The sequence below is a fragment of the Gordionus sp. m RMFG-2023 genome, chromosome 1, assembly GCF_954871325.1.
Source record: "Gordionus sp. m RMFG-2023 chromosome 1, tfGorSpeb1-WG-v2, whole genome shotgun sequence".
Taxonomy (NCBI): domain Eukaryota; kingdom Metazoa; phylum Nematomorpha; class Gordioida; order Chordodea; family Parachordodidae; genus Gordionus; species Gordionus sp. m RMFG-2023.
The window spans coordinates 63,690,582-63,834,760 of record NC_088775.1 but is presented as its reverse complement, the minus strand read 5'-3'; the positions used below and the strand labels follow the sequence as shown (position 1 = coordinate 63,834,760).

At 26.3% G+C, this 144,179-nt stretch overlaps 4 protein-coding genes and 2 long non-coding RNA genes across 9 annotated transcripts in view; 2 read left to right on the top strand and 4 right to left on the bottom strand.

Moving 5' to 3' along the window:
* Positions 1–10,953, bottom strand: part of LOC135922147 (phosducin-like protein 3) — a 14,119-nt gene extending 3,166 nt beyond the window's left edge. The window contains exons 1-5 of one of the 2 annotated variants that reach the window (XM_065456564.1): positions 10,882–10,953; positions 10,714–10,837; positions 10,571–10,655; positions 911–1,051; positions 94–305 (exon numbers count right to left, since the gene is read on the bottom strand). In XM_065456564.1, the coding sequence (XP_065312636.1) occupies positions 94–305; positions 911–1,051; positions 10,571–10,655; positions 10,714–10,837; positions 10,882–10,890 (571 nt within the window). In that variant the 5' untranslated portion in view covers positions 10,891–10,953. The remainder of the gene's footprint in view (positions 1–93; positions 306–910; positions 1,052–10,570; positions 10,656–10,713; positions 10,838–10,881) is intronic. The other variant, XM_065456565.1, reaches the window with a different exon arrangement.
* A 36,188-nt stretch (positions 10,954–47,141) lies between these two features.
* LOC135924362 (general transcription factor IIE subunit 1-like) lies at positions 47,142–129,279 on the bottom strand. Of its 2 annotated transcripts, none has more exons than XM_065459439.1 (6): positions 129,221–129,279; positions 109,617–110,628; positions 74,276–74,564; positions 73,608–73,805; positions 72,756–72,867; positions 47,142–47,362 (listed from the first exon to the last, which is right to left on the bottom strand). In XM_065459439.1, the coding sequence occupies exons 2-6, from the start codon at positions 110,612–110,614 to the stop codon at positions 47,157–47,159; spliced, it is 1,803 nt and encodes a 600-aa protein (XP_065315511.1). In that variant the 5' UTR covers positions 110,615–110,628; positions 129,221–129,279; the 3' UTR covers positions 47,142–47,156. The 2 variants fall into 2 exon arrangements, 1 of the variants encoding a protein (XP_065315511.1); XR_010571329.1 differs by having other exon boundaries at positions 47,222–47,362; positions 73,586–73,805.
* Positions 49,311–50,158, top strand: LOC135922320 (uncharacterized). 2 transcript variants are annotated; one of them, XR_010570851.1, is made up of 3 exons: positions 49,311–49,438; positions 49,632–49,803; positions 49,861–50,158. It is a non-coding gene; the product is annotated as an uncharacterized LOC135922320 (long non-coding RNA). The 2 variants fall into 2 exon arrangements; XR_010570850.1 differs by having other exon boundaries at positions 49,319–49,438; positions 49,624–49,803.
* LOC135922377 (uncharacterized) lies at positions 52,269–53,560 on the bottom strand. The gene is made up of 4 exons (XM_065456764.1): positions 53,473–53,560; positions 53,243–53,284; positions 53,065–53,181; positions 52,269–52,789 (listed from the first exon to the last, which is right to left on the bottom strand). Exons 2-4 carry the CDS (start codon positions 53,280–53,282, stop codon positions 52,269–52,271), a joined length of 678 nt encoding a protein of 225 aa, XP_065312836.1. The 5' UTR covers positions 53,283–53,284; positions 53,473–53,560.
* LOC135922079 (uncharacterized) lies at positions 94,878–95,972 on the top strand. The gene is made up of 3 exons (XM_065456497.1): positions 94,878–95,017; positions 95,061–95,569; positions 95,619–95,972. Exons 1-3 carry the CDS (start codon positions 94,919–94,921, stop codon positions 95,656–95,658), a joined length of 648 nt encoding a protein of 215 aa, XP_065312569.1. The 5' UTR covers positions 94,878–94,918; the 3' UTR covers positions 95,659–95,972.
* On the bottom strand, positions 100,709–102,382 carry LOC135922033 (uncharacterized). Its single transcript, XR_010570705.1, has 3 exons — positions 102,339–102,382; positions 102,181–102,296; positions 100,709–102,137 (listed from the first exon to the last, which is right to left on the bottom strand). It is a non-coding gene; the product is annotated as an uncharacterized LOC135922033 (long non-coding RNA).
* Positions 129,280–144,179: the final 14,900 nt, after the last annotated feature.

Below are 144,179 nucleotides of genomic sequence, written 5' to 3'. Positions count from 1 at the left end.
CTGTATATACCACTATAAAGGGCAGCATATTATTTATAAAATCTTAATGGCTGTTTTAGCAATATAACTTAAATATTTTTTTAAGTGCTATACTTATCAAATCAAACGACTTATTATTCACTGATTCCAGGTTATTTTTAAAGATTCTGCCATTTTTGTAGATCAAAACTTGAGGCAAATTTGAGTCTGGAAAATTCGGGATGCATCTTGTGCTAATAATTTTAACGAATTTGAATCGTGAATTGAAGGTGTGAAGCTTTGATAGCTCTTCCATAGATCGATTTATTAACTGGCATGGTAGAATACTTAAAATTTTCCAAAATAAATAAAAAATTATTTTGATATCTTTAATATATTAATACTTAATAATTCTGTAGAAATATTTATAAAATCTCACTGTTATTAAATATAAATAGTTTATAATGTATTAGGTTCGGGCTGGTCAGGCTTAAAATTTTTTTAAAAAAATTAGTACTGGGCTTAAATTTTGAAATAAAATTGGTATAATTTAAAAAAATCTGCTAGAAAAAAGGAGCCAATTTTTATTTGTTTGTAGAATGATCAAAAACTCGATTTGTTAAAAATGTAAATTATATTGAAAAAAAAAGAATCTATATTTAAATGAATTCGGGCTGGGAAAGTAAAGAATCTTTATCTAGGGTCGGGCTTCGCGGGACAAATAGAAAAATAGTTCGGGATTTAGCAGGACAAATTTTTTTGGCCAGGCGCTAGAAAAATTAAGCCCGATGCAGATCACTAGCCGATAAATTTATGAAATGATATTATTTTTATGATAAAATTTAAAAAACACTAATAATTTGTAATAAATACTATAGACAAAATATATTTTATCAATTTGCCTATATTAGTATAAATCAAATAACTAATAGTTTTAAATAAAAGTAATTACCTATTTTGATATAAATGCACTAAAACATATAAATTTGGATTGGCAGCGGAAACTTGACCTTTAAAATCTTCCCCGGTTATCTCTAAAACTTGGCTAAACAATTGATTTTTATTCATCATGATATCTTGGGCCTTTTTTTGTCTTATATGTATAAATTAATGCAATATATTTATTAAGTAATGAATCATCTGGCCCTCCTTTAAATAAAATTTTGCATAGTTCAGTATACTGAATGGTGCTACTATTTTTTATTTGCTCAAATTAATTAGTTCAGGAGATATTAGGGGTCAAAGAGTAAAAAATAGTGTCTTCTCCCCTCCCTTAAAGATTACTCGGAAAATTTATTGTGCCTATATTTGGTATCATTAGAAAGCCCTGAAGTTCTTTAATTTAAAAAAAATACTCTTTACCAGAAAAGATAACTGTAGATTTTTTTAGTATCGATGGCGCTTTTATATTTCCTGAAATTTTGTATCAATTTAAAAAAAAATTTTAAAACTCAGCTGTTTTGGAGATAAATTATATTTATCCGGTATTTGAGCTTGAGTAGCCTTGATAAACTTTCACAAAGAGAAAAAATATTTAAAAAAAACTAATATATCATATTATTGAAAACCTCTAAAATAGTTTTAAAATAATTAACTTTTAATCTATTTGGTTCATAAAAATATTGTTTATTAAAATAAATTTATTATTAATTATTTGCGTAATGCCATCTATCTTGAATATTTTTATTGACAAAATTTTTAAAAAACTTGAAATTTATCCCAGCCTAATTTTTTTAGTATAAATTTATACTTATTTAATAAATACAATTCAAAAAAACAAATAAGCTCAGAAAATTTAAACGCATCACCGGTATTAAATATTCACCTTTACTTTTTCCGAAAACACTGGAGATTAAATTTTTTTTAAATAAAGCAACTCAATGATATCGAATGATATGATAAATAGGTCTATAATCTATACCACTTAAATTTTTTGAGGAATCTTTATTTTTATGCGTTTTGCTAATTTAAGAAAGTACATTTTAAACTCTAATATCTCATTGAACAAACAAAGTTAGAGACTAAAATAATTGATTGCATACTATTTCTCATAATATACTTTTATGATAATTTCATTTAATTAGAAAGTCCAAAAAGCCTTTTTTGTTGAAATGAATGACCCAATGGCCATCTCCGTAAAAATGGTATTAAATAAAATAGAACAAAAACTAACACTCATTGCCTCGACATAATCTTGTACTGTATAATATAAATAGATGTACTAACCAAATGCATTTTAATTTAATGAATGAATTTTGATTGGTATTTTCGAGTCATTAATAAAATAATTTTTTTGGAGTACAACACAAGTATTTTAAATATTTTGAATACTTTTTCAAAAAATCCTTTATTGATTTATAAGAGTAATTTACAAAAATAAATCATATACACTAGAGATGTAAATTCCGGGAAAATTGGTTCAGGGGAAATTTCCCCGGGAAAATTGGAGAAAAAGGGGAAAATTAAAAAATAACCAAAAAATACACCATAAACCTTTCAATTTTTTATTATTGAATAACTTTATTAAATTTGGGGAACTAAGGGAAAAAAAAATAATTAAACATAAGACAAAAAGACACTTGTACACATTTCATTTTTTTTATTGAATAACTTTATTAATTATACTAAATGTATTATAAATTACATTTAAAATTCATGGGATGCTAATGAAATGGCATCAACATCTTCGTGGGATGCAAATGAAATATCATCATTATCACTTGATATTGATAAATAGGAATCTGAACTCTTTTGATGATGTCCTGAACATTATATTTGTGTGATCCTTTAAATGATTGTTATGCCTGATTTGATATTAATTTTTCAACACTTTGATTCTTTATTCTATTACTCATTTTTGAATGAATTTTTTCAAATGCTGAGCAAACTCTTTCTGACGGCACTTGAGGGTTGTATCGAAAGACATCTTACTGTCACTTGACAAAGAGGTTGATTTGTACACAACCCTTTCCACCATATGAGTGGTTTGGTATCTATCGAGTTCTTCCGTGTGCCAGCTCCTTTATAGAAACCTTGTTTTGAACGATATTTTGCTAAATCACCATAAATTTCTAATATCGCAATTGATTTGGCCTGAAATAATATTTATTATATTTAAAGTTACTGTGAATTCGCGGTCTTTTAATTTACACCATAATATCTAGGATCCAGAAGATTTGTTGCATAATGATATTCGGCAACAAAATTTCTTTCGTTTATTAATATGCATCTTAACACTTTTCAAATCATTTTTATTAAAAATAAAAGTTGATTGAGTTTATCTTTTATATCCCAAAATATTTCTGGTGCGTCAGATAATATCGCTTATCCGATTCTACAATTATAATTTTGTTATAAATTCCAAAAAAGTCAGCACAGACTCTAATTTACCCCAGTATCCTACTTCATCAAATATAATAAGCCTTCTTTGTTTGTCTATAAATAAACTTCAAATAGCAATTTCTTGCAAAACTTCCTTATTTATCATAATACTGCAACATTATAACAAAACCTCCCCATCTTATCGGACTTGTAAGGAAGATTTATATCCTTTCAATATTTGCCTTTCTTTAAAAGTTGCCAATAAAATACTATTAAATTTTATGTATTTGTTTGGTTTTTATGATGATCTTTTTAATAGCAATTCAAGCAATGTGCGGCACATTCAAAGCATTCATAATTATATTTTGTCTTAACAAGACTTAGGCCTTTTTCATATTCTTTGCATTAGCAGTTACTAGTTAAAAATTTTTTTACTACCAATTTCTTCAAATACCTTGATCAGTTCAGATGCGATATCCTGCGTCAATGGATTTAAAGAGAATTGTTTCTGTGGAGTCATATTTATGAAATTAATGATGGACTCTCCATGAATGTTTATCCAGCCATCGCTAATGAGAGTAAAATCTTTTAAAGTATCGAATTTGTTGTTGATAATATATGCCCCTTTATTATATTCAAAATCTAATAATGTTTTACTAATTGTATATCTTAGATGGAATTTTATAGGCAAAATTAATAAAATATTTATTTTCGCTAAATGAAAATAGCAATTTGACATAAAAATAGCTAATGCCAAAGTATGTCAAGTTGTGTTTGATTTTTTTCAGTTACAGTGTCAAAAAAAATTTTAATTTTAGATGTGCCTGATACATTATTAAAATTATTGGTATTTTTTTTAAAGTATTTAGAATCATTTTATTTATGTATTTTTGGGATATTTATTAGGATTACTGGAATCTGGTATACATAATACAAAATCCTCTTCAGTAGAATTATTATCATCAACTTCATTAAATTGTAAACTTTTAATATACTTTTGATTTTTGATATGCTGAGACATCTTTGTTGAATTTGGGAAATTATATGTCAATTGACAATATTTGCATATTTACCCTTGTTATTAGCTGTATCTTTAATAAAATGTTTCCATATGTTGGAAGTTTTCCTGGGCATTTATAAAATATTGCAATCATATTAATTTAAATTTAATATCAATAAATTATTATACCAGTTATATAGTATAGTATGATTAAAATAAAATGATCCTTTATATCAAATCTAAATATATCATTAATTATTAATAATTCTATAATATATCATATTAATATTATGTATGAGAATATAATGTTTAACATTTTACCTTTGTTTTTCTACTTTTAAAATTATATATTTGATGAGTTGCACTAAAAAAAATAAGTTTAAAAGCTTACGAGTAAAATAAAAATTATTTTAAATATTATGGTATAATAAATTAAATTCTAAACCATAATTTTGAAATAAAATATTATATTTTATAAAATATAAACCATAATTTTTGCAATAAATTATTATATTTATATTAAGGGAAATTTTCCTACCTTTACATCTCCAATATCAGAGTTGTTAAAGTAGCGCGCTAACTTTTTTGCTAGCTATAGCTAATGGCGGCTACTTTTTTTGTAATTATTTAATTTTTTAGTGCGCTACTTCGCTACTTTTAAAAAATATAATGAAGGTAAGTGTAAACACGAAAATTTAAATATAATATCATAATTAATTATAATTTTTATGATTTATTATTTAATTTTGAAATTAAAATATATTTTTAATTTATATTTTCATTTGTATTATAAACCTAAATCACGTGTTAATAATTTAAAATGTCATCGCCTATGGATACCAAATCGTTGAAAGTGATTCAGACAATGATATTAATGAAATGGAAGATACCAGGGAAGAAAATTTCTTAATAGCTATAATACAAATTTCCCATTCCCTAGATTTGAAATTTTTTTTAAATAAATATAACCAAAACTTGTTTCAAATTTATTTGTTTAAAATGTAAAAAAAAATATTTCCTCAAATCAATCCAGTAGCTATAACCTCAAGAAACACCTAAAGGTAAATTGTCATTTTTACATTCTAATAATATTTATCTTATAAGACTGTTCATGAGTTTTAAGGAAATGGAGAAACATCTAAATAATTTTGGTATAGGCGGCTCTACATCCAGAAAGACTAATTCAATTCAAACCAAATTAATTAATAATGCAAATGACAATATTTCCCAGAAATTGGCTGATAAAGTTATTGTTGATTTTATAATTTATACAGTTTAGCCAATGTCCTTAGTTGATAATCCATCATTTACCATGATAATTAAAACTCTATCCCCTGATAAAACAATTTTATGCCGCCAGACACTAATAAATAAAATAGCAGATAACTTTAAAATGATGAAAGATGCTCTAATAGTAGACTTATCAGAGATATCATATATATGTACCACGGGAGATAGTTGAACACATAACAGAAGGTAAATCTTATTTATAATTATAAATTGATCTGATTAAATATTTTTGAGCTTATTTGGGAATCACAGGCCATTGGCTAGACCCTAGAACTTTAAAAAGAATATCTGTGGCATTAGCCCTCAAAATGATAATAGGATGCCAGACATACGATGTACTTGCAAATAAAATTATTGATAATCTATCTTATATTAAAAATATGTATATAAGATTAAATACGCCCTTACCCTCAAGTGCTAGTGTCGAGAGATTTAATAAGGCAAAACTTATACTTTCTGATCGTCGCTCTAGACTTGGGGATGATAATAAATGATTTTATTATTATGCAACAAATTACCATAAATATTTATTTTTATTACATAAATTTTTTTATAATCAAAACTAACTATATTTTAATATTTATAAATGTTGATTTTTATATATTTACTATACAATAACATTATAAGCAAAAAATAAAAAATTTGTTTGCAAAAGCTAAAGCTACTTTTAAAAAATAGTAGCTAATAGCGAGCTACTTTTTTTGACAAATAGCGATAGCGTCGCTAGTTTTAAATAGTATGATTCTCTTGGTATCCTGGACCCTTGAGTAAAGGTCGATAATTGGGCACCTTGGCTAAAAATATAAATGGTAATATATATTGTTCCATATGCCCTTGCATTTTTAGGAAATCCCTTTTAACGTATGAGAGGGTCTACACAGAAGTAATCGGATGCAAGAAATTTTCCCATTTTCAAAAATTAAGGTTATTTCCGGGTGTTGTAATAAGGGTTTAGTAATCTAAAGGGCTCCAAAGTTGATGGGATGCCCTTAAATCTTTTTTAGATGCTGCTATTATATCAGATATGTTAAAGGATTTACCCCTGTTTATATATACAATATAAGGAGTATATTACTGGTTGTAAGAGTTTGGAGCACAAGGTCACTTGTGAGTGTTATGACACAATTTAACCTTTTTCCAAGGGTAAAACTAATCTCTTAAAGACCAAGTTCGAGGCCCAAGTTTTTGAATGAAATAAAGTCAATATACTCGTGCTCGGATCCAAAGCTAAAGAAATTAGGCTGCCAATTGAAGTCTGGGTTTTAAAGATATTTGTGTCTTTGAATAAACTTTATATAAAAAACTGAAAATAAATCAGAATAAAATATTATATAAATAAACTGCTTAATTTGTAATTTTATATTGTCCATTCATAATTTTTATAAAATAGTGATAAAGTTGAAGATGATAGAAAAATTCTTTGTGAATATGAACGATCAAGCTCCAAAGTCCATCCAATTCAAATAACCAATAATCAGTCAAATGATGGTGATTATTCTTTTTCAATTCAACAATTTTACAGTCAAATATTATAAAAAGAAATAAAGCTAGAGGTGTTGCAATGTTTATGAAATAATTCCTATGAGGTCAATATTCTGTTTAAATATGTAGGAACTAAGGTTTTTTTAAATATTTTACTACCATTTAACCATCATCAGCACCCTTTGAAAGGCTGAGTTATTTACGGGTTAATTAACAAACGAAATAAATGTCATTTACACGAAACACTTTTAAACAAATAGTTACTTTAATTAAAAAAACATTTATAAAAGTGTATTATCTACATTTTATATATTTGCAGTGGCGTTACCAGAATTTATCGGTGGGGAGTTAAGATTTTTTTATAAACTCCTTTACTTTAAAGTTATCCATGTCATCTGAACTGAAAATAACGACTTCTAAATTCCGCAAATCCAAGCCATAAATTTTATTTTCTGCGTTTTTTCGCTTCCCATAAAGATCAAGGTTAGCTAGATCTAATAAATCCAATGATCAACATATTCTTTAAAAAGCCTATGTTCCTATTGCGCGATTCTTATAAAATAAAACTCTGAGGAATGGTGACTTAAAACATTATAATCCTATAATAAATTTTATAAACCATTTCTAAACTTGAAAATCATTAAATAAATTTAGGTTAAAAAAAATTAAAAGCTCCTATTTTTAAATTTTTTTTTATTATTAAACTGGTTTTAAAAATAAATATTCCAAAATAACTTACATTATTAGATATTATCACGGTATTGACTTAGCACTATTGTCTATGTGATTTGGGTTTTGCGATAATAATTACGCTATAAAATTTTCGCGTTTATTGATTCGCTATAAAAGTTTCCCTGTTATAGATTTACTCTTAAAAGTTCGTGGTAAGGATTTTGCTATGTAGTCTGCTCCGAATAGTAATCACGATAAATGTTTGACTAAAATTAACCACTATAAAAGTTTAGCGAAATGTAAAATTTTTGCTAAAGGAACTGGCGAAAATATCGGATTTTAAGTTGTGATTCAAATATTAATTATGTCTAAATACATTAAAGTTTTTTTCCCGATTCAAAAAAATTTTGAATCTTATTATTCTAGATCTTAATAAATATTCATTGTTCTTTCCTATTCATTAAATAGATATAGAAATAAAATAGTTAAATCTCTTTATATTTTGAATCGAGCTATATTTTCAAAAATTTGATATGAATGTGAATCTCAGAAGCAGTCGTAAGCATGAAGTTTGTCAAACTTTTGAAAGCTTCTAACATGTAGGCTATATATAATGCTATCTAGTATACTAGAGGTCATTGTAACCCTTCCCTAAGCCCGAGCTAAGAAAAAGATTTTCAGGCTGGACAAATTGTTTAAATTATACTTATGGACTACCGAAGTTTAGAAAATATTTCTAAAGCAGTTAATCAGGAAAATTTATGTCGTTTTTCTTCTAAAAAATTATTCCAGGATGAGCTGACAACTTGTACAGGTAAAAATAATTATGGACAGGGGCAAAAACCCCTATAAAAATTTCCATAGGCCAGGTCATGCTGATTAGAGGTCTGCATTAGGTGTGTTTTTGGACCATAAGCCCGCCCACCCAATGTTTTAAAAAATTTAACGCACCTGCCCACCCACATATTAGTCTAAAATTTTTTACCCGCCTACTCATTATTTAAAATTTTTTAACCTAAGCCTGCTATTATAAAATTTAATTATAGTCGTTCTTTCAATTTTTTAAGCATCTAATAAAAAATTTTTTAGCAACACCACTACAAAAGGTTTTTAGGAAATTACTAGCATGAAAAAAAATTTAAATTATGGATTATTTATTTGATCAAATAAAATATTTATGAAAATAATATAAATATAAAATTGATATTATATGTAATTAATAATACAAAAATAATAATAAATCGACATTTTCTGGATTCAAACATATTTTCCATTGTTCTAAAAACCTTCCAGTAATGCTAAATCCTTGTTCAGAAGAAGCACTATTTGCAGGAATTGCCAATATTTTTCTTGCTAATCTTGATAGCTTTACCAAAGTAGTTTTAAATATATAAAAAAGTTTTTTTACTTTAAGAAAAAAGTTTTTGATACCAAAAAAAGGGCATTTTAATTTTTAATATCCAAAAAAGTTCATAGGAACAAATTTTTATTAATATTTACTTAAATGATTAAAATTTTTTTAACCTGCCCACCCATTTTTTAAATTTTTTAACCCACCCACCTACTTAGATGGGCGAAACCCTGCTTAATGCAGATCTCTAAAGCATATAATATATTTTAGTAATATACTTCAATCTGGTTGGTAAACAGTAAAAATAAAAGATTTATTAGTAAATATGGAAATTTCTAAAATTAGTAACAAAACTCAAGATAAAACAAAATAGAAGCACTAAAGCAATTATAATAAAAATCAAATAAACAAAATATATATTAAAAAAATTATTATAAAAAACCAACTTTTATCTTATTTAAAATATAAGACTTGATATCTGTGGCTAAAGCTTTGATACTTTTATAATTTAGTAGTGGCTATAATAAAAATGTAGTCAAATAAAATTGACATTTTAGGAAAATGTGATATCAAAATAAGATAATTGGTTATGGAAAATTTTAATTTTTTTACCCACAAAAGCTAAGGTTGAGCTATTGTTTAGTAAATAATATTAATTTTGTTTTATACTTGGATATAATAAAGGTCAAAATCAATCCCACATATATTATAACGTCTTTGGGAAGTGTCATTTTTAATAGATATTCTTTATGTGAAAATTTTATTTAAAAAAATTAAATGTGCATACTATATTTATTCATAGATTTTTTCAAGACTTTTTAAAATGGGAAAATCAATTTCCATGATGATTTTATAAAAATTTTCAATTTAAAAAATAAATTTTCATATATAGATATCAAAATTTATGGCCAGGCCCATAACCAGGAATTCGAGGGAAGAGTTCATTTAGGGGTTTAAGGGGTGGCCTACCATGCCACCTACATAGCTATGGATGGGGCTGTTTGTGACCCAGGTGGTTTTTTTACAATATTTTATAAATTAATCCAAAAATAAATTGAAAATATGCCAGAAAATAAATGTTAAATGTTCCATTAAATATACCATTTTATGGTCAGGCTGATTTTACCACAGCCAGGGTTGGTTCTAGGCAGCATGTTTGCTTATTAGTTTATACGTTATATGTTTAATTTTCTTCCAAATTAATATTGATTTTATATAATAGTAACATTTTATCCAATTAATTTCAACAAAATATAAATATATGCAAAAATTTTAATTTTATAGTGTTAACTTTATAATTTACTGTATATTTTTTGATTAAATATTAACAAAGTTTTTTAAAATTTATATAAGTATTTAAAATCATTTTACCCATTCCTATATATAAATTTATGTTTCTCAATTATCTTTAATTGCTTTATAAATGTAAAAATATATACAATTTATAATAGGAATAAGCAGAGTTTTTAAGAATAATTAATAGCTATGAACCAAACTTGTATTTTTGAAAATATTCATCATTATCTTCATCTAGTTCTTCACTACTTGATCCTTGTTGGCCATCATGAAAATCGTTATTGGCTTAATTTTATGAATATTTTTTACAATAAAATGATTAGTATCATATTTATTATATTACAATTGTAATTATTAGCTACATCTTCGATAATATTTGTTATTTCTTTTTCTGTAAAAAGCTTTTTTGGTTCAATAATATTTTTCTTAATTAAAGCATCTTCCCATTCCGTTTTCCCAGGAGCATACTAGGTTTTTCTTAAATACACTATTTTATTTATGAATAAAAAACTTGATCCATTCCTTTTTTTCGAATTTCTTAAACGAATATACTCCCTTAAGAAAATAGTGGAATACAGTCATGACTGACAGGTAGTGTTGTTAAACGGCTCAATTTGAGCCGATTTTTAAAAACGGCTAACTCAATATTTTATCCAGAAAAATATTGTGCAAGCCTAAAAATTTTGCTCATAGATGGCACATAGGATTGGGCATCTATTGGTGAAATCTCGACGCTTAGGCAATATTTTCCTGACTATAATGTTGAATTAGCCGTTTTTAAAAATCGGCTCAAATCGAGCCGTTTAACAACACTACTAACAGGGATAATGTTGTAACAGTTGTGTCTCGAATACCATTTTAAGCGAATGTAGCCAGAGGTTTTGGGCGTTGTTCACCCTTATTTTCGTCATTGTTTATGCGCTTTTGGCACTTTTATGCTGTTAAAGAACAAACAAATCTACATCAAAACTGGGTGGAAAGATTAAGAGATTTAATGCAAGTGGGGTGGTCTTGCATTGAGATTTGAAATATGGATGTACGATGACACAAAGTCAGTCTTTATTTGGGTAAATTTAAGAACTTAAATTATTTGTTTGAGTAATTTTTATCTTTAAGAAAAAAGAAAAAGTTTTTTTATTATCTTTTCATTTAAAATACATCTATATATATGTATTTAAAATTAAACATAATTTAATATAACTAATGTCCAATTTACATATCACGATCTACAATTATTGCTTTAAACATTAAATCTTTAAATGTACATGTATATTAGCACTTTAGATAGACAAAAATAAATAGAGATATATATTATAATATGACCTTAAAGCCTAGTGTTGTTAAATGGTTGGTTTTTTTCGACCAAGAACCCGAGTCGAAGTCGTAAAAATTGGCACAACCCTGAGCCATGGTCGAAAAATCGACCACGACCCAGCCCGACCTATTGGGCCTGTTGAGGCGACCCTGGTTGGCTTACTGAGTCGGCCTGCTGGGTCGATTTGCTGGTTCGGCCTACTGGGTAGACTTGTGGTCGACCTGCTGGGTCGATTGGTTGCATAGGCGTAACCAGGGGGGGGGCAAAGGGAAATTCCCCCCCCTTCAGAAATTTTTCACTTTTTGTAAATATCATTTTTAGCTAATAAAAAATATCCCCCTTAGTCCTCCCTCCACTCCCTGATCCTCAAATATGTATGCATATATCTTAAATAATAATTTAAAAGAAAGAATGTGAAAGTTGATATTTTTTATAAAACTATTCATCATAATTTATAGATTTTTGGGAAAATAAATTTATAAATATATAAAATGAACCAAAAATGTTTTTTAATAAATGGAATATAAGCCAAAGATAAGTCTTAAGACAGAAGTGAAATGTATTATAATTATTAATAATAGATCCATAAAATTAATAAATAATATAATATATCAAATATAATTTTTTATAAAGTGAGTAATTTTAATTTATTAATCTTAATAAAAGTTTAATATAATTTTAAAACTATTGATAAAATTATCATAAATTAAAAAAATATTAAAGCACAATACAAACAGTGAAATATTATATGTCGTAGATTTACAGTATATCTAATTATCAAATGACAATCAAGTAATTTTTACCTATATAGCGAATAATCTATTTTACAGATAACTATAAAGTATTGATAAGGACATCAGAAAATATCTTTTAAAGACATTGTGGGATGAATAATATGAAAATTAAATTTAAATATCATTTTTCTTAAAATAGGCGTTAAATAATTGAATGCAAATTGTTGCATATTTAATATCAAGAGCATTGATTAGTAAAATTTGTTAAATTATTAACTGTAATATATTCTCTAACTGTCAAATATGTCTGTAAAAGTGGAATATTACCTAGTATTTTATAACTAATTTTATATAATAGAGTAAAATCAACTATATGTCTACTTACTTTTAATAAATAAATTACTTATAATTGTTTGGAATAAATTATTACCATGCTTTTATATTAAGGTATATACAATACAAGTAATTTATTATATTTTTATTTTATATAAACTAATAAAAATATATTTAATATTTGTTCCAGGATTATTTTTTTTATTAAAATTTGTAAAAATATTTTATGACTATATATAGACTAAAGTAACCCGGGTGAAGGACGGGGAAAAGCGGGCCGAAGGCCGACCTAAAAGGGGGTCTGGGGGCGAAGCCCCCAGTAATTTTTTAATTCCCCCCCCCCTTATGAAAATCCTGGCTACGCCTATGATTGGTTGGGCCTGCTGGGTCGATTTGTTAGGTCAACAAAATATATAGAAAATTAAATTAGTATTTTTAAACCGGATTCATAAAAATTTTTTAAAAATTTCTTAAGCCTAGTTTTTATTTTTGATACTAGAAAGATGTTCTTAAACATTTGGGTCTTGTAATAAATTGGCACTGCTATTATATTTTACTCCACGAGGAAAAAAATTTACGAATTTTATTTAAGATGTTGTTTTAAGCCTTGTTAAATGTTTATGATATTAGGAAGATGTTCTAAAACCTTTGGGTTTAGTAAAAAATTTGCACTGCTGTTATATTATTCTCCACGAGGAAAATAATTGTGAATTTCTTATGAGATGTTTTTTTAAATCTAGTTAAATGTTTATTTAGATCTAGTAATAAATTTTCACTGCCATTATATTTTTCTCCATAAGAATAAATTCTGAAAATTTTTTAAAAATTTATTTTAAGCATAGTTAATAGTTTTTGCTACTAGAAAGATGTTCTTAAATCTTTGGATCTTGTAATAAATTGGCACGGTTGTTATATTTTAACCCAAAAATAAAATTGTGATTTTTTTAAGACGTTGTTATAAACCTAGTTAAATGTTTGTGACATTGGCCTACGCAGCGGGGGGGGGGCGGACAGGGGGACAAATTCCCCTCAAAGCCAAAAAATGCAGATGCCGGATTTATTTTTCAAAAATATTATTGTTTATATTAATTTATATTTGTTAATATTTATTCGTATCTCATATTAAATATATATTTAATTACATGTATTATCACATTTATCTACTAAGTTATTTTATCAATTAATTTCGATTTCAAGTTTTCCGGCGTAATATTTACTTATTATTTTCAAATTTTTAGCGGCGTAATATTTATCTACCATTTTCAAATTTCTAGTCAAATAATAATTATTTCTGAAACTTGTTGTCCAACAGGGAAAAAGAAATTGCAACCTTGTCCAACGAGATAGAGTCTCTGCCATCAAGCAGTAACAGCTTTTAAGGAGTTAGAAGAGCCAATTATTTGCTATTACTGAAATATCACAATGGCCTGAAAGAAATATTTCTTCAGAAGCAAGAAAATTATTGGATTCAATGCTTATTCCAAATTTGATTTCTCATTAGAATGTATTATTTAATTATACAACTATTTTAAGTATTACTTTTCAAAAATATGACATTGACTTGATTAAGAAGATGAGAATAGCGGAGAGAATTTTATCAGAACTCAAGGAAATTAGGGCTAATGTTGATGAAGAATTTCATATTTTATTGTTGAGTCAAAAGCAGAGCTATACGTGTTTAATATTTGTCTCCCTCGACTTGTAGCAAGACAAGCTCATCGTTAAAACATTAATATAGGATCAGTAGGAGAGTATATCTTAAATACAGATACATTTATAACCCAAATAAATGAATTTTTAATTCATCATGCAGCACTTACTAATCTGCAAATATTACTTCCACAAAAGCCTTCCCAACCTTTTTCAGATGGTGATAGAAAAAAAAATATTTGTTAGATTTTTATTATATATATGTTAAAGTATCTTATGATGCCTTACTAGCTGAATAACTATGTTTATAAGATTAACTATGGTTAATATAGTCCCAAAAAATGTTATGGATGCTCTGCATTATTTCAAACACATTTTAGATTAAATTCCCAATGTATTAAAATGGTTATATATATTAGCAACTGTTCCCATTAGTAAATTAATGAGAGAATATTCTCTTTTTTAAGAAGAATAACAGAGGCATGCAGATATACCATTTGCTGGGCACGGCCCGAATTTTTTTTAAAGATTTTTTACGGCCCGGCCTGGCTTTTTTTAAAAAAATTTTAAGCCCGACTCAGCTTTTTTTAAAAAAATTTTAGGTCCGGCCCGGCTTTATTTAAAATAAAATTTTCAGGCCCGGCTTGGGTATTTTTTTTTAAAAATTTCGGGCCCGGCCCGGGTATATTTAAAAAAATTAAAATACTGTTCAGCCCGGAGGCCGGGCCTGCAGGTCTCTGAAAAACATACCAAGAAGTACAACATCTTAAAATAGATTAAAAGATTTGGATCTTTTGAATATTCATAGGCATTTGAGGACAAGTAAGGATGAGATAATTGAAAAATTAGCTCAATCACAACGAAGATTGGATTTTACATTGTAAATATATAACATATAAAATGCAATTATTCCTAAGAAACTTATTGTGTAAAGGCTCAAAAAAATCAAATTTCTATTTTGGGTCATTTAAGTGATTCTTTACATATAATTTTTTTATAATTCACATAAATTTAAAATTGTGTATTAGAAATAGTTATTAGTCCTAATAAATTTATGCTTGATATTTTTAAAAAACAATAATATTTCTTAAAAATTTTTATTATCCCCTCCCAGACCAAATTCCTGCGTACCCGCTTGGTTTGTGATATTAGAAAGATTGTCTAAAACCTTTGTATTTAATAATGAATTGGCACTTCCACTATATTCTATTCCACGAGGAACTAAATTATTAATTTTTCATATAATTTTGTCTTAAACTTAGTTTAAAGTATATGATACTAAAAAAAGTGTTCAAAAATTTTTGTAATAAATTAGCACTGTTATTATATTTTAGTCCACGAGGAAAAAAAATTACGAAAATTTATTAAAAATTTGCTATAAGTTTTTAGTTAACAGTTTTTGATAATAGAAAGAGGTTCAAAACTTTTGGGTCTAGTAATAAATTGGCACTGCCATTATATTTTACCCAACGATGAAAAAAATTTATGAAATCTTTTTTAAATTTTGTTTTAAGCCTAGATAAGTATTTTATATTAAATAGATGTTTAAAACTTCAGGGTCTAGTAATAAATTGGCACTAGTATTTTATTTTATTCCACGAGGAAAAATTAATTACGAAAATTTTTTAAAATTATGTTTTAGGCTTAGTTAAAAGTTTTTGATACTAAAAAATGTTCAAATTATATTTTACCTCACAAGAAAAAATAGATTATCACGAGAAAAAATAAATTATCACGAGAAAAAATAAATTATTTAATCTTTAAATATATTTTTGTAGTAAATTTGAATAAAGTAAAAGAAAAAAGAATGTTTTGAATTTTGATAAAAAATGTTAATATTCGACGAGATTATGTCTTAGTTATATTTTATATATTCTAATTTTTCTGTATGTATAAAAGTAGAAGAAATTTTACAAAAATTACTATTATTATTTTTTTGTCTGGGTTTATAAATTTATTAAATAAAGTAATATTAAGGTAAAATTTATCAATTAATAGAGTAGTGAGATTTATTCGGCAATTCATTTTAAAGTTAACATATAATAATTTTAAGCCTAGTTAAATGTTTTTGTACTATAAAGATGTTCTAAAATATCTGAATTCTTAAAGAAATTTCTAGTGCTATTCTTATTTAACCCCCGTGTAAATATAAAAATAAAATTATATATTTATGTTTTGAGTAAGGTTCATATAGTATTCCACACTGCTATTCTGATTCATTCCACGAGGAAGGTTAAAATATAAATATTTTTATTAACTTTGTTATGAGACTAGTTAAAAGTTATTTATACTATAAATTTTTTTTTAAACCTTTGATTTCATAGAGAGATTCCTATTGACACTATTTTTATAATTCCCTACGTAAAAATTTAGAAATATTAAACAAATATATATTTATGTTTTGAGCCCAATAGTAAGTTTGGGTCTAATAATAAGTTGTCGCTATCATTCTATTTAATCCACGAGATAATTAAAAATTTAAAAAATTTTACGAACTTTGTTTTGTGCCTAATTAAATTTTTTGATATTAGAAAAATGTTCCAAGGCCCTAGTGTCTAGAATAAATTAATATTGCTATTATTTTTTAACTTGAATTTAGTTTAAATTTTTTGGTATTAGAAATGAGTAGTATACCATTTGAAACTTTTTAGGGGATTGGTATTGGAAAAGAAAAGACTGGGGAAGTTGATCAGTCATCCCATTTTAAAATTTAAGTCACTTGGATATATTAATTTCCTTAAATGATCATTTTGAAATATTTAACTATTACAAATTTTTTATATCAAATTTGGAAAATGTTTGTAAGACAAATAATTTTAGCAATTGAACTATCGTAATTTGTGATTTTTACAAAAATTTATGATGAATTTTACAAATATATATGATGTCAAGAAAAGTACGAAAAAAATAGTTTCCAAAAGAAAGATAAGGAAAAGATATTGATATCTTTGGGGAGATTTCTATACCCCCTATTTTTTTCTATTCTCCAGAATACTCCAAAATAAATCGTTTAAAAACTTTGGAGCAATACCCTCTGGTATTTCTTCATCAGAGAAAACTGAAATGTTTTCATCAATACATATATTATCTTGACCGCTCACATTAGTATCAAAAATTTCGCTGAATTTTTTTCATCAACATTTGATAAATCATTTTGATCTTTTGCAATAATATTAACCATTTTAATCATATTCGCGCCGTTATCCACTGTAATGCTATAAATTTGTTTTAAATCAAGTTGGTTTTTAAAATTGTATGTATCTCTTCTTTTAGGTTAGCACCTGTATGATTTTTAAGAAGTTCTATTATTCCAAGTGTTCGCACTTCTATATTGCCATCTTTTATATACTGAACATTTATGCCTAATGTTGATTTATTATATCTGGTAGCTGTATCAATTTTGAAAGAAATCAGCTTGTTTTTTAATTCGTGTATAATTTGTAATCTAATTTCGGGTGCGGTATATTTTATTTTGTAGACCACTGAACGAGTATTTATTTTTATTTGAAGAGAATGACATATGGGGTCTAACGGAAGCCCTCATAATTGACCATATTAATGGGTAAATTAATAACTGTAGTCAGCCGTACTATAGATTCAAAAACTTAAAAAATAAATATTGATTTTTATTGTGTCATTTAAATATTTTGAAATACTTTTGATTTATCTATTTTCATTTTTTGGAATTTTTCTTTTGCTGTATTTCTAGCATTGAATGACGAATCACTATTAGATTCATCTGCTTTCATTAAGGTCGGGTGCTGAGACGTTATGTGCCTTTTAAGATTTGCTAGAAAAATATATTCAAAAATATATTAAATAATTTATCATACATGGTATCGACTTCATCTTTTTGTCACACATGCTGCAAGTCGCTAAATTTTCATAAATCTATTAAAAAACGATCCTTTAGAATATCTTTAAGAATATTTTTTTTATTTTGGCTTGAAAGCATTATATAAAAATAAAATAAAATTAAAATTAAAATTAAAATTAAAATTAAAATAAAAATAAAAATAAAAATAAAAATAAAAATTTTGCTATCTTTAACTTTTATGTTTTCCTTTTAAATTTTTATTTATATTTTCACTTGTTTATTATATTTTGAAAAAAATCAGGAATTAATGTTATAGAAGAAAAATGAATAAAAATATTATATTATTGAAGTCAAGTCAGCCTTAGCCAAATATAAAACCCCCCTTTTTATAAATTTGGGATACATTTATTTATTATTTAATGTTTTTTTATTTATATTTATAAAAAAATAATCAAATGTTAAGGTATAAAAAATGTATTTCCCAGATGGGATTCAAAAAATAAAAAGAAGTAAAATTCTTGGTCAGACAACATATTTTTTTCTTTACGCATTAAAAAATGTATTTCCCAGATGGGTGGGATTCAAAAAATAAAATAGAAGTAGAATTCTGGGTCAGAGCTCCGTGAAGTTGGCCGAACATTTGGAAGCACTAACGATGAATAATATGTCATTTTTTAGTGCTTCAATCCGTATAGTAGCCGAATTTAAGAATAAAAAGTTATTGGCGAAAAAAACAAAAATAAACAAATATTGGCGAAGTGCCAAAACAAAAACTAGAGTAGTATTAAACATCCGGTTTTCGCCATTATTTAGTGCTTAATTAATGTATTAAAATTCCGTTAAATTTAGTTAACCGCCAAAATAAAAATTATGACGTCACGATTTAAGCGTGAAGTTGGCCGAACTTTTGGAAGCACTAACGATGAAACTTATATCATTCTTTAGTGCTTCGTTAGTAGAGGTTAGTGCTTCAATCACTTTTGTTGCCGAATTTAAGAATAAAAAGTTATTGGCGAAAAAAAAAATATTGATTAAGTGCCAAAACAAAAACTAGAGTAGTACTAAACATCCGGTTTTCGCCATTATTTAGTGCTTAATTAATGTATTTAAATTCCGTTATTAATTTGGGTAACCGTTGTATGAAAAAATCGTAATACGCTAAGGAAATATTTAGAGGTCAAATTTTGGCCAGAAAATTATGGAAGCACTAACGATGAAATTTATATCCTTCTTTAGGGCTTCCTTAGTAGAGGTTAGTGCTTCAATTACTTTTGTAGCCGAATTTAAGAATAAAAAGTTATTTGCGAAAAATACAAATAATGGCGACTTGCCAAAACAAAAACTAGAGTAGTACTAAACATTCAGTTTTGCCATTATATAGTGCTTAATTAGCAAATTTGAATTCCGTAATTAATTTGGTTAACCGTCTTTAAAAAAAATTGTAATACGTTAAAGAAATGTTTAGAGGTCAAATTATGGCCAGAAAATTATGAAACGATGATATTTATATCCTTCTTTAGGGCTTCCTTAGTAGAGGTTAATTCTTTAATCACCTTTGTAGCCAAATTTAAGAATAAAAAGTTATAAAGAAACAAAAATAAACAAATAATGGCGACGTGCCAAAACAAAAACTATAGTAATACCAAACAACCGGTTTTCGCCATTATTTAGTGCTCAATTAGTAAATTTGAATTCCGTAATTAATTTGGTTAACCGTCTTTATAAAAAATTGTAATACACTAAGGATTATGAAAATATATAAAATTATAAAATATGTAAGGCTGTGTCCTAAATATCAAAAATTGCATAAAAATTATCTCGCGCAATTTGCGCGAATCTAACGAAAAAAATAATATAAGCTATTTTTAATGGTAAATTAAAATATTGGCCTAAATGATTTTTTCGATTTTGCTCAAATCATGTGATTCTTAAAAATTATAAGATTCGTAAAACTTTAATCATTTTTTCCTTAAACTTTTGCGAATTGAGGGAATAAAAATGGCGAACGAATATCAATTGATGGAAACTATTAGACCTTATAGATATTTGTGGTGTATTAGCGAACTTAAATACAGAGACACTGCTGATAGTAAAATCAAATGGGAGGAGATTGGAAAGATATATGATCTTACTTACGAAGAAATAAAAAGAAAATTTTCTGGAATAAAGGCAAAATTTAATAAAATTTTTGCTATATCCAGAAAATCAGGTATAATTATAAATATATATAAATATTATTTTATATTTTAGGTTCAGGTGCTAATATTTTGAATACCAAGCAACTCAAATTTATTGAGGATTATTATTGGCTAAAAGAAAATGTTGAAGATATTTGTAAGCATTCTGAAGCTAGTTTCAGTTTGAAACTAAGGATTCTATTAATGAAAAAATATCTCCACATGTATTATAACAAAAAATAAGAACTATATTCTATTTTAGGAATATGAGCCAATCATCCAAGATGTGTTGAATGTTCAAACATCATCACATTCACAGGTATTATAACATGAAATTAGATCTATATAATAAACTATGTTTTAGAATGATGAACCTAGTGCACAATATATCTTGAATGATATAGTTAATACATTTAGTCCTATAGACATGATTATGTCTGAGAATGAAATATTAGAAGTTAAATATTTATTATATATTTTATTAATTTATTAATAGTTAGACAATTCTAATATTGAAAATATTTATCCTTGTTCCTCTAAAAGGAAAAATTTTGAAAAATCGAAATCTAAAAGAATTAATAAAATTAAAAAATATGATACTGAGAAGATGGATATATTTAAAGGTAAATATTTATTATATTTAATAATTATTTATTTTTGAAATAGATTTTACAAAAAAAAATATCATATGATGATGATATTCATCATGTTCAGGCATTTTTTAAATCATTCCAAACAACCTTTAATCGAATGACTGAAAAAGAAATATACCAAATGAAATTGAAATTTTTAGATAATATATCCTTATATATGTAATCTTATATCTTTATTTTTTATACCACATTTATAATATGTTTAACATATTTTGTATATTTTTATAATAAAAATTATTATATTTAATGATTTATTAAAAAATGTAAATTTAGTCATTTAAGCAGTCTTCCTCATTAAATTAATTAAATAACTTTATTCAATATAATCAAAACAACACTTTTTATTGCACTTTTTATTGAATATTTATAAATAAATTATATAACTTTGACAAATGAAAACATTCATAAGAGATATAAGGTTATGAGAATTAAAAAATAAATGCTATACATAAATTTTATATCAAATTATTTACAAATAAGTTAAATTTTTATCTGATATTATTAGAGCTTTCAGTCCATCGCTGGAAATGAGATTGTGTAAAATTTGAAATTGGATATTCTTCATGTACTGGTGTACAATCATTTCCCTCAAGATCAATAATAATATTATGAGTCAGCCTTAACTATTTGTATTTGTAATATTTGTTTCTGAAGGTTTGTAAAGATGTCTGAATTTAGCACTCAATATGCCAAAGCATCTTTCTATTGATACTCTAGCTTTTGATAATTTGTTGAAATTATTTTTATTGTCATTTATATTTGTTTTATATGGTTTCATAATAAAATCCAATAGGGGATAAGCATCATCACCTACAAATATGTAAGGTGATAATATATCTGTAGAAGGTAAGAAATTTGGATTGGGAATTTTTAGTGTTATATAGAGACGATGCTTCATACTAATAGAGTTTTTATGTTTAACTATAGCGTCTATAGACTCCAAATTTATAAGAATGTAGTTGAATGTTTCCACATGCATGTGGAACACTGACGAAATTTGTCAGGATAAGATGGAATACTATCAAATATTTTAAAAAATCCTTGATCTCTAGAATTAATATATATAATATAAATAATATCATATATACCGGCCTTCTAAAAATCTATGCCTTCTTCTACGTTCAGTCGTATCAACAAATAATATAAAAAATAGAAATAGTAAATCATTCATATCAAACATTTTAAAATTGAAAATAAATGTATGAATCGGGACATGTTTCGTATCTCTCAAATCTCCCGTAATTTTTGCGATTTGCGAAAATTTTAAGAAATTTTTTTTTTGATTTAGTACACAGCCTAATAAATAATTATATAATTAAAAATAAAATTCTATAATTGAGTCCCCAAAAAGGAACCATAATTGTGTCTAAAAATTTCTATTTGATTTTTTTGTCGAATAAAAAGAAATTCTCTGGGTTCATTTGTGAAAAGTCGTATTTTATTACGCAGATTTTTTAAAAACATAAATGTTGAAGGCGAAAAATGCCCTTTAGTAGAAGTCACTACTGGAGTGAATATGAAGTTTTTAAAATTTTTGTATTTGTTTGTCTTTTTAATTTCTGCCTGTGTTATTAAAGTGAAATTTATGTTTAAAGGGAATGATGAGACAGACGTGTAGTCCCAATGAGGGATTTGCCGAGGGCCCAAGGTATGGTTGTCATACCATCAGGTCTTAAACCATCTACTTGAGATAAATTTGATGGTTTAAGAATGTTTGTAAAGTGTGCAGCTGTTAGGCTTCTATTTATTTTATGGTTTACAGCTGAGTGTTGATTTATTAATCACATGTGGGAAATTCTGTGGTTAATTTTTATATTACTCATTTTTGATTACTTGTAAATTTTTATAGTATGTAACACATTTCCATGATGTGAAACATTCTTATATAGTTAAATAACTTTCCATAATTATTGTAAAAAACATTTTGATTTTGATATAATTTTTTAATGTTTTGGTCTAAAAACCATATCATTCAATGACACCTCAGAATAATAGATGCTTGAGAAAAAATGTAGTTGTTACAATAAAATTATATAATTATTACACAAGAATGGGGTTCAATGGACCCATTTAGGCAGTAGTGGAAATAATATTTTGTGACTTGGTTATAGCTATTAATGTATTTTGGGAACCTTAATATATATAAGCTTCTGAAACATTATATTACTCAAATATGGCAGATGATCTTCGGAAACAATTGATAGATTAAGTGCAAAAAGACAATATGCATTTTTTAATTACTTGGGGTTTTTAATCAAACTAATTAGAGTTTAAATTTACAAAATAAGTACTAAATAATGGTGAAAATAAAATGTTTGTTGCTGATAGATTTTTTGTTTATTTTGTTAATAACTTTTTTATTTTAAATTAGGCTATTAAACTGATTGAAGCACCAACCTCTACTAAGGAAGCTCTAAAGAATTATATAAATTTCATTGTTAGTGCTTTCATAATTTTCTGGCCAAAATTTGACCTCTAAACATTTCTTTAACGTATTGCAATTTTTTATAAAGACGGTTAACCAAATTAATTATAAAATTCAAATTTACTAATTGAGCACTAAATAATGGCAAAACCGAATGTTTAGTACTACTATAGTTTTTGTTTTGCCACGTCGCCATTATTTGTTTTTTTCGCAAATAACTTTTTATTCTTAAATTCGGCTACAAAAGTAATTGAAGCACTAACCTCTACTAAGGAAGCCCTAAAAAAGGATATAAATTTCATCGTTAGTGCTTTCATAATTATCTGACCAAAATTTGACCTCTAAATATTTCTTTAGCGTATTACGATTTTTACATACGACGGTTATCCAAATTAATAACGGAATTTAAATACATTAATTAAGCACTAAATAATGGCAAAACCGGAGGTTTGGTACTACTCTCGTTTTTGTTTTGGCACGTCTCCAATATTTGTTTATTTTTGTTTTTTTCGTTAATAACTTTTTATTCTTAAATTCGCCTACAAAAGTGATTGAAGCACTAACCTCTACTAACGAAGCACTAAAGAAGGATATAAATTACATCGTTAGTTCTTTCATCATTTTCTGGCCATAATTTGACCTTTAAACATTTCTTTAGCGTATTACAATTTTTTATAAAGACGGTTAACCAAATTAATTATGGAATTCAAATTTAAGCACTAAATAATGTCGAAAACCGGATGTTTAGTACTACTATAGTTTTTGTTTTGGCACATCGCCATTATTTGTTTTTTTCGCAAATAACTTTTTATTCTTAAATTCGGCTACAAAAGTCATTGAAGCACTAACCTCTACTAACGAAGCACATAAGAATGATATAAGTTTCATCGTTAGTGCTTCCAAAAATTCGGCCATCTTCAAGCTTAAATCGTGACGTCATAATTAATATTTAGCTTATAACTTTTTTTCCATATGGCGGTTAACTAAATTAATAACGAAATTTAAACACATTAATTAAGCACTAAATAATGGTGAAAACCGGATGTTTAGTATTACTCTAGTTTTTGTTTTGGCACGTCGCCAATTTGTTTATTTTTGTTTTTTTGCCAATAACTTTTTATTCTTAAATTCGGCAACAAATGTGATTGAAGCACTAACCTCTACTAACGAAGCACTAAAGAATGATATAAGTTTCATCGTTAGTGCTTCCAAAAGTTCGGCCAACTTCACGCTTAAATCGTGACGTCATAATTTTTATTTAGCTTATAACTTTTTTTCCATATAGCGGTTAACCAAATTAATAACGGAATTTAAATACATTTATTAAGCACTAAATAATGGCGGAAACCGGATGTTTAGTACTACTCTAGTTTTTATGACACGTCGCCAATATTTGTTTGTTTTTTTCGCCAATAACTTTTTATTCTTAAATTCGGCAACAAAAGTGATTGAAGCACTAACCTCTACTAACGAAGCACTAAAGAATGATATAAGTTTCATCGTTAGTGCTTCTAGAAGTTCGGCCAACTTCACGCTTAAATCGTGATGTCATAATTTATATTTAGCTAATAACTTTTTTTCCATATGGCGGTTAACTAAATTAATAACGGAATTTAAATACATTAATTAAGCACTAAATAATGGCGAAAACCGGATGTTTAGTACTACTCTAGTTTTTGTTTTGGCACGTTGCCAATATTTGTTTATTTTTGTTTTTTTCGCCAATAACTTTTTATTCTTAAATTTGGCAACAAAAGTTTGAAGCACTAACCTCTACTAACGAAGCACTAAAGAATGATATAAGTTTTATCGTTAGTGCTTTCAATCAACTTTTAAGGGTGAAGTTGGCACAAATTTTTATTTTTGCCTATAACTTTTTTTCCTTAAATTCGGCTTCTATGTGCTTCCAAATGTTCGGCCAACTTCACGGAGCTCTGGGTCAGACATCAAATTCTTTTCTTTTCGTTTTTTCCATTGCCTCTCCCTTTTATTATTTTTATTTTATTTTTTTTATTGAATTAATTTAAATGTGTTTTTCTTTAAACTTTTTTATATAAGTAGTTTTATTTTAAATATTCAATAAGGATAAAGAAAGAATGTAAAATATAAATAATTTTTACAGGCTTTTCCTCTTTCCCCAGCCAATATAAATAAATTTAAACCATGCTCACCCCTAGTGTTAAAGCTCGTTTTGAGACGATTTTTAAAATGGCTAGCTCAATATTTTAGCCAGATAAATAATATCTAAGCCTCGAGATTTTGCTAATAGATGTCCAACTACAAACAAATTCTACAGGCTGCATAATAGTATTCTGATTTTTTAATGGGTAAGCGGAAAATAATTCCCCTATAATATTTCTTAGAAAATAACTCACTAAAATTGATTTAATATTTTTAAATATTTTTGTCATAAAAGATCATTTTTATTTAGTGCATCTTTCTAGTTGAACTCCATTCTTGCATCTAAACATTTAACATATATAATACTACTATCATCAGCACAGAGTGTTTTCCAACAAAATATTATATTAATATAATTTAAAAATAAATATGATAATTTCAAAAATAAATATGTCGTATGGGGTTTCGGAATCGGTGGGGATTCGGCATTCTCAATTTTAAATCATTTACTATGGACGATTTTTTGGATTCTAAAAATCTGATTTTACAGGAATTGAATTCCAGCATGTGTAGAGTATTTACCCTATAAATTTCAGCCCATTTCAGCGATAGACATTTTAGTATTTTTTTAATTTATATGAAAAATCCATATAAAAATTAATATAAATTAGAAGTAGTTCTAAAGTTCATGGCAAAATTGTTTGAAATTTACAGTTTGGATATTCTACCCATGCTAGAATACATTTCCGATTAAAATTGAACTTTAAAATTTTTTAAATCGCTCTCGATAAAGGATTTAAAATTAAAAGATTCCGAATCCCCACGGATTCCGAATCCCAATACGACATATATACTAAAATAATTTCAAAAGGGAGTTTAGAATTAGATAATTGTCTAGTTTTAAATTATATCAGAACATTTTTACTTATGTTTAATTTAAATAGTCACCTTTATAGGTAGTAAGCTCATTACTACAAAAAATTAGAAAAAGCTTAATAATAACAATGTCACTTTTCTATGGTACATCATCACTGAAATTAAAAATGTTCAAAATATATAATATTACCTATAAGTAGGGAAAATCACGGTCCGGTCTTTGGTCCGGACTGGACCGATACCCTCGGACCGGACCGGACCACGGTCCTTAAAAAAAAGATCGATCCAGACCGTGGTCCTAAATAAAAAACATATTTTTTTAACCTAATTTAATTTGTTTTATCATTTTATTAAATATAAGAGTATTATATAAACAATATAAAATTAATTATGAATAATATAATAATTAATACAAATATTTAATTTAAATAAATGCTAATGTCTTTGTTTGTAGAACTTCCTTGGAAGGAATTAGAAGAGGGACTTAATGGAGGCGGTAGATCTATTCCATTCTTTAACCAAGAGCCCATACACATCAAAGCTTGTATTGTTTTGTTTGAAAGCCTATTCCTTTTTTTAGTGACAAGATCTCCTGCTTTCGAAAATATTTGTTCACAGGGGACAGATGTTGCTTGAATTGCTAAAAAATTTCTAGCTGCTAATGAGAGGACTGGAAATCTATATAATAAACTATATTGACTATTTAAAAAATATAAAAGACCTTTCACTATTGGCTTTCCACCATATATGTCATCCTTTAATGAAACAAGAGGTTCATTCAAATAGGTGTGAAGTTCTGATATATTTTATACAATGATTTCTGCAAATATATAATCCCCTTCTGAATTTCTTTTTTGGGATAAAATTCTTTCTAAAAAATTAAATTCATTGATTTCCTCCTGGCACAAATGTTTGAAAATTAGGATTTAATAAATAAATATTAAAAATATACCTGAGAATCCGTTATTCCTGTATTTTCTTTATTTTCTATTTTCCTTAAATATTTTGAAAATTTGGTCATATACTCAATTCTATTAAGAGTATTAGGCATGTAAACTTGTTTTAATCTCGGATCCAATAATGTTGAGACATATGATTCATAGCAAAATAATTCATTGAGATATTTCTGCATTTTAACCAGCATGTTATTAAGAATTTCTTTTCTTGTATTGTTATTATCCTTTTTTATATTATTTAAAATTTCATTATTTATATTCTCCATATATAACATGGAAATCCCAACTGTAGGATATTTGGATCCTGTTAAATCAAGTGTGGCTTTATAGAAGGGCCTTAGAAAATCTACAGCTTCTTTAAGGTCTTCTTTTTCACACTCAGTAAAGAAAACCCCTTTAAATTGTTTGTAATTCCAAAAAAGTACTTCTTCTATAGCATCCATGTTCTAAAAATTAAATATTTTTTAAAAATAATTGGATAAAAATGTAAATACCTCATAAATTGTATTCATCATTAAATAGGAGCTATTCCATCTAATAGGGATATCAGAAGGGATTTTAAATTTTGTAACACCCTTATTTTCACATATTTGTACATATGCTTGATTTATTTTGGGTGATTTATTTATAGAAAAGGCTATGTCTCTACACTTTTCTAGGATAGTTGTTATATATACCTTCCTGAGATATTAGGTTTAGAATATGGGCACAGCATCTAAAGCCTTTAAATTTTTGTTCCTTATAAATATTCTGATCCATGATTTTTAGGATGTTATTGGCATTATCTGTAGTACAGGCCAGTATATTCTCCTCCAATTGATATACATCAATTACTTCTTTTATAGCTAAGGATATTTCTTCAGAAGTATGAGGAAATGGGATATGATTTATATCAAGTAAAATATTTTTTAATGTAAAAGAAGAATCAATATAGTGTGCAGTAATGGCTATAAATGAAATTTTATTTATATTGCTCCACATATCTGTGGTAAAGCTTATTAAAGAATTATTTTTATTTAAAATATCTTTTAGAGAATTTCTTAGTTTCTCAAAATTAGCTGTATAAAAAATTTTAACTTTGTTTTTTGACGAAATTGTAGCAGTTGAGTTTAAATATTTGATTAAATTATGAAGACCTGAACTTTCAAAAGTCTTCATTGGCAGAGAGTCCATTATTACCCATTTTATAATGAGTTGGTTCATATGATCTGTTTGGAATTTATCCAATGGTATTGAAGAAAGTGATTTTGTGCTTGTGGAGGGCATATTAAAATTAAGAGTAGATTGTGTTTTTGAGATATTTTCATTTTCATCATTGGAAGTATATATTTTATGTTTTATCAGATGTCTGCTTAAGGTACCTAATTATTTTATTAAGAATAAGGTTAAGTTATTTTGACAATGAATTATTCAGACAGTTTCTTAAGAAAAAATAGATATATAAATAATAACCAAAATATTTTAATAATAATACTGCTTATTTTGATTAATTTATTGCTTAAAAAATTATAAACAATTATTTTGTTACTTGTTGCTGACGATATGTTAAATTTGGTATTACAGTGAACACATATTCTATGTTTTTTATTAGGACTATAAGTAAAATATTTCTTGGACAAACTTATGGTTTTCATATTGTAAAAAAAAAATTAACAAAATCTAAAATAACTCCTCTAGAAAAATATCATAAAATAAAATATAAAAAAAAATTATATTAATTGAATAGTAAAGTAAACTTAAATATTAATCGGTCCGGACAACGGTCCTCAATAAAAAGATCGATCCGACAATCGGCCCGGTCGGGTCCCGGTCTAAGACCGATAGGACCGGACCGTTGACCTTCACTAAATATTATTATTATCTATTTCCAAAAAAAAATAATATTTAATCTTTTTCTTACTTTTTTTTTGCCGTCTGGCTGGTACCATTAAATTTTATTTTATTTTTATTTATTTATAATATTAAATATTGCTATATAATCAAAAAGGTTGTAATATTAAAATGCCAAAAAGGATTTTAAAAGAGGATATCTAAAAAATATAGGGATAAGGTTAAAGGATTTTAAAAAAGAGCATGATTTTATTTTTTAATGCATCGTATTCGTACCTCTGCAGTTCTGATATATATTAAAAACTATGATTATAAATTCTTTTATATGGTTTTATAACATTTATTTTTGTATATAAAATCTTGGAAGTCGACTCTAGTCGGAATTGTTTTTTCGACTAGAAACTATGCTCGAGTCGCAGTTAAAAACTACTAGCCTTAGAAGTTTAACAACACTAAATTGCACAATTAAATCATTGATTTCATATTTATAATTATCATCAAAATCTAAATAATGCAAATCACATTAAACCTTTAATAAGATTGATTGTATAAAATCATACATTTCCCAAATAGAATTTAAATAAATAAATTAAAAGAAGATAAAATTTTTAAAACTATTAAATCTCATTAATTTAGAACTTTAGCGTAAATAAAGAAAATTATTTCTAGTTAAATTTGCATCAACAATTTACTAAGGATATCAATAAAAAATGCCTATAAATTATTGTATCTCATATTTTCCCTAAGCCTATTTTAAATTTACTAAACGTTCTTTCACAATTAAATTGCGTAAATTATAATGTTAAAAAATATAAATAAAAATAATCGAAATTATTATAATCAGTTGTGTGCAGATTTTGGGAAAAAGTATAAAATATCGTAAATTACATACCTTAATATACTTGTTATTTTCCCATTTTTAAAATCTAACGAAGAGTTTCTGTTGGCAATATATTGTGTGCCCCTTAACGTAATCCTTGTTTTCATTATTTATGAAAGGAAATTTCCATGATTTAAAATTTTATTTTCAAATTTAATAGTGTTTTATTATGGTCTGATCTTGTGTTGCATAATTGGCGAAAAATTATGCTAATTAAGCTTAGCCTAAAAATCAGCTAAAATAATTTGGCATTGGCTAAGGATTTAAGGATTTCGGCTAATTATCCGTCAGCATTAGACAATTTATCTTAATATTTATTAAAAATTATTTTATTTATATTTATAATATAACCCTGAGCAGGGTTGCCATGCCCCCCCCATCAATGGGAGTCTCCCACAATTTTTTAGTTTACCCACATACATCTCACTCCCACAATTAGAAATCTCCCATAAAAAGCTCCCACAATTTTTTAATTTCTCCCACAATTTTTTTGTTTTGCAAGAGATGTTGATAGACTGCCCTGTACTGATTTATGCTTTGAAGATTTTTGATGCCTCAAAATATCATATTCCCTTCCCACATTGTATTAACTAAATACTGTAGAACAACTTCCCCGCACTGATTATAATTATTTTTTACATTGTAAATTTAAAATTGTTTGTTTTTTTATAAAATCTTATTTATACATTAGCATAAAATATATTTTTTTACATTGTAAAATTACAATTTTTTTATAAAATTTTATCTTGTTTACATTCTTTTGTATTTAAAAAAGATCGTTGGTTATTATTTTTAAACAAAATTAATATAATAAATCAATATGTTATTTTAATAATAAAGAGAGTATTTAAGAAATTTTGTGTCATATTATAATTACCTATTTTGAAAATAGTTGCGTATTTTATTTTGGAAAATAGTTACCTATTTAATTTTGAAAAAGAGTTGGATATTTTATTTTGAAAAATAGTTGGCTATTTTATTTTGAAAAATAGTTGGCTATTTTATTTTGAAAAATAGTTGGCTATTTTATTTTGAAAAATAGTTGGCTATTTTTTTTTGAAAAATAGTTGGCTATTTTATTTTGAAAAATAGTTGGCTATTTTATTTTAAATAGTTGGCTATTTTATTTTGAAAAATAGTTGGCTATTTTATTTTGAAAAATAGTTGGCTATTTTATTTTGAAAAATAGTTGGCTATTTTATTTTGAAAAATAATTACCTCTTTTATTTTGGAAAATAGATTCGATTTTATATTTATAAAAAATAATAAGCGGATCAAAAATTTTTTTTTTTAGCAATTTTCATATTTCTCCCACAATTTTTATATTACTCCAAAATACCGAATTTCTCCCACAATTTGAAAATTTTGACCTGGCAACCCTGACCCTGAGGGTGATTAGCAGAAATCCTTATCCGATGTCTAATTTTTTATTAACTAGTTTTGGCCGTGATTATTTTATCTATAAACTTGGCTGATTCGTTAAACAACTTTGACTTATTTGAACAAAAATTTTTATTATTCAAAGATTCTATAGACATTTCTAAATGTGACTACTTGGAATTTTGATTTCCATCTATTTCTTCCAGAGATTCTGAGATCAACTTATTACCTACAATGTCTAAAACATATCTCTCAAAGCATTTACTTGGATTTTGTCCATTTTAATTATATTTGTTTTAAATATTGCCTTTACTTGTAATGGAAAAATATTTCATTTTTCTTTCGGTTAACAAATATTTTAATGATTTTAAATTAATAAATATTTCAATAACTGTTTTATTTTTTTTAATGAAACTTATACATCAAGGAATGGGAAAACCAAAGATAAGCGTTTTTTAAATCATTTCAAAAAATTTCTGATAATGGTGGATTGTTAATTAAAAGAAAGTACGATTTTAAGGCTTCATACTTTTTAAGAAATGACATAAGGAAATAACAATTCATCATATTTATAATATGTTGTTTATAATCAAGCTCAATGAATTAAGAAAAGTACATTGATAGGGATACATAAAAAAAAATATTAAAAAATTTTTTTTTAAGAGGACAAATTAAAGTAAAATTTAAATAGGTACAGTACATCTTTTTGTAGATTTATAGTTATTTTTAAAAAATTTTACCCATTTCTCCAAAGTTTTTAAACCATTTATTTTGGAGTATTCTGGAGAATAGAAAAAAAAATAGGGGGTATAGAAATCTCCCCAAAGATATAAATATCTTTTCCTTATCTTTCTTTTGGAAACTATTTTTGTCGTCCTTTTCCTGACATCATATATATTTGTAAAATTCATCATAAATTTTTGTAAAAATCACAAATTATGATAGTTCAATTTTTCTAAAATTATTTGTCTTACAAACATTTTCGAAATTTGATATAAAAAATTTGTAATAGTTAAATATTTCAAAATAATCATTTAAGGAAATTAATATATCCAAGTGACTTAAATTTTAAAATGGGCTGACTGATCAACTTCCCCAGCCTTTTCTTTTCCAATACCAATCCCCTAAAAAGTTTCAAATGGTATACTACTCATTTCAAAAATTTAAACTAAATTCAAGTTAAAAAATAATAGCAATATTAATTTATTCTAGACACTAGGGCCTTGGAACATTTTTCTAATATCAAAAAATTTAATTAGGCACAAAACAAAGTTCGTAAAATTTTTTAAATTTTTAATTATCTCGTAAATAGAATGATAACGACAACTTATTATTAGACCCAAACTTACTATTGGGCTCAAAACATAAATATATTTTTTAATATTTCTAAATTTTAACGTAGAGAATTATAAAAAATAATGTCAATAGGAATCTCTCTATGAAATCAAAGGTTTTAAAAAAAAATTTATAGTATAAATAACTTTTAACTAGTCTCATAACAAAGTTAATAAAAATATTGATATTTTAACCTTCCTCGTGGAATGAATCAGAATAGCACATTGGAATTAATACTATATGAACCTTACTCAAAACATAAATATATAATTTTATTTTTATATTTTACGCGGGGGTTAAATAAGATTAACGCTAGAAATTTCTTTGTGAATTCAGATGTTTTAGAACATCTTTATAGTACAAAAACATTTAACTAGGCTTAAAATAAATTTAAAAAAAAATTAAATAATTTATTTTTTCTCGTGATAATTTATTTTTTCTCGTGGGATAAAATATAATGGCAGTGCCAATTTATTATTAGCCAAAGGTTTTTGAACATTTTTTAGTATCGAAAACTTTTAACTAAGTTTAAAACATAATTTTAAAAAATTTTCGTAATTAATTTTTCCTCGTGGCGTAAAATAATATGCTAGTACCAATTTATTACTAGACCCAGAAGTTTTGAACATCTATTTACTATAAAATACTTAAGTAGACTTAAAACATTTTTAAAAAATTTTCACAATTTATTTATTCCTTGTGGAGCAAAATATAATGGCAGCGAAAATTTATTACTATACCCAAAGGTTTTAAAACATATTCCTATCATAAACATTTAACTAATTTAAAACAACGTCTTAAAAAAAATTCATAAATTTATTTTTTAATGGAATAAAATATAACAGCAGTGCTAATTTATTACAAAACCAAAAGGTTTAGGAACATCTTTCTAGTATCTAAGACTTTTAACTAGGCTTAAAATATGTTTTTAAAAAATTTTCGCATTTATTGTTTCCTCGTGGAGTAAAATATAATAGCAGTGTCAATTACTTACTAGGCCCAAAAGTTTTAAAACATCTTCTAATATCATAAATATTTAACTAGTTTTAAAAAAACGTGTTAAAAAAATTAATAATTTTTTCCTCAAGGAGTTGAATTTAATAGCAGTGCCAATTTATTACAGTACCTAAAGGTTTAAGAACATCTTTCTAGTATCAAAAACTTTTAGGCTTAAGATAAATTTTAAAAAATTTTCACAATTTATTTTTTCCTTGTGGAGTAAAATATAATTGCAGTGCTAATTTATTCTAGATCCAAAGGTTTTAGAACATCTTCCTAAGATCATAAACATTTAACAAGGCTTAAAACAACATCTTAAATAAAATTCGTAAATTTTTTTCCTCGTGGAGTAAAATATAACAGCAGTGCTAATTTATTACAAGACCCAAAGGTTTAAGAACATCGTTCTAGTATCAATAACTTTTAACTAGGCTTAGGATATAATTTTTAAAAATTTTCACAATTTATTTTTTCCTTGTGGAGCAAAATATAATGGCAGTGCCAATTAATTGCTAGACCCAAACATTTTAGAACATCCTTCTAATATCAAAAACATTGAACCCGGATTAAAACAAACTGGTTTAATTTTTTTATATATTTTGTCGACCCAGTTTGCCAACCCAGCATGTCGACCCAGCAAGCCAACTCAGCAGGTCGACCCAAAAAATCGACCCAGCAGGACAACCCAGCAAGTGGGCCCAGCAGGCCGACCCAGCCAGCCAACCCAGCAAGCTAACCCAGCAGGCCGACCCGATGGGTCGGCTCATGAGACTCATTGTGTCGGGGGGTCTGATCTATGGCCAAATAGGTCGGCTCTTGTTTAGGGTCGTTTTTTCGGCTCAAACCTTGCTGTGTTTTCAGCCAAGCCGACCTGACCCAACAATTTAAAAACAATATTAAAGCCTTTATAAACATTAAACTTTAAATTGAAACAAAACTTAATTATATATTACATGTTACCAACATGTCACCACTTAAAATAAAATAAAAATTAATAAAAAAAAATGAAGTGGAATTAATGTATTTTTATAATATTGAGGTTTCCTTTTTTTCAAAAAAATTGGGGAAAGGAAGGGAAAAAACATAATGACAAGAATTTTATAATTTGTATTATGGGGGTCTCTATGAATTCGATGTTATCATGAGAAAATAATATTGAGAAGTCGATATCTGGGAGAAAGATTTAAATAACAATAATTAGTATACCAACAATTCAATAAATTGGATGTGGGACTGGGAGGAAGGGTCAAACTAAAAATCCAATATAGTTTTTTTTCCGTAATTATACCCTTGACTTATAAATATATAAGAAAGGTATAATTTACACTATAACTGTGCTAATAGTTATCCATAATAGTTTTTTTTGTAATTATACCCTTAACTCAGAAAAGTATAAATTACATTATATATGGCTAATGGGGAGGGGTCAAACTAGCAATCCAATATATATTTCATTCGTAATTATAACCTTGAATTATAAATATAAAGAAAGGTATAACTTACACTATATTTGGGCTAATTGAAATAATATAATAATTACCAATATTATTATATTACCACAGGCTAGTCATGAATTACTTTAAAATACTATTCATTATTATTTAATTTAAATGTTAAACAAATAAATAAATTTAAGAGCCTTTAAAAAGTGTTTTGATTGTAAAAAAAATGTGATAAATTTTTACATATGCGGATATAAAATTTTCCATACATGTTTTTTTTATATCGAGTCTGTCATCAATCTTTCTTTAAACAAGCATCTCTTCGTTCCGTACCATACCAGGTGGGCGGAGGTCGTCTCCAGGCTTCTTTCCCACCAGCTTCCAATAAGCTGGTGCCCCTATTCTCCGCCATAATGCAAGTGGGGTGGTCTTGCACTGAGATTTTGTCGAAATAAAAATGTGAGAAGGGTTTAGAATTTATGATACAAATAAAGCCTTTATTTGGGAAAAATTAAGAACTAAAATAAATTATTTGCTTAAGTAAAGTTTTTATCTTCAAGAAAAATAAAATGTTTTTTTATTATCTTTTCATTTAAAATACATCTATATATATGTATTTAAAATTAAACATAATTTAATATAACTAATATCCAATTTACATATCACGATCTACAATTAAATTTTTAAATGTACACATGTATATTAACGCTTTAGACAAAAATAAATAAGAAAATATATTATAACATGACCTTAAAGCCTTTATAAACTTTAAATTGAAATAAAACATTATTATATATTACATGTTACCAACTAAAGTCTTTATAAACAATAAACTTTAAATTGAAATAAAACATTATTATTATATTACATGTTACTAACATGTAACAAGATTAAATTAAAATGAGAATAGTCATACATCAATTTTTGGGCAGATGGCAGATACTAGGGGTATTACTAGCCTTTACAATCTCAGGAGACTTATAATTTTTTAAAAATTATCTTCAGCTACATTATATACTATTACCATCTTTTTTTACCTAACATTATCCTAAATTACCTTCTTTTTTTTTAGCTAACTTACCTTTTTTTCGGTATGAGTAAATACTGAATTGCTAAAATAAAATGAATTGCTAAAAAGCAATTAATCATAATCAATCATAAATCAATCAAAATTTTATTATGTATATTTTATTTAATGAAAATTTTTAATTTTTTTATTAAATGAAGGATACTGATTAAATATCATATAATATATAATTTTATTTTGAGTTAATATTATTATAAAAGAATAATTTTCATAGCTTATTAAAACATAAATAAATTTTTTTCAATTTTAAAAATTAACAAATATATATCCGTAAGAGGACGTTATATGCGTAAATATGTAAGTATCATTTTAGGAAACCGGAATGATGATTGGATAGCGCTTTTTTTATATTTGGGTATATATACATATGAAAAACCTAAAAATTAAAAATTTTTTTTAGGTTTCTTTGATGTTTAATTTATGAGTAGGTTTAGAATAGTAAAATAATGGAAATTTTCTAAGGTAAATATTGCTGGCGTTATTTATCAAAATCTCTTAATTTTTGTTTTATATGTGTATATTTACGTACTAAGCATTATCCTAAAAAAATATTTTGAAAATAATTTGATTTAACCGATTGCCGAGCTTAAAACCGACCACTTACTAAATATTCGATAGACCAAATTTACTAGTAATATAATTTGAAAAATGTTGATTTTCGTTTTATATATCTATAAATACGTATAAAACATAATCCCAAAAAATATTTTTAAAATATCGCTATTTGGCGGATAACCGACTCGTAACCGACCCAATGACTAAATACTGAATTGCTGGCGTTTTAAATCAAAATATCTTAATTTTTGTTTTATATGTGTATATTTACATACTAAGCATTATCCTAAAAAAAATTTTTGAAAATAATTTGATTTGCCCGATTGCCGAGCTTAAAACCGACCACTTACTAAATATTCGATTGACCAAATTTACTAGTAATATAATTTGAAAAATGTTGATTTTCGTTTTATATATCTATAAATACGTATAAAACATAATCCCAAAAAATATTTTTAAAATATCGTGATTTGACGGATAACCGACTTGTAGCCCACCCAATGACTAAATAATGAATTACTGGCGTTTTAAATCAAAATATCTTAATTTTTGTTTTATACGTGTATATTTACGTGCTAAGCATTATCCAAAAAAATCTTTTGAAAATAATTTGATTTGACCGATTGCCGAGCTTTAAACCGACCACTTACTAAATATTCGATTGACCAAATTTACTATAAATTCTTAGTTATAACATTTATATAATTTTTGTATTAACACTTAAAATTTATGCAATACTATATGCTAAAGTATTTTTATTTTTATATAATAAATAAAATCTATAATACTCTCTAAAATTGTGTTATGTGCAAATATTTCAGATAATTTTAATTGTCTAAGAGATAAGCAATTGAGATTCAAAAAAAGGGCGTTTAAACCCCCTCCCCTTGATTATATTCTTTCTAATATTTTTTTATTTTCCTTTATTATTTATATTCGAAATTATTATATTTTCCTGAATATTTTAAAAATAATTGGCATTATTTTAAAAATAAAAAAATTTGAGTAAGAAGTATATAAAAAATAATAAACAAATAAATAAATACTTTTAAATAATAGCCGTTAAAATTTAAAATTGTTTTATAATTATAAATCATATTTTTGCTATTAAATGTCTGATCTGTTCTCAAAGTTTTTATTTTGGTAAAATATATATTTAATAATATATTTTAAAATTTTATTATAGATTAAAGGAAAAGCCTGAGATGGCTCTCGAAATTCTTAAAAGGATGAAAAATGAAAATATTGTTCCTATGATATATCCTTCAAATGAACTCGTCGGGCATGTTGATGAAATAACTACGAATATATTAAAAAGAATACAACCAACGATATTATTGAAGTAAATATAAATAATAAATATTAAAAAATTTAAAAGTAAACGATAATGTAAAACAAATGAATAGTTTTTCCTACGAGTCGGTTATCCGCCAAATAGCGATATTTTAAAAATATTTTTTGGGATTATGTTTTATACGTATTTATAGATAAATAAAACGAAAATCAACATTTTTCAAATTATATTACTAGTAAATTTGGTCAATCGAATATTTAGTAAGTGGTCGGTTTTAAGCTCGGCAATCGGGCAAATCAAATTATTTTCAAAAATTTTTTTTAGGATAATGCTTAGTATGTAAATATACACATATAAAACAAAAATTAAGATATTTTGATTTAAAACGCCAGCAATTCAGTATTTAGTCATTGGGTCGGTTACGAGTCGGTTATCCGCCAAATGGCGATATTTTAAAAATATTTTTTGGGATTATGTTTTAAGGGTATTTATAGATATATATAAAACGAAAATCAACATTTTTCAAATTATATTACTAGTAAATTTGGTCTATCGAATATTTAGTAAGTGGTCGGTTTTAAGCTCGGCAATCGGTTAAATCAAATTATTTTCAAAATATTTTTTTAGGATGCTTAGTACGTAAATTTACACCTATAAAACAAAAATTAAGAGATTTTGATAAATAACGCCAATTTACCTTAGAAAATTTCCATTATTTTACTATTCTAAACCTACTCATATATTAAACATCAAAGAAATCTAAATTTTTTTTTTAATTTTTAGGTTTTTCATATGTATATATACCAAATATAAAAAAAGCGCTAACCAATCATCATTCCGGTTTCCTAAAATGATACTTACATATTTACGTATATAACGCCCTCTTACGGATATATATTTGTTAATTTTTAAAATTGAAAAAAATTTATTTATGTTTTAATAAGCTATGAAAATTATTCTTTTATAATAATATTAACTCAAAATAAAATTATATATTATATGATATTTAATCAGTATCCTTCATTTAATAAAAAAATAATTTAAGTATATTTTAAAAAAAGTTTTAAAAATTTTCATTAAATAAAATATACATAATAAAATTTTGATTGATTTATTATTGATTATGATTAATTGCTTTTTAGCAATTCATTTTAGCAAATCAGTATTTAGTCATACTCCCTTTTTTTTAGTAGCCAAAGAAAAAATTCAAAATTTTGAGGGGGATCTTCAAATATTTCAGGAAGCTCGAGCCCTTGCACGCGACCCCCCCCCCCCCACCAGTGACGCTACTGGCAATTACCTGTCCACGCCGAGATTTTCGCTTATGGTCAGTATGAAGATAGACAAAAATTACTATACCCGCTTTCTTTCTCGCTTTTTTAAAATAAATGTTTTAATTTTACATGGGTTTAGAAAGGATTAAATTTAAGTTTTTCCGTATTTAACGTTTATAAGTCATTTGCTAAGTTAAAGTAGTAAGAATAATATCTCAATGAGTAAAATTTGAAGTTAATACTAGAAATAAATTAAATTTATTATTACTTATGCTCAGGGCCGTAGCTAAGGGAGGGCAGACCCCCCCCCTCACACAAAAAAATTATTTTTGACCCCCAACCTGGCCTCTTGAAAAAATTTGCCACAAAATTAAAAAAAAAATTATTAGGTTATTAGATTTTAAATAACCATTAACGAATATATCTAAATGAATTTGTAACAAAATTTTTAGAAAAATATTATTTATTTGATTTATACAAATTAATAACAAGTTGTAAAAATCTTGGAATAATTATTCGCTATATATTTTGTGGAAATCCAAGGAAATTTAATGAGTTATTAATTTACAATGTCTTACTGTTGAAAGCATTACTAATATTTTAAAGTAACTTAATAACTTAAATATTAATTCATCAAATATAATAAGCCTGGCATATGATGTGCAAACTTCATGTCTGGCCAAAATGGAAGAATACAAATCCTGCCTCAAAAAATTAATAAAAAATGCCTTATGTACATTGCTACAATCTCAAGTTACATCTTGTGGTACAAATTATTATAATAATGTTATCATTTCTAATTTTTTTAATTTATCTAATTGTATAATTTATTTAGGCATTTTAACGTATCCTTTAAATCAGGCCATACTCTTAATAGACCTCTAGACCAGATGTGGACTCATAATTTAGAAATATCTCATATCATTTATAAAGATTTCGAGGCTATTGGTGAAGTATTATTTTACTTTTTTAATAGAAGTCAGCTCAGAGGTTTCCACTGATGATTCAGTTGAAACCTCTGGTCTTTTATCTCAATGCGTTTATACAAATTACATTATATTGGTCATTCTAATTTATGAGATATATTTATAACAATAGATCTACTAAATAAGTGTCTACAGTCAGTAGTTACCAATAAAGTGGATAAAAATTATACTGAATTCACAATTAATATATTAAAAAATAAAAGAAGTAATAATATTTTTGATTTGATATAAATTAAGGCTGAGTAACCTATATCAAAATTTAATCTCATCTCTCAAAAATCATCAAGATTACGTAAAACGCCTATAAATCTTAAAGATTTAGTCGATACCAAATTGCAATTTTATTGTGAAAAGGACAGTGATTGGAGTTCTTTAAAAAACAATTATTATAAAATTTTTGATTTCTTTGTAGAACGTTTTTAGATAGATTTGCACAAGATGATTATAATCTTCTATCATGTTGTTTTAATGCCCCCCCCCCCTTGATCCTGATTATTTTAAATAGGATAAAATGAACACCTTAAAATCATTACCAAACTTAAATATGCAGGGTTGGGCAAATTTTCAGAAAATTGTATTCGGATACATATACAGATACTTTATAAAATTTTGTATTTAAGATACAAGATACTAGATACTTTAGAAAAATTTCAATAAGATATAAGATACAAGATACTTGTATTTTTTTTAAAGTATCTAAGATACAAGATACTTTTTTAAAAAACTTTAAATAGTCAAAATCAAAATGTATAAAGCTTTATTTTCTTATCTATAATATATATTTATAAAAAAATATTTAAAATAAATTGTAGAAAATAACAAATTTATTATAAAAGATAATGCGATATTCCATTTAATAATTATATAATTAGTAAATAATAATAAATCAGCATCATATTTTATTATTATTAATTTTGCATTCAATCTTTGACGATTTGGTCTATTAACCATATTAGCAAAGCTAAATAATCTTTCAACGGGGGCTGAGGAGGGTAATATTGTGTTATATTTAATAAATATTTCTTTTATATATTTATAACTATTTAACATATTTATACTCCGCCTGTCATCTTTCATATAATTTAGGACCTCTATTTCAATATCATTTATTGAATTATTAGAATTGGATGTGATACTTTTAAAGCAAAAGTAATCATCATCTTCATCAATTGAAGATTTTGTTGAAGTATTAATTTCAATAATATTTTTAAAAACAATTAAAACTTCATGTATTAACAAATCCTGAAAGTATTTTTTTTCTTTTTCACCATCAATCCAACGATTTTTAAATAGTTGCCAAAAATGCACTTTTAAAATTGTTATCAAAATCATATATTTTTAAATCTTTTATATAAATAATTTTCTATGGCAACAGCTAATGGTTTGCAAAATTGTAGATTGGTTTGAATTAAATTTGTAATTTTTTTTAACGACATTTAAATTGGAGATGATTCTCCATAAGCAGTTGATTCCACTCTGTATTTTGTCAATCGCTATAGCCAATGGGGCCATTATATTGCAATATTCTTCTAAATATTGAATTTCAATATCTCTTAATTAAGGAAATTCTAATTTTTGACATAATTTGGGAAGTTCGCCTTTAAATTTTAATAAACTATGAAGACTATCATACAAACTATTCCATCTAGTGCAACAAGGTGTAACTAATTGTTTTCCTAAAACTGCTTTGATAAGTTCTGCAGTTTTAGGCCTATTATTTGCATTCCATAGCTTAGTACATTTAGCTATTGCAGGATGATGAATTTTAGAATGTTAGGAGAATCCTTAATAGCTCTCTCTACATCTGTTGTGACAATTAGACTTATCGTATGGCACAAACAACGAATGTGTTAAGGCAATGTTATTGAGGCTTCTTTAGACCCTTAAATAAACAAATAAATAATTTTATTTGAATAAAATATTTTACTAAATTTACAATATCAAAATAAATTTTAAAGAATTATTAAATAATACTTTCAATGATTTCGAATTCTATACATTCATCATCATTGATGTCAAAGTCATTCTCTACAGCTTCCATAGAATATCCAAACTCCTTGAAAGCTTTCTTAAAGTTATGGCCGTTATCTGTAACAGTTGCTATAACTTTTTCGTCAATACCAAAGTCACGATGAATTTCTTTAATATGATCATCTTGAAGTACTTCAAAAAATTTGCCATTAAGTATGCTTAGTTTAAATTTATTGTTATAATTTTCGGTTGAAGAATCATCTGAAGACGAAGATAAACATATTATTCTATTTTCTTCTTCCATAATTTTAAAATAGACAGATATAAAACGATTCAAATATGGTAGTTCTAATTGTTAGCAAATTGCTATATGACGATCAACTTCATATATCAAAAATTATCTTAAAATATCTAAATTTTGATTAAATTTTTCATTTAAATCTTAAAAAATATCATTTTAAATTTTAATACTATTTAAATTAACCAATATAAAATTTTTTTAAAGTATCTGTATCTTTTTGAATACAAAGTTGGTTAAGATACAAATACTTTTAAATAATATGTATCTTAGATACTGGATACAAATATCCGCGATACTGCCCAACCCTGTAAATATGGAAACGTTACATCATGAAACAAGAATAGCAAAAGAATTATTAGCTGCAGAATTTAAAGAAACACATATTTTAAAAATGTCTTAAATATCATGTATAAAAAAATATAATCTTGCATTTTAAGATTGTAATGATACTCAACATCATTTTGTATATCAATTAAATTTTGTGAGGCCTCGTCCCCTACATTAAAAGAGTTCTATCGAGCACTAGAGAATTGATGAAAGATCGACGTAAATAAAATTTAGTAATAAAGGTTTATAGAAAAAAAATACTGAATTTAGCTTTTGTTAAAATTTAAAAATAAAAATCATTGTTTAACAATTTTTAATAAAAATAGCAAAAAATTTCTATGAATACCTAACTATTCGTTTTATTTTGAAAAAATTACAACCCCCCACCCCCCCCCCCCCTTCCACTTGCCCTCCAGCGGAAATTCCTGGCTACGGTCCTGCTTATGTTGCTGATTTTGAGTTAATAAAAACGGTAGTTGTAATGTTAGGAGTTTTGGTTGTTGCTGGGATAAGATTAGTGTTTCCAGTTGAAAATGTATCTGGACTTTTTATTGTTGTTTAATTTTGAAATTGCTTTCTAGTTTAGTTTATAATGAGTATATTGCTTGTGGTTTTATGCAACAAATGTGATATGTAAATCCCACATCTTTTTTCCTTTGTACGAGTAACGCTTCATCATATGTTATATTATCCTCATGATTCCTTAGCACATACTCATGATTCCTTGGTATATGCTTGTGTCCTTAGTGTGTGCTCATGATTCCTTATCTTCTTTTCTTTAAAGTTATGTGTACAAGTATAAAATGTATCAAATCATTATGAGAGCCATTTGTCTTAAATGTTGTGATGTAATGGCAGCTCAACCCTATTTTAAAATTGTTTAGTCAGTATTGATTAGCTACCCGACGCATATTTTGATTTATCCATCGGAATATTCTAGATTTAAGGTATGTGATTGGCGAAGCCTCCAGCGATAAAAATTCTTAAATAAAATTAATATTATTTTTATTACTACATTAAATATACATAATTATTTTTACTATGTTAAAAAAATTAATATACTATTTTCTATTTATAAAAAAATTATTTCTACTTCCACGGTGTTTAAAAAATAAATTTTAAAAAAACCTTCATTCACTTTTTTTAATAACAATAGTTAATTTAAATGAATTGTGCTGTTGAAAATTTATTAAAAATATCAATAAATTTTGAAATTGATTATCGAAAATGGAAGACCAACACCAACTTTTTATAAGAAAAAAATATTTGACCTCCAATAACTGGAAGTGCAGAGTGGGAATTTTTATCCTTAAAAAGAATAATTTATTGTAGAAAAGATTTTAAAATTATTAAAATTAAAATCTAACAATAGCTTTTATAATCTAATACTTTAGCATTTTACTCAAAGCAAAAAAATTTCTGTCATTTATAATTTATAATTTTTTTTTGTTATAATTTTGAAATTAAAAAAAAAAAATTAATCACTTCGCTAGTTTTAAAATCAATGCTTGGTTACTCTATTTGATTATATGGATTTGTATTCGGTATGTATATAACCCCTTGGCTAATGATACTCAATATATTATCCATAGCCCATTTATAGTAGATCCGTATCAGACTTTAGTCTGAAACAAATTTGATTTGCTCTTCCCCTATGTGAGAGTCTGGTTCCCGGTCGTTGTCCAATTATTCTAAATCAGATAAAATGAATTACTAGAATTATCGTAATTAGAATCCATTAACCCATTTTGCATATTGTTAATTTTAAGAATCAATTGATTTTAATTGGGTCAGAATATCTTTTGTATTTCTTCAATATCACGAATCCAAATCTTGAGCAATTTTCATATATTTTACTTTAAAAATATTAAAATATATTGATTTTTCAATTCTAGTAAAATGATTGCTTCTAAAACCTCAAAAACAGATTGAATAATTTTAATAGAACTCATACAGCAAAGCGAGATCTGATAAGAATTCGCAGCATTCTAATAGGATGGCGGCCCTATAAATTTTGAACTGTAGATTCCGTTAAATTTTTTGAAATGGATATAAAGGGACTGATAATTATTTTAACTGCCTTTAAAGTTCGAAAACTGCTAGGCACCTATCATAATTCTGACACTATTTAGTTCAAAGCCTATTGATTTTTGTTAGATTGGCTATACAAACTATCAATCGTGTCAATAACGACTTCAAAGTGATACTGCTGGTATCATTATTTATAGCAACGGAGACAGCTAATCTTAAACAGTGATTTTTACATATTAATTTGAAGTAGCTAGAAAAGGTGTGTCGCCCCTTTTGTATTTTTTTCATCTTTATAAACATGGCTAGTCAAACTCAAAACTGATAAAACATTTACTTATTTCTAATGTATCCTTCTTTTTAATTACCAATTTAAGGTGTTTATTTTGGGAATTAAAAATGAATAATTAGATAAATGTATTACATATTTTTAGTGTTGTTAATTTGAGCTGATTTTTATAAATGGTGAACTCAATATTTTAGCCAGAAAAATATTGGCTACACCTTGAGATTTCGTGAATAGATGTTCAAATCTTTGTGCCAAGCAAAAGTTTCAGGCTTGCGATTTTTCTAAATAAAATATTGAATTAGCCGTTAAAAATTAGCTCATATGAAACTATTTAACAAGACTACACATTTTGTTTCGTGCCCCTACTTTATGGGAAGAACACTCTATATTTTTTATAAACGTGTGCTCCCTCCTTAATTAAAGCTCTTTAAACAGATATATAAGATATTGAAATGAACAAAATAAAATCTCCATCCCACATGAAATACTTTTCTCTTCAAAAAGAGGTGGACCTTTAATAAGAAAATAATATCAATTGTTTATATGTATATAATACAATGTCATTCTCAAAATTAGCTCCTACAAGTTCTTCTCATGGTAAAATCAGCATCTTATAATATACTATATATATCGATTTAAAAAAATATGATTTTGTTTATTTTATATTATAAAAATCAAAATCAAAGAAGCGGCGCTCCTTTTATTAACATGGAAAGAGAGTGCGTTCCACTTAAAACACACGGGAGCTTTTAAAAAGGAGCTTTAACATCTCTGTAAAATGGTACACGTTAATATTTTTATCTAAATCATAAAAATATTTTAATCAAATAATATTTATGTCTATAAATTAAAAAAAAAATTTTTTTTAAAGTGGTAAAAATTGTGTAACACACATCAGGACAAAGAGTTTATATTTCATGTACAAAGGTTTCCCTGTAATATAAAGAGTTAGGAGATTATGGATAAGGTGTCATTATTTATATTTCAAAGTTTACCTTAGATAAGTATAGCGAAGGCATTAAATCATATGAATGCAAGGTAAAGGTCCGTATTTCAGTCTCTACGCTAAAAAATAACAGCATTATCACCTAGTTAATTTTATTATAAAAGTAGCGCTACTGACGAATTATAGGGCGCCATTTTTAATAGTTGGTTTTGGAGCATTGAGTAGAAATTATAATAGGTGCACTTAAAGGCAGGAATAATTTCCCATGATATTTAGAATAATATAATTACTTTAGATTTAAGTAGAAATCGATTCTTATTTATTTTGTATATACAATTATTAGTAATAAATTTAAAGACAGAGATTAAATCTAGGTTATATATATATATACACCAGAAAAAATCAATTCCTAGACGATCAAATTATACTGTGGCTGTTCTAATAGTTTAGGAAAAATTAATTTAACCTAATCCATTAGAACAAAGATTGAATAAAATGTATAAAAACAGATTCGCCGATATTTGTGAAATAAACATTTTCTATCAATCAAACCATTACTTATATTATAAGCGCTGCGATCCACTAACAATATAACCCTAGACCAATTTATTATTAAACTTTATTTTATTACTTATATGTTAACATATAGTTTATTACATTTTACTTAATTGGTAACTAAAAAATCTACTTTTTGGGGTGACTAGTTATGGATATAAAAACACTTTCAACAAATTTAATATTTTTTCTAATATTTCTTCAACAATAAGTAATAAAAATTTAATATATAAATAAAAGGTATTTATATTTAATAGTCATAAAGTAAATCGAATTTCAGTTTAGATAATTTATAATATATTTCTTTTTCGTGTGCTGTCATTTTCATTAACCAATCAGAACCGATTTCAGAAAGAATGACTTGAACGTCACCAACCATCATAGTGTCGGGTGACATTAAGGAAGAATTCAAAAAGGTTGCATGTGAAAGGGAATCGCCACCGCCTTTAAACATTTCTGTTTTATAATAATAAAATTTAATTTATAGGTAAGAAAGAATAATATCAAAAAAAGTTAATTTTGAAGGTCAAATAAAACTATCGTCTAACAGATTGATTTGATATAAATGAAGGGCCGTAAATAAGCAATTAATGCTTATGCTATAAAATATCAACTTGAATAAAAAAACGTGATTAAACTTATAAAATATCATTCATTTATGTCATATCTATCAACTTCTAGTTCTAATAAAGTATATAATTTTGAAGTAAGCATTTCCACTTAAGTTAAATGGATTGAATTGCTCCTTTTATAAGTTGAGCGTGGAGCTCAGTTAGGTTTGATTAGAGATGTGTATCACAACATTTTTTCCCCTCTGAACTCGTCCACTCATAAAGATAGGGAAAAAATCTCACCTGAGAGAATTTTTTTTTTTTTAAATGACACCCAATCATCTATATTTATCTTAGTTATTAATTTTATAAATCCAAAAATATGCAAAGAAGCAGTTTATTTATTTTTATGTAAAAATAATGAATAATTTTTAAAAAAATTTCTCTAAATTTTATTATATTTTCAATTTCAAGAAATCGCATAATTTAAAAATATATAAATTAAAACTTATATAATAGAAAAAAAAATTTTCAATTTCAAATATTGAAAAACGTTTAAAAAATATATATTTAAATTGTATAAAATAAAATATTTTAAACCGTGGAGGGGGATTAAAAAATTGTTCTGTCGAGCATAGAACAGGATTAGTGTTGTTAAAAAGTCGAGTTCTTACGACTTGCGACTCGAGTCGTAGTCGTAAAAAACGGCTCCGACTCAAGCCGATCAAGGAGCCGAATGAGCCGACTCACTTAGTCGTATTTGGCTCGTTGGGTCTGCTCAATTTTTTTGTTTTTTTTATAAAATCTGGTAAATTGCTAAATTTTGGGAAACTGATTAATGTGTGAACAAAATTAAAATAAGAATATGTTGTTTTTAAAATTTTTCGAATTTTTTTGGCATAAATGGGCTAAAATAAGTATTGCTTAACATGTTTAAATAAAATTTTAGTGAAGATGTACCCTCGATAAGTAACAATGGTCATAATCGTTGTTTTTAAAGTTTTTCGAATTTTTTTGACGTAAATGGGCTAAAATAAGCAGCTAACATGTTTAAATAAAATTTTAGTGAAGATGTACTCTTGATAAGTGACAATTGTCATAATCGTTGTTTTTAAAGTTTTTCGAATTTTTTTTGACGTAAATGGGCTAAAATAAGCATTGCTAACATGTTTAAATAAAATTTTAGTGAAGATGTACCCTTGATAAGTGACAATTGTCATAATCGTTGTTTTTAAAGTTTTTCGAATTTTTTTGACGTAAATGGGCTAAAATAAGCATTGCTAACATGTTTAAATAAAATTTTAGTGAAGATGTACCCTTGATACAGGGTTTCCCATTCGAAAAAAGAAAATCATAATATTTTTTAATTTTTTGTCAATTTTTCTTAAACTTTTATTTATTTTAGTTATTCCTTTTTAATTTATTTCTAAATTCTTGCTATTTCTTTATGTTTTTTTTCTTATTGTATCTTTTCTCAATTTATTTCTAACCCTTTGCGATTTTCTTTACTTTTATTTTTCTTACTATATCTTCTCTCAATTTATTTTTCTTCAATTTATAAATTTAGGTCCATTTTGTTTGTTTTCATCATACATACAGATATAATATTCTTTTTATGATTTATACATTTTAATCTTTTGCATAAATTTTTAACCTTTTCAATCTGGTCATTTTTAATCTTTATTTTATTGAGCATTAATCTATTTTTTCTTCTCATTTTTGATAATTATTTTTTAAAATTATATTTAATGTTTTTGGCAGAAAATATAATTACAATTGCTAAATTATAAATTAATTATTTGGTTTACCTTAACTGTAATACCAAACGATATTTAAATATAATCATTTTTAAAACGCATTAGAAATTTTTATTATTTAAAACAATAGGGAAGACAGACTAAATAAAATTGGATTTTAATTCGAGTAATTTATATCAGTTGTACAATCATCACAGTCCCAACAAGAAATTACAGGGATAGAGGTAAATTATATGTATATTTAATATTGAAGATGAGTTTTTCTTTCATAATTTTGCTAAAATTTATCAATATGATATATTTTATTTTGTTAATTATAATAATTTAGATTTCGAAGTTAATTTGAATCTGCTTATTATTTTATTTAATCAACTAGCAATCTTGCTGTTCTTATTTATATTTAATTGAGGTTTTCAGCATCCGATTGGATCAAGAAAATTTTTCTACCGAGTTTTATTAATACAATTGGATACTATGAAAGATTGAAGAATTTATTTAGTACGTATCAAGCATCTTCTTCTCAGCAATACCATTTCGAAGAGACCGAATCTAATTTGATGTCGGTAAATATTTTGAATGAGTTGAGAAGGTAAATATAGAAATTAATCCTAATTATTTTTATATAATCATTCATATTTTAATTTAGAGATGTCTATATTGTGCCTAATCCTGCTTTAGAAGAGATTGAGGATTATTTGGCGGATTCAGTGGCAAAGACAACAGTGGATGTTCTTAGCTGGTGGTCTGAAAATGCCAAGAAATTTCCAAAATCATCCAATATGGTTAGATATTATTTAGGGCAACAAACAACATCTGTTGCCAGCGAAAGAGTATTTTCTAGAGCTGCCGATACCTTGACGAACAAACGAAATAGAATGTCCTCTTCAACTCTTAAACAATGCCTCTCGCTAAATTCATGGGACATAAATATTTAAAGGAAGACCTTTGGAAATAATTTTTTAGCATATTTTATTTATACATTATTATAATTTAAAGTGTGTTATTTTATAAATAAAGAATATATATAGTAAAAAAAAATGCGTCCTTATTTATTTTTTTTTAAATTTATAAATTAGTTTTATCAAAGTCAGATATAAATTAGATGTTTTAACTAAATGGCCTTTAATAAACAAAATTATATGTACTAGGATTTTGTAATGAAGTAAACTAGCAAAAATAATTATCAAAAATGCAGGGCCGTAGCCAGGAATTTTCACTTAGGGGGGCCAAGTGTTTACTTGGGGGGGGGGACTATTTTTTTAAAATCAAACAAATAATTACGCATTCATAGAAATTTTTTCCTATTTTTATTAAAAATTTAATAACAAAATAATACTATAATATGAATATACAAAAAAAAATAATACTATAATATGCATATACAAAACAAAATATTACTATAATAGAATACGGCGATTTTTATTTTTAAATTTTAATATAAATGATCTAAAAGATAAATTCTGCGTTATTCTTTTTTCATACGCCATTAATACTAAATTTTGTTTACGTTTATCCTTCATAGACTCTCTACTGCTCGATAAAACTCTCTTTAATGTAGAGAACGAGGCCTCACAAGAAGCCGTTGATATCCCAATGATTATCGCTGCTGAGTAGCATTTATATAATTCTTTAAATGCATGATTATATTTTTTTTTATACATAATATGTAAGATGTTTTCAAAATTATGATTTTCTTTAGCTTCCGAAGCTAGCAATCCTTTTGCTATCTTTATTTCATGATGCAGTGTTTCCATATTTAAGTTTAACAGGGATTTTAATGGGGCCATTTTATCTGATAAAAAATAATCAGGGTCAAGGGGGAACAATGTATTAAAAGATGAAAAAGATTAAAATCATCTTCTGTAAATCGGTCTAAAAAACGATCCACAAAGTTATCTATAATTTCATAATATATCCTTTTTAAAGAACTCCAATTGGAGTCTTTTTCACAATCGAATTCTAGTTTGCTATCAACTAAAAAATCTTGGAAATTTTTAGGCGTTTTACGTACCCGTGATGATTTTTGGGGAGTAAGATTAAATTTTGATAAAAGTTTTTCAGCCTTAATCATAATCAAAGCAAAAGAATTATCACTTCTTTTATTTTTTAATATATTAATAGTAGAATCAATACAATTTTTAGCATCCACTAAATTAGTACCTACTGATTGTAGATACTTATTTAGTGGATCTATTGTAATTAATATCTCATAAATTATGATGGCTAATATAATGTAATTTATATTAATACATTGAGATAAAAGACCAGAGGCTTCGACTGAATCATGAATTGAAACCTCGGAATTAAGAGTTCTATTAGAAAAGTAGAATAATACTTCACCAATAGCCTCAAAATTCTCATAAATAATGCGAGATGTTTCTAAATGACCAGTCCATCTCTGGTCTAAAAGTCTCTTAAGGGTGTGGCCTGTATATTTACAGGATACGTTAAAACGCCTGAAAAAATTATACAATGCATTTGATAAATTAAAAAAATTAGAAATAATAACAATATTATTATACCAATTTTGAACCACAAGATGCAACTTGTGGTTGTAGCAATGTATAAAAGGAACATTTTTATTAATTTTTTTTTGAAGAAGTGTTTGCACTCCTCCATTTCGGCCAGACATAACGTTTGCACCATCATATGCCTGGCTTATTATATTAGCTGAATTAATATTTAGATCATTAAGTTGCTTTAAAATGCAATCTGTAATGCTTTCAGCAGAAAGACACTCTAAATTAATGATTCCTATTAAATTTTCTTGGATTTCTCCAGAAAAAATATAGCGAATTATTATGCTCAGATTTTCACAACCTGAAGCATCTTTTGTCTCATCGGCCTTAAGACAAAAAAAAGGCATCTCGCTTTTATTATATTTGTCTGAAATATGTTCAAGCACCATATCTGCCATAATGGATATTACTTCGTTTTGAAACTGTGGTGATGTATACTGGGCATTTTGGGGTATAAATTTCATAATTTTATTTAATTCAGGGTCTTTTTGGATGGTGTAGGAAAACATTGCTATAAATAGTCCAGAAGAATAAATTATGTTTTCATCTTTGCAGCATCCGTAATATTTGTTGAACCAGTCCCACGGAAAGGTAGCTCTTGTATGCTAAGAAACAGCATCAAATCAAATATTGATTTAATATAATATTGATTACGATTAATTTGATCACCTCCCAACATTTTAGTTATTTCTGTACCATTGTTTATATTTTGATTTTTATCATTCCATATTGTAATTGAATTTAAATGAGCTTTTGAGCTCTCGTGTTTAAGCACTCCCTTCTTGGCAGCTAACGCATTTTTCCAATTTCTGAATCCCGTTTGTCCAAATTCATCACTTGGATTACACAAGTATTTCCTACATGGAAAACAAAAGGCAGCGTCAGCTTCTACACTATACTCCAACCAGTCTCGGCCTCTATACCATGATTTTTGAAATGATCTTTGCCTTCCATGGATATCTTTTTTCGCGTAATTGTTTAATTTGATTTGATTTGGTTTATTCTGGCCAAGGTCACCAGGGATTTGAATTGAACCATTAGAGGACTTTTTTGACACTAAAAATATTATAATTAATAAATTGTAATGAGGGAAAGGGTCATAAATAATAATGGTCATCAGGATGGGCGAAGGAAGGGCATGCTGAAAATGAACAAACAAAATTTATCTTGTATTTAAGATACAAGTTACTGTAGTGCCCAACCCTGATGAAGATTATCAGTAAAGTTGATCAGTAAAATTTCAGTATTAAAAACTAGAAAAAAGCCATAAACATTATATCTTTAAAGATTAACAAAAAAATATAATATTTTTATATTTATAAATCAATTACTAGTTGCTTCTTGACAATGAGAGACTGAGCTGCTAGATGAAGATGATTGAGTCTCTTCTTCGTCTTTATTTGTTTTAAAATCAAAATGTAATAATGAAACGCCATAATCTCCTACTCCTATTCATATTGTCAAAAATATATAAATAGAAAAATTTGGGTTAAATTTTAAACTATTTACCATCTTCCTCCTCTTGATTTTCTAGATTAGCTTCATTCATATCTTGAAATATAAGTAAATATATTTATTTTAATAATTAAAATTATTATACAAAAATGATAATATTAATAATAAATGTCTTTCTCTTATCTTATATAAAATATATATATTATATTAAATAATAATATACAAATATTGCCCTATATCAATATCATATAAGTCATGAAATAATAATATAAATTTATACTAACTATGAGAAGAATCAGTTTCTGAAATTTCTGATGTAGTATTACTAGTAGTTTGTAGAGGTGATGTTGCTTGACATTTGTTTAACTTTAACTTAAAATAAGAGTTTATAATTGATTGTTTCTTCATAATTTAAAAATAAACGCTCTAAAATAAAATAACTGGTTATATATTATAATATTAATGTGATACCTATAGAGAATGTGATACACAACAAAAACAGATGAAAAAAAATGAATGAATGATAATTTAATATTGGGTAAAAATAAAAAAGGATAAAAAAAAATTTTACAAACTAGATATGTTTGAAGAATAAATATTCAAAATTTATTTTAAAAATATAAAAATAATCAATTCTAAATAGACATGTTTTTTGAATATTTTTGAATAAATATTTAAAATTTATATTAAAAATATAAAAATAATCAATTCTAAAAAAAAAATTCAAATTTGGGGGGGGCAGAAAAATTTTTTTTTTGGGGGGGGGGGCGGGCCCCCCCGGGGCCCCTCCGTGGCTACGGCCCTGCAAAAATGAGAAGAAAAAATAGATAAATGCTCAAAAAAATAAAGATTAAAAATGACCAGAATGTATACATCATAAAAAAAATATTATATCTGTATGTATGATGAAAAAAAACGTAAATTGTTAAAAAAATGAACCTAAATTTATAAATTGAAGAAAAATAAATTGTGAGAAGATATAGTAAGAAAAATAAAAGTAAAGAAAATCGCAAAGGGTTAGAAATAAATTGAGAAAAGATACAGTAAGAAAAAAAACGTAAAGAAATCGCAAAATTTAGAAATAAATTAAAAAGGAATAAAAATAAATAAAAGTTTAAGAAAAATTGACAAAAAATTAAAAAATATTATGATTTTTTTTTTGAATGGGAAACCCTGTATCAAGGGTACATCTTCACTAAAATTTTATTTAAACATGTTAGCAATGCTTATTTTAGCCCATTTACGTCAAAAAAATTCGAAAAACTTAAACAACGATTATGACAATTGTCACTTATCTAGGGTACATCTTCACTAAAATTTTATTTAAACATGTTAGCAATGCTTATTTTAGCCCATTTACGTCAAAAAAATTCGAAACTTTAAAAACAACGATTATGACAATTGTCACTTATCATGGGTACATCTTCACTAAAATTTTATTTAAACATGTTAGCAATGCTTATTTTAGCCCATTTACGTCAAAAAAATTCGAAACTTTAAAAACAACGATTATGACAATTGTCACTTATCATGGGTACATCTTCACTAAAATTTTATTTAAACATGTTAGCAATGCTTATTTTAGCCCATTTACGTCAAAAAAATTCGAAACTTTAAAAACAACGATTATGACAATTGTCACTTATCATGGGTACATCTTCACTAAAATTTTATTAAAACATGTTAGCAATGCTTATTTTAGTCCATTTACGTCAAAAAAATTCGAAAAACTTTAAAAACAACAATTATGACAATTGTCACTTATCGAGGGTACATCTTCACTAAAATTTTATTTAAACATGTTAGCAATGCTTATTTTAGCCCATTTACGTCAAAAATTCGAAAAATTTAAAAACAACGATTATGACAATTGTCACTTATCTAGGGTACATCTTCACTAAAATTTTATTTAAACATGTTAGCAAAACTTATTTTAGCCTATTTATGCCAAAAAAATTCGAAAAACTTTAAAAACAACATATTCTTATTATAATTTTGTTCACATTAATCAGTTTCCCAAAATTTATCAATTTACCAGATTTTATAAAAAAAAAAAATTGAGCAGACCCAACGAGTCAAATACATGAGCCGACCAATGCGGCTCATTTAGTCAACGCGAGTCAAAGTCGTTTTTTCGACTAGAAACTAGGCTCGAGTCGCAGCTAAGTCGACTCGGCTTAGCCGTTTAACAACCTACTAAGGATGGAGATAAAATTAGATCTACATATATCAACTGATAGTCTGAGATATAAATTTTCTTTAAGATCTCCAGTAATTGCTGTTAACTTATGCCGATACCTGTAAAAATCCGATCCGATCTTTTTACTTTTCTTTTTTTTGTAGAATTTTTAAAAAAATTTGACATTATGAATAAAAAATAAAAATATATTTTAAATCTGTGCGGCTCATTTTGAGCCGATTTTTAAAAACGGACAACATTAAATTGGATGATAATCTAAATTTTTATAATATAAGTCCTTAGAAAATATTGAGGCCCATATACTTAGTCAACTCATTTTGGGGGAAAAGTTTATCCGCTAGAATATGGCTCGGAAACAGCACTATAATTGGCGTTTGTAATATCGACAAATTCCTCTATATTGGCATTTAGTTTTTTTTTTAAAAATTAGCTAGGAAATTTTAATATATGTAGCCCACGTGCCATTGCATGGAATTTAAATTTATTTGCTTCAAAATTCGGCATCAAATAATTCTTCCTTTCTTGATTCAAAAAGTAAAATAGTTCATTTGGCTGCTAATTTGGCTAAACATTCATATTAAATTTGGTACGCTGAGAATATACCATCTGCTATTTTCCATCTGACGAAGGTATTCAACAAGGAGACCCTTTGGGCCCTGCAAAAGTAGGCCCAGCATGTACCTGGTCCCAAAAATTAAAAATATTGAAATGCAACCCATTTTTGTAAAAAAAGGGTATATAATTATAAAATGAGATTGGTTTTTTAAAAATAGAAATGCATCTTGGCCGAAGTTCCCTAATGGAATATTACGTTTGGATTATTTTAAAAAAGAAACATGTCACCCTATAGGAAAGGGTGAATGCTTAGTTGGATAGGTAGATTTCGAGAGAAATCTGCTGATGAAGGTAGAATCCTTCTCTAGGTCAGATGTAGTTTTTTTTTGTAGATGGCTTTGATAAAATTGAGCGCCTCCTTTCCGAAGATTCTTAGTGGGCATGGTGGCAGATATATTACGCACTAAATAAATAATGTAAGTAAATTTTATGTTTATAAATTATATTTTTACACGTTCTTTAGTATATTAGGATTTTTTCTTATTATAAAATTTCGAAGTTACTACTGCTTCGATAGACCTAATTCTAATATGGTTTCATAAGATATATTAATAGAAGACGGTAGAAGCTGTCGTTTTATTTTAAAACAGAGAAGACATGTTGGAAATTTACAATGTCCAAGTTAGTATATGTCCTGGCGGACATGAGGAAGGGTGGTTCACCATCAATATAAAACATTTTAAAAAAAATTGAATTATTTATGTTTATATCTATTTTGTGAAAGAATAGTATATTATATAATAAATAAAGTTAAAAAAACGATAAAAGTTAAACCTATAATTAATAATAATATTAGCGTTGATTTTCCTAAATTCAGGTAATTTCGAGGTTTTTATAAATAAATTCGAAGCTATTTTCAGAGATACAAAAATAACAGACGCAGAAAAAGCTCTTTTATTTGTTCAAAGATTACCTGATGATGAATATATTAAACTGGAAGCAATATGCACCCTCTCCGAATTCTCCAATCCAATAATTTCAATTGAAAAATTAAAGATTTTATATCCAGATTGTCGTAATTATCATTACTTTTAAAATGAAAATTGATTTGATGATAATTGAAAGATTTTTTAGAATGCAATTTTAATTGTTAAAATTAGTATAAATAGTGATATTGATGTTTAAAAAGAGAGATCAGATGTAATCTTAAAATTTTAACTTTTCACGTTTGTATTAAATAAAATTAATTAAAGTTTTTAATTTTGTAATTGCTATTCTTTTGTATAATATATAAAATTAATAGTATAAATTTTTTGGATTCTTATTTGGTAATCTGTGTCTTATTAGTACTGTGGTGTTAATAGAGGAAAAAAAGATTTTTTTTTGAAAAAAATTAATTAAGGCCTTCTTATAGTTTCACTTTAATTCCAGAATATTTTAAAAGGAATAGAGGAGACCGGGATACATTGAGTACAAGGGAACATTAGGTACTCCAATTATAATTTGAGCTATTATTTTATAATACTGGAAATTTTAAGCTAACATAGATATTTACCATACATGATTGGCTAAAAAATATTTAAAAATATAGTATTTTAATTTTTACAGAAGAGAATGTGTTTTTTTAGCATACCAAAAGTAATAAAAAATAATTGCAAACTTTATCGATTATATTTATAAATAAAACTTTTAAAATTTAATGAATAAATTTTAGGAAAGTTTATACTCTATATTTTTAATCTGACAATGATTCTGAATAATATTTATAAAGTTAGTGAACTCGGTCAAGTTGGCTATAGTATAGTTGGGAGACGCCATTTTACCATTTACTAGTTATGCGAAATCACACAGAGGAAAGGAATATCTACTGTGTATAAGATTATGAAAAAGCCTTAAATTTATGTCCGAAACCCTCAGTCTTAAATTTATCATTACTTACAGGTAAGATTATTCATATAATATTATATATTTTTTAGGCACTCCAAAATCAACACTTATTTGTTATGTAGGGGAGACCGGGGTAAAACGATAGGCATTTTGCATATTTACCATAAAAATTTTAAACAAGAGTCAAACACAACAAATTATAGATCAATGTGTAGCCCCATCTCTCTTCTACAAGATAAAAAAAAGTGTAGCCCTCTACCTATAATATTTTAGGAGCTATGATTAGTTATGTAAAACTACTCATTTTCGCCATTTTACCCTGGGTACAGGGTAAAATGGATAAGCACTAGGGTAAAGTGGTTAAAATAATATTTGACACATATTTATTGTTTTATTTAACAAATATTACAAATTTAAGATTTATTTATGATTTTTATTTAATAATCGATACAATAAGGACATGTAAAATAATTATCATAATTAGCATATTTAGAATGTGCCCATTCAAGGCACATTGTACATTTTAGCCATTCATCGTCCTCCCGACTATTTTTATAGTTTTTATTACAAATAACACATAAACAATTATTTTTTGATATCTTTTTTTTTCTCTGAATTAATAATTTTTTTTTATAAGGTGTAGATGTTAATATTTCTGAATTCTTTTTTTTAGATATTTTATCCGATGAAATATTGAATAATTTTGGAATAGGTATTATAGATGAAGGATTGAATACTTTATCATAATTTTTTGAGCATGATGGTAACATATCATGATAAGGTTCATCAATATCATCTGGAACATTTTCGTTCAATAATATAGATAAATCACTATCATTATTTTGAGTCACTGTAAGATTTTAAGTCACTGTAATATTTTCATCATTATTTTCAAATTCAATATTTGAGTTAGCATTTGAATTATTACAGCAGATATAATCTTGTTCTGTAAATATATTTGGGTTTAAAGGAAATATGCCACATGCTAAGAATCCATTTAATATATTATTTGATGTCACTGCCCTTGGTATTTCATTTTTTAACACTCCTGGAATATCATAAATCTGAAATTGTTGTCCCACATGATTTTTAGATTGAGCATTATTAAAATTATGAAATACAATATAATTTCAATTGAGCATTTTTATTAAAGTTACCAAATTAATAATATTTAGATTGAGCATTATTAAAATTATGAAATACAATATAATTTCAATTGAGAATTTTTATTAAAGTTACCAAATTAATATTGATATTTAAATTGAGTTATTAAAATTATGAAATACAATATAATACAAACAATATAATTTAATTACTTGTTTAGGCGTTAATCCCATAAATGACCTACTTGCTTCTAATATGTAGTCACACAATCTAGATTCTTCTTCATTTGTAAATATTTGTTTATGATGATCTGAACTTTTAATACCAATTTTACATCTCCTTCTCAACGTTGTATAAGGTATGTTAAATTTTTTAGCAGACAAATTTAATGAAGTATTATTTGTTATTTTATATTTTATGGCTTCATTTATTATATTTACATCTCTGTATATGGTTTTTCTTTTATAATTTCTCATTATTTGATTGATACAATAAAAATTATAATAAATGAATTAATGAAAAATTAATGTGAATAATTTTATATTTTAACCGTTTTACCCATAACAGCTTTACCCCTAGGTGACATATATTATAAATATCGTTATTGCGTGACTTCTAATTTAGCTAAAGATGTCAGATAAATTTTATTTTATAGCTAATACATTAAGGAACATGTGTGCCAAATTTTGAATCCTGAGGATATGTAAATTTTACTAAAAGCAAAATATACTAGAGAATGATTTTTATATTTTTTGGGTAAAAAACAGTTTTTTGACAAAATATATAAAACCAGGTAAGTTTTTTAAAAGATGAACATAGGTAAGAAATTAGATATAAAAATACATCTTCACACAAAATTTAAGATCTTTATACTCAATGGTTAAAAAGTTATTCGCGTTAACATTGTTACCCCGTCTATCGCTTTACCCCGGTCTCCCCTATTACACTTTGAAAAGACCCAAGAAATCAACAATAGAGATCTAGAAATAAGTGATAGTGACAAGTTACCTAAAGTTAAGTAAGAGATAGTTCTCGAAAAACTGCGAAATCGAACACCAGAAATTTTAATCAGGTATAAAAACAAAGATCAGCATTAATAGTCGATAAGATATAAAGAAGTTTGTGTTATAGTTGCTAAAGGTGATAATTTATGAAATCACAGAGAAATTTTTGGTGAACTTAGAAACCAACGGAATCTAATTGAGTTAGATTTTAGAATTATTTTAAGTTATTACATAGATTACTAGAGATAACTATGACAGATAAAAAGGAAAAAGTAACATAATTTGGTAATGATGCTGGTATAGAACAATTAAATAATTTTAAGATTTGGTAGATATAAGTTGTTATATTGTGGAAATAATTTAAATAAAATCACTCGAGGTGATAATGAAATATTTTATGTAAAAGTAAAATCGATTTAAATGTAAAAGTAAAGATCAATTTAAAGGTAAAAAGTTAAAAATGATTTATAACGATAAATTATATTTGAAAGACATATCTGTAGGATATCGATATATTATAATTTTTTTGTATATATTGTTATGTTTTTTTGTTATAAGATAGTTTTTTGAAATTTATATGTTATAATAAAATAAAGATAAAATTAAATATTTTTGGTCAACTTTAAATTATATCACATATTAGAGAATTCGTAGAATTCTTATATAAGTTAATTGAAAATATCAAAGATTAAGATTAGAGACTAAGATGAATATACAATTATTGGTAAAACAGATGTTGAAGTTGAAATTAAATTCTTATTTAAGATGAGTTTAACTTTTATTTTAAAGATGCGAGAGAAAAAAAAGCCTCATAGATTTGGTAAAAGAGATTTGTGAGAGATTAGATTAGAGTTGGGTATAAGATAAATCCAAGATGATAATATTTAGTAAAATATTAGGTTATTGATTGACAAAAATCTTCAGAAAAGAAAAGACTAAAATCGATCGCGATTGGAATCTTGTTTTAGATCTATAATAAGATTTGAGATCAAATATTCAACATTAATTTAGTAATAATGAAAAGAAATGTGAAAGTTTGAAATAATAAGAAAATATAGTTAAATTGTTTTAATAAGATTATAAATATGATAATTAAGGAAAGAGAAAAATAAGAGAAGTCAATTATCATAGAGCCTGTTCTTTTTATCAATCACAAAACAAATATAAACATATTTCAAAATTTCTTTCGTAACGTTTTTCATTGATAACCGCCCCTAATTTCAGTCAGGACATATACTACCATAGAGATTTGTAAATTTCCATCATGTTTTCTCTGTTATCAAATAAAATGACAGTTTCTCCCGTCTTTATGAAACCATAGACATTTGAATAAACAGTAGTAACGGCAAGGAATTTTATAATAAGAAGCATCTTAACATACTATAATTTTAAATGTTATTTTAAAAAATATAACAACGTGTAATAATATAATTTATAAAACATAATATTTCCTTACATTATATATTTAATTAAATAGCAGTTCACTACATTGTTTAAGGATTTGAATATAAGAGAAATAAGACCGATTTTTGGTGAAGAGCAGGTTTTGCATATTCAACACATCTTAATTTATTTGTAATAAACAATTTAAAGTTGCAAAATAACTTTGACTCATTTAAAGAAACATTTTTATCTTTTAAAAAATCGATATACTTTTCTAAATCTGACTACTTATGAACATTTTTAATTTCCACCCATTGTAAACATTCCAATTCTTTTACGGGTTCTGACTAAAGAGAAAAATATTAAATTCTATGTCTTTATACATTTAATAAATTATTTTTCATTGCATCTATTTAAATTTTTTTGTCCTTGTTTCAGATATTGCTTTTACTTTTATCATGGGGCGGCTTAGCGACCCATGGGGTGCCAAGTATAATATTATATTTTCTAACGTGTATGAGCCAGTCCTGGGTTTTTGATAAAAAATTTCATAGACCTAAAAATTTTCTATTTTAATTTAGCTTATTTAAAGCTGTTACTAACTTAAATATATTGCATTTATTTTCTTCTAATAATAATAAATTTCAGTATTGCAAACAAACTGATTGCCTAAATACATTGAAATATTGTTTATTTTCATTAAAAACAATAAATTTTTGGATATGGGTTTGAGCAAATTTTTTGAAACTTATGATGGGCTTTGGTTTGGATTTTTTTAATATTAAATATAAGCTGTCTGCAAATTTTTTTTACTACTGACCTGGGTGAGTGTCAGATTTGCGTATTTATCAAAAATTATCACGTTAATGTAGCAACACGATTAGTTAAAAATACTATATAATATATTTAATTAAAAAATGATAATTTTTATCAAGATAGATTATTGTATTCATTAATAAATGTGTGATCATAAAAATAAATACTTAAATTAATAAAGGATTTTTGTCGTTTTTTCTTTTGTTTAAAAAAATTAATAATAATAAAATATAAATGATTTTAGTTCTTTTTAAATTATTTTTTTTTTAAAAACTATATTAATTTTTAATTAATGAAAAATTATTTGGTGTACAATAAGGATTATAAATGATTAAATATGTATTTACACCAAAAAAAACTTGTCTGCTAGTTTCGTTCAAAATCAATTTTTGTCTCCCAGCATCAAACTCTCTAAAAATGACTGGAGCACGGTCTATCACATCATTCGTTCATTGGGAATCGTTAATGGTTCGGCAGCAAAAACTTGTGTCTATCCATCAAGAAAATATTCGTATTGACGGTATGATCCTTCAAACGATTATGGCGTTGTTCTCCCAAAGTTGGATATTTCGATGTGATAAACTTCTACGTATAACGTACCCAGAGCTAGTGATCTGCATCGGGCCTAATTTTACAAGCCCGCCCGGCCCGAAATTTTTCTTAAAAAAGTTTTGCCGGCCTAGCCCGAACCCGAAATTTTTTAAAAAGGTTTTACCGGCCCGGCTAGAACAAGAATTTATTTTTAAAAAATTTAACGACCCGACCCGGCCCGAATTTATTTAAATATAGAAATTAATTTTATAATTACTCAAAATAAAAAACATATGTTATATGTCGTTTTGTTTCAATAAATAAAATCAAATATTTTTATTTTACATAAAAAATTAAATATAAAATTAATAAATTTAGATATAAAAAAATTTCAAGGTCCGACCCGACCCGGCCTGAATTTTATTTAAAATATTAGGCCCGGCCGAACCGGACTCGGGCCGGGTACGGGCCTGGCATAACTTTGCAGATCTCTACCCAGAGCTATCATATGTTGAGTCGATCTACAACGGAAATATCTGCGAAGGTTATGCGCTAGTGTTTTCTTCACAATCTTGGGGGCTGATCTTGTTCTACCCTTGACTGCCTTCTTGGGCGTTATAATCACTTGAACATAAAAATTTTCTCATGTCGATTAGAGTCATTGTATGTATTATCCAATTTAATTTCTACAAGAAATATTTTTTTTTACTTTCTTCACAAATTAACTCGAAATAAAATTTTAAATAAATTTACAAGTTAATTTAATAAAAAAAAAATTTAGTTTCACAAAAAAAAATTATGAACAAAAGGGGGAAAAATAAGACAATAAAAGTTGAAACACGAATTAAAGAGGATGCAAACAATAATATTTTATTGTTTCATTTCTATTATTCCATAAAAGAAAACATGAGAAAGGACAACAAACACCACCAATAATCCTTTTATCCTTAATACAATAAAATTAATTTTATCTTTAGCACAAGAAAAATCAATTGCACGCTTAATTTGATAAAACTTTCTTTTCTACAACGGCAAGAACAAGAAAAGAATAATAAACAACTGCACACATTGGCGTACGCAGCGGGGGGGGGGGGTAGGTGGACAAATCCCCCCCCCCCCCCCCCCCAAAGCCAAAATGCAGATGCCGGACATATTTTTCAAAAATATTATTTTTTATATTTTTATATTTTATTATAATTATTCATATCTATTTCTTTTTAAATTTTTATATTATTACCTTTTTCATTCTTTATCAATTAATTTCATTTTCAAGTTTTCTTTGTGGCGTAATATTTATCTAATTTTTAAATTTCCCGGTATTATAATTTTCAAATTTCTAGTCATGGATATTAGACTTTTTTTAAAAAACGCTGAAGGTGAAAATCATGCCAAAAAGCAAAAAAGTATAGTATGATAATTTAATAAACAAAAGCTGTGAACTGATGATTTCCTCAAAAGAATCAATTCAAAAGGGGGATATGATTCCCATTTCATCAATAATTGATAAAAATAGGGTTAAAATTGCAAAAGAAAATAGAGGCAAAATAAAACTAACTATTGAGGCTATTTTATATTGTGGCTTGCAAGGCCTAGCACTTCGTGGCCACAAGGATTCAGGAAGCTTAAATTTTAATAAAATGATAACGAAGGTAATTTCCGTGGACTTTTAAAATTTAAAGCATTAGGAGATCCTGTATTAATGGAGAGCCTTATTAGTACCAATAAAAATGCTACTTATCTCAGCCCTAGGATATTAAATGAGATAATTGATATTTGCAACAATATCATTTTAGAAAAATTGATTGTTGAAATCAATTCTGCCCCATGCTTCTCAATTTTGACAGATGAGACCACGGACATTGCTGGCATTGAGCAGATGTCGTTGTGTGCGCGATATGTAGATACTCATAAAAACATTATCAAGGAAATGTATCTCCAATTTATTCCTGTTTCAAGCATGACTGGGCCTGCTTTAGCTGATGTAATATTTGTGAATCTTAAAAAATTAAAAGTAATAATTAATCTTATTATATAATTATTTTAAAAAATATAGCCAAATATAAATATAATACGTGGGCAAGGGTATGATGGGGCACGTGCAATGAGTGGACAATTCAATGGGCTTCAGGCATTTATTTAAAAAAATGCCCAACAGCTATATATGTCCACTGTGCTGCCCATTCACTCAACTTAGCAATATCGGATTCATGTTCTTTACCATTGATATCAAATTGCTTAGGTTTTTAATTATTAAATTAAATTTTTTATATTTATATCAGGTAAAATATCTAGCATCTATGAGATGTTTAGATACCCCAAGCGTCAAAATATTTTGAACAGAATTATATCTGAAACTCCTTGCCCAACAAGGAGAAAAATCTTCGACACCAAGCAGTAACAGCTTTTATCGAGTTAGAAGAGCCGATTATTAATGCCCTTATAGAAATATCACAGTCTGAAAAAGATATTTCTTCAGAAGCAAGCAAGTTACTGGATTCAATACTTATACCAAATTTTTTTTTCGCATTAGAATGTATTAATAATTATTTAATTATACAACTATTTTATGTAATACTTTTCAAAAACCTGATATTGATTTGATTGAGATGATGAGAATAGCAGAGACAATTTTATTAGAACTCAAAGAAATTAGAGCTAATGCTGATGAGGAATTTCATATTTTATATGTTAATGTTGAATCAAAAGCAGAGCTATACGAGTTCAATATTTGTCTCCCTCGACTTACAGTAAGGCAAACTTATCGTCCAAATATTAATATAGGGTCAATAGAAGAATATTATAAAATAAATGTCTTTATACCTCTTTTGGATACATTTATAACCCAAGTAAATGAAAGGTTTTTAATTTATCAAGAAACACTTATCAATCTGCAGATATTACTTCCGCAAAAGCCCTCTGAACCTTTTTCAGATGGTGATAGAAAAAAAATAAAATATTTGGAAGATTTTTATCATGAAGACATTAATGTATCTCATGATGCTTTATTAGCTGAATGCCAACTATGGTATAAATGATTAACTATGGTTGATATAGTCCCAAAAAATGCTATGATGCTTTGCATCATTTCAAACATCTTTTAGATTATTTTCCCAATATAATGAAATTATTATATATATTAGCAACTCTTCCCATTAGTACTGCAACTAATGAGAGAACATTCTCTTCTTTAAGAAGATTAAAAACGTACCTAAGAAGTACAACTTCTGAAAGTAGGTTGGTCTGGCCCTTTTGAATATTCATAGGCATTTGACGCCAAACACGGATGAGATAATTGAAAAATTAGCTCCCTCCCAACTAAGATTGGATTTTACATAATAAAAATATAATGTTTCTATAATATTTTTTGTGCTATCATTTTTTAATGTCTTATATATTTTTCTTTTACATAAAAAATATAATTATTCATATTTCCAACATTTAGATTTTTTATACTTTATATATAAATTTTAAAAGCTCAAAAAAATTTAAATTTCTATTATGGATTATTTATTTTATAGTCATCATATCCTGATTATATCCACTTAATATTTTATAATTCAGATTTATTTAAAGTATTTATATGCCGCCGGTTATATTCGTTTAATATTAAATCAAATTTATTTTTATATATCGGTTTATATATTTAATTTTTTATAATTCTTATTAATTTAAATTTGTATATTAGAAATAGTTATTAGTCCTAATAAATTTATGCTTGATATTTTTAAATAACAATAATTTTATTTTAAAAAAATTTAATTATCCCCCTCCCCCACACCAAATTCATGCGTACGCTACTGACTGCACATGTCACAATCTTCAATTGTACTTATCACATCTATACATAATTTATTCATTCCTAATTTTGTAATACCGAAATTACACGTTTATACACAATCTTACCTAAATTGCTTAATTTTTATAGTGACAAAAATAAGATAAGATAATTTTGAGGAATAATATTTTCTTATATATTTAATTAGCATATTTCCAAATACCAAATAAATTCTACATTTATAGAATACTGCATTTAAGTTTTACATATTTATAACTGTTTTTTTTAAATTTAATAATGTTCTCACCTTTATCCCTTACAATGTGGTCGTGATGACGGATCTTAGTGGTTCCGTCCTCAAACGCTATGTGATTTAATTTTGCACTCACATTTTCTATTATACTACCTTTTCCCCATATTTATTCTTTCATATGGTAATATAATAGCACTGCCTTGGTTTTAAAAAATTCAAGGGCACGGTCCTTCCCAAAAATAATTCAGCAAGAGTTTAACCTTCACACAGTTCCTGGAATTATTATAATATAAAATTGACCAACCAACATCACCTTTTTAATCCAATTTTTCACTATGGCTGCCATTCTCTCATCTCAACCTCGCCAATAGAGCTAGGTGTTTTTTCCAACTAATTACAAAAATGTCAAAAATATTCACTTATAAAGGCCAGACTCCCATCAGACACACGGATTTTTGGATTCCCAAATTTGGCATACGTTTCTATAATGCTTTAATGACAATTTTAGTCGTTAACCCCATGAACTTCTTCATTTTTTACTGAGAATAAACATAAAATTTTTAGTGTGACAAATTATATGGGCCAGTTTATTCGATAATAAAAATAAAAAATCATTAAAGTAAGGAAAAAATGATGAAGTTGTGAACATTATGAAATATTTAAAAAAACAATTATATATATGTAAGGCTTAAATGCATACGTGTAGAATGTATTTGGCATTTGGAAAATATATGAATTTATATATAAGAAAATATAATTCCTCAAAATTATCTTATTTTATTTTTGTCACTATAAAAATTAGGAATTTTAGGTAAGATTATGTGTAAATGTGTAATTTTGGTATAATAAACAATATATAGATGTGATAAATACATTATTGAAGATTGTGACATGTGCAGTTGTTTATTATTCTTTTCTTGTTATTGCCGTTATGTAGAAAAGAAAGTTTTGAACTGCTGTATATTGTTGTCCACTCTTAATACTATATATTTTTATTTATTAAATAAGATGTTTAATGGGTTTATGGTTATTTAAATTAATTTTTTTGTTTTAAGGATAAAATTGATTTTATTGTGTTAAGGATAAAATGTTTTTAAGTTGATGAAGTTTGTCAATTATCGCATGTTTCCTTTTATGGAATAAAAGAAGTGAAAAAATAAAAATATATTTTTTTACATGCTCTTTAATTAGTGCTTCAACTTTTATTGTCTTATTTTTTTTCTTGTTCATAATTTTTTTTTTGTGAAATTAACTTTTAAATTTATTAAAAAAAATTTTTGGTGAAATTAATTTGTGAAGTTAAAGTTAAAAAATTTCTTTTTGTTATAATTAAATTGGATAAAAATAGATACCATGGCTCTAATCGATATGAGAGAATTTTATGTTCAAGTCGTCCAAGAAGGCAGTCAAGGGTAAAACAATAAGACTAGCCCCCACCAAGATTGTGAAGAAAACAGTAGCGCATAACCTTCGCAGATGTTTCCGTCGTGGATCGACTCAACATATGATAGCTCGGGTATGTTATACGTAGAGGATCATCACATCGAAATATCCATCCTTGGTGGAACAACGCCAAAATCGTTTAAAGGATGATACCGTCAATACGAATATTTTCTCGCTGGATAGATTTTTGCTGCCGGATCATTAACGATTCCCAATGAGCGAATGAATCACATGGATGTGATAGACCGTGTTATCACTGGCTGGATGCGAGTCATTTTTGGAGGATTTGAGCTGGGAGACAACAATTGATTCTGAACAAAACTAGCAGACAAGTTTTTTTTGGTGTACATACATATTTAATCATTTATAATCCTTGTACAAGCCTGTCACATTTCATTTATTGGATGATGGGTGATAATATTCATCTTTATTGGATGATGGATGAATAATAATTTTCACTTTATTTGATAATGGATAAATCAGAAATTTTTCTATTTATAAAGTGTGTAGAGATTAATATTTAATTTGATGAAGGGTTATTATTCTAGCAATTCTATTATTTTTATAAAATATGCTGTTTATATTAAGTACTTTTGATTTATGAAATAAAAAATCGATTTATCTAGTAAGAATAGATTTTTTAAGTTATATATATTATAAATACGAATGAATAAAAATTTAGTTTAAAAGATTTTTTATAGTGCACATAAATCAAAGATACTAAATATATACTTCATTTCGCATATTTTATAAAAATAATGGAAAATTTTAGAAAACCCTCTCATCAAAATAAATTTCTGATTCATCCATCATCAAATAAAAAGTTGAAATTTATTATTCATCCATATCGAATAAAAGAGAAAATTCTGATTCCTTGTCATTCTTGAAGAGTTAGAGTGCATTCACAGTAGAGAGCGACAGCGATACGACAAACATGACACGACATTAACGACAGAACAACTGATGTGTCGAAAGCGACATAGCATTCATAGTAGTTGTGACAAGCAAAAATTAATCCTATTATATCGTTATATGAAAAGAAGCAGAAAAAATAGCCTGAATGCTAGAAAAGAAGAGGAAGGGGAATAGTACTCAGTACTATTCCCAAAACGTATAAACAACCCTGAAAAGTTATATGAGATTAACCAAAGTATATATTTCATTGTATAATCTTTAAATTTTGTATTTAGAAAACCTTTTATTATATTTTAACCCATATTAAATCAAACTAGTGGTAGAAAATCAAATTTTATTAAAAATCCCATATCAGTGGAAGAAGAATTGATGATCACACCAAGGTTTATATTATTAATTTTATTTTATGTAATCAAAATTGCTCAGATATTTGGGAACAAGATGTAACTATCCAAGTTTAGCCTATTCATATAAAATGGGAATATCGACAATTCAAAATATAATTATTACAACATGCACTGTAATATTTGAAGTATTTGAAAATATCCATTTGAAACCACCTAATTTAAATGACTTCAAAATAATTGTTGATCAATTTGAGAAGTCTTGGAAATTTCCAAATTGTGTTGGAGCCATTGATGGCAAGCACATTGAGATTAAAATCCTTCCAAATCTGGGAGCATATATTACAATTGTAAACAATATTTCTCCATGATATTACAAGCATTAGTAAATGGTAAAGGTAGATTTGTAGGCAGTTATGGTAGTGAATCAGATGGAGGTGTGTACTCAAATTCTTTGTTATCAAAAATGATTGAAAATGGAGACTTAGATATTCCACCACCTAAAAACTTACCAAATACAAATATAATTCTGCCACATGTTTTTGTTACAGATGATGCCTACCCATTAAAATATTATATTATGAAACTTTATAAAGGTAAGTTAACACATATTCAGGAAAATTATAATTATAGTATTTCAAGGGCCAATGGTGGAATGCACCTTTGCATATTGGCATCTAAATGGCGTATTCTTAATCCAGCCTTGGATACCAATGTTACCAATAGTGAGACCATTATAAAAACTTGTGCACTGTTACACATCTTGGTAATTGATAAAGAAAACATAGATTTCCACCCCAAGGATACTCAAGATCCTAAACAAAATAATTATTTATGGAATCCTCAGTCTATAAAACACCTCAAAGGCTTCTAAAGATATTAGAGATGCCTTTTCTGAATATTTTTATAGAAATAAATTATCATAACAATTATAATTTTATAATTTATTAAATTTTAAAAATATTACTCTATTTTTGTCATGGTATATAATTGATTTATAATTATTTAAGAAAAAGAAAGTATATTTGTTGTGTTATTATACGTGTCTTAAATAAAAACAATCTGAGATTAAATTTTGTTAAAATAATAGAAAAGCCTCCAATGAAATAATAACTATGCAATATAATATTTTTTATTATTCTCACTTTCATAATTAATTAGTATATCAAAAATTATTTTAATAGGTTTTTTCTTTCTCTGATCTTTTTGCAAGGGTTTGCTCAAGCATAATCTTCTTTCTTTTATTTTTTCTTCTATTTCAAGAATTCGCTCAAATAAATTTAGTTTAAAATAATAAATTTATTTACAAATGCAAATTACCTTGATCAATATCCCCCTTTTTAATTAATTTTTTGCACGATACATATGATCCTAAACTAGTTGATGGTGATGCTAGATATATATATTATTTATATAAAATATAATTACAATCCTTCCTTAAAATTGTGAATTCACTTTGACTAGTCTCAATGCATGCGATTTCAACAGCTATGTAATAATAAAATCTTAACAAAAATTAGTATATTTACTATCTTCATATAGATAATTATCATTTCCACTCATCTAATCAAACATTGCTCAAGCAATATTTGCTTCATCATTATTAGATATAACAGGATTTATTTTTTTCAAGTTTGTAATTGTTTCCCTAGTTGTATGGTTAGAATTAGAAAAGCCAAGTTATGGTACAATTGCCAAGTGGGAGTGTGATTAGCCCCTGACCTACTCTTTAAAGATCTTAATTTTTTATGCTCCCTAATAAAGCAATCTCTTAAATTTTCCCATGCTGATTTGGCCATCTGTACTGCAAATCAAAAATATTTCAAATTAATATACTCTAATTACCTGTTTCATTATTGTTTTCAGCTGATATTGATTTCTATATATAACATAATATTTATTTATATTCTAAAAATATATATAACATAATTATTTTAATAGCATTTCAAAAATTCACTTGCAAATTTTCTATTTCGGCCATATTGTAGTTATGTCGCTTTGAAAATAACAAAATGTTTTGTAATTTGATTTCTATGTTTAATGCGGCAAATGTGGCGGGAATGTCGTGTCGCGTCGCAAAAGCTAACTAGGAATAGTCATTGGTAATTACAAATATTTGTATTTTTTTGCGTCGCTGTCTACTGTGAATGAACCCTTAGATTCATTCCGGTTTCCATTTTTATAAAAAAATTTAGCCTACATTATGGCATTTATTCAAAAAATTGGACAATTTTTCCAGCTGATAAAGAAGGAAAGGATTTCCCCATTTTGTTAATTTTCATAATATTAATTGATAAGTGTTCATTTTTATTTATATTTAAATCATCAAAATTATATATATAAGAAAAATCCTTTTCGGACAAAATTTCCAACTTTTTTGTCAGATATTTAACTATAAATATCAAAAAAATTCAAGGGCAAATATAAAATTTTTATGTTTAGTAAACCCAACACAAGATAAAAATTCACCACCCAGTTTAAAATCATTGCATAATATAATATAAAAAACCTTGTTCATTTCAATGGTTTAAATGCCATTTAATCGTTAATAAAAATGAATATATTTTGATAATAAAAAAATGCAAAATCGTTTGTAATAAAAATGGTGTTTTTGAAAGCATATCTCTTTTAAGTTTTGTTTTTTCTTGCTTTGAAATGGGCCTTACAATAGTTTGAGTACATTTGAGCTAAATTCGTTAACCTCAGTCCTTCATTAACACGATTGGAAAAATTATTAAATAGTGAGAGGTTGTAATCTGTGAATGGACAAACTAAATAAATTTTCCTATATTTTATAAAAATGAATAATATAGTTTTAACAATTATCGATCCTCCTGGCTTTTAATTCATATTTTTAAAATTAATTATATGGAAGAAAGAGGCCTTCTATTCTTTTTATGAAAATTTATAATGAGTTTCTATTTAATACTTTTTTTTATAAAATTATATTTAATAAGATTTGTGGAATATTGCTATTTCTAATTGGTTTAGAGATTGTATTATTATTTATTATCAAATCTTTATTTAACATTTATGACTAACGTCTTTTCTAAGACATAAATACCCAATGGTCTTTTTTAAGATTAATGAATAATAAACGGTTTTTTTTAAGTCAATAAATACCCAACGGCCCTAAGGGCCCCTAAATTTTAAGTGAAATTTAAATTCCTGATAATTTATATTATTAAAGTATGGTTAATTATCTATATTTATTTTCTAAACCTCTTTTTTTTATAAACATTCCACTTTGGTGTATGATTCTATTTATGATTTTTTCGAAAAATTAGAAGTTGAACGACACTATGTCGTATGATGTGTAAATCTAGTCTACCCATATAAAAAAAGGTTTATTAAAACCTCGAGAAGTGTTTGAAATTATGAGATCCGGTGAATTGCTATGTATATCTATTTTATATGAATCATCGTTCAAGCCCTCGTTATAATGTTGATGATCGTTGGTAGAATTTATCTTAAATTAATATTTATTAATGTAAAAATAATATTTATATCAGAGACTTGCAAGTTCGGCCCGGGTACTATTTAAATTTTTTTATTATCCCATGCGGGGCCTAAAATTTTTTTTAAAAAAATACCCGGGCCGGCGGGCCGTATTTTAAATTACCATTATTATCTAAAAAAAAATATATATATTTTTTTTAAATTTTATTAGAAAAATGGGCGCCATGCAAATGAACTTTTTTAAAATTCTTAAATTGCCAAAATCTATTTTTTGAAAGGAACTTGGTAAATATAAATTGCTAGTACAGCGTTGTGCTGATTTGTCAGAAAACATTTTTATATTTTATCATTTATTTGCAAATAAAATTATTTACCTTTTAAATTATTAAGAATATAAATATTTTATTTGAAAGATTTTTGCAAATTAAATAATCTTATTCTACAACATATTAAAAAATATGGAAATGCTTATCAATCAAATCTTCAAAAATGGTAAATATCAATTTATATGAATATACTGGTTATATTTTCATAAGCAGTGTTTTCGCTATTATATTATTATCTAAAGAGCTAAAAAATTTATTGATTTTGAAAAAATAATGATATCACCAAATATTTGAAAAAAGTTAGTTATAATCCGATAGATAGTTATTAAAAAATATAAATATGAGCTTTAAGAAGACTTAAAAATAACAAACTTTTTTAAATCAAAGAGAAATATGAATTACAAATTGAAAAAGGATTTCTTACAGCCCCAAGTTGGTCACCTTGATCAGCGGACGTCGGAAGGATGTTATTATCAGGTTGCTGACTAGCAAACGATTTTGATTCGTAAATGAGTAGCGTTTCGGTGATACCTCTTTCCATGTCGACTTCGTTATTTTTGTCTAAATCAACCGTGGAAGATTCCAAATGAGCAATTTTTTTAAAGGATTTTACAAGCAAGTTCTATGAAAAAAGGAAGTGATGGGTGTAAAGACAATAAGCGTAATAATAAAACCATTTTTTTTATATAAAGGTGAATTTAAATCAGAAGGATCATTGTTTCTTAAATTTTCTCCTCGTTGCAACATTCATATATTTCTCTTCGTTTTCCGTGTTTAAATCAAAAACCCTTCACATATATTCTTATTTTATGTATTAGCTAGATAGCAACAAAATCGTGGATTTAGTTGCGAAATTATATTAAATATAGATCTTCGAATGTATAAGCATCGAAAAAGCATTCAATTTAAAAAAAAAATACTTTAATAATTGAGCATGTTAAAAAGAATATATTATCGTGGTTTTAGTTTGAGGTGTAAAAACAAAATAAGATGCATAAAATTTTTAGCTATTTATACAATTTTTGTTAAAAATTAAGGCAGTTTTGCTGTTATCTAGCCAGGATACATGGTTCACTTATAATTAGTAAAAACCTTATCATTTTGTTCATCCTCAGTCGATAACAGCCGTTTTCGGTACTGTCCCATAACGTTAGAGGTATCCGACGCAAGCCAAACTGGAATCTTACTTCGATTATGACCAATTTTTTCGACGTCCGATCTGGTTCGAGTCGAATTCGGCTCGTTACTCGAGTTACAGTAAGAGGCAATATCATCATTCAAATCTGGGTCCGTTTCCGTTTGGATGTTTATGGTTATACCACCGGTTTTGTACCATTCGTATTCAGCCCCGACATATTTTTTTGCACTATTTTTCCATATCCTTTAGAGAGATTGGAGGAAGGGAGGAAAAATAGGAACGTGAATAATAGTAGTAAATGGTTTAATAGGAAAATAATAATTAAAATAAAGTAAACAATTTAATAGACTTCGAACAAGTGGCCAGACTGATATATATGATAGCGTCAATGTGTTATTTTCGGGAATGTGTATATTGCGTGATTTTTTTCGGAAATATGTTATAGTGGTAGGTAAGGGTGGGACCAATACCAATATATTATTGGTTTACAATACCAATATATAAATATATATTAGTCCTAAATATATTGGTTTGATATATTGTTTAAATACATAACCAATACCAATCCCAATATTAAAAATAGATAAATACATATAATTATTTGGTTTTATCGTGGATGATTATTAGTGATCTGCATCGGGCCTAATTTTTCAAGCCCGGCCCGAAATTATTTTTGAAAAAATTTACCGGCCCGGCCCGAATTTACTATAAATATAGAAATTAATTTTTATAAATAATTCAAAATAAACGATATATGTTATGTGGCGTCTAGTTTCTATAAATAAAATCAAATATTTTTATTTTACATAAAAAATTCAATATAAAATTGATAAATTTTGATATATTTAAAAAATTTCTAAGGCCCGACCCGGCCCGAGCCCGATTTTTTTTTAAAAAGATCTCTAATGATTATATCGTGGTATATTCTTTTACTTTCTTTAAATCAAAGACCTGCAGGCCCGGCCCTAAGCCCGGTACCCGGGCCGTATTTTAAATTTTTTAAATATACCCGGACCGGGCCGGGCCTGAATTTTTTTTTTAAAATACCCGGGCCGAGCCGTAAAATTTTTTTAAAAAATTTATACAACATGAATTATATTATATTCGTCAATTAGATATGGTTATAATGATTATATATATATATAGTTATGATTAATATAATGTTGGATGAAAATTAAGACTAGCTAACACTCATAGTATCTATTACATAATATAATTATAATTTTCCTGCCATGATAAGCAAAGGATTATATACATTATTATATAATATATGTTATATTTTTTAATAATTAAAATATCATTTTTATTTTTTTTATAAATACATAGTATATTCTCAAAATATTATTTACACAAATTTTTATAATATCAATTTGTAATATACTAAATATCTGTTTAGAATAAAATAAAATATGCTTGCTTATTAAATGATAATACTCGCCGAAAAATATGATAAAATACCAAATAGGTGAATTTTTTATACCAGGTCGAATATAATTTTTTTTAAATCCGGGCCGGGCCCAAAAATTTTTTTTTAAATATCCGGGCCGGACCGAGCCTATAATTTTTAAACACGGGTAATCCGAAAATTTTTTTTAAAAAAAAATCCGAGCTGGGCCGTGCAAATGGTACCTCTGCAGGTCTCTGCTTTTAATTACCTAAACTTATTACATCCGATATTTCAGTGCAAATACTAACTTTATCCATATTGGTGTTATTTCTAATTGTAGTTTAATTTTATTATGGAAGTAAATTTTTTACATGATATCAATTTCTATCTATTCATTCAGGATATTGTAATGAATGAAGACCAAATAGTGTAAGTAAATATAAATAATGCTGATGATACTAATATGATAATGAACAAGAACAATCATCAATATATAATAAAAGACGAAATAGAGCAAAAATCTGGAAATTTTATACGAGTTGGGATGGGATATTTGTAATAAATGCAAAAAAATCTCTTCCCAATTTTGGAACCTCAAGGTTATGGACATATCTTAAATCATCCACCCAACATTATATAGGAAATGTGAACAAACAAATAAAATTGACAGTAGAAAAATTAACAGAATAAAATCATTTTTAGTTAATAATATAAATAATAAAACTAATTTAAAACATTTAGAGGATATCACTTTTAAAAATTTAATAGCATATTGTAACCCTTCACTAACATTAGCTTAGAAAAATACTAAAATTAGAAATTATGAAACATTATCATAGCTTTTTTAACAATCTAAAATCTGTACTTTCTAACATTACATCTTTTCCTTAATAATGGACATATGGTCCTCTCCAAATAAAATACCCTATATGGGCATAACAATTCATTATTATATAGATGATTTTAAATTAAATAATCATTTATTAGATTTCATTCCTTTTAAATCAGCACATAATTCTATATTTTTAATAAAAGTAAAATGTGAAATTGATTTTTTTATGTAATACATTAGATAATACAAGTAATAATTTAGCATTTCTAAAAATTTTAAATTAAAAAGATAATTTTAATTTAAATAATGTGTACAAATGCTCTTGCCATGTTATACATTTGACTGTTATGACCGCCTTGGAACCCTTAAATAACACTTTAAGAAAAATAAGAAAGTTTTTAAAATTTCTATATTTAAATTTAATAAACTTGAAAAAATATTTATTGAAAAAATTCAACCCCTCCCCTCACCCAATTCTGGATATACCAATATGTTGGAATTCAACATACCAAATGCTTGAAATGGCAATATTTCTCAAACCCTATTTGACAACATCCAATCATTTACAAAATACCAATGAAGAAAATTATATTAGTGCCTTAACCTGGAATAATATAGAAATATATCGAGAATTTCTGGAATCATTTAATTTTGCTACACAGATGGCCTCATGTGCAAACCCTCCATCAGTTTCAACGGTCATTCCTTTATATTCAAGTATTTTTGAGTATGTTGAGAGTTACAATAATATTCCTATTACTATTTTAAAGAGATTCTTTAGCTGCCTTAGCAAAACTTGTATCAAGTCACCTATTAAAGGATAATAGTAAAGACACTCTCATAGGATACCTAATAGAAGAATATAATATTTATAAAATAAATCATTTCAATTCAGTTGAACATATAAATGAAACAAAATAAATCAAAAAATTGTCCTTTATGATAAAATATATCAAGCTAAACAGTAATAACAATAATAGCTTAGAAATAAGCAAATATGTGGATGAAGTCACAATTTCTAATAATACAAAACAAATCCAATAGGCTCGTGGAAATTAAATCAAAATAGATATCCAATATTACCAGAAATTTAGAGATTATCTTGCAATTCCAGCTAGCTCTGTGAAAGGGGGTTTTCAGAAGAACGGTATGTTATATCGGACAACGTTATTCACTATATGAACATACTATACAAGTTTGCCTGTGCCTAAAAAGTTGGATGCGCTGCAGGATCCTTCTTAAAGACATATTAAATTATTTTCCCTTATATTAAATTTATATCAATCCTTTGCACTGTATTTTTTATAATAGACAGTTATGTTATATTTTAGTGTACTCATTTTGATATATTCTTTAAGGAAGATAAAAAGTTTCAAAATCAATATGTTTATTATTTGATAGAATAAATTCATAAAAAAAAATTTGGATTTAGTAAAATTTTGAGAGTTGGTTAGTAGCCCTGTTTTTGGTAATGCTTCAAGATTTTTTTTTCCACTATTCTATTCTTTTAATTAGTAATTTGAATTTAAACCAATATCAATACAAGAAATAGAGAATATTGTTTAAACCAATACCAATATTTTAGACCCAACACCAATACAATATTTTGTTAAACTTGGGTTTTTAATATTGGCTCCCAGCCCTAGTGGTAGGCAGGGTGAATTCGTTATTTCGACAATGTACACATTGTATGGTTAAATTAGGCAAGGTGTTATTTTTGTAATATTATATAATATTAATAATTTTCCAAATTTATAGCATATTTTTCAGATATAATATATAATTTTAAATATAATATTTTTTTAAGATGATATTTTATATATTTATTTTTTAAGTACTTTTTTCTGATATATCTTTTGATCGCTAATTTTTTTAAATATATATTTTAGGCTGTGTCTTTTGAAAAATCCTTAAAATTTTCGCAAATTAATAACATAACATTTTGTACACATTCAAGTTTTATAAAAATTTAAATATTCAAAATGCTTGATATGATTGAATTATTAGTTATTTATTAAAAGATATGTAAATATTTAACTGTATTTATTATTTTATATTACCTTTCAGTTAAACTTTGTATGAACCTATTATTTGATAATGGTTATATATATATAAATATTATTTATATACTTAATAAATACATATATGTATAAATAATTGTATCAATATTTAATAAACAGTTGGAAAACCATTAATAACTTTTATTTAGAAAGATAATTTCTTCATAAAATATATATAAATTATTATATTTGAGTTATATAATAAAATTGTAATAGAAATAATTATATAAATAGGGATAATTTACATAAATGAAGCAAAATTTCATAAAATAGTTTTTAAATTTAACAATATCTTCTATTGACTGGCATCAGCTTAATTTAAATAAGATTGATAAAACCCCATCATATGTTGTTTATCATTAAGCTTTTCTATTTTGTTTGAATCTAGAAAAACTATTTTATATTTTTGTCTTTTAATATTTTACATTTGTCTGTGAAAATTTAAAACTTCATCAACATTTTTTTTAACCATAAATATTGTTCAATGTATAGTAGATCCTTACTTTTTATATTAATAGCACCAGAACCTTTTATTAAAATATTTTATAATTTTTATATATAATTTTTATTTTGAGAGCATATAATTTATTAAATTTAGTCTTTACAGCTAAAAATTTCATCTTCACTTGATCATAATTCAAGTTATATGTTATACCTATTTCTTCCCAAATTTTTTTATTTTCTACAGAATCTCTAAATTTTAAATCATTTTTGCACCAGAGCTTCCTGTGCAGTCATATGCTTTCCATAAAATTATTTGACAATAAAAAATATATTTATACTATAATCGTTTGGGTTAGTAAATTTATAAAAATGGGCAGAATTTTTTTTATAAAATTTCACAAATAAATAAATTTTTATTCGAATTTATTAATTTTTATTATTTTAAAAAAATATAAATTTTTATAAATACCGAAAAATGACAATATTTTATTATTACATTAAAAATAGCTTGTTATCTTTTCTTCAAAATTTATTTATTTATATTTTTTAGATTAAAGACTGATTAATCATGATGGAATAAAGAAATTTGAATTATTTTATTTTTTAAAAATGTAAATACATATTACTAAATAAATAAAAAATAACCATGGATTGTATACAAAAAATCTTTGTACAATTTGAATACTTCCCAAAAATAAAGAATTATAAAAATATAAAAATAATAAAAACAAAAGTTAAGCTCTATTATTCAAATACACAAAAATAAAAAAAAGGTCAATGCAAAAATAAGAAACAATTGATAGTTGGAAAATTTGATATTTAAATAATTTTTATTATTCAACATTCTCCCTCTTCTAAGAGCTTTCCCATAATTTCATGAAAGCTTCATTGAGAGCTCGTTATCCAAATGGTTTATCGTTTTAGCTGTTCTAAATAGCATTTGATTTTATACGTTGGTTTGTCCGTTTTTTCGAGCTTGTACGTTTTAAGTTTCTACATTGGTTTGTCCAATCGTTAGCTTGTTATCCTTGTCGTAAGTTGTTTTCATCCATCGTAATTTCGTCATGTTAGCTTGCTTGTCGCACTCCGTTGTTATTATTGATTTTCAAAATTGTTATCATCATTTAGTTATGAATAATTAAGAATAATAATTGATCGAATTGGAAATTAGAATAAATAATTTATCGGAATAATATATGAAATGAGTCAAATTGAATAATCGAAATAAGATTATTATATCATATTTTTCTAATGCTTACTTTATTTTCGCGTTTTAGTAAATATTATTTTATATATTAAGTTATATAATATTTTAAATAAACAGGTTTTTGTTTTATTCGTATTGGTCTAGAAATTGGTGTTAATTTATCTTTATTTATGTCCACACTTCCCTCCTTAAAAAGTTTCTTAGATTAGTATCATAATTTAAAAATGTATTATAACATATTCCTTTTATTAACTGGTCTAAATGTATCCTTATAACACCTTTATCTGTTTTAACTTGGAACATCATGTCACTTTCTTTGTGTGTGATCATGCCTATCCCATTATCATCTTGTATTTTATACTAAATAAAATTTCCCACATTCAAGGTTCTATTTATGATAATGTTACATTATCTCCATCTTCTTTTTCCTCTAACGGTTTTAATAAATCCCTTTTAATTCTAATGTCGCGATTAAACATTCTTTTAGGAGATACAACTCCTGTTGTAGCATTTGGTATGTTTCTGTAATTAAATAAGAATTTATCAAATGAAGTATCTAAATCACTCTTTATATTTCTTCCCATGTGCGTCTTAAAAGTTTTCACCATACGTTCCACCTGGCCATTAGACTGCTAGTGGTATGAGGACTTAAGTATATGTTTTAAGCCGTAATCTTTGCAAAATCTTTTAAAATCATTACTTGTGAAGTTAGTACCATTATCAGTAACTATAGTTTCAGGTATTCCAAATAGCGAGATGGTTTTAAAAATTTCTTTTAATGTAGTTTCAGTTATAATGTTTTTGACAGGAACAATAATTGGAAATTACTATAGGCATCAACCAATTCTCTGTGAAAAACGGACGAGCATTATCTATATGTATCTTTTCAAATGGTTTAGTTGCCAAAATCCATGATTTTTTTTAGGATTCTAACATATACATTGACAGAGTAATTAATTACTTTTCTAATAGCATATCATCCGATTCTGCTAAGGTTATTTACTTATTAATATCAGATGTTGTGTACGATAAAATTAGATATTTATCATAGATATTGATTTTTTGGACTTTAATTGTATAATTAAAAAATTAAGGTACTTAGTACCTAATCAGAATTTAAATGATTTAATCAATAATTTCTATAATGCCATTCAAGGCAATAATGAAACATTTTTGGGCTGGTCTCTAAGATTGTCTAAACTTAATAAACTATGCGGCTTTCCTAATGATGACCGTATAAAAGAAAAACTTAGGGTATCTAGTTTAAATGAGAACAATAAACATAAATTAAATAAAATTGTTGATTTAACTTTAGATGAAATGTGATATTGTAAATTATGTGTACAATGATAAAAAGTTTAATAAAAATACAAATACTAGTAACACTGTTGATAACAAACATAAGAATTCTGATAGATTTTCAAGTAACCAAAATAATTTATAACACTTTTCCTATATATAATTGTAGGAATGTGAATATTATAATAGACCTAATCAATTAGACTCTAATGATAATTTTAGACAAAATTATGATAACAGATAAAATAATAATTTTTAATGATAGGAATAGAAATTACAATAATAATTATAGAAATTATAACAATAACAATTTTAGAGGCTATTATAACAATAATTATCGATCCTACCAGAATAACAATTATAGGCAGTATGATAATAATTCGAATATCCACCACGGTAGAAACAACACATGACGTAATAATAATAAGAGAAAACAAATCCAATACGATGACCAAAATCGATAAAACAATAATAATTTCAATATGAACATCGAAGAAATTGTTGAAGACAAAGTTGATACTGCCAAAGACAATACTGATAATGATTTTAATGTCAACAATTTGGCTGAGAACACGTAAAATGGTGATGACAGTGCTTTTATGACTACTCTAAAATTAAATAATGTCACTACCACAATTCAAGTTGATACAGGATAAAATTTGTATAATAATTCATGATATAATAGCTAATAAATTTGGCATAACAGAAATTAAAAAATAATAGCTTAAGATGGGAACATAATCAAGATTATTGGGACAACTGAAAAGTAAATTATGAAGGTATCACAAAAAATTTACAAGCAGTTGAAAAAATGGATTATTAGGACGTTCATGGTTTAACGCTTTCAAAAATATCTTGAACAAGTTCATAGCAAATATTGATAGAAATTGTGAAGATGAAGTAAAATGTCCGACGTATACCGCTATGCAAAAATTGATCTTGTGAGCAAAGAACTTAATAGATGGATACAAGAAAAAATCATCGAGTCGGTCAAAGATGTTCGATGTGCAATAACCGCCGTTTACAAGGATAATGGGAGCATTAGGCTTTGCGCTGATTTTAAAGATACTATAAACCCAGCTCTAGAAGATTTCAAATATCCACTTCCACGAATAAATGATTTAATAGCTAAACTTTCGGGAGGAAATAAATTTACTAAGATCAATTTTAAAATTGCGTTTCTACAGATTCCCATTGATAAAAGTTGGAGAAATCTTTTGACAATATTCACTCACAAGGGATACTACCAATTTACTAGACTTCCTCTTGGTCTAAAGACCTCATCTGCAATATTACAACAAATCATGGACCAGATCTTATGATATAAAAGATGTCATATTTTATATTAATAATATACTTATAACTGGAAATAACGATGAAGCTCACTTAAACAACATCAAAAAAGTGTTTGAAAGATATTATCGTATGGGTTAGTACCTAACTTAGCCAAAAGCCTTTTTTTAAAAAAGTGAGGTTCATGAGTCAAGATATTGACGCCAAGGGGTAGTGTTGTTAATCGACTAAATTTAGTCGACTAACACACGACTAACTAATAGTTTTAGTCGAAAAATTCGACTAAAAACTTTAGCAACTAAATTAGTCGACTAAAACGACTAATTTGGTCGACTAAAACGACTAATTTAGTCGAATAAAAAGACTAATATAGTCGACTAAAATGACTAACATAGTCGACTAAAACGACTAATATAGTCGACTAAAACTACTAACATAGTCGACTAAAACGACTAATTTAGTTTACTAAAACGACTAATTTAGTTTACTAAAACGACTAATTTAGTCGACCAAAACGACAAATTTAGTCGACTAAAAGAACTAATTAAGTCGACTAAAAGAACTAATAAAGTCGACTAAATTAAGTCATTAAACATAACATAATCGTTATTTTCGATAAATTTTTTAGGTAAAAATATATGTTGTAAAGATGTAAAAATAAAATTTCAGTGAAGATATACCATCATACAAAAATATTAATTGTTATTTTTGAAAAGTAAATAGGTAAAAATATATTTATTGTAAAAGTGTTAAAATAAAATTTAAGTGAAGATGTACCATAGAAGAGTGACAATTGTCATAATCGTTATTTTTGAACTTTTTTGAATTTTTTTAAAGTAAATAGGTAAAAATATATATTGTAAAGATGTTAAAATAAAATTTCAGTGAAGATTTACCATAGAAAAGTGACAATTGTCATAATCATTATTTGTGAACTTTTTTGAATTTTTTCAAAGCAAATAGGTAAAAATATATATTGTAAAGATGTTAAAATAAAATTTCAGTGAAGATGTACCATAGAAAAGTGACAAGTGTCATAATCGTTATTTTTGAATTTTTTTAAAGCAAATAGGTAAAAATATATATTGTAAAGATGTTGAGATAAAATTTCAGTGAAGATGTACCATAGAAAAGTGACAATTGTCATAATCGTTATTTTTGAACTTTTTTGATTTTTTTCAAAGCAAATAGGTAAAAATATATATTGTAAAGATTTTGAAATATAATTTCAGTGAAGATGTACCATAGAAAAGTGACAATTGTCATAATCGTTATTTGTGAACTTTTTTGAATTTTTTTAAAACAAATAGGTAAAAATATATATTGTAAAGATGTTAAAATAAAATTTCAGTGAAGATGTACCATAGAAAGTGACAATTGTCATAATCGTTATTTGTGAACTTTTTTGAATTTTTTCAAAGCAAATAGGTAAAATTATATATATTGTAAAGATGTTAAAATAAAATTTCAATGAAGATGTACCATAGAAAGTGACAATTGTCATAATCGTTATTTTTGAACTTTTTTGAATTTTTTTTAAAGTAAATAGGTAAAAATATATATTGTAAAGATGTTAAAATAAAATTTCAGTGAAGATGTACCATAGATAGGTGACAATTGTCATAATCGTTATTTTTGAACTTTTTTAAAGTAAATAGGTAAAAATATATATTGTAAAGATGTTAAAATAAAATTTTAGTGAAGATGTATCATAGAAAAGTGACACTGTAATAATCGTTATGAGTGAACATTTTTAAATTTTTTCAAAGCAAATAGGTAAAAATATATATTGTAAAGATGTTAAAATAAAATTTCAGTTAAAATGTACCATAGAAAAGTAACATTTGTCTATTTTTCAACTTTTTAGCTGAAACGAGCAGACTTTTAGTTACGCCCATTTATCTTATTGGGCGAGCTAGCTAAATAATATCAAAAATTACGAGCGGACCGGTTAAAAATTTTTTACTTTTAATTTTTATTTAAAATTTATCAGGTAACATTAAAAAATATATGCTTCATAAAATTTTAACATTTGTCCAAGGTACAAATAATTGTTGTGGATGTTATATGTGGGAAAAGCTTATGAGATTAAAAAACTCCTTAGATTTTATTTACATGGATGAATATAAATCGACGTGAATAAAAATATGATTTCACCTGTGGCCCAAAAGAAAAGAAAATTTAATTATTAAATTTTAAATGCACTGTTTGAAATAGGTAGCATCCACGTCAAGATTAAATCACAACATAAGATTAGATGAGGTTATGAGATGAGAGCACACTTTTTAATTACATATCCTTTTAAATTTTAAAGTAAGTTTATTGATTTTTTAAGGCCTAGCACCATTATTTTTTTGTACATTTCTTTAATTTATTATTTTAGAAAATATAAATCCCTCTTACGTTTCTCTTTCCCAATGTTATTTAAAATTTGTAATAATAATTTAGCAAGATTTTTGGTTCTTTAAATTATTTCATTAAAATGTATTATTTATATTATATTTATTATTTTTCAATGATTATAGCGCCTTGATGGCACCAGTAAGTTTTTGTATAAAATTTTTATTTTTAAAAAATTCTTATTTTAATTTATATTTAAAAAAAAAAAATTTTTTTTTTAAATAATTTACATTTATAATGAGTAGTTTATCTTTATCTTCTTCTTCAAGCAATGCCATTACTATGATGGATTCTCAAGAGATAGTAGAAGATGGAGTAAATTATATTAATTTTATATTTAAAACTAATAAACCCAATATTTTATAAAAAAAAGACCTTATTTAGAGATTTGGAGTTAGAAAATACTAATACTATTATGGATTCTCAACAGAAAAATGAAGATGATGTAAGTTTTAATATTTTTTTATATATTTAATTTAAATTATTATACCTAATTAGTGTTTTCGGCATGGGTTCAAGCCGGTTCAGAAGTTATTTAATATGATACCAATTTAGAGAAATGATAAAAATATTTTATTCAAAAATAGCGCACGGGTCGGGCTTCAGCCGACTCATGACTAATTAACCGGTTTAAATATGAGTCGTTTTGCCGGCCTCGGTCAATTATTTAGCAACAAAAGACATTGTGTTGTTAAAAAGACAGTTCACCCGACTCAGAGTCTCTAGACGTTATTCGAATTAGTTGATTAACTCAAGTCGACTCTTTTATAGTCAAAACAATTGGTCCCTTTATTTTAAACTCTTATCTATATAGGAGAGACTGGGGTTATTCGAACCAATTTTTACAAAATTGGCAGCTTCTAAGATTAGATACCTAAATCTATATTCTATAAAGGTGTCTTATAAAAAATCTTAAGATTATAATTATTTTTTTAAATTTTAATTTTTGTAAAAGTGATAATTTTGTTCAACAAGTCCCGATAGCAGGGTGAGGCAAACCACTTCAAGATGCTTCCTAAACCATTGGTTTTTTAGGCCATAAAATATTGAAATGCATTTTTATTTATTAATAATGATATGTATTGAATAATTTTATTGTTCAAAATATGATATTACTTATAAATTGAAGCTAATAATATATAAAAATCGAAACTTATTTTTTGCTAATTTAATAAACATTTTGGACATAAAAAAAAATATGAATTAGAGATTAAGATTTCTAAGTATTCCCAAACCAATCATACCTGTGATTAAGTACTTAAGTGCTTGAAGTCCTTTAAAAAGGGGAAAAAGGTGGGTTGGATGGTTTTAGACCCGGTTTTTTTGCTGATTTAATTCAGTGCTATGATAATGGTTTTATTGACCCTTTGATGAAATGATTAACTAAACTTTGCAATAATATTCTCTTATGAGAAGTTCCTCTTTGTATTCGTCTAATTCTTTTTGGCGCTCGTCTTGTTTCTTTAACCAAGCGGGATCACGGCGGCAAAAGACTTGTCTGGGATGTCTCGCGTGTTACCTCCTTTCCGGCTAACGGAAATACCGCACCCCTGGAACTCCTAGATTCCTCCCTAATTCTTTTATATTTATTCCCTTAATTTTTAGCGTTCTGGGAAACCCCGGTCCCCATTCCCTAAAGTTCTTAAATCAATTGGGTAGAAGAATTGCTTTAAGGACAGGGGTCAAAAACGAGTCCTTATTTCTTAAACAAAAAATCCAATGAAATCCTAAAAATGTTTCTTCAAAACCTCCCTTTTCCCTCCTAGTTACCTATAATTTGCAAAATATTTTTTTAGCGGCGGTTTAAATCAGGGTTGTGCATTTGACCGGTCAAATAAGTTTCTGTCAATTGACCGATATTTGACCGGTAAAATATGGTCAAATTCAAATATATGTTTTTTTAAGTTAATATCTATATTATTAATTTTTTAAATTTCATTGTCATTAAATAACTAACATTTAGCTATCCGTAGCAGATTCTTGTTCTGATTCATATTCAATATTATTATTTTCTTTAATATTTTTTAATCAATTTTCCTGATGTCTTAGATCTTCAATCGATTTCTATTTTTATAAGAATATTAACCCAAATCGACCTATTTCCTTCAAAATAAGAAGTAGAACTAGGAATTATTAATTTCTTAATGTGGTGGGCAAAGTTTAATCAATTAACTTGAGGTCGGAATTGATTGTTTTTGGAAATTACTACTTTCCTAATTCGCTATATTAAACATGCTGTTTTTGCTTTTGAAATTAATTATATCACTTAAAATATTTTGGTCATCACTATCTTGTAAAATAGCTAATTCTAGAATTATATCACATACTTCATTAAATTCACTACTAGTGAGATTCCCCTCTTGATATTGTTGACCCAAAAAATAAGCAAAAATTGTTATCAATTTGACCAGGTCAAATACTCCTTTGGTTAAGTGACTGATCAATTGACCGACTTGCCAACCCTGGTTTAAATATTGATATAAATATCATAAATTGTTTCTCGCGAAATATAGAGATAGTATATAATATTCATTTTTTTCTTTCGTTAATCATTATTTTTTTTGATTTTTTTGAAAGTAAATGGTAAATTTTTTCTTAAATTAAAATAAAAATACCCCCTCTCACCCCCGTTTTGGTAAAAAATATAATTTAAAAAAAACAAAACAAAACAATGAATTTTATATGCCAAAAAATAAAATTATTCCCCTCATTCCCTTTAGGTGCCAGCTAGGCGTTAACAAATTATAAGAATAAAAATAGTTTAAGTTATTTATTTTTAAAATATATTTTTAAAATTATGATCCCAAATTAAATCATTGAGAATTTAATAAGTTATTTTATTAACATTGAATTTATATTTTTTATTTTTATAGTGTCTTATAAAAATAATTAAAATTGAAGGTAATATTTCGTTAACAGATATTGATGATGGTGAGGATAATTTTAATTATTGATAATATAGATATAGATTCGCCCACAAATGCACTCCACATAGAACTTGATAATATTCATGAACAGGGTTGCCATGTCTCCCCCCATCAGTGGGTGTCTCCCACAATTTTTTAGTTTACACACTCCCACAAAACTCCCACAATTAGAAATCTCCCACAATTTTTTTTATAGCATTTTAATGTTTTTAATATAATAATAATTTTGAGAGACAGTATTTGATTATTTTTATATTTTTAAAATAAATTTTAAATATTTATTCGAAAAATACTAGTTCTTTTATTTTATTTTTCCGCTCTAAATATATTTTTTATAAAATTCTCCAATTCTCCACTCGACATTTTCAAAATTTTTATGTTAGAAAGAATAGAAGTTAGAACAGTATGTATAATTATTATAAATTATTCTAAATTATTTTATATATTTTATATCGTTATCTAGAATTGCAGTGCTCCAACTCGACATTTTCAAAATTTTTGTGTTAGAAGAATAGAACTTTTAGAAGTGGATATTATTCTAATCTCTAATTCTTTTAAATAAAGTTAGTGGATGAATAATATTGATTAAATAATATTTTTTACTACTTACTTTTATAATATTCCATAAAGTATATGTCAAGCAAAAGATTATAAATTAATTGATATATTATTCAACAATAACTCAGTTATAACAAACGACAATCTACCAAATATTATCATTTTAAAAATATGCGTACCATCATGCAAAATGCATATGCACACCAAATAACGATTAATTATGATATACTTGAACGACTAGCAAAGCTAAAAATTTGATTGGTCAAAATTTGAAAAAAATGAAATCTCTTTCATAAACCTTACTTGCAAGATTCTTGGACTGTAAGCATCTATACAGCATTTATAAATGAATAAAAAACAGAAATAATACGTAATTCAGGATTCAATATCCCATATACCAAACAGATTTAAGTAATAAAATGTTCTATTTTGCTAATAATTTTATCTTACTGTAAAATTAAAATAATATATTAAGCACTAAACATTGATAAAATTTTCAGAATAAATGATTTCATATGGCTGTTCTGGCCAAATTAATAGATATTTAATATAACTTTGCAAGAATATATTCCCAGGGCATACTTTTTAAATAATTTTTTACTTTATTTTAAATTTACAAAATTTCGATTTAAATCAATTTTTTATTTTCATAAAAAAGATATTATTTTGGACAACACGAAATATAATCACATATGGTTTTTATGATTATCATGTCATCTTATACAAACATCCTTTTTTTATCACACATTTCATCATTTCATAATATTAAACGACTCCAAAATAAGTGCTAGCTTTACTTGTGGTAGGACAAAAATGAGCAAGGCTATCACAAATGTGTTAGGACCTGAATCCAAGAGGTCAATTCTAGACGATTTGAAAGAAGGACATCCATATGCTATTTTAACAGATGCATCAAATAAGGGAAATCACTATTTCAACAAGAATAAGGGCATTTCTATAAAACTATTGAAATTTTTTTCACCCGATAGTGAAAAATCCAACGATATAGCTAACCACATAATGGTAAATATAGCTGATTCAGGGTTATCAATGAGTTGCATGTCAGCTTTCTGCGCTGATAATGCCTCTGTTAATTTTGGCAAAAATCAAAGTGTATTTACCGAATTGAGGCAGCACAATAATGAATTAATACCAATTGGCTGTATATGCCATATACTGCATAATTCTTGCAAGAAGGCATTGAATGTACTATCTGTAGATGTCGAAGTAATTGTGATGAAATGTTTTAACGAATTTAGCATCAACTAAAAGAGTCACTGAATTAAAAGAATTGGTGGAGTGGTCTGATTTGGAATGGTGTGAGTTGTTGCGATATGTACCTATCAGGTGGTTATCATTAATACCTGCCATCGAGAGAATTTTAAAATTTTACGAACCCTTAAAGAAATACTTCTTAAATAAAGATTTTATAGCTGTCCTAAAATTTTGAAAAATTTTTTCGAGGATGAAATGTCAGAAGCATATTTGGGATTAGTTTTACATGTAGGAAATCTACTTCATGTAGTTAATATTCAGTTGCAATCAGAAGATTCTTTATTGATAAAGATTCACAAAATCATGCTACAGCTCTGTTCATCTCTACAGTTAAAAATAGATAATAAATTTTATGGCGCTATTGCTAAAAATATTATATTAAAATGTTCAAATAATACTCTAATTAATACATTTTTAAATGAAGCAGATATTTTTATTAAGACAATTTTAGAATATTTACAATCAAAATTTGATTTTAATAACTCTATTTACAAATGTTTAAATATTATGACCTTGGAACAGAAACCATCATTTGATGGTTTTTGTAATTTAATAAATATATTAAAATTACCGATAGACATTGAAGTCTTGTTTGAAGAGATTGTAATTTTTTCCATTTTTTATGATTCGCCAGAATACTTAAAGTTAGATGGTCTAAAAGCAGAGGAGAAATGGGTGGAATTTTTTCGTAATAACGATAAATCCCCATGCTTGGAAAAAATATGCGAGTATGTCTTCTCCTTACCTCATTCTAATGCCTCATCCTACCGCATTTTTAGCCTGATGAGGACTGCCTCGAGAAAGGAAAGAAATCTAATTGCTTTAACAACATTAGAGGCCGAGTTAATGGTTAAACAAAATTATAAAATGTCATGCCAGGAATTTTATAAATATCTTAATAACGACGGTAAACGTTTAGTTCCATTATTAAAATCTCAAATAAAATATAATTAACTATTATTTGACTTTCTATATTTTATAAAATCTTATTTATACATTTGCATAAAATCAAATAAATTTATTTTTTACATTGTAAAATTAATATTTTGAATATTTTGGCAAATCATAAAAATAAAGAAGCATTACAATCTCCTCAAACATGACATCATATTAAATCTTATTAATAATTATCCGATAATAGTAATAATATTCTTACTTTGGTATTTCTGCAGCATAATTTAGTGACCCTTTATTAAATTATATTCTTCTGATTGCAACTGCATATTAACAGCATATAGTAGATTTCCTATATGTAAAATTCCTAAATATACTTCTGCCATTTATTTTTGAAAATTTTTTCCAAAATATTAGGACAGCTTTTATAATTTATTTATTTTTTAAAGGTTTGTAACATTTTAAAATTCTACGATGGCGCGTATTAGGAGGAACCTGTCAACCAACATTATGCTGACTCAATTCTGTAAATACACTCTGGTTTTTGCCAAATTCCCTGAGGAATTATCAGATCAGAAAGCTGCCATGCAATTCATTGGTAATGCCAAATCTGGCATATTTACCATTATATATGGTTAGCTATGTCTTTGGATATTTCATATCTGGACAAAATTTTTTTAATAATTTTATTGAAATGACATTAATTTTGTTGAAATAGGGGAGGATCAAGGGAAATGTTTTGATATCTCCTTATTAGATGCATCTGTTAGAATTGCATTGCATATGTTTGCACATCTTTCAAATCGTCAAGAATTGACCTTCTGGATTTATATCCTAAAACATTGATGATAGCCTTGCTCATTTGTGTTCTACAAAGTATACTTTTCATTTGTATTAGTCGTTAAATATTATGGGGAAAGATTCAACCAACATTGTGATGTTAAGTAGCTCTCTGAATGTTGTACTGCATGATAGGTATTTACCATTTCCGCAACTGTAGTTGCATCTGTATTATTTCTTATTTTTGAAGAATATTTTTGTTTTGCTATAGATGTTGATAGACTGCTCTGCACTGATTTATGCTTTGAAGATTTTTTATGCCTCAAAATATAATATTCCCTTCCCCCATTGTATTAACTAAAATTTTTTGTTTTTTTATAGAATCTTATTTATACATTAGCATAAAATATCAATTTTTTTATAAAATTTTATCTTGTTTACATTCTTTTGTATTTAAAAAGAGCGTTGGTTATTATTTTTAAACAAAATTAATATATTATGATAAATCAATATGTTATTTTAATAATAAAGATAGTATTTAAGAAATTTTGTGTCGTACTATAATTACCTATTTTGAAAAATATTTGCTTATTTTATTTTGGAAAATAGTTACCTATTTTATTTTGAAAAAGAGTTGGATATTTTATTTTGAAAAATATTTGGCTATTTTATTTTGAAAAATAGTTGGCTATTTTATTTTGAAAAATAGTTGGCTATTTTATTTCGAAAAATAGTTGGCTATTTTATTTCGAAAAATAGTTGGCTATTTTATTTCGAAAAATTGTTGGCTATTTTATTTTGAAAAATAGTTGGCTAATTTATTTTGAAAATAGTTGGCTATTTTATTTTGAAAATAGTTGGCTATTTTATTTTGAAAAATGGCTATTTTATTTTGAAAAATAATTACCTATTTTATTTTGGAAAATAGATTCGATTTTATATTTATAAAAAATAATAAGCGGATAACTAAGTCAATTCTAAATCCCGGCTGCTGGCCGGGCCTTTGCGGGCCGATATTTCTCCCACAATTTTTATATTACTCCCACAAAATACCGAATTTCTCCCACAATTTGAAAATTTTGACCTGACAACCCTGTTCATGAAGGTGCTAATATTCATACAGTTACTGCTTTATTAATGGCAGATAAAATTAGTAAAAGAAAAATAGGGAGACCTTTAAATGAAACTCCTAAATTACAAAAAGGTTCTAGGTTATTTCAGGTAATATCATAAGTTAGATGATAATATAGGGCATTGGCCAGAAGCGTCCAAAACTCGAAAAAGGTGTAAATTATGTGTTAGCGTATATTCAAGGACTAAGTGTGAAAAATGTGAAATTTATTTATACTCTAACCAGAATAGTAATTGTTTCAAAACTTTTCATAATAAATACATATATATTTTTTCATACATGCAATTCGCTCAATGATGTCAAATTGTATCGTGATTTTTTTTTTACCTGTAAACTATTAAAAAAAAATCGAAATAAAATTTTACATTTAAATTTTTGATTAAATTATATTTCGTTGAATACAATTTTTAAAAAATGGAATTTTTAAGTTTTTTTTCAAAACTAAATTGATAGTAAGTATAAAGATACTGTAAGCACTGGATTACGTAGTAATTAACAAATATAAATTAAATGGTAAATTTTTTTAAAAAAATATTTTTTCAAAGGGAAAAGGCTAAAATTTTAAACGTAATTTTAATTATTTTTATATCATTGAACTAAGAATTAAATTCTCTATCCAAAAATGCTTAGATTTTTTGGATTGTGATTTTAATTCTGAGTTCATTGATATAAAAATACTTAAAATTTTCTTGGATAATACTGTGTATTTTTTAAATGTTTTACGTTTTTGTTTTTACACCATTTAATAAATTCATTTGAAATAAATTGTGGACCATGGTTATACTCATTTTTCTAATCTATTTATTCAATTCTTACTTGAATCTTTAATTCTATCGATCTCGATCCATTATAAGTATGCATCAATTTCTACCAGAGTCATTTTGGGTCGATTTTTAGCCCAAAAATTAACTCAATAAGTACATTAACAACATTAACTATACACAATATTTTATAGAATCAAAAGGCCGATAGTTTTCACATTGCAGTAGAAAATAGTTATGAAATCATAAACAATGAAGGAATCAATATTCGTGGGTTTGACACAGATTCAGATGTAATATATTTCGATAGTATAAAATTTTAACAATTTTAAAAATATATAATATAATATATCCTTTTTTTTATAATAACAATAAATCACAAATGATAAAATATATTTTTTATGTATAAATAATATATAGATAGAGCCTTTGACTAGCCAAGATGCTATTATATGTGACTTATCACAGATTTCAGATATATCTACATCTAGTAAGTTAAATATTTCCAATGTATTCAAGATGACTCCGACAAAATCTCGCCGAAAGTGTATATACTGCAATATACATTATAGTTTAAATACAGCCTCAAGTATGTATTATTAAAATTTAATATACGATTATAATATATTTTTAGCAAATTTAAAAAGGCACATTTCTAAATCACATTCGCATTTAAAAATGGAAAACAAAAACAAAAAAAGACATTCATCAGTGGGGATAAGAAATTTAGTATCTCGTGAAAATACGCAATTGAATAAATTAATTATGAGATATATTATAAAATGTAACATCTCATTTAATAAAATAGAATCTCCATATTTCAGAGATATTTTCTCTTTTATATTTAAAAATGAGAGAATATGGTGCAGGCAGACGGCTGCCTGCTATGTTAAAAATTTATATAAAAAATCTAAAAATAAAATTATTAAAGACCTTAAACAGGTCAATAGTAAAATCTGCCTTACAACGGACATATGGACCGGAATAAACTCAATATCTTATTGTTCTATAACAATACATTATATTGACAAATATTGGAAATTTGTCAATTTCCTACTTGATCTAATAGATTTACCTCATCCACATACGGGTGAGGAAATATCAAATAATCTTTTATCCTCTCTCCAATCTTTTGGCATACATTACTATCGATAATGCAAAAAATTTCCTCTCCTCTGTGTCTATTATGACAAAATTTTATATAGATAAATACGGTTATTCTCTATATAGCATTAGATGCCTGGCTCATATATTAAATATAATAGTGAGCTCAGGAATGAATATCATGAATGAAAAATTAGAAAAAATAAATAAATTCGTTAAAAAGTTGCATAATTCCCCCAAATTTATGAAGGAATATATGGAATTATCAGGTGGGACTCGTATACCACTTGATGTCGTCACAAGATGGAATTCCAAATTCTTAATGATTTCCATAATTAACAAAGTAATAACAAAAACCATTTTTAAATTTAATTTTATATTTAAAGAATATTGATGTGGTAAATGATTTAGGCAAGAAAGGCAGCCTTCCTGATAATCAAATTATTATAAATAATGAAGACGCCAAATTTTTAAAAGATATTGAAATATTTTTGAAACCATTCTTCAATATTACCCAAGAAATATCCTCAGATACAAATTCTACAATTGGTTCGGCAGTTTTATTTATAGATGAAATTGTCAAAACACTAGAAGATGTTAGTGAAAATCATGAAAACGAAACATTAAAAAATGCTGCTAGTGTTATGTTAAAAAAATCAAAGATATATATGAAACACATAAATACTCTTTCAAATTATATATCGTGTTTGTTAGACCCAAAGACAAAGAAAAAATTTTTGCCTAAATTTATAAATAATCCTGATTATTTTAAAAATTTCGAAACGTTATATATTAAATATAAAAGTACAATGTCAGGATCGTCAGCGTACGATTACAATGAGCCCGATATGGAAGCCATGCCTTATTCTGTGCGTATGCATAATAAACTAAGAAGGTAAATATGATTACATAGTTATATATATATATTGTCTTTATTATTTAAGGCTAATTAAGAAATTCCACAACATGCCACAGATGAAATAGATACATATTTAAAAGAGGAAGTAGCTAGTCCGACAACCAATGTACTCGATTGGTGGCAAAAAAACAGCTCAATATATCCAACTTTGTCTTTAATGGCCAGAGACTTTTTGGCTCAGAAAACTACGAGTGTTGCCAGCGAAAGAATCTTTAGCAAAGCGGTGGAATGCATGACTAAAAAACATAACCGCCTTTCATCCATCACTTTGAAACAATGTTTATCTATTGATTGCTGGGACATAGAACTTTTATAATGATATTATATTAACATTTTTTAAATATATATTTCCGCGTATTTTAATAAAAATATTTTTATATTATGTGTACGTTTATTTATTAATAAATTGAATTAAATTAAATGCGTCTTCCTTTGAATTTTTTTTATCATAAAGAATGCAGAATTTTTAGTTATTGAAGCGATATTTAATCATGGGTAAAAAAATGTGAAATAAAAATTTAAATAATTTTTATAGACTTTTCGTCTTGCCCTGCCCATATAAAAAAATTTAAACTCGCCCCCCATATAAATTTAAATATGCCCATTCTTCAAATTTTTTAAGCATCTAATAAAAAATAAATTATTTAGTTTCACCCTTACTAAAAATTTCATAATTTAGTAAGCATAAAAAAATATTCGATTTAAATGATGATATTGCCAATTGTATAAGTTTTTCCAAGGCCTTTTCAGAAATACCTTTACTATTTTTTTAATCAAAATGTAGGAAGTAAATATTACATATCCAAAATAAGTTCTCTTTTCGTCGAAAAAAACAGTTATGATGTTTATAATTTTATCAATTATAGGACGAAATGCTTCAACCCGATAATTGCAATCAAATCCTACAAGTATTTTTATTAACTCATTAATTTTTCCGACGATAACATCCGAAACAGTTATCGATAATCTGGTATTTAAAAATTTCTTTATAAGCATATATTTTTTAATGTTTATCTAATGAATTTTAAATGTAAAATAAAAGTTAAAAGTTTGTTAGCCTTCCTATTGTTAAAATTTTTCAAAGATCCGTTAGCACTTTTAAAAATTCGAAAATATTTTAAATAACGATTATGACAATTATCATTTTTCTATGGTACATATTCATTTAAGTTTTATTTTAACATCATTACAATATATATTCTTACCTATTTACTTTAAAAAAATTCAAAAAAGTTCACAAATAACGATTATGACAATTGTCACTTTCTATGGTACATCTTCACTGAAATTTTATTTTAACATCTTTACAATATATATTTTTACCTATTTACTTTAAAAAAATTCAAAAAAGTTCAAAAATAACGATTATGACAATTGTCACCTTTCTATGGTACATCTTCACTGAAATTTTATTTTAACATCTTTACAATATATTTTATTACCTATTTGTTTTAAAAAAATTCAAAAAAGTTCACAAATAACGATTATGACAATTGTCACTTTTCTATGGTACATCTTCACTGAAATTTTATTTTAACATCTTTATATATATTTTTACCTATTTGTTTTAAAAAAATTCAAAAAAGTTCACAAATAACGATTATGACAATTGTCACTTTTGTATGGTACATCTTCACTGAAATTTTAACTTAATATGTTTACGATATATATTTTTACCTTTACCTATATATGCTGCTAACTAAAAAAATCAACTTAGTCGACTAAATTAGTCGTTTTAGTCGACTAAATTAGTTGTTTTAGTCGACTATATTAGTCGGTTTAGTCGACTAAATTAGTCGTTTTAGTCGACTAAATTAGTCGTTTTAGTCGACTATGTTAGTCGTTTTAGTCAACTAAATTAGTCGACTAATAGACTAATTTAGTCGCTAAAGTTTTTAGTCGATTTCCATGACTACGACTAATAGTAAAAATATGCCAGAGCCAACAGCTGCTGAATTATCGGCATTTCTGGGAATAATTGGTTAATATAGAAAAAACAATTTTGCGGAAATTGCTGATCCTTTATATAAAATTGTCAACAAAGAAAAATGGGTAAGGAACTTCAAACACTCTATAAATTTTAAATTTCAAGAAGTTGATTAGTCTTCCTCCAACTTTGACATATTTTAACCCTGAATTGCCAATCGGAATTGCAACTGATTCATCTAAATGTGATTTGGGAGCTGTATTGCTTCACACTAAAAAATACGGCAAAGAAAACCCAATAACTTTTGCATCAAGAACCTTATTGGGTCCTGTAACGTGAGATTCAATTGTAAGGAGGGGATCAGAAATGAATTACACCAATATTGAGCGTGAGGCTCTTGCTATTATCTTTGTAATCAAGAGATTCCAGGAATACTTAATTGGTACTAAATTGACAATAATTACTGACCATAAACATACAGTTCATATTTTTACCAAAGGACTTAAGGACAACAGTACTATGTTCTTAAGACTGCAAAAATGGAATATAACTTTAGGTTACGATTTCAACATAAAGTATAAAGCTGGAAAATACAATGTTGTTCCTGATCGTCTCTCAAGATTACCACAAAAAGATAATGTTGAAGTTGTTGAAAATATTACTATTACAAATGACATAGGGGATATATATATATATACCTATTAACTTTAATAACATACATGATGAAACTTATAAAGATATTGAATTTGAAATATCGCAAATAAAAGATATAAAGAATAATGAGCCTATAAAAAACAAGAGTATATAAAAATATTGAATTGGAATAAGTATTATTAAAGGTCTTTACAAAAACAACAAAATCATAATTCCATCTAGTATGAGAAAAAATGCATTGCAGACATTACATGAAGGTCATTTAGGACTGGGAAAAATCAAATCCTTATACAAAGATTACGTGTAGTGGTCCAGTATGAATAACGACATAAAGATAAAAGTAAAAAGTTTAGACGACTGTAATAAATATTATGACAATCCTGAAAAAATATAAAAAGTATGGGTTTCGGTAACTAAACCATTTGAAGGGATACATATAGATTATGCGGGTCCGTTTTTCACAAAGAATTGGTTTGTAATAGTCGATATCTATTTCCAATTATTGTTCCTGTCAAAAACATTAGAACTGAAATTACATTAAAAGAAATTTTTAAAACTATCTCGCTATTTGGAATACCTGAAACAATAGTTACTGATAATGGTGCTAACTTCACAAGTAATGATTTTAAGAGATTTTGCAATGATTACTTCCTAAAACATATACTTAAGTTCGCATACTACCAGAAGTCTAATGGCTAGGTGGAACGTATGGTAGACGCACATGAAAAGAAATATAAAGAGTGATTTAGATACTTCCTTTGATAAATTCTTATTTAATTACAGAAACACCAAATGCTACAACAGAGTTGCATCTTCTAAAAGAATTTAATCGTGACATTAGAATTAAATGGGACTTATTAAAACCGTTAGAGAAAAAAGAAAATGGAGATAATGTAACATTATCACATAATAGAGCCTTGAATGTAGGAGATTTTATTTGGTATAAAAAGATGATAAATGGGATAAAGGCATGATCACACACAAAGATGACATGATGTTCCAAGTTAAGACAGATAAAGGTATTATAAGGAGACATTTAGACCAGTTAGGAAAAAGAATATGTTATAATACATTTTTAAATTATGATGCTAACTCTAAGAATTCTTTTAAGGAGGGATGTGTGGACATAAATAAAAATATCATAAATAAAGATAAATTAACACCAATTTCTAGATCAATACGAATAAAACAAAAACCTATTTATTTAAAAGATTATATATTAATATATAAAATAAATATTTAACATTAAAATGCGAAAATAAAGTAAGATAAAAAATATGATATAATAATCTTATACATTTATCATTCCAATATTTGATTATTCAATTTGACTCATTCCATATTTCCGATAATTCATTTATTCTAATATCCAATTCGATCAATTATTATTCCTAATTATTCATAACTAAATGATGATAACAATTTTGAAAATCAATAATAACAACGGAGTGCGACAAGCAAGCTAACATGACGAAATTACGATCGATGAAAACAACTTACGATAAGGATAACAAGCTAACGATTGGACAAACCAATGTACAAACTTAAAATTGGACAAACACACCTATAAAATCAAATGCGATATAGAACAGCCAAAACGATAAACCATTTGGACAACAAGCTCTCAATGATAGCTTACATGAAATTATGAGAAAGCTTCTTAGAAGAGGGAGAATGTAGAATAATAAAATTTATTTAAATATCAAATTTTCCAACTATTAATTTGTTTCTTATTTTTGCATTGAGCTTTTCTTATTTTTGTGTATTTGAGTAATTGAGCTTAACTTTTATTTTTATTGGAAAAGGTCAATTCAAAAATAAGAAACAAATTAATAGTTGGAAAATTAGATATTTAAATAATTTTTATTATTCAACATGGACACAGCCTTAAATGATTTTTTATATATTTATTTTTTATGTATTTTTTCTGATATATTTTTGCGAACGCTAATTTTTTTAAATGATTTTTTATATATTTATTTTTTATGTACCTTTTTCTGATGTATCTTTTGATAGCTAATTTTTTTAAATGTATTATTTTAAAATAATTTTTTATATATTTATTTTTTACGAATGCTAATTTTTAAATATATTTTTCTGAGACCTGAAGAAGTATCATTTGCAAGCCAGGCCCGGATATTTAACCCTTCAAGGTGGAAAAAACTCCCTTAACTACAAAGGTGGGGTCTATTATACCCCAAATTTTGATTAGCTATATCTCAGAACATATTAAAAAATGAGATCTAAAATTTTGAGTATATATTTAAAAAATATTGGAGATAATAAATACAAAATCTTAGATTAATATTTACTTCCAAAAAAAAGTTAGACAAATTTTCCTAAAGTTACTGAAATAAAATTTTCTTTTTGAGTACTTCCTTTAATTATGGTATTATCACTATATAAAATTCAAAAAATGCAAATTTTATTAAATATTTTATTAAATCAATGTTGAATAATGATAATTACATAAATTTTATAAAAAAATATCATATATCAAAAAAAATATTAATCATCAAATATCATGTAAAATTTTGAGATAACATTCGCGGCAAATTGACAATTTAAGCAAATTATTGTTGTTTTTTTTATCTTTCACCCTTGGACACTCATAACATCTTCCCTTTTTATTTATTGGAATATGTTTTTCATCAATTATGCTGAGAACGTCCCCTATGTTGTTACGTAATAGTACGAGGGTTCTCATATCTACTGGTCATAAATGGAGTTATCAGTTCCATAGCTAATAATTTTATAAATTTAGACCTTTTTATATTCAACAAATTATTGGCTTTATAAACTATTAGGGCATTTATTATTGAAATATTTATCATAGTATAAAAAATGGTAAGTGGCCATCTATTTGATCTCCTAGATATGGAATATATTGAGCAAAGTTGATCCACTACATCAACTCCTGCTTTGGTTAAATCATAGTTATAATTTCTGGTTTTAACAATTCACCAGTTGTTACATCAATTTTATTATCATAATGTAGTGTTGAAAGCAACACTACATTCTTATACCATTTTGGTATATATGAAACAATAGTAGTATTTTCTTTGAATCCAAATAAACTTGAATATATTTCTCTTTTTTTATTAAAAAATAATGCAGGTAACTGCTTTTTATTTTTTTTTAATAGTCCCTACTATTGTTAGGGAATGTGAAGATAAATAATTAGCTAATTCATAGCTAGTAAACCAATTGTCCATTGTAATATTTCTTACTTTTTGAAATTGGTTGAATTAGTCTTTCAACTACATCAAATGGCTTGTTTGACAATTTATATGGACCATCTGGCTGATTGCCAGTATATAATTCTGTTTTTAATGTATAAAAAGTTCTAGAATCAACTAGAGCATATATTTTCAGACCATATTTTGATGGTTTATTTGGCATATATTGCCTAAATGGACATTTTCCTTTGAATGCAGGAAGCATTTCATCAATAGTAACATATTGTCCAGCAGAATAAGAATTATTGCAATTATCATTAAAAATATCAAAAATTTCTCTAATATGATCAAGTGCTTTCCTTGTATTTCTTGTATTCATATCATCAAATCTAAGCACTTTCAATAGAAATTGGAATCTATTTATATTCATAGTATATCTAAATAAACACCAAATCCATCCTTATTCCATAAATCTCTTATATTTTGATGACTGGATTTATAAACTCCGGCTATCATTAGTAAACCAACTAAGGCATTCAATTCATTTTCATCCATTTTGGCATGATAAACAGAGTCATCTTTTTCAATGGACTCAATCTTTTGATTTGTATATTTTAAAACTAAATCTGTAATATTAGGTGAAATGAATAATTTGAGGCTTTCTATGGTGATTTTGCATTTTTTGCATGAGATTTAACCCCTGGCAAACATAATATTATATTATGGGATCTTGTCCTTTTTTGTGTAGGGCATTCCATATTACATTTAGTTTTTCCATCTTTACCTTCATATTTTTATATAATTTATTAAAGACTAGCATATTTTACTGTGACAATATTTATAGCTATCTTCACACACATAATATCTATATTGTCCTCCTCTGTCTCCGAGTTGTGATTGCTGTTATACAAATAATCATCATCTGACTCAAAATCTACTTCACCTATATAAATTTTATAAATATCAAATATTAAATAGAAAATACTTCCAGCAATTGATGATATTAAATTTTCCATATGCTAATTTTATAGTATTTTGCTCCACAAGAAAAAAAAATAGTATAAAATTTTAAAATTTTGAGTAACAATATAACAATGAAAAATTTACAAATAAAATTTTTTTTTTCAATTTTATATATTAGTTTGTAATATACAATAATATTTATCAATAAAAAAAAATTGTGAAAAAAAAAATTACTTAAGTACAAAGGTGGGACCTATACTACCCCAAGCTCAACAAATTGCAAATATTTTAAAAAATATCAAATCAATTATCTTGAAATTTGGTAGATATATTCTTTATAAGAAAATATTAAACTACTATAAAAACTAGGTCAAAATATCTTCAGGTTTTTTTATTACCAAGATTATAAAAGCCGTGGGGTATTATTTACCCCACCTTTGTAGTGAAGGGTTAAAAAAAAAATTTTATGGACCGGCCTGGGTTTAATAATTTTAGGCCCGGCGGATTAAATTATATTCGATCTGGTGTATACAAAAATTGACCTATTCGGTATTTTACCGCGTTTGTAAGCGAGTATTATCATTTAATAAGCATATTACACATTTTAATTTTTTTCTTCTAAACAGATTAGTATATTACAAATTGATATTATAAATGATTTGTGCAAATAATATTTTGAGAATATAATATATTGCATTTGTGATAATTTTAATTTGTATAATGCATGGTAAAGCTAATATTTTGAGAATATACTACATTATTATATTGTATTTATAAAAAAAATAAAACTTATATTTATAAAAATGGAAGTAAATAATATTTTGAGAATATACTATATTATATTATATATTATATTTATAAAATTGAAAATAAAAATAAAAAATTGATTTTGTAAATTAATTCTAGCGTTTTTTAGTTATCTATTGTCAGGAGATAAAATCTGGCAAGATCTTATAGATTTTGTGTTAATAATATGCCGTAAAAATGTATTTTAACATAAAATTTAGCCGTAAGGTGAATTAGTAAATTATCTTCAAGCGTCTAAATAGAGCAGGGGAAGGGGTGGTTTCCCCACACCTTTTACCAAATTAGCCTGGATTGGTAAATATTATTTGAAAATAATAAAGAGTTTACCCCTATCAAAAAACTAAAAATGCGTATATGATACTAAAAAAATATAAGTAAATATTATAACGACCATATAAAATTCATGAGAAATTTAAAAAAAGGGAGTATAAACCCAAAGAAAATTTAAAATACAAACTGACCAGAGGCCTTCAAAGAAGAAGCCTAACATTATTCAATAAAATTAACGTAAAATTACCCATAGGCCTTCACCTCTTGCAAAAATCTTAGATTGGTATATAATCTTAGTTAATGTATAGAATGTATATAAATATGGGGGCTAATAATATTTAATCTGCGCTTGTAACATTGAGAAATGAGAAAAATTTATTTCGTTTATAAATATATTTTCACAGAAATATATTTCAAAAAACTATAAAATACTTTGATAGATTTATATTTCAACATTAACTCTCTCTTATATTTTTAGATCGTTCACTAAAGTGAATAAATATCTAAAATATATTTACTTATAGATTTGAAATAAATATGTAAAAGATATTATAGATAGTTGAAATATAAAATAACTGATGCAGGATTCTTTATTTAAACATATTTCAGTAAACATTTTAGAGAAAGTAAATTAAATCTAAAAATGATTTAATTATACATATGCGAGCTATTATGAATTATGTTTAAAAAAAAGTTTACTGCTGCAACGAAGAGTAAAATTTAATAATGTTCGGGAATTTTTTTATTATAAGTCATTAATTTAATCATAATAAACCTAACCTAAATTTTTATATCTTTGTCAAATCAAGGTATTGACGATTAGCATGAAAACAACTCATCGTTAATTTTGAATAGATAATTAAAGGCGAATTTAGGAATTTTGTTGGTACAGTGAAACGAGTGTCATTATTAAATATACAATAAAAGGGGGTAAAGAAAATAAATTTTATTTTAATTAAATACATATAGAAATTAAATATGGACAAGCAATTAATTAAGATTAATCGACATGTCTAAATAATAAAATGAAATTATGTTGTAAATATATAATTGTGATGAAAATTTTTGATCTTCTTTGAGAATTCTCAAGTAAGATTTTTGATTAAATTTCATCTAAAATTCTAAAGCATTTTTAGTAAAAAGTCTTTTTAATATTTGAAAATTTTAGAATTTCTTAAATGTAATCTATTTGTAATTTTGTATCCATTTATTTCGATAAAAATATGATAGTAATAGTACTTATTATGAGAAGATCAAAAGATTAGAAAAGTATGTAAAAAATAAATATATAAAACCATATATTTAAAAAATATATAGAAAAAATAATATAACCATTAAAATAAATTATCTCGAAAAGATATATTAAAAAAATAACAACACATCAAAATAAATCTCAAAAAAATAAGCTCCGTGAAGTTGGCCGAACGATTGGAAGCACTAACGATGAAAAAATAACGAATTCACTCTGCCTACCACTAAGACATTGCCGAAAATAATATTGGGACCATTACGTCAAATCAATCACGATTCGGCCGAACCCTTTTAAATTAAAAATTTCTGGAATTATTTAGATGGTAAAAAAATGAGAAAGCCGTTTCGCTAACATACCTAGTTCTCGAGATATAGGGGCTCATAGGTACAAGCAAAGAGCTACTATAGAATCTGTAAAATATTTAAAAGGGTTATATCTCAAAAACTATTTATAGCAAGAAAAAATATAATATATCATATCTTAGATAATAAAAATCTCTAAATGGTTATAAAAAAATTGGAGCCAATTTGAGTCTTCCGGTTTACCTATATTTTGCTTAATCTATATTATATAGAAAAATTATTTTGCTTTTTATTTAGACATATTTTATAAATATATATGATGTTAAAACCTGGGCGACGCTATCTACTCTTCCAATATATATTTTTACCAAAAATGGAAAAAAAATAATGGCGCTTCATGAAATTACGGATTATGGTTAAAATTTTGTTGCTAACTTACCTTACCAATAACAGGATATTTTCACTTTTTATACTAAAAAATTTCGAATTTCTATTAAATATACTAATTAAACTGAGGGGCAGTATGGGCAAATGCCCATTAGACACTAATGATGTAACAAATTTCCAATAATAAATATCTTTCGTATAATTTTTTTTATTATTCATTTTTATTAATAATATAGAAATATAGATGGATAATCAAATTCATTCCATAATTAAAAATATATTGGAAACAAAATTTAGTCAGATATAAATAATTATATATTTTAAGCAAATAAATTAAAAAGAAGAATAATTTTAATTGTCTCATCCTTATGTAAAGTATATGTTAGTCGGTAGCAGTTGAAGGACTGACCATATCAAAAATTTGTGATTTATGTATCCACAATTTGTCAATCAAGGTAGGATATGTATAATAATTCGAGGGCCATTTTCGATTTTTTTTTTCTAAAACATGGCCATCCACCATTGATTGTCAGAGATACATAATATATATCCATTCATTTTTTATATAGTAAATTAGCATTAATATGCGAGTGAAATGTTATATTTAATATTTGCGATTTGTTGAGTTTTAATAAAATTTTGCTTCAATTTTATCCTAAGAAATTCGATGAAAAGTATGAAATTTTTGCGTTCCTGGTTTTGTACACGTTATTGAATCTCTCTTCTAAAATTATTCGCATTCGCTCTTTCTCATAATCGTCTTCCGGTTTGACTAAGCTACAAATGCCTAGATTGCAAATGCTCAGGTAAAAATTTAGCCAGCTAAAGTTACGATTTTGTAAATGTAACTAGTTATAAATATTTTTTAGCTAAAGTGTAGCTAGTTAATGGTAACCACTTAATTTGACAAAACTAATGTAGAGATTTTCATTTATAAGCTTTTTTTATCTTCAGCAAAATTTATTTAGTTCTTACTTATACTCTATTAATTGGAGTGAGATTCATTTTCTTAAGATATAAATAACTTTTAAAAATTAAATTATTAGATATATTCAATTTACCTAAGCATTTGTAGTTTAGTCAAAAACCTTTTTAAGTAATAATATATTATGATTTTAAAATATATTAAAACATAAAATAATTTTAAAATTTTTTTCATAAAATAATCATACGCCAATGCAGATTTAATATTATTGAAATTTGAAATGTAATTATAATTATTTTTAATATAATTATATTAAATGATTATTTTTAATATAATTATATATTAAATGATTATTTATTATAAGATAAAAGAAAATATAACTATTAAAGTATATTCCTTTATTATTGAATATATCTAATAATTTAATTTTTATAAGCTATTTATTTATATTATTTATATCATAAGAAAATGAAACTCATTTCAATTAATAGAGTATATATCAAAAAAATTTATATAAGCATTTGCAGTTTAGTCAAACCCATCGTCTTCATAGGAAAAACTATTCCTTAATAAAAAAAATTATAATATATATTAATAAATTATACATCTTATACCTTTACTATATTCCTTAAAATAGACAAAAAACTCTTTACAACAAGTTATTTGTTCTGAAACAAGTCTTTGTAAACTAGCCCTGGCCACTAAACGTTTGATTGTACCTCTGGCCCCGTCACAGCCCAGAAATGCCACTCAGCTTTTATTCCGAAATCATCTTCATGGTGGCAAAGATTGATTAAATTTTGTGATTCTTATATTGTGCTGCTGCTCCTTCTAAAAAGTATAAGATTTTTTTTGGGCGGCATTGAAATTTCCCTGTTACGAACTAAATATTTTTAGAATAAATGAACTGCAATTGTATTATGGACGATAGATTCAGAATTAAGGAACTTAAATGATTTAAATTATTAAGTGATTTGTAATAGATCACAAAAGGATGAATGGTAACTTGAGATTTATTCCAGTGAAACCCCTGCACTTCATCATGAACTACAAAGGCATAATTTTCAGCAAAATCTGCCTGAATGATATATTCTCCTTCATTTTAATTTTAAAAGAATTCAAGAATATTGTTTGCTGCTTGGTTAAAAATGAGTGTAATAGTAAAATATTTAGCTTTTCGAAAAGTTTCTAAAAAATTGGAGGTTGATGAAGTGATAGTTAAAAGATCTGTACTCTTCCTTCCTTCTTTCTTTCAATGCTTGTAAGTATTATATTCGATATCACTTGAATATAATATTTCATGGCCTTTAAATTAGAAGATCCATGGATTGAGCACAATCACCAAAAAAGCATTTTGGTAATGCTGGATTACAAATTAATTTTGGCAATATATCCTTATATGTAATCTTAATTAAATTTTCATTTAAAGTAATTTTGGGCAAACTCATCAGCAAATTTTGTGTTTTGATTATTGAATGGGTACACTGATGACAACAAATACACAAATTTCGGGACGAAGATCACAAAATTTAGAGAATCCAATTTTAATATTTGAATTATCTTATAAAGTTTAAACAATAGCGGCGGCATCTATTGTCTTACAGGGTTTAGGTGTTGAAAAATACCCCTTTTCTTTTAAACCTTTTGATTTTAACGCCATATGATATAAAATATTAAATTCTTTTACAATTTTTCTTACTGTCTAATTTGATGGTAATTTCATCGAATTTTTCATCATTTGAGATAATTGTATAATTTTAGTCTTCAAATTTTTTTTACTCCAGATATTTTTTTCATCGGACATTCTTTTCAAATAAGCGTTTTCTTTTAATGGGAGATTCCCCAATTGATTGCTGGGATACATTAATGTTATCAATAGCCTCTTGATTAATTAAATAAGGAGGAGGATCAATATATACATTGTCATTTGAAGAAGGAATGTTTGCTAATTTTTGTCGGCATGAAGAGCATATTAACATATCTAAATTGAATGTTAAATTTTTTTGGGTCATCCAGGATAGAATTTTTCTTAGATTCTTGCGATAATAAGCATGTCTTTGTAGATAAAATGGGTTACAACATTTTGATATTTTAACATTTTGTACATCCATCTGTGATATAGAATAAAATTTTAATTGATCTACACCTAGAATATATGTTTTTGCACTCTCTCCCGAATGTTATTGGTAGACAGACGATAAAATAATAAGCTGCAGACGGTTTGAATTAATTAAAATTAATCTGAAAGGGCAAGTTAAAAATATTATGCAGAAAGAGAGATTGTTTTAAACAGTTAATTTTGTAAAATAATATACTCATAAAATATAATCGATAATATGCCTAATAAATTATTCTTTTTTAATGCAGCTATTATACATTATCGAGCTAATAAGTCATTCGCTATAGTAGCAAAGTGGAGATCTAAAAAATGTACAACTTTTAAGGATGGTGGGGGGGGGGGCAGAACTGATTTTATCACATTTCTTATAAACATATCAATATTTTCATTTTCCTAAAGAAATATTTTTCAACCATTAGCGCCTTTTTTCAATTTTTGGTAAAAAGGTATATTTCGGAAGAGTCGATAGCGTCGCTAAGGTTTTGAAATCGTATAGATATTTAATTATTAAAAATGTCTAAATAAAACCAAACAAAAATTCTAAAACAAACTCTTTTTTGCTTAAAAACACAGGCAAAGCAATATAGGTAAACAAGAAGTTAAAGGCTCAAATTGCTAATTTTTATTGTTTTTTATTAGCCCTTTAGAGATTTTTTATCTAAATAATTATATATTTTTTTACTATAAATAGTTTTTGAGATATGAGCATTTTAAAAATTTTACAGATTCCAAAGTGGCTCTTTTTTTGCACCTATGAGCCCCTATATCTCGGGAACCAGATGTGATAGCGAGCCAAAATAAACGACTTTCTCATTTTTTTACCTATCTAAATAATTCCAGAAATTTTTAACAATTTTAAAAGGAGTCGGTGGAAAATGTGCCTTTATTTTTGATTGGCTAACATATTTATATAAGTTGTGTGTAAGATAGTAAAAACCCTTTATAGTTCTGGTTCTAAAATATTAGATTAGAAATAAAACTATAACCAGTGAAAAACTCAGAGGAAAAGTTCTCACTTAAAATGGTCATAAATTACAATAAGAATAATTAAACCTAAAAACAGATTCAAGAAAATTATAAATGTTCGGTTTGACCCAAATATTACTAATTATCTGTTTGAAAAAGATCGAGAATTCGATAATGATATATGTATGGCCAAATATATAATTTAATTGAAGCACTAACAAGCGTTAAAATAAATGTTCCTAAAGATAAAATTATATCACATTAATACATACCTTTGCTGATTATTACTAGCCATATCGATATTTCCGCCGAGATCGGAAGCAGAGGAATAAGAGGAGACGGCGTTTGCGAGATTGTCAATGTCGATATCCACGGGTTCAGGCTTTATCAAATGGGGGGCCAGTACCACATTCTCCGCCTTACGTAGCAAAGAGAATAATGGTTCCAGCTGAGTGTTGAAAAGGGTTATCATCTTACGAGCCTCTCTTTTAGTTAAAGAAGGTGCAGACCCTTTAGCCATTTGATTGGTTTCTAGGATGGGCTCATCCCCAAGCATGCGCAGGATAGAATCACAGGCGGGGCAAAATAGTTCCCCACTTTCCGAGTCAAACAATTGATCAACGTCGAGGTCCGTGTAACAGGCTTCGCAAGTTCCACAAGCGAATGTGGAACGGATAGAGGCAGCTCGTTCCTCCTGTTCAAGGGCCTCCGCAACTGCATCAAGCTTGTAGCGAACTGCGTTTAGTGCTGCGTGGTAGTCAATATAAAAGTAAGTAAACTGCTGGTTTTTAAAGTTTGGATGAGGAAGCGTTTCGGAAATAGGGGCTATGATAGGATCAGTAGTTGAATCACGATCGGTGACAAGCCGCATTTGGGACTTGATAAATCGATCCGCCTTGAGAGGTGCGAGTGCAGTGCGAAGGGCTTTACGTTCAAACCTAACAAGTTGGGAAAGATGGTCTTCGCGCAAACAAGGGTAGTGTATCAGTTGATCAATGACTACACCCTGTTCGAGTCCATGGAAAGCAGAGACGGCAAGCCGAACTAGGCGTTTCATCGTTTTGGGAATGCGATCAAAGCAGGTTGGTTGGGAATTTGAAAGTAAAGTAGAAACAAGTGGCATAGAGGGGGTGGGCAGTATAGACACAGGAACAGGTTGTAAAGATGAAGAAGTCAATAGAGGGTTTGATACGGAAGTATTGGAATCCTTATTTAGGCCTAAGATCTTTTGTATGTAATCGGAACCCTGCGAACTGTTGTAAAAATCCATGTCTTGTTATTATTCTTATGTATATTTAAAAATAATGTTTTTTTGAAATGATAGAATGGATTTGATAATCCATCAATAAAATAGTACGATATTATAAAAAAAAATACAGGATGGTCAGGAGCTCACCAATTTTGAATGGATGCCCTATTTTTATAAAATTAGCAATCAATTTTTAAATAATTAGCATCCATTTAAACAAATACATTAATATTTAATTTAATTCTTACGAAATTTTAGGGCCCATTTTAAATAAATATTATTTTTTTTGTAGGATTAATAAATTTTATTATTGTAAATTTTGCTTTTTCGGACAAATCTACCAGTGATTGGGACGACCATTTTTAAAATGAATTAAACTTCGCATAAAGGTTAATGTATACTTTATATAAATCCAAATTTTAATGCCCTAGCTCAAATATATCTCGAGTTATGAGCCTTAAAGTTTAATAAGAGCCTTTTCTTCTTTTGACGAATTTTAAAATACTCAAAATATTTTTGGTCTAAACAAATTATATATTATTTTGTAGCCCTAAAAATTCTCTTTATGAAAATGCAATATTTTAAAAATATCATCTATTTCCGGTAAAACAAAAAAAATTATTTTGAAAATTGCCCCATTTAAAATGATGAAACTCATGAAATGTGTTTATTACCAATATATTTATATATTTAAGTAAAAATATTAATGGAGAAAATAAGAATTTAAATTATATTTAGTTTTTATAATTAGGAATAAAAAAAGCAATTAGAGGGTGCTATCTATAAAGATAATTATAATAAATTTTCTTTTTATTGTGGTACAAAAATAAGTATTATATTTCTAGTGTATATAATAATTTTATAGAAATATTAATGGTTATTTATAATATAAAATGTATATTTTTATTTAAAAAATATATTATAATTAACTTAAATATAACGCCCTCTAAATTTATTATTCTAAATTATAAAAACTAAATATAATTTAAATTCTTATTTTCTCCATTAATATTTTTTACTTAAATATTTAAATATATTAGTATTGGTAATAAACATATTTGAAGAGTTTTATCGTTTCAAACGCCTTTTATAATTGATTGTTCTATACCTAAAATTATAAAAACTAAATAAAATTTAAATTCTTATTTTCTCCATTAATATTATTACTTAAATATATAGTTAATAAACACATTTCATGAGTTTCATATTTTAAATGGAGAACTTTTAAAAATAATTTTTTTGTTTTATCGGAAATAAAACGACATTGAAGAAATTTTTTAGTAATTTTTGCATTTTCTTATGAAGATTTTTAAGGGCTACAAAATGATATAAAAATTGTTATTTTAAAAAATATTTTGAGTATAAGATTCGTTAAAAGAGGAAAAGGCTCTAGTCGAAAGGCCCATAACTCGGGATATATTTGAGCTAGGGCATTAAAATTTTGATTTGTATAATATACAATCTATTTAACCTTCATTCCAAGTTTCATCCATTTAAAAATTGTCGTAAAATGGCATTTTTAGTCGATTTGTCATAAAATTACCCTTTTTTATTTTTTTTGGTAAGTAAATCTAAAGGTTTTTAAGAATTTTTTATTAGTTATAAAATTATAAAGCATTTGAGTTAGATATATTTGTGTTATTATTTTGATTAGCGAATACATGTATCAGAAGATAATAAATATATGTATAACCCGAGCAAAGGCCAAGCAAGGGCAATTTAAGAAGCGAAATCCCCCATAAATTTTATATTATAGAATTTAAAAAATTTATAATTTTTAAAAATAAATTATCACCTTTTAGCACCCCTCTTTTGTAAAAAGCTAGCGACGCCCCTGAGGAAGGCGAATGTCTATATAAAATAATATATTTCAATTAATCCAAAACGAGTGCATAATTTTTGAGCCAATTTGTTATCTATCATTATAGACCTGTCTGTGCGTAGATATTAATTGGCGGCGTTATATTTTTACTTGGGCGGTTATAGGCGAGCTAATGCACCACCGTCTAATAAATTGGCAGCGTGGTAACGTATTTAATAATTTTTTCAAATTTAATGTATTTTTATAAATTCCTATTCGCACTCTTAATTTCACCATTACTAGTTATAAATCTTTTCCGTGTTCAAGCCTATATAAATTTAGGTATTTTTTCTAGGGATGTTTTTTTTATTTAAAAAATTATATTACTACTACAATTCTTATGAAAAATATAATCTATCAATTTTATTACAATTTTTTCAATGCTGTTAACGCTTCTTTTAAAAAGTAGCGCGCTATAGCTACAACAACTTTCTCAAAAAAATAGCGCCTTATAGCTTACTATTTTTTAAATGTAAAGTTGCTACTTGTCATATCTTAAGAAGTTCTTAACTTAACACGTTCTTACTCTCTAATAAAGTTATCTTAACCTCTTAACTGCAGTGGTTTCTTCAAACTTATGATTGTGACGACACAGGAATATGTTTTTTAAAAATGTTATTTTTATTAATTCTATTTAAAATTACAGAGTTAATAATTAAAATTCAGAAATATTAAAATAATTTTTATAACCAAAAAAAAATATTCAAAAAGTACAATTTCCAAAAGTGTATAAAATTTTCGCGATGGAAATTATTACAAACCAAAAATAAAATAATAAATGATTGGCGTTTAGTTTTTAATAATAATATTTTCTTTTTTTCACCAATCAACAATATTTAAAAGTCTTGATTTCATATATATAAATGTATGTAATTATTTATAAAATAAGCAAAGCGATGACATGCCACCCCTTTACAGAGGCACTCATCCCGAAAAAAAAAATGAAAACACTCATATAACAATATAAATATTCATATATATATATAATAATAAAGAATAACTATGTAGTGTATGTAAATTTTGTAAACTGCAACTAAATATACTTGATGTGTTAATATGGGTTATACAAATAAATCTCGCTAAGTTATTACTATGTATATCAACTATAATTCTCTTACCGACATGGTGTTCCCCCACAATTCGACAGCGTTGCTCACCCCCGGTTCGAATAAGAGGGCCGAGATGCTTGGAACCTTCAGCACGCTCGCGGACATCGCTTACAGTAGAATACTCCCCGTGTTTTGCGAAGTTGTAGCCTCCGCCCCATACTGCCCTGAGTTTTGTTACGCTGCTGTGGATCCTGATATGGTCGCGGGTCACCCCAGAACATAGCTGGCGGTACACGGTCCCCGTAAACCTCTCGGGCCAACCTTTTGCCGGTTACGCTGGAGTTACCCATCGTATTGTCTTGACGGATTCCCAGCAGAATCTTGGCCCCTCTAGTCAGTAATTCGCATTGACTACGTATGTGATCGTCCTCGTTGCAATTGAAGCAAGGTCTTTTTCTGGCGCCCTGAGATTGCATCATGTTTTCCTTCCGCGGACGGCAACGATGTTGAGTCTATTATTATTAGGAATTAGCGTCAACTGGATGTAATAGTCGCTGAAGTCCACCAGACGAGATTAATTTCCATGGTACCAAAAAAAATTTGACTACACAAAAATTATAATGCAAATTTCTTTTTACTAACAAAAACCAGGGATACCAAACCGAACCTGAACCATTAAACCGCTAAAACCGGTATTTTTTATCGAACCTAAACTAAAAAGATTCTAGCCAAACCTGAACTGAACCGCTAAAATACCTATAAACCGGTTCGAGTCTCATAATCTTATGCTTATAAAATAATGTGTAAGTTATTACTAGTATATTGCAAAATTTTAATTATATTCGAATTGTTTTAAAGATTATTATCAGTAACATTTGATTGATAAGTGTCAGTCATAATTTTTATAAACTTTGATATATTGCCATTTTACAACATTTTTTAAATATTTTAAACTTATAAAATATAATGCCTAGAGAAAAATTAAACCAATATATATATTATTTATATATAGTAAAATGACACATCAAATCTAATATCATATTGGCAGTGCCGGTTACCCAATAGTGTTGTCAAAATGCCCGATTTTTTAAAACGACCCGATTAAGATCTTAGGCAAAATAATATTATGTAAGCATCGAGATTTGGCAAATAGATGTCCAAGCATTTCTGCCAGCTATGAGTAAAATCTTTATGCTTGCATAATGTTATTCTGGTTATAATCTTAATCAGGTCGTTTTTTAAAATCGACCCGAATCGGGTTTTTTGACAACACTACTGCCCAAGTTAGTGTGGAAAGATGTTTTCCAACAATTAAATTTATATTATATCCTTATAGATGTAATTTGAGTGAGACGAATTTTGAAAATATATTAATTGTGCGGCTTAATAAAAAAAATTTTAATTGTTCATATTAAAATTAATCATTGATATTTATTTGTTATATTTATAAATTAAATATAATTTTATAATGTGCAATTAATAAACATGAAGGTTTTACTTTTATGTATCTGTTTTTTATTTTAATTATAAAATAAATAAAAATATTTTTCCCTATACATAATACGAATATAGGTTTGAATACAAAAGTGTTCAAACCGAATCGATATTTTTATTTTATACGAACCGAACCTGAACCTTTAACCGTTATTTTTATCCGAACCTGAACCGATATTCGTTTCGGTTTGGATCCCTGATAAAATCAATTATAAGAATTTTTATTTCTTTTTAACCAAAATCAAAATTATGCAAAACAAAAAAAATTTTTTAATTAATTTAAAAAAAAAATATGATACAAAGATAAAAAAAAATATTTAGATCTTGAATTTAATAAAAATAAAATAATGGATAGAGAAAGCATTGGTTTGTTCTCTTTCGTATATGCTAAAAGGTGTCCAACCAATTGGGAGGATCTTAAATTGAATACTTTGAAAGACAAAGATTTAAGTCGGTTAAAATTGAGTTTAACGGGTGAAAGAAATTGAAAAAACAGACATGATTCCTACAAAAAGAATTGTCAATAGTTGATGATTGCATTATAAGTAGGAATAGAGCTGTAATTCCTTATAAATTACGTAGTAAAATTGTGGATTTATTGCATGCAGGTCATCAGGGTTGAGATAAAATGAAATCTTGGGCTCGTGAATATGTATGGTGGCCTGGTAAGGGTAATGATATTGATAAAATTATAAAGAAATGTGTTCCATTTAATACCTGCCTCTATGACCTGTCAGGAAATGGGAAGTGTGTGGCCAAGGTCTAGTCAGCCTTGGGAAAGGGTCCATTTGGATTTCTTCGAATTGGATTAAAAACGTATTTTTTAATGATGGATTCATATTCAAAGTGGATTGAATATGAGGAAGTTCGGATTAACGACTAAGGTTGTTATTAGGTTATTACAAAAATTATGAGTCAGATTTGGGATCGTTCGTCAGCGAGAATTTTAAACATTTTTGTACTTCGTTACAAATAAAGCATATGTTGGCTCCACCATATCATCCTAGCTCTAATGGACAGGCTGAGACTGGTATCCATAGTAAAAAATTGGATCATATGGGGAAAATGAGATTTGGATGGCCCAGTTGTATTAAAATAACTCCAAAAATCGGGAGGAGGCCACGCCGGTTAGAAGTCGAGAGCCATTGGATTTTTTAAGCCCAAAGGGCAGTACTATTGTATTATCGGATGAAAAGACAAGTCCAAAGTTTAGGGAGGGACAAAAGGTATGGACGCGTTTATTCGATAATAAGAATAAAAAATGGGAAAAGGGTAATATAGTACAGAATATGGGGTCGAAATTAAATCAGGTCACTTTGGACAATGTGGTTCTTGTGGTAAGGCACAACTATCACCTGAAAACTAGAGTATAAAAAAGGGGGGAGGGGGAGAAGAGAGACGAGTAGAATGTTTGGTGCTGATAAGTTCATTGCCTAGTAAATGGCCTTCTTGTATTATGGCCATACATTATTTTTATTGAAAAGAAAATACATTGACGAGTTCATTGATTTGTAAATGACCTTTTTGTATTATGGTTATACATAACATTTATTAGAAAAGAAAATATTATTTGACCAGGGTAATAACATCTATAATATAAAAAAGCCTTGTCACAGTCACACTTTCATAATTTATAATATATATATAAAAAATCGTTAATTTGATAAGTGACATGGCCAATCGGCGAGAGCGTCGTTTACAAATCTAATGGACTTAGGTTAGAATCCCAGCAAAGATTTTTTTTCTCAATCTGGCAAGATATATTTTTCTTTCTTGGCAAAATTAATTAAATAGATACGATTCAAAGTTTGTAGCTACTTTAAAATTCAAACTATTAAATAGGTATTCTTATATTTTTAAATTCTTAATATTCCTTTAAAAAATATTCGTCCAATAAAAATCACCATTGAATCATATCTTATCAAACATTCATTCATATTCCATTACCATAAAACCAATACCATCTTATACATCATCATATATATACTAGAACTAACTGAAATATCTATAATATATATTACGTGACACTGATATTTTTTAATGCTACAATTTTTTTCTGAAAAACCATTTCATGGGCGTGTATTTTGAAAAGTATCTATGGCCAAGAGCGTCGATTACAAATCTGATGGACTTAGGTTCGAATCTCAGCAATGATTATTTTTTTCTTAATCCAACTTGGTGGTTCCGTCCTTTGAGATGTTAACTAAATTCCCATTGGACCTGAAAATGTTGTCAATTGCAGACCTCTGGTGGTAAATGCATGGGAAAATAAAAGTGGCAGTTATTTAAAAATTTTGTTTAACTTGCCTGTCCAATGTATAAAAATTATTATATTGGTTGATTTGGCTCTTTATGTATTATTTTTATGTTTTTTACTTAAACTTATAAATTATATAATATAAAAATAACATCTAATAGTACCTATCTATAACCTAAATAATATATATAAACGCCGTAGTCACAATGTCACAGTCACAATTTATAATATATTTTAAAAATTCACGATTTTTTAAAAGCGTCTGTGGCCTAATCGGCAAGAGCGTCGCTCACAAATGTGAAGGTCATGGGGTTCGAATCCCAGTTAAGATATTTTTTACTTAATCTGGCAAAATTAATTAAATAGAAGATAAAATAATTAAGTGTGGCATATTCACATACGATTCAAAGTTTGTTGTTATTTTAAAATTCAAACTATTAAATAGGTATTCTTTTATTTTTAAATTTTTCACAACGTAATAACCAATAGTATTTTTATAGCATCATACCATATCAAACACTTATTCATCAAGGCATCCATTAAAATAATATCTAACATTACCATCTTATACATCACAAACATCTATCTATATTAATATATAAAAGCCGTGTCATAGTCACAGTGTCACAATTTATTTAAAAAATCGTCAACTTTGAAAAGCGTCTGTGGCCTAATCGGCAAGAGCGTCGCTTACGAAGCTGATGGCTTTGAGTTCGAATCCCAGCAATGCATTTTTTTTTGTTAATCTGTATACTTTTTTTAATTTTTATTATTTATGTACTCAATAAAAAATTTAATTTTGCCAGATGAGGGTTTTGTATATTGTTATCATGGAAACAGATTTCGGATTTGGATTTATTAAGTATGAGTCTTTTAAAATTGGCTTCAAGAAATTGAAAACCAATTATTTTAAGAAGAGCATCACAGATTGTTCCATCAAGATGCCAAATAACTATTCCAAATCAAATTTAGATTTAAGATAATGGATGTGATAATGAATACCAAGGTAAAATAAAGGAAGGTGTCTTCCCCCTGCTGGATCCTTTTGTCAGAATCTATGACATGTGGGCTGAATAAAGAAGTTTTAATGTTACAGTTATGTCTCTAGGAATTTTGAATAAACAGGAAATTTGGTATAAAACAATTTATGAAATGTTCACAAAATTTGCTATTGAAAACGTTATTAAAGTTTACTTTGATAATAGCCATGTTAGGAGGAGGATTTTGGAATACAAATGACATGTGAAGCTATGCCTTCTCCCTTACCAAATCCTAATTGATAAGTATACTTAATAAGTTAAAACCCTGGGTTTTGACTCATGGAAATTATTTTTGCTAATAATCTTCTAAATAGCCCATTGCAATGGGGTGGATACTACCACAGTGTTTGTGAGATTTCGGTTTGCCCCCATGATTGATTCGAATCTATTATGGCAGGTCTTTTTTTAAAAGAGTATTTAGGAAGGTTTTAAAAGCATTTAAATGATTCTTTGAGAAGAAGGTAGATTTTATACGAAGTGAGAGAGCAAAAACCATTACGCCTGGATGTGGAAAATTTCTTAAAAGAATTGATAAATATCATAACTCACAAGTCATATATTTTTTTTTACATATTTTTCATAATATATTTGGCCTTTTCTCTAAAAATTTATAGAAATCTTTGAAGGATAAATACGGATAATCTATTCCTCTCATTTGACTATTATTCTAATTCATCCATCGTCAAATGAAGGTAAAATTTATTATTTATCCATAAGGAGAAAATTCTGATTACCCGTCATTCTTGACGGGCTATCAGCTAGTTCGTTTATAAAATATAAGGGGGAATTACTAGTTAATAACATTTGGTAAAAAAGGAATTGTTCTTATTGATAATGTCGGTCATTGATCGATAAGGATGATATTTCGACAAATATTTTTTTTCCTCCCTCCCTTCCGTTGTATTATTTTTTTAAATTATTGTGATTTGTACCGCAAAAGAGAAAGGGAAAGCAGAAGTTATGTTTTCAGTGTTTAATACAATTAAACCTGGCAATGCATATGTCGGTGTTAGTTGGTGTGGTGTGAAAAGATTTGTTTTTCTCCCCTTTTCTAGATACAGATTGGGTTCATTGTTCACAAAAAAAAAATTTTTTTTAATTTTAATTTTTTAAGAAATTCAATTTTATTAAATTTAAAATAGGATATATATAAACTAAATAATATATATTTTTAAAAAAAAGTATATATTAAAAATAAATTTAAAAAAATATATATATATAAATCTATTAACATATAAGAGAACTGAGGAGAAGAAAAATTATTTTAAAAAAAAATATATATCACCCTAGAGAAGAGTGAATGCTTAAAAAATTGGACCGGCAGATTTCCAGGGATATATTTTTTTAAATTAATTTAAAAAAAATTTTTTTTGCATAATTTTGATTTTGGTTAAAAAGAAATAAAAATTCTTATAATTGTTTGTTAGTAAAAAGAAATCTGTATTATAATTTTTGTGTAGTCAAAAATTTGTTTTGTACCATGGAAACTAAATCTCGTCTGGTGGACTTCAGGGACTACTACATCAGTTGACGCTAATTCCCAAAAATGGACTCAACATCGTTGCCAGTCCGCAGAAGAAAAACATGATGCAATCTCAGGGCGCCAGAAAAAGACGTTGCTTCAATTGCAATGCGGACGATCATACACGTAGATGCGAATTACCGACTAGAGGGGCCAAGATGCCGCTGGGAATCCGTCAAGACAATTCGATGGGTAACTCCAACGTAAGGTTGGTCCGAGAGGTTTACGGGGACCGTGTACCGCCAGCTGCGTTCTGGGGTGAGCAACCCGCGACCATATCGGGATCCACAACGGCGCAACAAAGCTCAGGGCAGTATAGGGCGGAGGCTACAACTTCTCAAAACATGGTGGTGAGTATTCTACAGCAAGCGATGTCCGCGAGCGTGCTGGAGGTGCCAAGCACCTTGGCCCTTTTATTCGAACCGGGAGTGAGCAACGATGTCGAATTGTGGGGGAACACCATGTCGTAAGAGTTATAGTTAATATACATAGTAATAACTAGCGAGATTTATTTGTATAACCCATATTAACACAAGTATATTTAGTTGCAGTTTATAAAATTTTCATACACTAACATAGTTATTCTTTATTATTATATATGTCGTATTATTGAGATATGGAATCATGTGAGATTCGGAATCCCAACGTGGGGATTCGGGATCTTGAATCCCCACGTTTTATTAAAAAAATATAAAATAATATAATTACTTTTTCTTTCCTTTTTTGCCGTTTGGCTGGCACCATATAATAGGCCAAAATAAGGGATTTAAAAAGAAAATTTAAAAAAAGTAAAAAGTATAAAATTAAGACATATAATGAATGAAAAATAAAGTTAAACATTTTTGTTTTTGTAAATTTGTATGAAATATTAAATATTTTCACATGAATATATATTTTAAAAAAATCCGAATTAAAAAAAATTATTTATTACAACACTTCTTTAATGCTATATGAAATTTCGTTGAATTTAAGGTTGTTCTTGAAACACTAGCACCTTTTATTCATGCAGTCCATTTTGCAATTGCATAACGATGGTTTCCCATAGTTTGTGACATTCCGGAAGCTCCTAAATTATTTTAGCACTTTAAATAAATAATTAATACATTTTATGTACATGAATTAATTTGAGGAGTATATGTAGTTAATATAAAAATAGTTTAAATTACGTATGATTCATATATCTTTGTTGGGAACTTCAAAATCATTTAATTTTATATAGACTAGAGGCAATAAATGGTGCTGAAATTCTTCCAGCACGCGTTCCTACCCATATGTTCAATTTTTAATACTTTCCCTTCTAAATTTTAAGGAATAAAATCTCAGAAACCTGCAGATATTATTTGCCCGGCCCGGATTTTTTTTTAAAAAAAATATTATATTTATTTTTAACGGCGATTTAAAATATTTGGCTTTAAAATATACGGCCCAGCCTAGGTATTTATATTAAAAAAATTAAAATACTACAAGACCCGTGTATACACGGGCCGGGCTTAGGGCCGGACCTGCAGGTCTCTGAAATAACTGATATGAATTATCAATAAATTTAATTTTAATAAAAATTAGTAATTGTGTTGGGCTAGATTTTTTTCATAGAATTTCGAAATCATTACATTTTGAAATGAAAATTTATTTTTAATATTAATTAAGAATCTTATTGGGCGGGATTTTATTTCTTGGAATATCTAAATTATTATATTTTGAAAATTTATATTAATACAATTATTTTATTTTTATGATAGTTTAAAATTTTTTAATGCCTCAAATTGTTTTACCAAAACTGTTATAAAATATAATTTATATAAAAAAAACACCCAAATACAAATCTATTCAAAGTATATGAAAGGAAATGTAGATAATATTTTTAACGATTCCGTCACTTTTCTTATTGTTTACCAATGAGGAGAATTATGTGAAAGCTATAAACATTGCTACTAAAATAGCAAAGGTTTCAATCAAAGATTCGCGCTTTCGGATTGTCCATAATATTACTAATAGTCCTTGTTCAAAAAATGTTGGCCATAAAATTACATGGCAAAATAGTTGTGCTACAATTTATATTGGGAATAGTATTTCTAATATTTTAAAACGGGCCCCTTCTTTTATTTCATATTTAAATGATCGTGGGCATCAAAACATAATTTATTCTCAAATAATTAGACAAAATAACTTTCTCTTAGGTCATCACTTGTTATTACCTATCCATAGGACAGATAGAACAAATATCTGTCTTAAAAATTTAGAAGGGAAAGTATTAAAAATTGAACAAAATAAAATATGGGTAGGGTGGGCTCGAAGAATTTCAGCACCATTTATTGCCACTAGTCTATATAAAACTATAAAATAAAATGATGTTGAAGTTCCCAACAAAGATATATCAATCATAGGTAATTTAAACTATTTTTATAGTCTACATATACTCCTCAAAATTCATGTACATAAAATATATTAATTTTTTAACTAAACTGCTAAAAATATTTAGGAGCTTCCCCGAATGTCACAAAATATGGGAAAATATGGTTATGGAATTGCAAAATGGGTTGCATGAATAAAAGGTGCGAGTGTTTCAAGAACATATCAAATGTTCAACGAAATGTCATTTGCATTAAATAATTGTTGCAATAAATAAAAATTTTTTAGTTCGGATTTTTTTTAAAATATATATTCATGTGAATATATTTATGATTTTATATAAATTTACAAAAAAATGACTTTTAAACTTATTCCTTTTCATTCATTATATGCCTTAATTTTATAATATTTAAACATTCTCTCATCCTTTTTGATAATTTATTTATTATAACAAAATATCTTTAAAAAATAAAATTTTCTGGTGCCAGCCAGGAGGCAAAAAAGGAAGAAAAAAATATTATTCAATTTTTTAAAAAAAATTTATTCAGTCCCCATTGGTTTTAAATATTTTTAAAAAAAGATTCCGAATAAAACGTGGAGATTCAAGATCTCGAATCCCACATGATTTCATATCCCAATACGACATATATATATATGAATATATTATATATATATTGTTATATAAGTGTTTTCATTGTATTTCTTTTGAGATGAGTGCCTCTGGTCCATAAAGGGGTGGCATGTCATCGCTTTTCTTATTTTATAATTACATACATTTATATATATGAAATCAACAGTTTTAGATTTTGTTGATAGGTAAAAAAAAAAAATTATTATTAAAAAACTAAACGCCAATCATTTATTATTTGATTTTTGGTTTGTAATAATTTTCATCAAGGAAATTTTATTCGCTTTTGGATATTGTACTTTTTAAAATCTTTTTTTTGGTTATATAAATTATTTTAATATTTCTAAATTTTAATTATTACTCTGTAATTTTAAATAGAATTAATAAAAAATAACATTAAAAAACATATTCCTGTGTCGTTACAATCATGTTGGAAAAAACTACTGCAATTAAGAGGTTAAGTTAAGATAACTTTCTTAGAGAGTATAAGAACGTGTTAAGTTAAGAACTTCTTATAAAAAACATGACTTTTAAAAAGGAATCCTAATATGGTGAAAACCGTAATCAAATCAGTTACTAAAACTATCTCGATTAGTAAGAAGAATATATTAGGTAACCGCAAACAGCGCTTCTTCCAAACGAGGCTCTAGCATTAATGAAAGATTTCTAAAACATAGTTTGATCCAGCAAAAGTGGAAGCTTTATTATAATTACATTATAATTTATAAATAATATCTGAACTGATTTTATTTTTTAACCTTATAATTTATCATACATATTTCATCACTGTTTTTGATTTTATGCAATAAATTTAAATCCATCACTTATATTATCCAAATTACGAAACTATATTATATTGAATAAAATGCTTAACTGTTTGGAAAAATTTTATATTTCGGTTTAGAAATTTTTTTTTACTACCAGCCGGGTGATCCTCTAGGTCCACCTCTATTCTTTAGCAATAAATAAAATAATAACGAAATAATTAAAGCCCTTGACAATATCACCCTTAGGTTTCAACAACTAAATTTAATATTAAAAAATGTGAAATTTATTCAAGCCTAATATACTCTTAGTTCATCATAGATCTATTTACTCCTATAATCAAAGGCGAAATATGTGTCCTTGGGTTACCAATAAGCGACTCAGCCAGTATCCAAAGATCTCTAGAAAAGAACTTCCATAATCTAACATCATAGCAAATATCCTTAAACTTTTGCCTTCACGAGGGCTATTATATGATTAAAAACATCTTAAACATTCCCAAAATTATTTATTAATTCAATACATCAGGGGTATTCCTATTTCCAGAAATTCTCCAAAATTATGAGATTAAAATCAAATCCATATTGGAGGATATTTTTAATCTAAAATTTTGTCAGAAAATATGGCTACAAATTACCTTTCCCCAAAAATATGGGGAACTTGGAGTACGCCTTCCTTTACCTCTACCAATCGTATCATTCATATCGTCTTCCATTAGTAAATATGAGCTTATTCTGAATCTAATCAAACCAGTCCAAGATTTGTTATTTAATCATGAGTTATCTGGCTGGTCAGTAAATGTAACAGGGGGACTAATTATCCAACAAGCTCACAAAAGGATTGGGGTGAAGCTATAGTTCATGCGCCGTTGTCTAATTAGTTTCGAGCACACACCGAGCAGCTTATAAACCTCTGTTCAATGGTTATGGACAAGTTCGGTTATGATAGGCTAGAGGCTAAGCTAAATGTACCCCAAACTATAAATTCACTTACAGACGCCGAATTTAGTTATGCAGTGGATATCCGGTAGGGGTAAAAATATCTTATACCTATAAATTAGGGTTGGCAAATAAAAATCAATATTTTTATTAAATTTTATTGACTAATTTGATCAAGTACTTAATAAAAGGAAAGACAAAGACTAGATTATTTTAGAATAAAATAATTTTTGTATGAAAAATACTAAATTGTACTAGTAATCATTAATTATAAGATGAAAAAAATTCTTGATTTATTTTGTATTTCATTGTTTTTGACATAATTAATTAGGGATGTACCGATATTTAATATCGAATCGGATTGGGCCGATATTTTACCTATTTTTATCGGCAAATGTTATAAAATTTTCAGATCCGATCCGATACAAAATGGCGTTTTTAACAAAAATAAAATATTATTAAATTTAAAAAAAAGTTATATCTAAAAATTTATTTTTATAAATAAAATCGAAATCCATTTTTAGGTTTATTTTTTTTAATAGTAATAATTAGTTAATAAACATTCTGCCATATTGTTATTTTTTTTGCATTCTGTTTATAGAAGTGTGCAATAATCTTCAGAATCTGTTTTTAGTGAAGCTAGTGATATAGTCCCCATTACCGCAGACTGACCTCTGATAAATTGGAAATTTTTGTATTTCTAAAAAGAAATCTTCGATATATTAATTTAAATATCTATTTCAAATTTTAAAATATATTTGTTTATTACTTATTAAAATAGATGAATGTTATTACTTACTATATAAATAAGTGATTTTTCAATAAATATATTTTATAACATTTAGAATTGCAAATGAATTGAATATAAACTATAACTCATTATAATATATTTAAATGACATGGTATGGTATAGTTAAATCATAGATGTTATACTAATAAAAAATATATTAAAAATTAAAACCATTGGTATCTTTACAGAATACAAAATTAGATAAGAAATCGGATCTGTAATCGGCCAATATCAATTTAATATCGGGAATATTGGATCGGATCGGGCTCCAAAAATTGGTATCGGTACACCCCTATAATTAATTGATAATTGTATATTTAGAAATAGAAATCTGCAGAAATAGGCCCGATACGTACCCGGCCCGGCTCGGGCCTAATATTTTTTAAAAAATCGGGTTCGAGCCGGTCGGGCCTAATATTTTTTATAAAAATTGGGCTGGGTCGGGTCTAGCCTTGGAAATTTTTTAAAATATATTTAAATTTATCAATTTTATATTAAATTTTTTATATAAAATAAAAATATTTTATTTTATTTTAGAATTAGACGCCATATAACATATATCTTTTATTTTGAGCAATTATAAAAATTAATTTCTATATTTAAATTGGGCTGGACCGGTAAATTTTTTTTGAAATTGAAGAATTAGACCCGATGCACAACTATTTAGGATCTCAATGTAGTGGGAAATTATTTAATATTCCAAAAAATATAATAGTTAATTTAATTCAGGGCTGTGAACCATCCTTCTAATATCGATTTTTTTTATTGAAAGTCGGATTTTCTTTGAGAAAATAACAAATTAGCTCATGACTTATCACATATTTTTTCAAAAATTTCCTGATTAGATCTTCTGGAGCATTAACTTTTTACTTATAAGAAAATATTATACTAAGGTTAAAATAATGATAATATATGATATTTTTCAATCTAAATCTGAGCTTCTCTAAATGAAATATTATTATTTGGTTTAAATAGCAATTTAAATCAAAAAATTACAATTTTGCCAACCCTACTATAAATGTCAAAGATGTGGAGCACAAGTAGATGAAAAAGGAAGACAGCCTCTCCATTGTCTTTTTAATGGATACAAATACATATGGCATGAAAATAAAATAATCCAAAATTTATTATTTAAAGCTGATGTTCCTTCACATCCAGAACTGAGATATACAAGTTATCAATAATTAACGGCTTGATAAACATACTTTAATTCCCCGGGATATTGGGAAATATTAGGATTTTACGTGCTTAGGATTTTACGTGCATAGATATTTTTGCATCCTCTAATAATAATCATGATCCATTAAGTATTGAAGGAAAAATCACAAAAATATTCACATCTATCCGAAACAATATATTCATACCAATTGTGATATCAAAAAACTGTTTTTCGGAAAACAGGCTAAATTTCTAGTCAAACGAATCATTCAAAAGAGCAATAAAACAACAATTTCGAGGGCTTTTTTGATCACACAACAAATTAGCTTCAAAATATAATTTTAAATTATATGGATTCGCCAGATGGAGTAGATTACTTTTTTTAATGTTTGTTTTTAAAATGTTTTTTTAAGTATTATTAATATGTATTTTATATGTTTTTAATAATAGTTTTCAAGTTATTTTTAATTTTTTTAAAAAACCCCATATTGGATAATTAAAAATTCCCTGGAAATAAACTTTCGAAAAAAATCCTTGGAAAAAACCCAAATCATTTTTCCTGACCAGTCAGTAAAAAATAATTTTTGTTTTTGTAATTAAATTCCATTTAAAAAATTTTTTTTTTAAATTAACTAAATTGATAATAAATACTTGAAATTTAAAAGAACTATAAGATGTTGTGTTTGTAGCACTGAAATTTTATATATCAAGCAAGGAAAAAGATTCAGCAGATGCTGAGAATCTTTTGCAGGCTATTATTAAGCCACAATTTTTAATATCAATTCAATGTATTTATTTTTTATTTAATTGTACATATTATTTTAGAAAATATTACAAAAAATTGATTTGGATTAAAGGGAGGTTATGAATAGAGCAAAGGATATTGTTGAAATATTAACAAATATCAGAGAGAATGTGGATAAAAAATTTCATGAAATATATGAGAAAGTAAAGGAGATTGTTAATATGTTTGGGATTAAAATTTTTAAGCCTAGAGTAGTTTCTAGACAATCCAATAACTCAAATTGAATCTACGATTGAGGATTTTAATAAAATAAACATATTCATTACCCTTATTGATACATTTTTATTTCAATTAAAGGATAGATTTATTAGTCATAATTTTATTTTAAAAAGTTTTTATTTTCTTTTGCCAGTTGAGTCTAAACTATTCATTACACTTGAAACATGAGAGAAATTAGAAAATCAGAGTTTTACGCTGATAATTTAGTAGGCTCATATGATAAATTACTTTGTGATGTCGAATTATGATATAAAATAGGGTATTCTTAAAAAAATGCTCTGCAGGCTCTTTCCATGTGTAATTGCACTTTAGATTCTCAAAACATTATTAATTATTTTAGCTACCTTACCAATTAGTACCTGTACTAATGAAAGGTCTTTTTCAACTTTTAAAAAGGTTAAAAACTTATTTTAGAGATACCACCGATGAAAAACGCATGGTTATAGCAGCTCAAATTTAAAACACCTTAATGTTAAAAGATTTTCTCCAGCTCATACCTATAGATTGAGCCAAATTAGCTGACATTTAGCCATTATCCAACTATAATCCTGACATAATTTTTATCGTAGTAGTCAATAATATCTTTTCCATTGTTAGAACTAACCATTCTTAAAAATGTGATTGCATGGACCATATCAGATAATGGAAAAACAGCTAAACCATTCATCATGTTACAAAAGAAGTTTTTTTCCTATATTGTCTTTCTAGGCCTAGCTTCTGAATTTTTATGTGTATGACACAAATGGTAAAAAGCACCCTCTGATTATGTTCTGATTTCATAATTAAAAAGGATAGAATTCTATATTAATATTCATAACAATTATTGTTTTAACCATGCTCATAGCTGACTTTTTGAAATTCATATAAACATATTTAGATTTACAATGTTATTTATTAAATTTGATTTGAAAAATAAATATTATTAGTTATTTAGCCAATAATCCAACAAATAGAATTGCTAAAATGTGTCAATAGATAATATTATTTATAACTATACAGAAAATCACAAAAAAGAATCATTATTTATAAAATTTATATATTACTTAATTTTATAAAATATTTTGACAAGGAATTTATATATCTAACAATTTTTTATTTTATGTTTTTATATCAATTTATATTTTTACCCTGCAATATAAGTAATATTAATTTTTATAGCTTTATTTTTACATCCCACAGAGAAAATAAAATATATAAATATAATATTCGTTTTTAAATCCATAACTTTAGATCCCAAATATTTCTATACAAGTAATTGCATATCCCAAATATTTTTAAATGTGATGTGTAATAATTAATTAGTATATTAGTATAATGTTTATAAAATTGTTACACTAAAAAATTTGGATTTTTTTAAATTTTTTAGTACCCCTTTTTAGTAGTGAGATGCCTAAAACTGCCCAATAGTGCCATTTCCCTCAGCAAAATCCTGACACTGCCTATGTATAAGAATTCAATATTAATTTCCCATATAATGTTTTTAAGAAAATTTTAATTTATTCTCATTTTATAGCAATTTATTAATATAATAAAGATTTTTTAATTGTTACCTTTTTAATGGTAACTTAACTAATACATTTTTTTATTAAATAATGGTAACTAAAACAGAAAATATTTTGGTATCTTGCTCAAATCTGATCAAATATACTAAATTTTATATTTTAAAAAAATGTATATATTAAATAAAACAAATATAAAAAAAATATATTATATTTATTAGACTGCTTAAAATATTTTACATTTACACTTTACCTTTAAATGCTAACAAAAATGTCCAAAGATATATATCACCTATTCTAATTAAAAATGATTGACAACTTATAATATTATCGAATTTTAAATGATAGAATATCAATTTTCTAATGTTCCTTTTTTTCAAGTACAATCAATGGCATATGATAATATGTATTTGCTACGCTTATAAGATAAGACAGTAAAATTATATAAGTCATAAAACTTTACTGATATGGTTAAACAGTCAATAAAATTATTGTGTTTAAATCAAAATATAAGAATAGATATAAATTAATAGTATTTCAACCTCAAGGCAAAATTGCCTGAAATTTACCATGCTGTATCTCATAATAAGTACAAATACATTTTCGATCAATTAATAATTTATTTTAAAATTATTTCAGTAAATAATTTAAAATTGAAATATTCCGAATCCAATAAATTCCATACCTTAATCAATAATATATTATAGCAATTAGATTGGCGATTCATTCTGCTACAAATATATTTAAATAAAATTAATTTAGTTTTAATTCTTACATTATTATTTTGGCATATTATTTTAATATTTGGACACTCGAGTCCAATAATCGGGGAGGGGAAAAGATCGACAAAGTTCGTGGGTCCGGGATTGTCGGAGTAGTGGACTGGAGGTTAGGACTTGGCAAGCATTTTAGAGATAGAATTAACTGGATTTATAGAAATACGTATATTTATTTTAAACTAAAAGTTATTGTACAAAATACAAACTATTACTTAAAAACTTAGTTTTAAGCCTAGTTAAAAGTTTTTGATAATATAAATATGTTCTAAAACCTATAGTCTAGTAATAAATTGGCACTGTGATTATATTTTATTAACGAAGAAAAATAAATTTATATAATAATATAAAAAGTATTCATTGGTAACTATTACCGATTTAAATATATTCTATATTGCAATAGATTAGAAAATAATAAAAAATGTTTATTAAAAATTTTACACATTTATTTATGTCATATTTTATCATTTTTATTTGAATTATTTATGCAAATGATGTGTTTTGTTAAAGTAAAATAATATTAATTATGCTATAAGAAACATAATAAATGAATTAATCTACCCCCAGGTTTGGGGCTTGTTGGGGCAAAAAATTTACTTTTATTAGAATCAATCTTGAGATAAAACAAAATCATAAAGGATTAAAATTAATTAGGTGTTTGGACTATCTTATGATAAATTTGTGTACAATTATTTTTCGACGTAATATAGAACCGACTAGCCCTGGGAAGATTGGTCATCGGTATGATAACGAAATTCATATCATATGTAATACTCTATGCAAATCTTGTCCCTGCACGTACCCGATCTATTTTTGAAAAATAATTGCAGGTCTGGCTTTATCAGGACTATTTTTAAAAAGGTTTCGGGCTCTTGACAAAATAGACCCTATACAAATCACTATTACACTACTCAGTTCAATCACATATTTGTTTTAATATTTTTTTATTATTATTTTAGCCCATGTATTTTATATTTTAATAAATATTTTTATATAAATTTGAAATAGAGTTTAACCAGTGAATTTATTTTTAAAATTTGAATATTGTCTTTTCTTTAAAAAAAGTTTCATATCCAGGGCTGCCAGATCCTGCTTATTGGAAGAGAGCATATTTTTTATGTATTTTAAATAAGGAATTAAAATGAATTTGATAATTAAGCAGTCTTTTAATAAATTGCATTTATATTACATTTAATCTTGCAAATGATAATTTTTTTATACCATATTATTCGACATATATTTGGACCCTTTTCAAAAAAATTTTAAAAAATCAAGACAAAACCATTTAAAATGGTATTGCAAGCATATAATTGCTTTTATAGATTTAAATTCCGCTATTCATCTCATTTCATCATTGAGTATTGATTAAGGAAAAAAATCTTTTAACGTTAGCAAGAGCTGGTGTAGGAAAATTGAAGCTTGCTATAATTAGGAGTTCTTCGAGTATTGAAATATCGTTGAAATATTTGACCCAATATTTTTGAAAAGGACGTTTTGTGTATTCAACGCATTTTATTTCCAAGTTCAGCCCATTAAATGCAATGCTTATCACATATCTTTTGATGCATTTACTTGGATTTTATGTCCATTATATTATATTGATTTCAAGTATTGCCTTTACTTTTAATTAGTTCTGTAAACGTTACTACAAAAAGGAAACTCGGTACCGTTAGTAGTTACATAAGGAAAAAGGAACGCATTGCCGTTACTCGTTACCTTTTTAAAAAAGGTACGCGCGATACTGACTATTTAAAAAAATACTGCTTACTCCATAGGCGTAGCCAGGGGGGGCAAGGGGAAATCCCCTCCCCCAGATTCAGAAATTTATCACTTTTTGTGGATATCATTTTACGCTAATAAAAAATATCCCCCTTAGTCCTCCCCCCATTACCTGACCCCCAAAAATGTATGCATATATCTTAAACAATAATTTGAAAGAAAGAATATAAAAGTTATTTTTCTATAAAGCTATTTATATAATTTATACATTTTTGGAAAAAAGCTTTTATATAAAAAAAAACCAAAAATGTTTTTAAGAAATGGAATATAAGTTAAAGATAAGTTTTAAGACAAAGGGGAAATGTATTATAATTATAATAATAGATCCATAAAATTACTAAATAATATAATATATCAAATATAATTTTTTATAAAGTGAGTAATTTTATTTTAATTTATTTATCTTAATAAAAGTAAAATATAATTATAAAAGTATTGGTAAAATTAAATCATAAATAAAGCACAATACAAACAGTGGAATATTATATGTCGTAGATTTACAGTATATTTAATTTTATCAATTATCATATGACAATCAAGTAATTCTTACCAATATAACGAATTATATATTTTACAGAAAACTATAAAATAGTGATAAGGACATCAGAAAATATCTTTTAAAGACATTGTGAGATGAATAATATGAAGAATAATTTTTAATATCATTTATTATGTCAAATAAATAGATGGCGTTAAATAATTTAATGCAAATTGTTGCTATATTTATTATCAAGAGCATTGATTAGTAGAATTTGTTAAAATATTAACTGTAATATATTCTCTAACTGTCAAATATATCTGTAAAAGTGAAATTTTACCTTTGTAACTAATTCTATATAATAGAGGAATATCAACTATATGTTTACTTACTTTTTATAAATAAATTTCAATACTTGTTTGGAATATTACCATGCTTTTATATTAATGTAATCTTGTAAAAATATTTTATGACTATATATAGACTAAAGCGGGCAGAAGACCCGCCCAAAATGGGGTCTAGGTAGTGTTGTTAAACGGCTAAGTCGAGTCGACTTAGCCTAAAATCTAGTCAAGTTATGAGTCGCAAAACTCATTTCAATTTGAGCGGGGCTTCAGAGTCGGTTCGATGAGTCGGCTTTAAGTAAACAACTTTAATGAGTATAATATATAGAGGGACTCTGAAGCCGACTCATCGAGTCGACTCATGCGGCTCATTGAGCCGCTCAATTTGAAATGAGTTTTGCGACTCCAACTTGAGTTCAAAGTCGTAAAAACTCGACTATTTAACAACACTAGCCGACTCTGAAGCCGACTCAACGAGTGGACTCATGCGGCTCGTTGAGCCACTCAATTTGAAATGAGTTTTGCGACTCCGACTTGAGTTCAGAGTCGTAAAAACTCGACTATTTAACAACACTAGATCTAGGGGCGAAGCCGCCAGTAATTTTTTTAACCCCCCCCCCCTTAGGAAAATCCTGGTTACGCCTATGGCTTACTCTTTACTTAAAAAAATTATATATTATATACAAAAAAAATATTAATTTTTTTCCTACAATAAATAATATAGATAAAATTATGCAAAAAGTTTATATAATAATAAAAGATCTGTTTATATATAATTATAATATATATAAAATTATACAAAAATAATATATTATATATATGATAACATCTTTTATAGCATTTTTATTTATTTTTCAATTGATTTTCTAAATTTTTATCAGACAAACAAGAGCGTTTCTCTCAACACAGCTTTCACCATACTAAACACATGTTCAATTGGCGCAGAGGGGTGAGTTGTATTATATTTAATGAATAAACATTTTAATTCGGGAAATTTATTAGTATTTAATGAATTATCTATATTTTGTAAAACGCTTAATAGATAATCTTCCCAAGGATCTTCATTCATTTCCTCATCAAAATTTTTTTATCTTTATCAAATAATCTGGTATGTATGTTGAACAAAGGAATTAATTCTGCTCTTTCTTCATCAAGATCTTTTCTCAAACTGAAAATAAGTTATAGCATTCTTCCTTTGCTGAGATCTAAGTTTTTACAGGGTAATAAATACAATTTAAATAGCAGGTGAATTTTTAACATTATCGCAAGTTGTAGTTTAGTTACTTTAATTTAACATTATATACGGCAATTCGTAGTTTAGTCATTTTAATTTAAAACTATTACCGCAATTGGTTGTTTAGTCATTTTACTTTAATATTATATAAGGCAACAGGTAGTTTAGTCATTTTAATTTAACATTAAATATGGCTATTCGTAGTTTAGTCATTTTAATTTAACATCATAAACGGTAATTAGTAGCTTAATCCTTTTAATTTAAGATTAATAACTGCAATTCGCATTTTAGACATTTTTAACTTTAAATACGACAATTCGTAGTAAAGTCATTAATATTAAATAGGGCGATTCGTAGTTTACTTATTTAATTTAACATTAATTACCGTTAGTCGAAGTTTAGTCATTTTAATTTAACATTAATTGCCGCATTTCGCAGTTTAGACATTTTAATTTAACAATAAATACGGCAATTCGTAGTTTAGTTATTTTAATTAAACTTATATAGGGCAATTTGTAGTTTAGTCATATTAATTTAACATTTATTATCGCATGCAGTTTAATCAATATAATTTACATTATATACGGCAATTCGTAGTTTAGTCATTTTAGTTTAACATTAATTATCGTAAGTCGTAGTTTAGTCATTTTAATTAAATACGACAATTCGTAGATTTAACATTATATAGGGCAATTCGTAGTTTACTCATTTTAATTTAAGATTACCGCAATTCGGATTTAGATATTTAAATTAAGCATTAAATATGGCAATTTGTAGTTTAATCATTTTAATCAAACATTATATACGGTATTTCACATAGTGTTGTTAAATGGTTTATTTTTTTCGACCAAGACCCCAAGTCGAAGTCGTAAAAATTGGCCCAACCCTGAGCCAGGGTCGAAAAATCGACCATGACCCTGCCCGACCCATTGGGCCTGTTGAGCCGACCTGGGTTGGCTTATTGGGTCGGCCTGCTGGGTCGACTTGTTGGGTTGGCTTGGATCGGGCTGCTGGGTTGGCTTGCTTGGTTGGCTTGCTGGGTCAATTTGTTGAATATATAGAAAATTAAATTAATTTGTTTTAATCCGGGTTCATTGTTTTTGATATTAGAAAGATGTTCAAAAATCTTTGGTTCTAGTAATAAATAGGCACTGCCATTATATATCACTCCACGAGGAAAATATAAATGTGAAATTTTAAAAAATTTATCTTAAACCTTTGATACTATAAATATGTTCTTAAAACTTTGGGTCTTGTAATAAATTGGCACTGCTGTTATATTTTACTCCACGAGGAAAAAATTGCGAATTATTTTTAAGACGTTGTTTTAAACCTAGTTAAATGTTTATGATATTAAGAGGATGTTCAAAAACCTTTAGGTTTAGTAATAAATTTGCACTGCTATTATATTTTTCTCCACGAGGAAAATAATTGTGAATTGAATTGTTTTAAGACGTTTTAAACCTAGTTAAATGTTTATGATATTAAGAAGATGTTCTAAAACTTTTGGGTCAAGTAATAAATTTGCACCGTCATTATATTTCACTCCACAAGAAAAAAATAAATTTGAAAATTTTGTAAAAATTTATCTTAAGTCTAGTTAAAAGTTTTTGATATTAGAAAGATGTTCTTAAATCCCTGGGTCTTGTAGTAAATTGGCATTGCTGTTATATTTTACTTCACGAGGAAAAAATTTATATTTTTTTTAAGACCTTGTTTTAAACCTAGTTAAATGTTTATGATATTAGGAAGATGTTCTAAAACCTTTGGATCTAGTAATAATTTTTTTTTGCCATTATATTTTACTCCACAAAGATAAATTCTGAAATTTTTTTAAAAATTTACTTAAGCCTAGTTAATAGTTTTTGATACTAGAAGGATGTTCTTAAATCTTTGGATCTTGTAATAAATTGGCACTGCTGTTATATTTTAACCTATGAGGAAAATAAAATTGTGAATTTTTTTTAAGTCGTTGTTATAAACCTAGTTAAATGTTTGTGATATTAGAAAGATTGTTTAAAGCCTTTGTGAATTGGACTTTCACTATATTCTACTCCACGAGGAATTAAATTATTAATTTTTAAAAAAATTATGTTTTAAACTTAGTTTAAAGTGTCTACTAGTAAAAAAAAGTGTTCAAAAATTTTTGTGTTTAGTAATAAATTAGCACTGTTATTATATTTTAGTCCACAAGGAAAAAAAATTACGAAAATTTATTTAAAATTTGCTTAAAATTTTTAGTTAAAATATTTGATAAAAGAAAGAGGTTCTAAAACTTTTGGGTCTAGTAATAAATTGGCATTGCCATTATATTTTACCAAACGATGAAAAAAAATTATGAAATCTTTTTAAATTTTGTTTTAAGCCTACTTAAGTGTATAGTAAATAGATGTTCAAAACTTCTGGGTCTAGTAATAAATTGACACTAGCATTTTATTTTACTCCACGAGGAAAAATAAATCACGAAAATTTTTTAAAATTATGTTTTAAGCTTAGTTAAAAGTTTTTGATATTAAAAAATGTTCAAAAACCTTTGGCTCCAATAATAAATTGGCACTGCTATTATATTTTACCCCAAGAGAAAAAATAAATTATCACGAGAAAAAATAAATTATTCAAAATTTTTAAAAAATTATTTTAAGCCCAGTTAAATGTTTTTGTTATAAAAAAGATGTTCTAAAACATAGTTCACAAATAAATTTCAAGTGTTAATATTTTTAACCCTTGTGTAAAATGTAAAAACAATATTATATATTTATGTTTTGAGCAAGGTTCATATAGTAAATCCACACTGCTATTTCATTTCATTCCACGAGGAAGGTTGAAATATGAATATTTTTAAAAACTTTGTTATGAGACTAGTTAAAAGTTTTTGATACTAGAAATTTTTTTTAAAACCTTTGATTTCATAGAGAGATTCCCATTGACATTATTTTTTATAATCCTTGCGTTAGAATTTAGAAATATTAAAAAAATATATATTTATGTTTTGAGCCCAATAGGAAGTTTGGGTGTAGTAATAAGTTGTCGCTCTCATTCTTTAATCCACGAGATAATTAAAAATTTGAAAAATTTTAAGAACTTTGTTTTGCCTAATAAAAAGTTTTTGATTTAGAAAAAAGCTCCAAAGCCCTAGTGTTTAGTATAAATTAATTTAATATTGCTATTATTTTTTATTATTTTTTTAACTTGAATTTAATTAAAATTTTGGTATTAGAAATGAGTGGTATACCATTTGAAACTTTTTAGGGGATTGGTATTGAAAAAGAAAAGACTGGGGAAGTTGACCAGTCATCCCATTTTAATTAAGACATTTGGATATATAAATTTATCCTAAAATAGATCTTAAATCGTCCATCTATATACTAAAAATATTTTGAAATATTTAACTCTTACAAATTTTTAATATCAAATTTGCAAAATGTATGTGAGACAGATAATTTTAGCAAAATTTGAACTATCGTAATTTGTGATTTTTACAAAAATTTATGAAGAATTTTACAAACATATATGATGTCAATAAAAGTTCGACAATAGTTTCCAAAAGAAAGATAAGGAAAAGTTCTTGATATCTTGTTTGGGGAGATTGTTATACCCCATATTTTTTTCTATTCTCCAGAATACTCCAAAATAAATGGTCTAAAAGCATTGGAGAAATGGGTAAATATTTTAGAAATAATGATAAATCCCCAAAAAGATGTACTGTACCTATTTTAATTTTACTTTAATTTGTCCTCTTTTTTTATGTATCCTATCATGTACCTTTCTGAATTCATTGAGCTTGATTATAAACAACTTATTATCATAAAAATATGATCAATTTTTATTTTCTTATGTCATTTCTTAAAATGTATGAAGCCTTAAAATCGTACTTTATTTCAATTAACAATCCACCAATTATCATAAATTTTTTGAAATGATTTAAAAACGCATATCTGTGGTTTGCCCATTCCTTGATGTATATGTTTCATTAAAAAAAATTAAATCAGTTATTGAAATATTAATTAATTCAAAATCATTAAAATATTTGTTAATCGAAAGAAAAATAAAATATTTTTCCATTAATAAAAGTAAAGGCAATATTTAAAACGAATATAATAAAAATGAATAAAAAATCCAAGTAGATGCTTTGAGATATATGTTATAGACATTGCATGAAATGAGTTGATCTTATGATCTCTAGAAGAAATGGATGGAGATAAAATATCCAATCCTTGAATAATAATAAAAAATTTCTAATCAAAGTTGTTTAACCTTAGCCTTGTTTATAGATGAAAATAGCCAAAACTAATTAATAAAAAATTATACATCGGATAAGGATTTCTGCTAATCACCCTCAGGGTTATATTATAAATATAAATAAAATAATTTTTAATAAATATAAGGAAAAATTAAGGACAATTACCCGAAATCCTTAGCCAATGCCTAATTAGCTCAGCTGATTTTTAGGCTAAGCCTAATTAGAATAGTTTTTGGACAATTATGCAACACAAGATCAGACCACAACAACAAAACATTTATAAAATTTGAAAATAAAAATTTAAATCATGGATTTTCCTTTAAAAATAATGAAAATAAGAATTACGTTAAATGACACACAATATATTGTCAACAGACGCTTTTCTTTAGATTTTAAAAATGGGAAAATAATAAGGTCATTAAGGTATGTAATTTACGATATTTTAAACTTTTTTCCCAAAATCTGCACACAACTGATTAGAATAATCTCGATTATTTTTTATTAATATATTTTGCAATTGAATTGTGAAAGAACGTTTAGTAAATTTAAAATAGGCTTAGGGCAAATATGAGATACAATAATTTGTAGACAGTTTTTATTGATATCCTTAGTAAATTGTTGATGCAAATTCAACGAGAAATAATTTTCTTTATTTACGTTAGTTCTAAATTAATGAGATTTGTTATAAAAATTTTATCATTCTTTTAATTTATTTATTTAAATCTATTTGATTTTATACAATCAATCTTATTAAAGGTTTAATATGATTTGTATTATTTAGATTTTGTAGTGCTATATGTAATAATTTTAAATATGAAATCAATGATTTTAATTGTGCAATTTAATGTTGTTAAACCGCTAAGCCGAGTCTTAGACTCGAGCCTAGTTTCTATTCGAAATAAAGACCCGACTCGAGTCGACTCTCGAGGCGATTTTATATACAAAAATACAAATGTTTAAAATTATCTAAAGGAAATCATATAGTTTACAAACCTGCAGAGGTACGATTAGCATTAAAAAATAAATCATCCTCTTTTTAATTAATCTCTTAACCTTATCCCTATACTTTTTTAGACATCCTCTTTTTAAATCCCTTATTAAAATTGTTGCAAACGAAATTATAGCTTTGCATTTCCCTAATAAACCTAAAATAAACTCAGGTAAAACATTAATGAAGTTTTGATCTCTTAAATATCATTTTAAGCCAATAAAAAATTTCTAAACCATCCCTCCCCCAGCAACCTCTTCTCTCGAAAATATTTACAATTTATTAAAAGAATTTGAAATTTTTGAAATAACGACCATAATTTAAAATTTTTAGAAAAAAGCATTTATATAGCTCGTTGGTTCGGCTCAATTTTTTAAATTTATTTATAAGTAAATTATAACTTTTTATATCTTCTTATCTTATCTAACACATTGGTCATAGATCTGCCGAAAGTAAGCGAATGTGAATTATAAGGAGGCCCGCCCTCCTTATAATTTTTCTGATTTTTTTCCTCAGGGATACCAACACTTGTAATACAGATGTATATTTATCAAAATTAGTGGAATTACGCCCTATCCAATTTGTAGTTCTAAAGTGAGGTATAGTTATGAGTGTGAAATAAAAACTATATCTTCTAAATACAAAATAGCTATTAATTATTTAGTTAAAAAAAAATTTCATTTTAGACATTGTATTTTAAACATTTAGTAAATATTATGTAATCAGTAAAATACATATGACTTAATAGATTATCCTTACGTTGTATATTCTTAACTTCACTTTGTAATCGGAAAAAATACTATTTTGCTTCTCATAGTTTATTTCTAACATCAAATTTATATACCTTTATCATACTATTTGAGTCTATAAGGTAAAGTACCTAGTCATGATGAATATTAATCTTATACGGATGTATAAAATAACATTATCATAAAAAATAAAACTATATCGGTAAGATATAGTTAATTTAGAAAACTAGAAAACATTAATTTAGAAATTATCATTTTAAAAAACTAGATGTCATTTATTTGAAAACTAACATTCAATAGAGTATTATAGAGATATTTTCTTAAAAAATAAATTTTTATTTTCAAAAAAATAAAACTTTTTCTTACCATCTAGATGGAGCCCTAAAATTTGATTTTATAGATTATTTTCTTTATTTGTTATAAAATATCTATAAATAATCAAAAAGGGTGTAACAAAATGCCAGAAAAATATCTTAAAAGAAAAAAAATATTTTGAAAAAAAATAGTAAACAATATTTAAAAAAGGCGATAATAGGCTCATTATTATTTTTGTCAGGTCTCCCTGTGCAATTGATTTTTTTTTAAATTATAAAATGATGTGAAGTTTTATTTTGTTTCTCTATTCTCTGTTTACATTTTCGTTCGAATAAAGAAAATTTCCTTTGCAGCCCAATATATAAACCACCATAATTTTATTTTAAAATATAATATTTTTATTACTTTTATTAAAATAATTTTTTTTTTAATTTTAAAAAATTGATTACTTTTATAAATTATGGATCAGGATGACATTATTTTCACCCCATCAGACAGTTTATCATTCTTGGATGATTCCACAAATTTCTTTGAATCTTCACTATTGAATAGTCAATCTCAATTTGGTGAAGATCTTCATGTAAATTTATATTTCTGTTAGCTATGTTATAAAATCATATAAATGATAATTTTTTAAAGATATTAAATGAAAGTTTGATCCCGTTGAAATCTAGCAATGATCTTTGCAAAAAAATATTTGTGGAAACACCGAAGAAAGGGCATAGGAAATGCTCCCTGTGTAATAGAACATATTGTATAAGTACATCAACAAGTAATTTTTATTTTAATATATAAAAGAAGTAAAATTATTAGGCCGAAAATTTGTAACGAACGATGATTATAATTAATATATTTTTTTTTACCTTGTTTAACCTTCGTTTTTAAGTAATAAGATTAGTATTGTTAAATAGCTAAGCCAAGCCAACTTAGCCCTAAACTCAGTAAGTTTTTGAGTCGAAAAATCGACTCAGACTCAAGTCGGCTCAGGAGTTGGCTAAAGCCGACTTTTGAGCAGAAATTAATTTATTTGTGAATAAGAATTTTAATATTATAATTATGTAGAAATAGTGTGCCATCTCTATTTTGAGGGAAAAAATTTAAACTAGCTCGATGAGCAACATGAGTGAGCTAGCTAAATTTGTTCCATAACTTTTAGATGGCACTATACCCCTGGCCCGAACCCTATTTTTTAAAAAATAATTTCGATTAGGGCCTAATATATTTTTTTCGAACAGGGTCGGGCTTAAATTTTTATCTTGCGATATCATTACATTTTGTCAAATAAATTGATATATTTAATTTTTGTTAGAAGCCAGGCGCTATTATTCTTTACAGAATATATTTTTTATTTTAAATATGGATATAACAAAATTTTAGAGAATATTTCATCATATATTTTTATTATTAAAATAAATTTCAAAATGTAGATATTTTATACATTATAATATTAAAATTTTTTACTGTATAAAAACTCTAAAAAAATGTAATTTAACAATTACATAAAATGATTTGCAAATAATGATAAAAATAAGACGATATTTTCAAATATATGAAAATTCAAATAAATGTTTTTTTAAGTCAATATTAACTTTATTTTGAATATAATAGTAGAATGAATCGATATTATCAATTTTTTAAATTCATTGTAATTCAATAACTAACGTTTAGCTCTCAGTAGTGTTCTGATTCATATTCAATATTATCATTTTCTTTAATTTTTGATGTCAAGATCTTCAATCGATTTCTGTTTTTGTAAGAATATCCCAAATCAACCTATTTCTTTCTAAAGAAAAAGTAAAACTAGGAATTGTTAATCTCTTAATTGGGTATGGTTGGCAAACGGAATTAATTTTTTGTTATGGAAATTACTGATTACCATATAACTATTAAACATGTCGTTTATACTTCTGAAATTAATTATATCACTTAAAATATTTTAGTCACCACCACCTTCGGGGACCTAAAAATAATACATTATAACATGTATTTATATCATTTTTCTCTATTTAAACATATTTTTAATATTTTTTTCTTCAAATTTTTTTTAGAATGTTTGACCAGGTCAATTGACTGAATTTGACTTGTCAACTGACCGACTTGCCAACCCTGATTAATTACATAAATTTTAAGAGTTAATACAAAAATTATATAAATGTTATAATTAAGAATTCATTTTATGAAAAAATTTGATTATGAGGTTACTTTTCTTTGAGATTTGGATAATTCATTTAGAATCAAATTTTTATCTATAATAATCTCCTTATAAATATTTAATAGGTACATTTAAATGTTTTTTACCGGTGGTATCTCTAAAATAAGTTTTTAACCTTTTTAAAATTGAAAAAGATCTTTCATTCGTGCAGATACGAATTGGTAAGGAAGCTAAAATAATTAATAATGTTTTGATATTTTAGGCAGGGAATCTAAAGTGCAATTACACATGGAAATAGCTTGCATAACATTTTTTGGTTTTGAAGAATACTCTATTCTGTCAAGATTTATTTACCAAAATTCGATATCACAAAGTAACTATCATATGTGAGACTACTGCATCAGCGTAAAAGATTTTCTTACTATCCTTTCGTGTTTCAAATGTAATCAACAGTTAGACTCGACCGGCAAAAGAAAATAAAAGCTTTTTAAAATAAAATTATGAATAATATTCTTTTCTTTAATTGAAATAAAAATTTATCAATAAGGGGAATAAAAATGTTTATTTTATAAAAATCCTCAATCGCAGATACATCAATATTTGAGCGATTGGATTGTCTAGAAACTACTTTAGGTTTAAAAATTTCTAACCCAAACATATTAGCAATCTCCTTTACTTTCTCATATATTTCATGAAATTTTTCATCCATATTCTCTGAATTTGTTAATATTTCAACGCTCCATTCATAACCTCTAAATCCAAATCAATTTTTTGTAGCATTTTGCTAAAATCACATTTATAATTAAATAAAAAATAAACACATTGAATTGATATTAAAAATTGTGGCTTAATAATAACATGCAAAAGATTCACAGCATATGCCGATCTCTTTCCTTGTTTGATATATAAAATTCCAGTGCTGCATGCTGCAAATACAACATAATATAGTCAATAAAATGTTTCACCGATTCATGAACAAGGCCATGTCTCACCCTATCAGTGGGAGACTCCCGCAATTTATTAGTTTACACGCAGACATCTCACACCCGCAAAACTACCGCAATTGGAAATCTCCTGCAAAAATCTACCGCAATTTTTTCATTTCTCTCGCACAATTTTGTTTAGCATTTTAACGTTTTTAATATATAAATAATTGAGACAGTAATTGATTATTTTAAATTTCTTTCTACCCTGTTTTATTTTCATCCAATAATAAATCAACGTCATACATCTCATTCATATTTTATCATTTTCAGTGTGTTTGTGAAAATATTATAGGGCTTGGCGCTTAATTATCACGTTCAGGTTAAATTAAATAAATAGAATCTAGTTTGACAAAATCTTTTTAGTTTATATTTTTGATTTTTAGTCAATGTCATGATACGTTTGAATAAACAATTCCCTTTTCTTGGGTGGTGTGAAATAGTTCCAAACCAAAGATATTGTTTCTAAATTTTGTAAAATATATTAGTATTATTAAAGATAATATATATTAACATACATAAAAATATTAAAAACTAATAAATTATAATTAAATTAAAATATGTTCACATAAATAGACAATGTGAACTATATTGAACATAGAGGGTTGTGCTGTAAAGTTCTATTATCTTTGACTGCACACCTGTAACATGACCACTCAACGAGGGAGTCCATCATATCCTTGGCCTCTAATCAAGTTCAAATTTAACCCTAAGCCTTGAAGCGATGATATAATTTCTTCCCTATCGTCTCCGATTTAGCATAATGCAATGAAATATAACAAACAGTTCCTTCATCTTAATCTAATGGCTATAGATAGTTGCTCTATATTGGCCACGTCAGAAGCCTCATCAGAAAAAACACTAAAAAATGTCAACTACCCCCCCCCCCTTCCCCCATGCCTAATCAACAAAAACACTGAAAAATATCAACTCCCCCCCCCCATGCCTAAGCCACTAGTGTCATATTATGATATTTATTATATATAAATGCATTCTTTACCTTATCAATTTGTATATAAAAAATATTAAAGTAAAATAGATGAAACAGCACTAAAAGAAAAATTAATCTTAGATGTTTTTGTGTTTTTATTATTTTCTTAAAATAAAGTTACTTTAGAAAATGAAGTATTATTCATAAAATTCTCTAAAACAAAGTATTTAGAGTGGAAGAATT

Excerpts from the sequence above, each read along its gene's own strand:
- LOC135922377 (XM_065456764.1), bottom strand. The coding sequence starts at position 53,282 with ATGAATGAAGCTAATCTAGAAAATCAAGAGGAGGAAGATG. Across the intron at positions 53,182-53,242 it reads AAATCAAGAGGAGGAAGATG|GAGTAGGAGATTATGGCGTT; the intron begins GTAAATAGTTTA and ends CAATATGAATAG. Across the intron at positions 52,790-53,064 it reads TCATTGTCAAGAAGCAACTA|TGTCAAAAAAGTCCTCTAAT; the intron begins GTAATTGATTTA and ends TAATATTTTTAG.
- LOC135922079 (XM_065456497.1), top strand. The coding sequence starts at position 94,919 with ATGAAGGAATATATGGAATTATCAGGTGGGACTCGTATACCACTTGAT. Across the intron at positions 95,018-95,060 it reads TGATTTCCATAATTAACAAA|AATATTGATGTGGTAAATGA; the intron begins GTAATAACAAAA and ends TTATATTTAAAG. Across the intron at positions 95,570-95,618 it reads ATGCATAATAAACTAAGAAG|GCTAATTAAGAAATTCCACA; the intron begins GTAAATATGATT and ends TTATTATTTAAG.
- LOC135924362 (XM_065459439.1), bottom strand. The coding sequence starts at position 110,614 with ATGGATTTTTACAACAGTTCGCAGGGTTCCGATTACATACAAAAGATC. Across the intron at positions 73,806-74,275 it reads AGGATGAACAAAATGATAAG|AACTTGCTTGTAAAATCCTT; the intron begins GTTTTTACTAAT and ends CTTTTTTCATAG. Across the intron at positions 47,363-72,755 it reads AATTTCAAACACTTCTCGAG|AAATGTTTAAAGGCGGTGGC; the intron begins GTTTTAATAAAC and ends ATTATAAAACAG.